The sequence below is a fragment of the Coffea arabica genome, chromosome 1e, assembly GCF_036785885.1.
Source record: "Coffea arabica cultivar ET-39 chromosome 1e, Coffea Arabica ET-39 HiFi, whole genome shotgun sequence".
Taxonomy (NCBI): domain Eukaryota; kingdom Viridiplantae; phylum Streptophyta; class Magnoliopsida; order Gentianales; family Rubiaceae; genus Coffea; species Coffea arabica.
This window is the reverse complement of record NC_092311.1, coordinates 57,068,906-57,206,624: the sequence shown is the minus strand read 5'-3', so window position 1 is coordinate 57,206,624 and position 137,719 is coordinate 57,068,906. Positions and strand designations below refer to the sequence as shown.

At 40.6% G+C, this 137,719-nt stretch overlaps 16 protein-coding genes, 1 long non-coding RNA gene and 1 other non-coding gene across 43 annotated transcripts in view; 8 read left to right on the top strand and 10 right to left on the bottom strand.

Annotated features, from left to right (window-relative positions):
• The window catches only part of LOC113734136 (gibberellin receptor GID1B-like), a 2,547-nt gene extending 667 nt beyond the window's left edge, over positions 1–1,880 (bottom strand). Inside the window, exons 1-2 of the mRNA XM_027260492.2 lie at positions 1,407–1,880; positions 1–860 (exon numbers count right to left, since the gene is read on the bottom strand). The exon at positions 1–860 is cut by the window's left edge and continues 667 nt beyond it. Of these exons, the coding sequence (XP_027116293.2) occupies positions 1–860; positions 1,407–1,445 (899 nt within the window). The 5' untranslated portion in view covers positions 1,446–1,880. The remainder of the gene's footprint in view (positions 861–1,406) is intronic.
• Positions 1,881–19,175: 17,295 nt separating this feature from the next.
• Positions 19,176–20,728, top strand: LOC113743475 (protein VAPYRIN-LIKE-like). The gene has a single exon (XM_027271498.2). The coding sequence runs from the start codon at positions 19,289–19,291 to the stop codon at positions 20,675–20,677; it is 1,389 nt and encodes a 462-aa protein (XP_027127299.2). The 5' UTR covers positions 19,176–19,288; the 3' UTR covers positions 20,678–20,728.
• A 703-nt stretch (positions 20,729–21,431) lies between these two features.
• LOC113734145 (histone H2AX) lies at positions 21,432–22,292 on the top strand. Its single transcript, XM_027260505.2, has 2 exons — positions 21,432–21,752; positions 21,850–22,292. Exons 1-2 carry the CDS (start codon positions 21,543–21,545, stop codon positions 22,069–22,071), a joined length of 432 nt encoding a protein of 143 aa, XP_027116306.1. The 5' UTR covers positions 21,432–21,542; the 3' UTR covers positions 22,072–22,292.
• Positions 22,293–23,741: 1,449 nt separating this feature from the next.
• On the top strand, positions 23,742–24,611 carry LOC113734152 (histone H2AX). Its single transcript, XM_027260519.2, has 2 exons — positions 23,742–24,047; positions 24,234–24,611. The coding sequence occupies exons 1-2, from the start codon at positions 23,847–23,849 to the stop codon at positions 24,453–24,455; spliced, it is 423 nt and encodes a 140-aa protein (XP_027116320.1). The 5' UTR covers positions 23,742–23,846; the 3' UTR covers positions 24,456–24,611.
• Positions 24,612–25,943: 1,332 nt separating this feature from the next.
• TRNAA-UGC (transfer RNA alanine (anticodon UGC)) lies at positions 25,944–26,016 on the top strand. Its single transcript has one exon. It is a non-coding gene; the product is annotated as a tRNA-Ala (tRNA).
• A 45-nt stretch (positions 26,017–26,061) lies between these two features.
• On the top strand, positions 26,062–31,583 carry LOC113734160 (uncharacterized). 3 transcript variants are annotated; one of them, XM_072067736.1, is made up of 13 exons: positions 26,062–26,246; positions 26,357–26,456; positions 26,580–26,688; positions 27,489–27,577; positions 27,831–27,887; positions 28,048–28,228; positions 28,321–28,422; positions 28,726–28,790; positions 29,673–29,776; positions 29,867–29,931; positions 30,251–30,305; positions 31,026–31,153; positions 31,255–31,583. In XM_072067736.1, exons 1-13 carry the CDS (start codon positions 26,189–26,191, stop codon positions 31,273–31,275), a joined length of 1,134 nt encoding a protein of 377 aa, XP_071923837.1. In that variant the 5' UTR covers positions 26,062–26,188; the 3' UTR covers positions 31,276–31,583. The 3 variants fall into 3 exon arrangements, with proteins under 3 accessions (XP_071923837.1, XP_027116332.1, XP_071923833.1); XM_027260531.2 differs by having other exon boundaries at positions 26,063–26,246; positions 28,120–28,228; positions 31,026–31,583; XM_072067732.1 differs by having other exon boundaries at positions 26,063–26,246; positions 31,026–31,583.
• A 2,040-nt stretch (positions 31,584–33,623) lies between these two features.
• LOC113734186 (serine/threonine-protein phosphatase BSL1-like) lies at positions 33,624–42,100 on the top strand. Of its 5 annotated transcripts, none has more exons than XR_003459233.2 (21): positions 33,624–34,141; positions 34,244–34,304; positions 34,426–34,504; positions 34,603–34,682; positions 34,788–34,882; positions 35,536–35,635; positions 36,565–36,634; positions 36,975–37,076; positions 37,589–37,670; positions 37,772–37,942; positions 38,578–38,755; positions 38,847–39,045; positions 39,123–39,290; positions 39,392–39,630; positions 39,739–39,823; positions 39,909–40,007; positions 40,162–40,361; positions 40,427–40,502; positions 41,057–41,176; positions 41,263–41,402; positions 41,539–42,100. XR_003459233.2 is itself a non-coding variant. In XM_027260577.2 (21 exons), the coding sequence occupies exons 1-21, from the start codon at positions 33,940–33,942 to the stop codon at positions 41,620–41,622; spliced, it is 2,646 nt and encodes an 881-aa protein (XP_027116378.2). In that variant the 5' UTR covers positions 33,624–33,939; the 3' UTR covers positions 41,623–42,100. The 5 variants fall into 5 exon arrangements, 4 of the variants coding, with proteins under 4 accessions (XP_027116378.2, XP_071923824.1, XP_027116386.2 ...); XM_027260577.2 differs by having other exon boundaries at positions 41,041–41,176; XM_027260585.2 differs by having other exon boundaries at positions 33,927–34,141; positions 34,613–34,682; positions 41,041–41,176.
• A 582-nt stretch (positions 42,101–42,682) lies between these two features.
• LOC113734203 (uncharacterized) lies at positions 42,683–44,248 on the bottom strand. 2 transcript variants are annotated; one of them, XM_072067717.1, is made up of 2 exons: positions 44,109–44,248; positions 42,683–43,212 (listed from the first exon to the last, which is right to left on the bottom strand). In XM_072067717.1, exon 2 carries the CDS (start codon positions 43,202–43,204, stop codon positions 42,776–42,778), a length of 429 nt encoding a protein of 142 aa, XP_071923818.1. In that variant the 5' UTR covers positions 43,205–43,212; positions 44,109–44,248; the 3' UTR covers positions 42,683–42,775. The 2 variants fall into 2 exon arrangements, with proteins under 2 accessions (XP_071923818.1, XP_027116401.1); XM_027260600.2 differs by lacking the exon at positions 44,109–44,248 and adding an exon at positions 43,806–43,841.
• Positions 43,986–56,325, bottom strand: LOC113743481 (nodulin homeobox-like). 6 transcript variants are annotated; one of them, XM_072067691.1, is made up of 17 exons: positions 56,142–56,325; positions 55,400–55,490; positions 53,689–53,814; positions 53,397–53,579; positions 52,406–52,489; positions 52,198–52,326; positions 51,815–52,027; positions 51,150–51,332; positions 50,931–51,026; positions 49,503–49,664; positions 48,952–49,243; positions 48,731–48,853; positions 48,582–48,651; positions 48,049–48,112; positions 46,576–47,079; positions 46,449–46,483; positions 43,986–45,530 (listed from the first exon to the last, which is right to left on the bottom strand). In XM_072067691.1, exons 2-17 carry the CDS (start codon positions 55,475–55,477, stop codon positions 44,996–44,998), a joined length of 2,877 nt encoding a protein of 958 aa, XP_071923792.1. In that variant the 5' UTR covers positions 55,478–55,490; positions 56,142–56,325; the 3' UTR covers positions 43,986–44,995. The 6 variants fall into 6 exon arrangements, with proteins under 6 accessions (XP_071923792.1, XP_071923799.1, XP_071923795.1 ...); XM_072067698.1 differs by having other exon boundaries at positions 51,150–51,281; positions 56,142–56,324; XM_072067694.1 differs by having other exon boundaries at positions 53,397–53,555; positions 56,142–56,324.
• Positions 56,326–64,346: 8,021 nt separating this feature from the next.
• On the bottom strand, positions 64,347–65,264 carry LOC140020937 (uncharacterized). Its single transcript, XM_072071601.1, has one exon. The coding sequence runs from the start codon at positions 65,262–65,264 to the stop codon at positions 64,347–64,349; it is 918 nt and encodes a 305-aa protein (XP_071927702.1).
• A 16,665-nt stretch (positions 65,265–81,929) lies between these two features.
• LOC113734211 (protein SLOW WALKER 1-like) lies at positions 81,930–83,795 on the top strand. Its single transcript, XM_027260612.2, has one exon. The coding sequence runs from the start codon at positions 82,034–82,036 to the stop codon at positions 83,657–83,659; it is 1,626 nt and encodes a 541-aa protein (XP_027116413.1). The 5' UTR covers positions 81,930–82,033; the 3' UTR covers positions 83,660–83,795.
• Positions 83,796–84,579: 784 nt separating this feature from the next.
• On the bottom strand, positions 84,580–90,467 carry LOC113734218 (uncharacterized). Of its 9 annotated transcripts, none has more exons than XM_072067676.1 (5): positions 90,126–90,467; positions 89,561–89,693; positions 86,328–86,400; positions 85,657–85,974; positions 84,580–85,542 (listed from the first exon to the last, which is right to left on the bottom strand). In XM_072067676.1, exons 1-5 carry the CDS (start codon positions 90,163–90,165, stop codon positions 85,021–85,023), a joined length of 1,086 nt encoding a protein of 361 aa, XP_071923777.1. In that variant the 5' UTR covers positions 90,166–90,467; the 3' UTR covers positions 84,580–85,020. The 9 variants fall into 9 exon arrangements, with proteins under 9 accessions (XP_071923777.1, XP_071923780.1, XP_071923756.1 ...); XM_072067655.1 differs by lacking the exons at positions 84,580–85,542; positions 85,657–85,974; positions 86,328–86,400 and adding exons at positions 86,469–87,144; positions 87,230–87,455; positions 87,536–88,039; XM_072067670.1 differs by lacking the exons at positions 84,580–85,542; positions 85,657–85,974; positions 86,328–86,400 and adding exons at positions 86,469–87,144; positions 87,230–87,455; positions 87,536–88,680 and having other exon boundaries at positions 90,042–90,171.
• A 141-nt stretch (positions 90,468–90,608) lies between these two features.
• Positions 90,609–102,231, bottom strand: LOC113734225 (sister-chromatid cohesion protein 3-like). Of its 2 annotated transcripts, none has more exons than XM_072067638.1 (22): positions 101,702–102,231; positions 101,371–101,596; positions 100,481–100,593; positions 100,284–100,376; positions 99,956–100,116; positions 99,635–99,871; positions 98,705–98,849; positions 98,423–98,601; positions 98,129–98,268; positions 97,912–98,054; positions 96,815–96,988; positions 95,817–95,978; positions 95,530–95,730; positions 95,314–95,451; positions 94,986–95,186; positions 94,714–94,858; positions 94,112–94,218; positions 93,799–93,936; positions 92,266–92,531; positions 92,049–92,173; positions 91,394–91,702; positions 90,609–91,015 (listed from the first exon to the last, which is right to left on the bottom strand). In XM_072067638.1, the coding sequence occupies exons 1-22, from the start codon at positions 101,744–101,746 to the stop codon at positions 91,002–91,004; spliced, it is 3,462 nt and encodes a 1,153-aa protein (XP_071923739.1). In that variant the 5' UTR covers positions 101,747–102,231; the 3' UTR covers positions 90,609–91,001. The 2 variants fall into 2 exon arrangements, with proteins under 2 accessions (XP_071923739.1, XP_027116436.2); XM_027260635.2 differs by having other exon boundaries at positions 97,912–98,039.
• Positions 102,232–102,667: 436 nt separating this feature from the next.
• Positions 102,668–106,603, bottom strand: LOC113734233 (NPL4-like protein 2). The gene is made up of 2 exons (XM_027260647.2): positions 105,299–106,603; positions 102,668–103,237 (listed from the first exon to the last, which is right to left on the bottom strand). The coding sequence occupies exons 1-2, from the start codon at positions 106,280–106,282 to the stop codon at positions 102,983–102,985; spliced, it is 1,239 nt and encodes a 412-aa protein (XP_027116448.2). The 5' UTR covers positions 106,283–106,603; the 3' UTR covers positions 102,668–102,982.
• Positions 106,604–110,008: 3,405 nt separating this feature from the next.
• LOC140015344 (rho GTPase-activating protein 2-like) lies at positions 110,009–112,919 on the top strand. The gene is made up of 4 exons (XM_072067635.1): positions 110,009–110,561; positions 111,408–111,528; positions 111,642–111,992; positions 112,099–112,919. The coding sequence occupies exons 1-4, from the start codon at positions 110,182–110,184 to the stop codon at positions 112,714–112,716; spliced, it is 1,470 nt and encodes a 489-aa protein (XP_071923736.1). The 5' UTR covers positions 110,009–110,181; the 3' UTR covers positions 112,717–112,919.
• A 4,320-nt stretch (positions 112,920–117,239) lies between these two features.
• On the bottom strand, positions 117,240–119,026 carry LOC140015343 (uncharacterized). The gene is made up of 2 exons (XR_011821965.1): positions 118,403–119,026; positions 117,240–118,294 (listed from the first exon to the last, which is right to left on the bottom strand). It is a non-coding gene; the product is annotated as an uncharacterized lncRNA (long non-coding RNA).
• Positions 119,027–120,489: 1,463 nt separating this feature from the next.
• On the bottom strand, positions 120,490–126,432 carry LOC113717215 (RNA-binding protein BRN1-like). The gene is made up of 9 exons (XM_027241926.2): positions 125,960–126,432; positions 125,677–125,759; positions 123,321–123,372; positions 123,009–123,134; positions 122,824–122,903; positions 121,791–121,973; positions 121,280–121,613; positions 120,964–121,107; positions 120,490–120,892 (listed from the first exon to the last, which is right to left on the bottom strand). The coding sequence occupies exons 1-9, from the start codon at positions 126,126–126,128 to the stop codon at positions 120,765–120,767; spliced, it is 1,299 nt and encodes a 432-aa protein (XP_027097727.2). The 5' UTR covers positions 126,129–126,432; the 3' UTR covers positions 120,490–120,764.
• A 5,898-nt stretch (positions 126,433–132,330) lies between these two features.
• LOC113717234 (uncharacterized) lies at positions 132,331–136,052 on the bottom strand. 5 transcript variants are annotated; one of them, XM_072067629.1, is made up of 10 exons: positions 135,778–135,801; positions 135,448–135,564; positions 134,881–135,134; positions 134,694–134,755; positions 134,361–134,597; positions 134,131–134,298; positions 133,956–134,005; positions 133,232–133,364; positions 132,965–133,002; positions 132,331–132,805 (listed from the first exon to the last, which is right to left on the bottom strand). In XM_072067629.1, the coding sequence occupies exons 3-10, from the start codon at positions 134,912–134,914 to the stop codon at positions 132,709–132,711; spliced, it is 819 nt and encodes a 272-aa protein (XP_071923730.1). In that variant the 5' UTR covers positions 134,915–135,134; positions 135,448–135,564; positions 135,778–135,801; the 3' UTR covers positions 132,331–132,708. The 5 variants fall into 5 exon arrangements, 2 of the variants coding, with proteins under 2 accessions (XP_071923730.1, XP_027097755.2); XR_011821963.1 differs by lacking the exon at positions 134,881–135,134 and adding an exon at positions 133,093–133,125 and having other exon boundaries at positions 132,698–132,805; positions 135,778–136,052; XR_011821962.1 differs by lacking the exon at positions 134,881–135,134 and having other exon boundaries at positions 132,965–133,125; positions 135,778–136,052.
• Between the last annotated feature and the right edge of the window lie 1,667 nt (positions 136,053–137,719).

The following is a 137,719-nucleotide window of genomic DNA, read 5'->3' as shown; positions in this document are numbered from 1 at the left end:
CCTTCGACATAAGCCAATTGCCAATCCTGGACAAGATCCAAACCAGGCACAAGAACAAGGCTTTTTGGGAAATTCAATCCTTCAAGGCTTCTACCCCTGGGGCCAAATATATTGCAAGCAGGGTGGTCTCTATCTTCTCCTTCTGGTAGAAATGCTCTCCAATACCAATCCCTGTCTTGGATTTTTACAAAGTACTTCCCATCTAACCTCTTCTCTGACTCTGTTCTCTCTTGCCCGCCAAATAATGGCTGAAGAAGAATGTTGCCTAACACTTCGACCCCAGATTCGGCAGCCCTAACTGCAACATGGTGCACAATATTACCACCAGAACTATCACCAGCCAAGTATGTATGAACCTTCAGATCCTTCCCACTTCGCAGCCATGGTCTCGAATGTGCCCACTTTAGAGCAGCCCATCCATCATCATACGCACAAGGATATCTATATTCTGGCGATCGACGATAATTTACAGATACAACAACAGCTTTGCAAACGCTGACTAAGCGACGACAAAGGGTGTCATAGATAGCACTATTAGCTGAAGAATGAGTAAAACTTCCACCGTGGAAGAAAACAATAACTGGAACAGCTTCAGTAGTGCTCAAGGGCTTTTCAAGTTCTATCTTTCCCCACTGATCCTCGTTTTCTGAGGCAGGCCGGTAGACTCGATTAAGAAGGCTTGTAGCACGGTCAACAACATCAAATGAATATACACCATCAACTGGAATGGTGTTAGCAGGAACCTTTCGGTCAAGAAACTCAGCCAATTCACGATTAAAGGTGCCATCAGGACGGCGAAGCATGTTGTAAGCGAGCTTGAAATTGGATATAAGTATCCATGTATTAAGTGGAACAACCCTCTGGGGAAAACCAAAAAAATATGGATACCAATGTTAGACTTTCAGGACCCGATAACAAGCACTACAGATTGACAACTAAAATCGACTATATTTTCCCCAAGTATATCTTAAATCAAAGGCAACCAGAAATAAAGGGAAAAGTGAAGAAAAAAATTGCTGCACATCCTAAAAAAAAGAAAGCAAATGAAAAGTATAGAAAGAACCCCCAAAAGCCCCAAACGAACAAGTAAAAACAACTTTCCGAGGGCTGCTAATTCAGCTGAAAAAGGGAAAGAAAACAGTGCAATACATCAAACCACAAATTGAGACGTAAAAGCAAAAGGGATAACAAAAAATTAATCTTTTTTCTGTAAACAAGTGATCTTTCTTGAACAAGAAGCCCAAAAGCCTCTGCAGAAATTGTCAAAGCAGCAAAAATGTAACAAAACCCAGAAACCAGATTAAGACATAATCTTGTAATTAAGTAGTGATTAGTATCATGATTAGCTACGATTGAAAAAATGAAAAAAGGGAAAGATGGGGGAAGGGTGGGGGATTGGATAATACCTTGGATTCACTAGCGTTGATTTCATTACTACCAGCCATGGACTTTTTCGTTCAAAGATTCAATCTTTGCGAAACCTTAAAAGGGCTGAAAGCTAGCTGATCTTCAAAAATATCAGTCTTTGACAGCTCATAACGTATCACAGAGACCAAAGATCGATTTTTATCAAGTTAAGAATGAGTGAATAATGAATCACTCTCACTCAGGTCTCTTTCTATTCTCTCCGTTTTTCCTCGCCCTTATTTTTTTTTTTTTTGAAGTATGTATGGATACAAATAGTACTAGAGTAGAGAGGGTGCGTGTGTGGAGGGTGAGGGCCGCAGGGTTTGATTCCTCGTTACGAGCTTCTGAACAAGAAGAGACACTTCTGAAATAACAACAGAGGCTTCAGACACGCAGAAGAAGATCAAGGAAAGGAAATTGTGTAGAGGCACCACACAGACATATAGTAGTATATCTCTATTTCTAATTCGACTCAGATGAAAAGGGAACAGAGATAAATGGGAGGAAAAACTATTAAAGGAGGAGGAGAGAGAGAGAGCGAGAGAGAGAGAGAGAGGAGAAGAAGACAGGAAAGAGTGAAAATGCGGGACTTGGGAGCCGCGGGGGGGGGGGTGTAGGGCTTGGGATGAGAGAAGGGTAAGAGAGCAGGGGAAGAGAGAGAGACAGAGAGGGGGGCGTGAAGTCAAACGCAAAGGGACGACGGTGGTGGGCGGAGACGAACGAGACGACAAAGGGGGCGGCCGAAATAAACTGTTTAGTAGGCCCCCACCATTTCTTATGAGTAAGGAGTATTATTATACAACTCCGGTATTTGTCATTTAATTTATTCGCGGGTGCATTGCATTCTCTTTTTTCACCTTGTAATTAGTAGTACTCCCTCCGTCCCACTTTGATAGTCCTGTATTCCTTTTTCATTGTTCGAAATTATAGTCCACTTTCCAATTAAAGAATGTAATTATATTTTAATTTTTCTAAAATACCCTTATTCAATGTAAGTAGTTGTTACTATAAATTCACCCCATTTAATGAGAGTTGATTCTTTTTTTACCATCAATTCAAGTTTCCATAAAGTTGTACCATATTTAATGTGAGGGTATTTTAGAAAAATAGCAATCTAAATTTACTTTTTCAATAAAATTAACTATTTTTTTTAAATTGTGTGAAAAAAGAAACAGGACTATCAAAGTGGGACGGAGGAAATACTATTTAAATTGCCACAGTTAAAGCGAAGTAGGGGCTTTTTAATTTCCATATTTAAAAGGTTTTTTCTAGGTCATCAAATGAGCAAAGTAAAGAAAGAAAATAAATTAATTATTAATGCTTTAAAAATATCGCCCACCCCTAAATTACAATACTTTTGCACAAAAAAACATTTGTCTTTTTTTTTTATTAAAAATATAACACTGAAGATACACAAACCTCTTATTTACAAACCAAAATACTTCGTACAATAAAGGTTTTTGTTCCTCATACTCGGTTTGTGATTAAAGCTAATGCCAGACCTGCTTTTGCTAAGTCCATTAAAAAAAAATGTCAAATGTGACCCATCGCATGCAGAAGTAACGCTCTGTCACGAGGCATTCATAATTCATAAGAAAAAATAACCACCCTATTTTGTTGTGTTGCCCCTTGTTTTGTACCATCACGCTATTCTCTACGCAGGTAATACGTTTTGGAAACATTTGCCAGAAAATAATAGATATGAATATCAGTAGCCATAGCCAGCATGGCAAGTAATGTCTGCCTAGTATGTATGTCACAAAATTTCGCATACATCTATACAAAGTCTTGGCGATGGATTTGATGTCTAAAATTTCTGTCATCATTTTTATTTTATTTTATTTTATCGTTACATGAGGGAACACATACAATTCTACCCTATTTTTCGAACTTTATGTTGTGACACACACTGGACTATCTCCCACGTTTACAACTGGACCAAAATTTTCTAAAATCGCCAATAGTTTCCTCTCTTTTCAAAAAAAAAATAAATAAATAAAATAAAAGATACACTCCTATCCTATTATTTTTAGCGTGCACGCGCACGATATGTGCCTTTACCACTAACTAACATACTCTATATAGTGACACACACTATCTTCCTATACATTTTCTTAAATGAATTTTTTCGTTCATCGCATTTAAAATATTAATTTTATGATCTTTACAAACTCAAATTAATAAAATTTGATTCTTGTCTAAATTTTCAATCACTTTTTATTCTAAATTCGCCATATGACCGACATGCAGTTATGTTTTATATAAACAAAAAAAGCCAGATCCCACTTTTCAATAGTAAAAATGAATATATATATTAGGTTAGATCCTACTTTTTGAGAGGTAAAAGTGAATATAAATCAGGTCATTTGTTTAACTATAAATGAGGTTTGATCTTTTTGCTCCCAAAAAAATAATTATGCGTGTCTCAAGTGATGGATTCAAGGTTAAAAAAAAAAAAAAGTTGAAAGCTTAGGTTGAATTAAATTTTATGGACTTGACTTTGAAAAAAAAATCAAATTGAACATTCGCTTATGCAATAATGTTATATGAATGTATAATATCCTATAGGAAAAACATTCAAATTGAACACAATCAAACAATCAACCTCGGCTCCTAATTTTGTTGTCGGTACATTAGGAGTCTTTAACTAGAGTTCACAAAAATCTGGATGGATATTGGGTCAAAAAACTTGAGAAGGAAACTGTAGAAATCAAAATAGAACAATCAAATTTTAAGAAAGCCTTTGTTGAAGGGCGGGCAAAGGGAACAATAGGGATGAAATGACGATAGGTCAGTGTCCCGCTCTTTCCTCTTCCTCATTGAGATCCAACACATGCAACTGAGCGTCATTGGTTACAGCTCCATCTTCTCTGGTACCACCGGTTCTCGTTGAGCTCTCTCATGCATCATCGGTTGCGGCTCCAGCTGCTGTGGTACCATGCACTCACGAACGGTTCTTATGGAGCTCTTCCCTAATTAATTCCATCCGTAGCCGTCTCCCCTTTTGACCGGTGCCTTTAAACTGCAACTAGGTAAATAGTTCGTGGAGTTTTTTTTACATTTAGCCCTATTTTACTAGGGCGAGGGCCCACAAATTCAAGCAGATTATAAATCTAAGTCGAGTCAGGCACTCAAAGAGCTCTACGGACTCCCCGTCTATCAGTATACATATGATACAGGGTACATATGGGGTATATTTTTCGAGTTTAACTAATGATAAACTCATAAGAATTAGGGTATATAACATTGGAGTTAAAACGTTATAGCATAAATGTACTTAAACAAGATTTTAAAAAAGTATGTTCATGTATAACTCAAGCGTACGTAATTGAGCTTGATTGAGTAATACGGGGGTTAAGAATCTTTGATTCCTTATTGCGGTTTATTTGTCAAAATATATTTGCTTACATCATCGTTACAATTTCCAACACACCTTTTTATCTTCTTCATTATCTTTTTATCTCACATACATCATATCACAAAAAGTGCTATAATAAAAATATCTCTAATAATTCACAATCCAAACAAATATATATTCCCGTCGCCCTTGCCCCAATAATCCCCCCACCCCCCCTGTAGAGGGGAGTTCTAGTAGCCTTGCTTGTTGTACATATCAAAGCTTAAAATTTAACCTTATCATATGGAATTTCTAAAACTAGTGGTGAGTACTAAATCTGCCACGCGTTAGATTTGATTCGATTTTTACTAGCTTTTTATCTCCCGTGCATAAACTACTAATGATTAACACATGTTGGAGTATTAGAAAGCTTCTAGAATATCTCAAATGATGAATAGATACATAAAAATTAGTAATGGAGAGGACACATATCGGAGTTCAAGTTGCCACAAATCAATCCCTATCAGGCTGAAAGATGATTTTGGAATTATACAAATAGCGCAACACTGGGAACTTGCACATCGTATCAGACGTGTTCCAAGATTGACCAAAAATTTCGATTTGAAAAATAGAGAATAAAGTAATTAAAATTGATTTTTTTTCCCTTTCCGTTATAATAAAATCCATTGGAGGAAAATAAAAATAGCACCTCAGTCTTTGCTTGCTGGCTAGGGTGGGGAGCCTTGGATCTTTGATCATCTTTTAACCAAAGAAAAGAAGAGGAGAAAAAGATAAAAAAGGCACCAAAATGGAAAGCTAACGTATTAAGCTGGTTCCTCCGACAGCTGGACATACAAATGGAAGGAAAAAGGAAAAGAAAAGGAGAGCTTGGAGTTAGCCAAACTGTCTCTGACTTTAGGCGTACTTGTGCTTAATCTCTGAAAAGAGAGAAGGAAAAAACGAAGAAGAAGAAAAAGAGAGATAGTAAACGAAGACGCGGAAGAGTAGTGCAGAGAGGACGGAAACAATTGGCTTTTCCAGCGTGCGGCCGACGCCAAGGCACGTGGCGACAAAGAGGTTTCGTCTCTAGTCCTCTGCCAAAAGCCTGTTTATAGAATGACCCAAATGCCCTCGCAATTCCACATCCCCCCCCCCCCAGAACCCACGGAGGAGGACGACACGTATTTTGTCATTTAGCGAGAAGCGCGTGACGGCATGTCTTCGTCTTCGGTCAGGACAGGACAACTCCCAGGCTTTTCTTTATTCCCTCATTTTCTTTTCCTACTAGTATTTTCTTACTCTTCCCCACAAAAAAAAGAAGAGAAAATTTCTTTCCTCTTTGTGGATTTTGTCGTTCATTAGCGTAGAGTCTTTTTTGGATATGCCACCGGTGATCGACACGTGTCAGTAGTGAGAAAGGTCCCACCGTCGAAGGTCCACCCTTTGCTTGAGGAGATACGAGGATAGCGGGGGCCCTTTGTTTGGTGGGGAAAGGGGAGGGGCTTGGTACCTGGTATTTCAGAAAGTCGACACGCGTCCATCCATCCTGCCAAAGGGGAGCAGCTGCCCAGTACCAATAGTGATTCTACTATATATATATATATATATATATATATACTCCCTCCGTCCCACTTTGATAGTCCTGTATTCCTTTTTCATCTGTCCCAAATTGTAATCTACTTTTCAATTGAAGAATGTAGTTATATTTTAATTTTTCTAAAATATCCTTATTCAATGTAAGTAGTTGTTACTATAATCCTACCCTATTTAATGAGAATTAATTTTCTTTTTTTACCATCAATTCAAGTTCCCATAAAGTTGTACTATATTTAATGTGAGGGTATTTTAGGAAAATAGCAATCTAAATTTACTTTTCCAACAAAGTTAACTACTTTTTCTTAAACTGTGTGAAAAAAGAAACAGAACTATCAAAATGGGACGGAGGGAGTACTAGATTTTTTTCATTTTGGATGGGGAAAAGGGAGAGATGGGCTATACCAGGTAGAGAAGGAGAGAGTGGTAAAACGAGGTGGAAGCGGGGTCCTCACGAACAACGAAACCAAATGCCTGGTTGAAATATGAAAAGACGAGGACGAGGGGCATAACCGAAAGTTGCACTGGTAGAAGAATAGATGAACCAACCGAGGATGGCCGCCGGGAGAGAAAAAGGAAGAAGAAAGTTGACAAAACAAAAGACAAGGCAGAGCATACTATATTATTATACCAGCAGTTAAATTAACTACTAATTGAAGTACCACCGGACTAGCCTCCGGTAGTAGTGCCACGGAGCGGAAGCGAGGAAACAAAGTGCACCAAGCCAAAGTGGATATTTGTACTTGGATCCAACCCGGACCCTTAAATTAAAATCTAACGCGCCATCTTCTTATACTAGTAAAACACTTCTTAGAGTATTTACTTTTTTTTTTTTTTTTTTAAAAACAAACTATGATGGTAGTACTTTATACTATTCTATTCCAAATAAAAATTACTACTAGTACTTTTTAGTGTAGAAAAGAATGCAGCGCTGCTACCTTGTGGGCTACTCTTTGGTGGTAAAAGGAAAGGGGGACAACAAGTGCAAAAAAAAAAAAGAAAGCTAAATCGATTAGTTGGTATGAATGAATGTGTATCAGGACAGGACAAAAGAAAATTGGAGAATCAACAATTACATTATTGCTACTGTTTGAGTTATTGATTGTACTTGGAGGCATTTATTCATCGGAGGCTGGGGTGGCGTCGTGGGGGTGGGGGATGGGAGACTGGGAAACAAAGAAGCAGCACGCCAGAACCAAAAAGGTTGCAAAATATGGTTGTCGTTTGTGAAGGTGGCTAAGCATGTGCCACACACACACAAAGCATACCAAACTTTGTTGCCCTCAAAATTCCACCAAGTCAGTGTACATATATGTATGTATATACCAAAGTCAATCCTTGTACCAGTATCATACATTCGTTCATACTTCTTGTAGTCGTCTTTCTTTTTTTTTTTTTTTGCCCCACGCCAACCCAACCCCGGTCCCTTCCCTTCCGCAGTTTTGAGTTTTGATTTTTCCTCCTTCTTTGTCCTTTTCCGCTTTCTTGCGTATCGAGCCATAAAATTCCAAGGCCTCGGCATTCATTTTCCAATTTTTCTTTTTTCTTGGCAGAAGAAAGCTCAAAAAGATGGTGGCCGGGTGGGGATGGGGAAAGAAAAAGAGAGGGGTGCGGCGGCCCACATCCAGTTTGGCTTTTTGTGCGTTAGGTCAACAACTAGGAACAGCATTTGGCTTCTTGTGCCGATTGGGTCAATATCCCACCAAAGGTCCTCCATTAAATAATAATAATATTATTGGTAGCAGTAGCAGTAGTATAACTTAATAAAATATTATTAAGTGCTACATCCGCCTCTGCTGTCGCGCTCCAATCGAATTATTTTCCACACTCTTTTTTTCTCCACTGTGCTTGTCATCTTGTCCTTTTGCATCTTGTTTCTCTCTTTGTCATCTTCTCACGCACATTTTCATCCTTTGCAATTTTCAAAGCAATTGCCGCTGGCTCTTAAAAGTCTAATAGGAAAGCAAGAGACGCCTGGCTATATATGTCACTTTGATCTGGAAAGAAACGGAAAAAAAATCCCACGCAACTCTCTATGTCGGAGTCTGATTTAGTAATTTTACACAACACAGAGGATTGATTATATTAAAGTCAGATGAAAAAAGACAAAAGCGACTAGTGTTGGGCTGATTTAAGAACTCGTAGTCCTACTCCTATCTTACGTTGTATTGTAATCGGTCCGGTGAACAAGGAAAGACGAGGCTGTTAGCGCGAGCGAGCCGACCGACCGTGCGGGATGATTAATTAGCACAAAGTAGGGTCGGAAACGAGTCGAGTCGAGTTTTGAACTAATCGAGCCGAGTCTCGACTAAATTTTACCAAACTCGAGTTCGAACTCGAACTCGATGAGCCGGCAATTTTCAAGCTCGAGCTCGACTCGAATCAAGTCGAGCCGAGCTCGAGCTCAAAAAAATAAAAAATAATTATTTTATTTTAAAAAAAATAAATAAAATAATATTTTTTTCTTAATAAATAATAAAATATTAATAATATATACGTAATTTTACTATGAAAATAAAAAATATATATACGTAATTTTATTATTAAATAAAAATAAAAAAAATATATATATACTCAAACTCGCGAGTTAACGAGCTTAATATTTTGAACTCGAGTTCGAGTTCGAGTTTGACTCGAGCCGGCTCGAGCTTGATTCGCGAGCGGCTCGATTCGTTTGCAGCTCTAGCACAAATTGATACAGCACGCCTGCCTGAAGGAGTCGACCAGAAGAATTACTACATGCATGTTCTCTCTCGAGTAATAACGGGTTCTTTTTGTATTCAGAAATTCCTTCAAAAAAAAAAAAGCAATATTCGGAAAGTGGGGAAAATATTTTAAGTGTAGAGTCAGTCAGACTGTTAATAAAATATTTTCCCAATTTCTGAAAAATCTTTATTTATTATATATATATATATATTTATTTTTTTGGGGTTCCCTTGTTCTGATTCAACAACAGTGCATTATAGCAGTCAAATGCACCGTTTTCTTGGGCTGCTTCCTGCTCAGCATCAATTCTTGTAATCTTCATACGACCAACGACATTTTGACATTTTGTCCCGTCCCGTAAAGACAATTAATTCATTGGACTTTTGTCTTTCTCTCATGCGTGCCCCACCAAGCACCGGAATCGAGTCTTCTTATATAGTACTACTATATAATGCAAGCCAGGCCATCCCAAAATTAAGGATATATACATATATATATATTATAATCCATCTTCTCAGATACAAGAGTCTTAATTGATGGCTGAAAAAATCATCAATTAAGCTAAAACTTTTCAGCTTTTTGTGCAAATTAAGACAGAATCTAGGCGATGCAATGCATGTAAATGTAAACACGACCTCCTTTTCTCGTGTACTGTGGCAGGCAGTTGATGAACGTGGGTTACGCTTTTCTTTAATTACAAATTCCGTTAAAAATAATAATAGTAGTGATGTGCTTCGCGGTTTTGTTTAACAACAATCAAAGACGCGTGCGTGACTCTCTCGTCTTCAATATTCTCTTTAATTAATTGATGCTCTTTTTTCCATCACCGGCCATCGCAAGCTGAAAGATTCTTTTGGCTTCTCAGCTCTATACGTACATGCACGTAATTAGAAACGTCATGCGATAGTTTGTTACCGATTGATTCGCTCTGAATTTTGTTTCTTTTTTTTTTTTTTTCCTTTTCTTTCCGTTTCGGGATGATGATCCATTCTTTGGTTGAATGCAATGCATGTAATGCTGTGGCACATGCACGCTTCAGAATGATGATGATGATTCTTATTATTACTGAACTCTTTAATTAAGAGCTAATCCCTTGCAACCCAGCTAAGCCCGGACTTAATTAATTTACAGTTGGGAAGTGGAGTATCTGGATGCTGTTCTCCGGTCAACCTTTTCGTTGGTGGGGCAAATTAACTCCACCAGTTAGTCAACTTTTCTTGGTTTAATTTTTTTAACAAAAAAACAAATATGGAAATTTAAATAGAAAGTCTCTAGCCCAATTAAAGAAAAGGAAAAAAAGAAGTAAATAGTCAAACTGTTCCGGGCGTATAAATACAATGAATACGGGAGGTGTACGTAATTGCCGATTGGCATGTGATTATGAGAGGAGGGCGTGTGCTGTTTAGTCGCTCAAAGATTAGGTTGGGGAGGTACTACTATTTTGCACGAGTCCTAATGCAAGAAACCCTCAAAAGAGCCGGGGGAGGGGGAGGGGGGGGGGGGGAACCGCAAGAAAATCAGCAGCACTCAAATCCCAATCTCTTTTTCTCAAAAACAATAATTAGGCTCCACAGGTTGGAATTGGACCAGTGGATGATCATCAATTGAGACTGGGATCCCACGCTTTTGACTTAAAACCCCCATTGGGATTCCCAAAGATTTGCGATCTAATGGGGGGCTGATTGGTGAAGCACTGCTGTCACCTAGTCACGTCATCATATTAATTTTGTTTTCTCACCCAATCCCAATGCCGGTGTTACCAAAGTTGAAAAAAGCTCGTTTAAGCTTGGCTGTCAATTTTCTCTCGTCGGTCAATTTTTTGCAAAACCGCAAAAATGGAAGCCCACGGCCATCTGTACATATATATCTATATCTATATAAATTTAAGAAAGAATTTTTAGCAACAAATCTTCACAAGCTTTTCCACTCTCAACTCTATTTTTCTAGCATTCTACATTTAATTTATTTCATAAAAAATATCATGGGCACATTACATACCTACGTTTCCCTCAAATAAGAAGTTAACTCCAACTAACACTCTCACATTTCCCTCAAACAATAAGTTAACTCCAACTAACACTCCTTACACACCTTACTCCAATTAACACTCCTCACACACCTTTCCACTACAATTAAAACTCTTCCAATTAATAATTTCATTTACATTAAAACTCTTCCAATTCAATCATAAGATTGCGCAAGTTCTCTTTCCGCTCCATGTTGTTATCCTTATTAGCCCTCAAATTAAATTTCACTCCACACATACCTTCTCACTACAATTAAAACCCTTCCAATCAAGAATTTGCGAATTTGCCAATGCCATATATTGCCATTTATACTCTTCTAATGCCATAACCAATTCCCACTACCGATTCCATTTTTCTAGCATTTCATATTTAATTTAATTTATAAAATATATTTCTCTCAACTTCCACATCTACTCTTTAATTGTTGGTTACTTTTTAAAATCATTTCATTTCAAATTGTTGGTTAATGTGCATGTTATCCTATTTGAATTTCAACCCATCACGTTTTCGATTGTCTTGCGTTATTTATGATTCTACAACAATTAAAACTTCTATAAGAATATAAGAAGAGATAACAAATATAATATCCTTTCATGCTTTCTTATTAATTTAAATAAGTAAAATTATTTATATTCCATTTTTGTTATTCATACTTCAATAATCATTTTGATCATATAATTTTCATTAATTAAACTATATGATAAAACAAATGATGGAATTGCAAATAATACAAAAATTGAGTGCAAATAACATTTTCTTAAATAAGAAGTGGCCCCCATACCTTTCTAATTTAAAAAAAGTAGTTGCTCCGCTTATATAAGAATTTGGATTGAAGTTTATTAGTGGGAGGGTAAATAAAAAGAAAATATTGTCAGATTTAGTAAAAGTAAAAGAGTAACTGATAATATTTTATCTTTAAGCTTGGTAATCCTAAGTAAAAGGGAAAACTAAATAGAAAACAAAAGAAAATAATGTCGTGGATTTCAAAAAATCAAGAATGGTACCATTCATGAAATCCAAATTATGAAATCACTAAATAAAAAAAAATTACTACTAGCCTTTTAAAATGGAATTTTTTTTTTGAAATATTCATTTTTTATAAAAAAAATAATGATAATAACAACACCAATTCTACCAAAAAATTTTTAAAAAGTAATATTATAGTTTAAGAAAAAGATATAGAACATCCAACCATAAAATACTACTTAATTTGTATACATTTGGCCCAAATTTGACACTAGAATTGAATAAGAGTGCAAAATCCAAACACTAAAGATAAGTTTTGGTATCATTAATTATTTTCTGTATTCTTATTGCTGTCTTCATATATAATATGTATTTGCTATGTTAAATATATATATATATATATATATTGATTGTAGTACTTGAGGATATTATAGAAATTATCAATTTTTCATTTCCACTTTTAGATACTAATAATTGCAATCATTGTAATTAATTTTTAATTTTATATTTTCATTGTGATAGATAAAGTTAAATATATTGGGTCGCAGGGATATGAATTTAGAGATTAGGTATAGGGGGGAGGGAAGAAATTGGTGAGGTGTTGAAAAGTAGCAGGAAAGGTTGAAGAAGAAATATGAGTGACAAGGATGGCCGGAAAAGGTAGAAAAGAAGAAAGGAGATTACAGGGATATGACAGAAATGACAAAAAAATAATAATAATAGAGAGAGTGGTACCATGATAGAATATATGAAAGTCGTAGGAGGCATCTGATGACTAGTTGGCATATAAGAGAAAAGAGAAATGATGGTGATTTTTAATAATTTTGAGAACTCTAAAAACACATATTATGGAGAATTTTTTTAAAAATATACGTTAAAATTTATGAAAAATGCTAATCTAAATGCAATCAACAATTTTAGGGGCACAAGACAGGAGAAAGATTTTTTTTTTCTAAAAATGGAAGAAAATAAATTGGTTATAATTTATTTTTTTATATTATAAGTTTTGATATATGGGTATAATATAATATGTTTTGTCGGATATTGATAAATTGACTTTTTTTTAGAAAACTCTTTTCACCTTACTACCTAATCTAACCCTCTCCTTAAATGCGTTAATAATTCTTTTATCATGTAAATCATTATCGATTAATTTATTTTCTTTTAAATATTATGCATACACTTCTTTAAAATTTTTAGTCTATATATATATTTATTATTTTATACTACAATATATAAATATATAAAATATTATTTTGATTTGAAATATAACCCGTGCTATGCACGGGTCAAAATACTAGTGGTGGTAAAAGCGGTAATGGACACAGTCAGCAGCACCGCATACCCGCGCACGGCCCCTTTTCTCTCTCTCTCTAACTTGTATCGTACCGGCAATCAGTCTCAGAATAAAATGAAGTGCTGGTGCTAATCACATTTGCATTTCATTTTTCACGCTAGCTTGGAACTGGTGATGCTGACGCATTAACAAAAGCCTTGACTGAGACAATAAAAGAAAAAAGATTGCTGCTACTGTAACTTCCGTGAAATTCATTGATCGCTCAGAGGAGGCCAACGCAACAAGGCAACTCGTTTCCCTGAGAAGAAACCAGCGGAGGAAGCCGAAGAGTATTAATTACTACCTGCCCATAAATCAGGATGCATTGCATCTTTGCAGTTACTTCGGAGATTTAAATGGTACTTGGTTCTACCAGGCGGAGAGACATAAGTAGTAAGTAATACTATTTAGTTAGTCTCGTAAAGATTGATCCGGACACCCACTTCATCAGAAAAAAAAAAGATAATACTACTTGTTTAATGTCTGCTCTTGAATTCAATGAAATTTCTTTGTAAAGTGACTCGGTGAATTTTGGTTGCACAAGTCGAGTCACGAATGCACAAACTCGCTTGTCAAACGAGGAGTAGACGGGGTCTTGTTCCATGATCTCACTTTGATGTTTAATTTAGATACAGTTCGGGAATTGAATACGTAGGTTAAATTTAGCTTTCCATTTTGGAGTATTAGATGAGTATTTATAATAGTTGTGCCTATTGATGGAATGATGAGATCTACCTTCTACCTGATATTACGAGAGATGTTTGAGATGAGATGTCTGTCGTTAACAGGGAGTGAATAGGTTAACAGAGTTCCGGCAAGTCCACGTAAAACAAATTAATTGTTGTATGCGGAAATTATGCGAGAGAATATATTTTAGTCGGCGCCCTGCCGTGTAGAAAATAAATACACTCCCGTATGCGTTACACTTTTGCATTCTCCAGCCAGGTGAAATGCACCTTGAATGAACTTTCTTCGTTTCGAGTTTGAGTGCTCCGGGCCGTCGAGTTAATTTATGGATTCACCATTCATGCGATGCGACCCTACTCTTCGATTTTCTTATTTTACTCGTAGGTCAGTCCGTCGAGAAAATCGTGGCTGTTAACGTGTATCCGTAATGGAAGATAAATTTGACACGCAAGACGAAACTGACAAGGAAATACTACGTCACTGGAGATATCCGACGACTCCATCTGGTCAGGTATTGTTCATAAATTCAGTCAAATATTTTTCCTTCAATTCATTATTATTATTTTTTTTTTCAGATTTAGAGGCTGATTTTTCAGGTTGGGCAGAGCTTTGTTCCAAAGATACCCAACAACAGTAGCACGTGAGGGTCAAACTTAGGACATTTTACTGTAATTACAGACGATCATTTCCAACCGAACTACCAACGAGAGGCTTTTCCTTCAATTCATTGAACTTGATTTTTGGAGGCATCTTCTTATACGGCTACTAGCAGTTTAACATATTATTCTTTCTAAACTAGCTACTGCTACTATTTTTAAATCCCCCCACAATTACAACAATCCCAACCAAAAAAAAAAAAAGAAGTCAAGCTGATCAATAGTTTTAACAATTTTTTTTTCCCATGTAAAGGTCCATATTATATATATATATATATAATCCACAAACACGTCTCTGATATTTCATTCCAAATTACGTGAGAAAAAAGAAGATTTTTTTTTTTATATGTATACGATGACGTTTATGGGACGGGGCAGCCGAAGATGGGCTCGTCATTTTTCTTTTTCTTCAGCAAATTGAAATTAATATTCCAGGTGTACGTGGTGCATAATTAGAGGTTTCTCCGGTTTTCATTCTAGTTAGTAAGCTAGCTTTAGGGTCACTAATCACCATGTTTGTTTGTTGCTTCAGGAATTCAAATCTCGTCCGACAAGTATTCTATTTTTCATTTCTAGTGTATTATGAATTAGTTGCATCCGAGTGAATAGAGAACGAATATAGATTTAACACGTATTACATTAAAATCTAATTAATTAATAGGGTTTGCCTTCTAATTTCTCTAGCATCAAATTTTTGAATTAATCTTTCTTATATTGACAGTGTATTATCAGCATTAAATGAATGATAATCAAGTAGAGTTTGAATTTAAAATTCAACTTTTACACGTGTATCATGAATGAAACGGTAACAGCATATGCACTAATATTTACTCAAAATTCTTTGGGTTTGTTATGATTTGTAACACCGTGGCATGGTCCCCGTCCCCGACTGGCTTGCAAAGAAGCCTTGTAGTATGAAATTGGTTTTTCCTTTTCCAGAAAAGAAAAAAAAAAAAAAAAGGCTCATGGCTAGCCATCTGAGCACGCTGAAGGTCGAATTGATATCTGGTATAAGCCCAACGCCAACTCAAGCATCGGCCGAAGACAGGATGGGCACCCGCATAACCATCCATCCGCCCAGTCCAAAAAAAGCAGACCGATTTCACAAGCAATGCTTTCCACATGAGAAGCCCCACAAGGCAATCAAGATGATAGAGGAGCACAGTCCAATTATGAGTGCTGAACCTGACCCAACCATCAAAATGTCAGTTGTTTTTCTCTTGGAATGATCCATCAATATAATCTATGGGGCAGACTTTTATGGATTCCTTGACTCTCTCAGGATTAGATCTATTAATTGGGCGGGATACACCTGACCTCAGCACGAAAATATTGAGACCAAACCGTGTGAATTACTTGGACCCAGCAGAATTTGGACCTAAACAAAAGCTCAAATTAGCTAGTAAACAGTTCATTAGACCCATCTTGATTAAAGTCCTGCACATGAAATTCAGTGCGCATGCATCTATATATATATATACATGTGGGTGTTTGTTGAATATCATTCAGGTCAGATTGCTACCTTGAGAGCCTTAAGCCGAACCCATAATATATAGACCCAAAGCCCAATAATCCAAAAATTCTAAGCGTGCTATGAAGTATGAACCCTTCCCAAAATGAGAAGGGGCGGTTTTTATTTTTGGTTCGCACTTCTCAATATGAAGGGGGATGGTTATTTCTGGGAAAAGCTAAATTAATTTAGCACTTGATCAGATCAATATAGATAGCGCTTGCAAATAATTGAATTAGTCAATTCTGATCCCTCTCCTTATCAAAAACAAATAATTCCATCCCTTTCGGAGCAAGGTAGGATGACACTAGCATACAAAACTTGACAACTCACATTTATTTGTCATCATGGCAGCCCCAAAAGAGACCTTTTTGCAGTTCATCAATGAGTAACAAGAGTGTTAATTAGTTAACCATCGCTTGCTTGTTTTTTTTTTTTTTTTTTTTGACGGAAGCTAGAAATATAAATCTAATCCCAAAAGAAACCTCAAAAGCCGGCAACTTTTGAGGTCCTCCCAGGGACTTATAAACCCAACCCCAAACCCCCGGCAGACAAGTTTTTTGTCAAGTTTATTTACTATAAGTTTTTTAAAAATTATAATTACAGTAATCTCAAAATTATACACTTCAAAATATTTTAAAAAACACACACACACACACACATCAAAAATTTTTTTAAAAAATTTCTACAGTCAATAAGTTAACAAACACACCAAAAAATTCATTTGCGAAACGGGCCTAAGTTCCACAAACAGGATTATGGAAGTATGATCGTATAAAAAAGGCCCCTGATCATTTGTTCTGTCAAAAGATGTGTATCTAAACTGAGAACGTCAATAGTACTCTGAATCTCTAATTGATTTAGCTGCCTCCCACCAAATTGGCCTCGTGACAGGAAGTCTATTACTGTAGTTGCACGTCGAATTCCAACCATCTCCATGATTTTCTTAGTACTCTTTTAACGGGGAATCCTTCTCAATTAGATGGGTGGGTCTGGTCAACCGTGGTGGAGTTGTTGATCTCTACACTCCATCATCAATTATAGCCCATCAGACCCAAGAATTATCAAAACGGAGAATTTTATCTATTTAACGTCAAACAGTTACAATTGTAGTTCTTCTGATGGATGCATACAATCAGCATGAACTCAAAAGAAACAAAAAAAAAAAAAAAAATTCATCCACTCATATGAAGTTGGTCTTTTATGATTTTAATATCTAGTGAATTTGATTTAGTTTGAAAAATTATTGCACAATATATATATATATATATATATATATATATATAAGGAAGAGCGTGGAACTTTTACAAAGTTAAATAAATAGTAAACTTAAATGACATAAAAAGGAAACGATTGAGGAATAAAGAGTTTTTTTGACAAAAAAAAAGGGATTTATTAGGTATTTGGGCGGGATCAAAATGGGTTAAACCCATTTTAGTCCAACTCACATTTGTCCCCTGTCTAATAAAGGACAATCTAGATATAGTCCATATTCCTCCCATTTGCCATCTCTAGAACAATGAATAACTGCAATTGTAGTCTTAGACAAAGTGTCTGTAGCTCTAAGTTATACATACGCGTATATGTTACAAGTAGAGGTGTCAAAATGAGTGATTTTGGTGGATTGAAATGGGTAATAGGTATACGTGAATCAACTCATTTATATTCATTTAATTAGATGAGTATAAATATATTAGTAAAAAAATGAGTTGAACAACCCAATTACCTAATTGCAACTTGTTTTTTTTAACTTTTTGTAAATTAATTTAAATTCATTTTTGCAAACTAAAGTATCAATTTATACCACCATTTGCACCCGTCATTAGTTTTTAATATTTACTTGTACTACTTAATAAGCCTAATAACCATTTTCTCCCATCCCGTGCTCTATGTTGCAAATTACATGCTATTTAATAATTTAACAATAAGAATATAAAAATTTGAACCAAGTACTATGAATTGAACATAAAAACTTAATCCAAAAACTTTGAACCCTAGCATTTTTTTTTATGTGTGAATTTAAAATTTTATTTTGGGAAGGTAATAAAAGAGGTTAAAGTTTGTCATAAATCGGCAATGCTTAAAAACAAGCAAGTTAACAAACTAGGAGAAAATAAAATGATAAAATAAAACCAATAAATAATAACAATAAACGAAACAAAAGTAGTTAACAGCATGTCCAAATGAAGAATCTGAAAAAAAAAATTAAGTAGGATATCTATCTGCGTAAAAAAATGCATCAAATATTTGTTAAGGCTCAAAAATTAAAACATTCCACTATATGCAAGGTTTCGGCAATATTAATGCATGAAAAAATAAAAGATTCCCTGAATTCAAATTGTTCTATCTTCACTCAATTATGGAGGCACTTTGATTTCATAACGAAGCAATGCTATGAACAATGATCTGGGGCTTGGGAATGGGAATACTTTTGATACTTAAGCGAGGAGATTAAACTTTAAAGCGCACACGCATGCGTAAGAACAATGGAAGTCAAGGTCGACAATTAAACTGTCGTCTGTGTGGACTGGCGGAGAAGAAGGAGTAGAAGAAGAAAAAGGCGGTGGGGGAACAAATGAGGCTTTGAAAACTAATCCTAAATGAGTTAACTGAATTTAGTAAATCATCAATTATATTCATTTATTCAATGAATATTACTGGATAATTTATTTATATTTATGTGTAGTTAAACGGATTTGTTTGACATTTATAGTATTATGAAAAAAAAAAGTAGCGTATGTTAATTATAATCAGAAAGCCACGGTTGAGCTATAAACTAGTTTGAAAAAACGGAGGATTAAAAAGAAGAAAAAAAGAAAGAGATGGACAAAATAACATAACGGAATCATCCAAGGCATTAAATTAAAGAAAGCAAATTGATCCTCCCGTCACTGTCACTCCTTACTCATCCCTCCTTTATTTAACCAATAAAAAAAAAAGAAAAGAATAGGTAAATAAGATGGCTCTCGTGATCATGTTGCACTCGTTTTCTTCACCTCCTTTCTTGACCAAAATCATTCCAAACCCAACCAAGCCCCAGATCTTGTCCAGGCAAACAAGGCCATGGACCGACTGGTGAAGCCAGACCTGCAAGAACTCTGCCTGCCCTTCGCCAGAGGCCGAAGATGCTGTGCAACCTTCAAGTTAACCAACCTGATGCATACCATGTCCGTCGCCGTTTCTCTCACCACCACCAACCCATCGCTCTTCAACTTCTCGCAACCTTTCTCCGTCATCCCACCTCTTTCTACTTCCGCTTTCACTCTTTCCTTATCTCATACTCCGACTGCTATATATTCTGACCAGCCTCCCCTCTCTTCACCTCTAGACAGCGTCCTCGTCCGGTCATCCATGCTTCCCACGGGAAAGGCCCATCACGATGACCTCCGCCAGTTGTTCTCCAAACCGGGCCCCCACATCTTCAGGGATGCTACGCTCCCCGTCTCCTTCGTGGGACCTCATGTGGTGGAGTCTCTGATTCTCGCGCCCTCGCCCAAGTCCCTGGAAGTCGCTTTTCTTCTATCCAAAGCCATCCTTTGGTGCGACACAAGGCAGCTCAATTCGCTGCTTCGGTGCTCTGCCAGGCGCGGAAACGCGGACGTGGCGTCCGCCCTGATTGAAGCCGGTGCAGATGTTAACGACAGGGACGAAGAGGGGCAATCCGCCATGTCCCTGGCCGTCAAGTCTGGAAATACTGGTGTCGTCCAGGTCTTGATTGAGTCAGGTTATTCAATGGAGCATTCGGTTGATCTGTTTTTACACGATGCGGCGGCTATGAACCGCTTGGACATATTGGAAATCTTGTGTCTGGGTTATTCAGATATTGATATGAATTCGACTGACTCCCGGGGGCAAACTGCTCTTCATTTAGCTGCCCATCGCGGACACCTTGACGTTGTTCGATTTCTTGTATCAGAAGGGAGCGATCCTGATGTCGTCGATGGCAAAGGATGGGCTCCGCTTCATTATGCTACACGGGAAGCCCACGTCGAAGCCGTCGAATTCTTGTTGGAGCATTCAGTTTCCGCTAAATATGCTGTAACAAAAGAAGGAAAGACGGCGTTCGATCTGGCCAAGGATGAGGATCAGACTCATATGTACAGTATGTTACGTTTAGGCGATGATTTGCATAGAGCGGCGACGACGGAAGACGACGTGGAAGCGATCAAGAATTGTTTGGGCAAAGGGGCGAATGTGAATTCCAGGGATCAAAATGGTTGGACTCCCCTGCACAGAGCTGCATTCAAGGGTCGGATAGAGAGTGTGAAGGTCCTGATCAACCATGGAGCTGAGGTGGATCAGGTGAATGATACCGGATACACCCCACTTCACCTGGCGGTCGAGGCCGGTCATATGCAGGTTGCATTGTGCCTCCTGGCCCATGGGGCTAGAGCTAATTTGAAAAGTCTCAAAGCAGAGCTTGTTCCCTCAACAACCATCCTTCTCTTGTAATTGTAAATCCCTATTACCAAGAGAAGGAAATAGCTCGAGGTTTTTTTTTAATTTATTTTTTTATTTGTTTGTGAAAGGTTCATAACTTCTTTTTTTTTGGCAAAAAAAAAAAAAAAAATTCTTGGAGGGAAATTGGGCACACCCTATATCCCACATGCATATGACAATGAAACGACATACAAAAAATTAAAGTGAAATTGGGCTGGAGCTTGTCCAGAATCCAATTAGCAAAACAACCTTTTCCCATCCAGATCCACGCTGTGATATATGGGCCTAAGTGCAAGCCCACGTAACTTTCAATCTTTGAATATCGGCGGTAATTGCAAAAATCTTAAATCAAAACGAAATTGTAGGAGGGAAAATATAAAATTAGTTACTCCATGTGAATTGGTCATTTTTTCAAAAATAAAGTTTGAAAATATAATATTATAAGAATGTATAAATAAAAATAATTCAAAAAATATTACATTCATATGATATATTAAATGTTTCAAAAAATATTTATAATGAAAGTTAAAAACTGTTATAGTAAAATTTTTTGAAAACATGTCATGGGAAATCGTTCCGTCGAAGCCAGCTTGGCAATCCTTGTGAAATTATGTTAGCCAGTAAGATGAATACACGTGAACGACCTTAAAGAAGAGATAGGATCCATCCAGGTTGGCAATCCGCGTGAAATGCAAATGAACCAATCGCAGTAGACAATGCCTCCCCCACTCTCTCCTATATAAACGCCCCAACGTTCCCTCCCTCAAACCTCAATCCCACATCCGCGGATTCCCCAATTTCAAAAAATCTCAACCTCCACCTCTGGAGAAAAGTCAGTACTAATTATTAATTTTTTTTTCCTTGTCATTCAGCAACCATGAGCTCAATAACAACAGCAACCAAATCCACCGGTGGCGGCCGAGGCAAGGCCAAAGGCTCCAAATCGGTGTCCAGATCTGAGAAGGCCGGTCTCCAGTTCCCCGTCGGTCGGATTGCTCGATTCCTCAAGAAAGGCCGTTATGCCCAGCGCGTTGGCTCTGGTTCACCGGTCTACCTCTCCGCCGTTCTGGAATACCTTGCAGCTGAGGTTCGGAACTTATATAGCTCTCTCGTTTCCTGTAAGTAAGTAGTGATGTTTCCAGATTTTTTTTTTTTTAATTTGTAAAGTTGGGAATTGTTTTCAGGTGCTGGAGCTTGCTGGAAATGCTGCTAGAGATAACAAGAGGAACAGGATCATACCCAGGCACATTCAGTTGGCGGTGAGGAATGATGAAGAGTTGAGCAAGTTGCTTGGAGCTGTGACCATTGCCAATGGAGGGGTTATGCCAAACATTCATCAGAATCTGCTGCCCAAGAAGGCTGCCGGTGGGAAGGCAGAGATCGGCTCCGTGTCCCAGGAATTTTAGGGCTCTCTACGGCGAAGATATATAGATAGGGTAGGAGATCATAGATATTAGGAAGTAGGATTCTGGGGATGCTATGACCAGTGGATAACTTATTAAAGGTGGGAGTGAAGTATCTTGTTAAATATGAAGTGATGTAAGATATGGCTCGTAGTAATTGGTTTGGTTTGATGTTCATATACTTTGGCTAATGCAATGACATATGGTGGAGTATTTGATTTCCAGTTCTCATTGGCACGCAATTGTTCACGTGTAATCTCTTTGAATTTGTACGAATAGTGGAGTATCTTTCTGATCCATCTATCAAGTTGATGGCCCAGTTCTAGTCTTCTGGCTTGTGGTGATTATAGGTCACAGTATACATTTTCTTAAAACGTGGAGTACTTTGGATCAGATTTTAATTGGTTGGTATTTAGGCATTGGATCTCATCTCAATTGGTTGGTATTTAGGCATGAACTCTCATCTCGCAAGTCAATTCAATGTGGGGAGTGAGTAGCGTTTCATTTATGAGGAGGCGGCGATCCTCCTCCAGCCATTAATAACTAGTCCGATTTTAGTTTCAAATTTCTGTAAGGCAGCAAATAAATGAATAATTACTCATCATCCAGCTTAAATAGTACTACATGTTTTGAACCAATATATATATATATATATTTTTTTTTGGGGGTATCCCAAAGTGTTACAACTGGTTCGGTATCAAAGGTTGTTCTTCTCGTGTGGTTAAAACAACTTCAGTTATGTGATGTTAAGCACAGTATACTCTCTCTTTTTTTTTAATCAATCTTTTCTCGCAAAAATTGATTCAAGCTCTTTGGACTTTGAAAGGAAAAAAAAAAAAAACTTTCCCTGCAAGCTTTTATTGGGTCATACCAGCAATCGTGTCCCCTTTTTTTCTTTAAAAAATTTTGCATGCTAACACACAATTAACCCGCAATTGTGAGATAAAACTTGCACATTACGTTCACGTTTGTTTGGACAGCTGATTATTTTTTTAAATATATTTGCTTACATTATCATTATAATTTCTAATATACCTTTTTATCTTTTCAATTGTATTTTTATCTTATATATATTATATCAAAAAAAGTGATACAGTAAAAATATCTCAAATAACTTACAATCCAAATAAATTGATTTGAACTCAAAATTGTAAATTATTACGAGATAAAAAGTTACACTAAATTCACATTTGGAAATATGAATTAAAAATCTCTAACATTAGCTGAACTGTTAACTTTATTTACTTCATCGCCTAGATTTTAAGTTATGGGTGGTGGCTGTTTATGTGTTACTTGACCACCTAGACTTTTCATTGATGCTAACAGCAAGTAATTTGTAAGTTAAAAGTCAATTACGTCAAAAAAGTACACTATTAAAGGGCTTTTAATAGTTTTGTCCCCTAACATGTACAAAGTATATTAATTTAACTCCGTAATGTTGCTTTTTGGTCAATATTATTTAATCTAGGTGAGAGATAAAAATAAAAAGAAAAAATGTAGCTTCTTTTTAACGCGGGAAAGGTTGAAAATACAATTCAAACCCAAAATGGTGAATTTGTTCCCACTAATTTTGTTTCCACGTTGGCAATCCGCGTCCTTCCCACTCAACCAATCAAATTACACCCTTCTCACAGTCTCCTAAGCACTCCACTCCTATATAAGTACTCCAGTAGATTTTATTCTCCCAGGCGCAATTCCCATTCCGACTGTTTCATCCCTCTGACTCACCGCTTCTCCCATTCCGAATCCGCTTGAAAGACAAAGGAGAATAAACAGCAATGAGTTCCACCGGAGGCTCCACCAAGGGCGGCAGAGGCAAGCCCAAATCATCTAAATCCGTCTCCCGATCTCAGAAAGCTGGTCTACAGTTCCCCGTCGGTCGAATCGCCCGTTTCCTCAAAGCCGGTAAATATGCTGAACGCGTTGGCGCTGGTGCCCCCGTCTACCTCTCCGCGGTTCTTGAATACCTTGCCGCTGAGGTACATTTTACCGATTTCATTCTCCCTTTGTTTTCGTTCCCCTGTTGTGGGAACCATATAAAACATCTAGATTTGGTTTGAATTCTCTTGTTCTTTTTTTTTGGGGGGGGGGGATTTTCTCGATCGGGAAAATTAGGGTTCTGCAATTTAATCTTAATTGTTTATCCTGATTCTGTTTCTGTGTAGGTTCTCGAACTTGCCGGGAATGCCGCGAGAGATAACAAGAAGAATAGGATCGTCCCAAGGCACATACAACTCGCTGTGCGGAATGACGAGGAGTTAAGCAAGCTTTTGGGTGCTGTTACCATTGCAAACGGTGGCGTCCTGCCTAACATTCATCAAAATCTTTTACCCAAAAAGGTTGGCAAAGGAAAAGGCGACATTGGATCTGCGTCTCAAGAATTTTAGAAATTTCTATTCACCTATTATACATTGAGGCTCCTCGCTGAACTGTTCTTCAGTTTGTAGCCTCTGGCATTTATGGTGTCCGGTCACTTTGTAAAACCCTAATTTTGGGAATTTTGACTCAATACATAAGTAGTGAAGATGGTATTTTACAAGTTCTATTACTTTATTGGAAATCTGCTGCTCTCTTTAGAATTCACTGTCTGGTCGATTATCTGAGTGGCATGAAACTGATAAGAGGGTTGGAGGTTTCCTAATGAGATGCTCCGATGCAGAAATGTTTGCAGTGGCAATGTTCGATGGTTGTTTAATGATGATTATTGTTGTCATTGATTGATTACCCAGTTTGTTGGTGGTGACTTGGCAAATTGTTTTACCGTCTTGACGTCTTGTGTCTCTGGGGTGATTATGATTTTCTTGGTATGTATATTAAGTTCATTCTTGCCCGTGAGACTCATTTGTTGTTCGTGTTGTGGATTTCTATTTGCTCTACGCAGATTTTGGCGTCTGACTTTCTTTATTGGTTTAGTTGTGGTTAGTGGTTTAATCCCTGGATGAGACCTTGTCATCCAATTTGGCTTGGTCATTATGTGGGGTTTCGTGTTGTTGAACTTTCGGTACTTTTTAACTTTGGGGTCTTGCATATATAACCTTGTCCATTTGGGTACAGGGTTTAGTTTTGATGTCTAAGTTTGACTCTGGAATTGAAATTTCAATTTCTTTGTCTGTGGTTTACTTTAGAAGCTTTAATTTTTAGATATTATTGTGTGATTGTTACATTGGCTCTGACGTGCAGAAGCTGTCTAACTTTCATCCGAGTTAATCTTAGGTCAGCAGCCGTCATTTATGCTGTTGCATTTTGGGGCTGATAGATAGAGTGCCATTGCTTGAATGGAGGTAGTGGCGCCGTTATTCTTTTCTGCTGATTGTTGATGGCTTGTTATCACTATGGCGCTCACTGTTTCATTGTTGTGAACTAGTCTCTTGGCCTCTTTTTCTGGGGCAGACTTCAAGACACGTAACGGAATTTGTCAATCCTAGTGTTGGCATATCTTTTACTGCTATCAGATGCTCGTTCAATCTTTTATCATTTCACTTGGTGTGGGATCGACGTTGATTGCCCATCATTTCAATTTCAGCGGAATGCCTTTTCTTTCATTGAAGATTTTTTTTTTTTTTTGGGTGGGGGTGTCAGCTTACATTGCCCTTGCTTGTCTTTCAATCTTTAGCTGCGATCTGTCCAAGCACTTTTTTTCGATAACGATAATATTTGTATAATTTAATCTATTTTATTTTCCAAGGAACGAGAGCCTAAAAAATGTGTCCAAGCACTTAAGCACTGCAATTCTTGTGGTTTTTGGTCGAGGATGAGCTATTATTGGGTGCTTGATTGTAGTTTAGCAATGACAGTGGGGCGGGCCTTTTATGCGAATGCTCGATGGACTCTGGAGTTTGCCTCCTCAATGTAAAATTAACGAAGAGAAACGCGCTGGGGATGTAGCTCAAATGGTAGAGCGCTCGCTTTGCATGCGAGAGGTACAGGGTTCGATCCCCTGCATCTCCACAATTTATTTTATATGGGCGTGACATTCCCGTCCCCAACTTTAATTATGGTCTGTCTCTCTTTATCATTGAGAGTTACGAATTCGGGCGAAATCGTAAGGCATTTTCCATCTTTTCCCCCAAGTCAGCCCCACCCACTCTCATCCAAGCTACGGTAGATTTTGGTCTTACAAATGGCTGTTCCGATGTTCAATCTCGCTCCTGATATGACGGTTTCTAGACTTTGTTTAGGTTTGCCTGCCAACTTGCATTTACTTCTTCTTCAGTTGAGTTTCCATGTCTTCTTTGTCAATGCCAAATTGCATAATGCTGTTTCTCTATCTGGTGCTTTCTTTTCGCAGGGACGATGACGTTTGGTGAGCAAAACACGTTGCTTCAGTCCTTTCAATTGCTGGACAAAGCTTTCGATGCTGGAATAAACTTCTTCGATTCCGCCGAAATGTACATAATTTAAAAAAAAAAAATCATAGCTAGTGAATGAATCTACATTCAAACAAGTACCATCCTCGTCTTTCCCACCAAAGTTCGTTTACTTACGTTGCTCCTTGAACCTCATAAAACTAGGTACCCAGTGCCACAGCGACCCCATACTCAAGGGAGGAGTGAGGAGTATTTTGGCCGTTGGATTAGAGATAGAAAAATTCCTCGTGACCGTGTTGTTTTTGCTACCAAGGTCATCCTTCCTTCTCTTCTTTCTATTTTTGCTGTTGCTGTTCTGGGCCTTTTCCTTTTTTTTTTTTTTACACTGACGCGCTCTCATTATCTAATAAGAATAATAGGGCGGATTGATTCTACAGTTTTGTTTATCTGACGAACATTTCCGTCTTTCGCTTACCTTGTTGATGCTTGTGAGGGATTCCTTCTAGTTTCTAGATGTAAAATTAATGCATGTGGCTTCAAGTGAATGGCTGACTCTACTGTCCTCCAAAAGCTGTGCTGATTGGAAAACTTGTTATAATTCCTCAAGAAAGTACACTGCTAAGCACCACGTTTGATTTTGAGTTGGTTATTTTAACCTTGCTTTCACGGTATAAGCCACTAATGACTTGGTTGAGTTTGTTGCCATATTCTTTTCCCCATACTAGTTGCAATCCAAACGATACAAGATCTTGGCTCTGTTAATTTTTTCACATACTTAATTCCGGGTATATGTGCTTCTACTCGTATATATGGTGACTTTCTTAATTATGCTAATAGAAATTTAAATGTCCTGTATGTGTTTTGCTTGTGTGTATCTTGGCCCTATTTCTTCGCATATGTGTATTTCCTGGTATATGTGTTTCTACACATGCATGCAGTGACTCACAGTGCTGCTTTTGCTCCCCTATGCATTGGGATTATTTGATAAATTATATTCAATTGGACGCAATTACGAAAGCCATACACAAATACATCTTTTAAAACTGTATACCAACTAGCACATTTTTTACATTGGTTGATTTTCTTGAGTGATTGTAAATTGCTTGGATACAGGTCAGTGGGCCATCTGGACAGATGACTTGGATTCGAAATGGACCGGAAAGTTTGGATGCCAGGAATATAACAGAAGCCCTAGAGAATAGGTTGAGTTATTTGTTTGCAGCCCTCTGCTCTCATGGGGTAAACCTATATCTTGAGTGCCTAAGTGGTGCTAATGTTGTCGTCTGCTGGGTCTAGTTCTACACTTGCATCATTACACTGGCATTCAGAGATTGTATGTCTATAGTGTCAGTGTGTGTTTGAGGAAGCAGTTCTTAACTGCAGGGCTTGTATGTTTTTGTTTTCAAGATGATTTTGTTGAAATACTCTCTGACAGGACTGCAAAAATTCTTGCAGTTTGTTGCGTGTTCAAACTGATTACATAGACTTGTATCAAATCCACTGGCCTGATCGGTTTGTACATTCACCTGACCTTTTCTGTATAGATACTATGTGGCAAATGGGTAACCATTAGAACAAATTATGTTTCCAGAATAATAAGCTGACGTACTAAAAATGTGTAACTGTCCTTTGCAAATCTAACTGAAGTAATCCCACGTATTGTCCCCTGCAGAAAATTATGTTACAAAACAAAAAAAAAAAAAAGTTTGTTTTCGTGGATGATGTCCACTGGGATTTCTTGCAGTTATGTTCCAATGTTTGGAGAAACTGACTATGATCCTGGCCGTTATATTTCACATATAAGTTTTGATGAACAACTTGATGCTTTAGGCAGAGCTGTTGATGCTGGTAAGGTTAGTAAAGATGACCTAAAAGTTCAGCTTGTATTCAACTTATTGCTTTAGGGTGATATATTCCTGTTACAGAATGTTGACTGTTATTGTAGATCAGATACATCGGACTAAGCAATGAGACTCCGTATGGAGTCATGAAGTTTCTGGAAATTGCCCAAAAGGAACCTCACTATCCAAGGATAGTATCTTTGCAGGTGTTGTATGGGTAGCTTCTTTTTGACAATTGAGTAATATGAGTTTGTTTTGTTGTCTATGCTTGCATGTGTTTGCTTGTCTCTGTATTTTAGTGCACCCTATGCTTGTGGTATGATTCACCTCCCTACTTTCAGAACTTGTGCAACTTGCTTCGGCGGGGCTTTGTTTTCAAGATGGCTTCTTTAGATAATTGAGTCATTTGAGTTTGTTTTGCTGTCTATTCTTGCATGTGCGTTCATCTCTGTACTTTAGTTGACCCTATGTATGTGAAGCTAATATATGATTCACTTCCCTATTTTCAGAATGCGTACAACTTGCTTTGCCGGAACTTTGATTTTGGGATGGCTGAATGCTGTCACCATGAGAGGTACCCCTTAGTGCTGAATGTGTGTATGATCTGCACAACTGAGTTAAGCCTCACTTATACTGGGAATACTGCTTCCATCCACTAGGAAGCTCCAAAAATTATTGAGAAAGTGATTGCTCGCTAATATCCTTTGAAGTATGTATTTCAATATTCAGTTAATTGGGTTATATACTGTACTGTCAACATGTTTAACTGCCTTCTGCTACGAGTTCATTACATTTGTGTTGTGATAAATATGTATGTCACTCTTCATTCTTGGTTTAGCCACACATCAATGGTTGTTTCTTTTTTGTCTAAATTCCGAACCTGAAGCCTCTTGTCTTTCAAGCCGCATTTATTTGCTTCAGTTTACCTCTTTCAGTTAGTGTATCTTCTGGCAAGTTATCATTCGTCATACTTATACCTTTTGACCATCTTGTTTCCATGAACTGCACTTATTCATGCTGTACTTGACTTTTCCATGGTCTTAATTTTTGTCTGTTTTATTCAGAATTACTGGCTTTGTGCATCTTCTTGAGGTTTTGGGTACATGGCAGTTATAGAGTTTTTATGAATTTTTAAGTGGAATGAGAACATAACCTGTAAAAGAGTTTATACTTCAAATATATGAAAGGAGTTAAGTTTCTTGGCTTAAATGTGATGGTTTTTGTGAAAACATCTTCTTTGAAGTTTTCATCAGATATGCACTGCACCAACCAGAAATAGAACAGAGGGAACTACTCTTATCTAGTTTTCTGTTGGCCTTCTTATTCTATATTCCGGTGGAAGAACTTTCCTTCATGCTTATACATGCATATGATCGTCTAATAAATTATTCTGATGCTGGCATTTTCCTTCACTGACCACCCCCCCCCCCCCCCCCCCCAACAATTTTATATTTAGGGTTTGTCTGTTAGCATACAGTCCTTTAGCCATGGGCATTCTCTCCGGCAAGTATTTCTCACTTGACAAGGGTCCGCCAGATGCTCGTTTTAATCTTTTCAGAGGTCACACTGGTTTCTTCTATCAAATCTTGGTCAAGTTGGTTTTATTTATTTATTTATTTTATTGAAACAGTTGACTCTTCCTTTTGTCAGGAAGATATGCTGAAGGAGAGTCGAGATACAACCTGTCAAAGACCAGTATAAAGGCAGCCACTGAAGTAAGCCAATTATTTTCATAGGAGGACAAGCAAGCTGGTTTTGTTAGATCTTTGGTTGATTGTAAAGGAAATAGGAAATAACTCATGCCTAGATATTTTCCTGGCATTGCTAAATTCATTTTCTTTCTGCAGCTTGATTCATTGCTTGATATTAATTGGCAGTTTTATCATGCTTGCAACTGTTTTTATTGAACATTCTGGAGGATTCTGTGGCCAAACAAGTTATAATGTTATCAACTGCTCTTTTAAACATATAGGGTGATTGTGCATAGAAGCACATTTTCTTGTCTACTTATCAAGATTTTACATTATTGTGCAGTCATATCTTGAAATTGCAGAAGAATACAACATCCACCCGGTGTCTCTTGCAATTGGTATGGCATGTCTCTTTAAGTGCATTCCACATGCTCTCTCTCTCTCTCTCTCTCTCTCTCTCTCTTTTAATTTCTATTCACCCTTTCTAACCAGATCAACTGACTGATATATGGAACTTGACTGAAATTGTTTTCTTTGAACTCTCAAAAAGAATCCTTAACATTGAAAACCACCAATAGTTGATTTTGCTTTTTATATTATTTTCTTTTGTTTTTGTGGTCCAGAACCTTTAGTCCTTCGAAAGGTGCAAATAAAGATGCTTTTCCCTTGAGAATATATAAAAAAGAAAAAGTCAACAACCAGTTATATTCAACCATCAGGCCTTTTGCAGTGATACTGTATATTGTGTTTGCAAGCTTATTTTGGAGGTATTTCATATAAAGAAGATATACATTTTAAAAGTGCTAGTTGCTGGATGAGTTGTTGTTATGCTAATAGTTGGTGTCTTGGAGTCTCTGAACATAATGACACTGAAGAAAATTCCGAGTTATAAACTTCCCCTATGAGTTGTTTATTCGTGTAATGAGTAGGAGATTTTCTGATTATCTGCACTTGGCTTCATTCAAAGTGAGGTAGCTGCTGCTGATGGTTTGGCTCAATTGTTGGTGGTTCTAAAAAAAATTATCATGCTCATACTATAGTATTCTACATAAGATAATGCTTCTTTATTCGTCAAAAGATATCCTCAGCTTCGTAATCGTGAAGTTTTCTCTGTGCAGCCTTTGTTCTTCGACACCCTCTTGTTGCAAGTGCCATTTTTGGAGCTACAACAGTGTGGCAAATCCAAGAGGTTCTCAATGCCTGCAGTGTCAATCTGAGCGATGACATTATTGCAGATGTTAACAAGGTGCATTCAAGGTTCCCAAATCCCTGCCCCTGATAAGTGCCTTTTGTTTTGCAGTATAATCATTGGAAGGTTAAAGATATTGGTGTCTGTTTGTACATTAGGGAGGAAATGGTCTGGCTTAGAGATTGCTTAGCATGGTAATTTGAATCTTGAAAATCTGGTTGGGATTTTCTGTCACCGTTCAATGCATTTTTCAAGTTTTGGAATTTCATGGAAATTGGCGAGGAGCTAATTACATGGACTTAGCGTTGGGGGAAACTTTTGGCTCCTTACAAGTCCTGTGGTGTGCTGCGGAAGAGTCAAAATATGATTCAAGGGTCTTTCAGGGACCAAAGAGATGCCTAGAACTCAAAGTAGTGGAATATGTTGGTTTCTAGATGATGTTGCGGGTGTACAAGTCCACCGTACACATATATTGCCTGGTTCTGTTCTTGTTCCGTTTATTTCTATTTTTCTCAAATTCTCATTAACAAAGAGGGAAGAAGCGTTTGATTAAGCAGATGGCTTGAAACCATTGTTAGGTCTTCATTCATTGGCCACAGGACCGGACCCCCTCCGATCCAGAGCCTCTTCGGATTTTCTATGCAAAAACAGTCAGATGTGATGAAATAATGATGCCAAGTTGCGGAGGTAAACAACGGTATGTGTGCATAAATAACCGACCAAATCAACAGGTCCCTTGGAAAATAAATATGATGCTAGTTGTTAGAATCTCAAGCCGAAAACCTGCCCCATTCTAGAAACTCAATCAATTCAATTAGAGTAAATGTCCAAAATAATCACTCAATTATTTGAAATGGTCCGGTCTCCCTAGTTATCAAACCTTTTTTTCGGGGTCCAAAAAGGTTGGTTAATTTAACCAGTAAACCAACAGAAAAGAAGAACATTCCATCTATTATTTTAGGTTGTGTTTGGATTGCATTTTCCGTCATTTTTCATGGAAAAATTACTGTAGCGATTTGATATATGTGAGGGAAAAAGGTGATAGGGAAATGTGATCACGGAAAACGATAATATTTTCCGACGAAAACCTTCAATCTAAGCAAGGCCTTAAGTTTTTGGGAAAAAAGATGTCTTAAAGTGTTGGTCATTTTCAATTGATGCAATAAAGAATGATCCCGAAATGTCTTTTTTAAGGAGTTGAGTGACCTTTTTAACAAAAAAATATATATATATATACAGTGAATCATACAATTTTAGATGGTTTAGTAATTATACTCACAATTTACTCATTTATTTAAATAAATATAAGGGGATCTCATTCCACCCGGTCCTCAATTTGATTGTTTTGTTTGGCAGATGGGCTCCTCTTTGTCTTTCATTTTATGTCATCATCCATTTTATTATGGAAGGTGGCTTTTGCCTTTCGGTCAACATTTTTTAAAAAGTTTCGTAGGACTTTCTCAGTTTGAGAGTTCTCCCAAGAAGTAATAAATAATATATATATATATATATAAATATATTTTGCTTCGACATAAATACCCCATGGCCAATACACTCAAAAAAAATGGGATAATTGCAGAAACCTCCCCTAAGATTTTTAATGGTGGCACTCACCTCTCTTGAAGTTTCGAAAATAGTACTAACCTCCCCTAAACTTAACATTTTAATAGAAAATTCAGTCCATGTCAATAAAAGTCTTTTGAGAAGTGTTGTTCCATTTGTACCCTTTTGCTTTTTGTGAGGTTGTATTAGTGCAAGAATGAAAAATATTAAAAGCTAGAAACAATTAGTGAAACTCATGAGGATATAAATATAAAGAAAATAAATGGAACAACAACAACGGGAAGAAGTAATGAATATATGTTCAAAAATTTGAGATTTAAAACATATAAAGTATATAACCAACTTAAAAACTTTTCATTCACTAGTATACATGAAAACTTTTCAAAAACCAATAATAGTGTATTTTTTTATTTGTTTGCTAGTTAAAAGTGAAATAGTGGTGCAAAAAGAATGGTTTCATCAATCCACGAAGGAAAATCATGGAATTTACAAAGTGGCAAAGTTAAAACAACTAAATGCCACAGTCAAGACACTACTTATCATCAATCTAGTAATTACTTTGATGACTATTGCTATTGTACCTTTAATTAGTTGTTATGAATTTGTTTGATTGTTAATCTTGTTTAATTAGTTGTTATGAACTTATTTATTGTTCTAATTTTTTTGTTTCATATTTGTTTACAACAACCTTAAACTCTTAGGTTATAAAAGTAAATTCATCCCATGTTATGTTAGTTATTGGCTCCAAATTCATGTTGGGAGACATCAGTGCTATTTTCAAAACCTTAGGTAGGGTGAGTGCAATTGTTAGAAATCTCAAGGAGGTTTCTACAATTATCCCAAAAAAAAAAAAATAAAAAATGAACGAAGTGCCAGCTGCCTCGTTGTTTTTCGAGGAGAAATTTAATTACTATTTCTGCTTAGCAGTGCGCAGTAAAACCCACCCTGTCCCTCTTTCCCTCTCAAGTCTGAAAAAAGCCAAAGCTCTCAGTACAATCACTTTTACCGGGGGGACGACGAATCAAATGAACCACAATCCCTCGGTCGATCCCAGATTCCGGCGTCACTCTTTCTGCTTCGCCGGTGGGCCTGGATCCGTCTTCAAAGAGTTTTAACTGTACGTTGTTATATTTAGTTTTGTTTATTTATTTGTTCCTGCCCACCAAGTCCTTTTCTGTGATCTGCTTCTTCAGTTGACACTCAAAATTCCTTGATTGAGGAGTGGGCAGGGTAGGTTAGGTTGGTTAGATTCCTTTTTTTTTTTTTTCCCTTTTTCATTGATGGGCTCGAAGCCGTGGCTGTATCCGGCTCCGACCTATCGCTCTTTAGAGACCTTTTGGGCCACCGACGACGATGCGCCCGGCCCACGCTGCGGCCACACTCTCACTGCCGTTGCTGCTACCAAAACTCACGGTCCTCGCCTTATCCTCTTCGGTGGCGCCACTGCTATCGAGGGCGGTAATGGTGGCGCTCCCGGCATCCGTAAGTCTTTCCACTACATATATTTTTCTTTTTCCCGGCATTCGTAAGACCAAAGCTCTTATCTTGTTTGGTTGAATTTTTGTGTCTAATCTGATATCTCAGGGTTAGCTGGGGTGACGAATTCTATCCATTCCTATGATGTTCTTACTAGAAAATGGATCAGGTATGTCTTCTTCCCACTTGAATTCAACTGAAGCTTGTATTTTTCTGTTTCTTTTCTTTTATGGTTGATCACCCTTGGAAATGACTTTGCGTTTATCTTATCCATATTCACTTCTGCTCAGACTCCGGCCAGCCGGGGAGCCACCTTCTCCCAGGGCCGCGCACGCTGCTGCCGCAGTCGGTACTATGGTTGTGTTTCAGGTGATTAGAGACAGAATGCATAATTTTGACTGAATTTCTGGTTCTTTTTTTATTTTTCCTCTCAAAATTAGGTATAAATTTGATGCTGGGTTTCTTAGGGTGGAATAGGTCCTGCTGGGCATTCAACGGATGATCTCTATGTGCTTGACCTGACAAATGATAAATTCAAGTGGCACCGGTCTGCTTCTGGAAACTGCTTGGGCATTTTTTACTTGTTCCTTTATGTTCTTTTGTTCTTTTCTGAATGCTGAATTTGACCTGGCAAACTTGTTTTCAAGTGTAGAGTTGTAGTTCAAGGACAAGGTCCTGGTCCAAGGTATGGACATGTGATGGACTTGGTTGCTCAAAGATACCTTGTCACTGTTACTGGCAATGATGGTGAGAATGGTTTCCAGTTTCAGACTTTTGTTAGGTTAATCTTCCTCGCTTGCTAAGTGGAAGATATCTTCAACTGAATTGTCAATAAAGAACCACAACATAGTTCTAGGGGAATAAGAGATTGCAAGTTGGAATGTGGTGCACAAATACATTCTATTCAGTGATAAGTGATTGGAAATTGTTTTTTGGTCACATAATGCTTAAATGGAATCTTTTTTTTTTTTTCCAATTCCTCCCACCTTTTCCACCCTCAATTGGCAGGCATAGGATTTGAACCCTGAACTTGGTAGTGGGGAGGACTTTAAGATCCCTCCCCTGGCTAGTGGGCATAAATGAATCTTTTGAAATTAAGCAGCATATGAATCCAAATTGGCACACATAAGCTGGACCCATAATTTGGTATTGCCAAACAATACAAGTTACCTTGAGTCATTCCTTTTTATCATGTTTTCCCAATTCTTTACAGAAGTGTCATTTCTAAGATGTGCTTGAACTCTTGCTAGACATTTCTCTACACTTTACGCATTTATAGAAAATGGGAACGTGTCACCTGAATTGTCTACTTTCCAGGTTATACTTGACAAGTCAGCTTTATCAGTGTTTTCTGTAAGTTTTCCATTGCATCATCTTATCAGAAGTTTAATTCTCTGCAGGAAAAAGAGTGTTGTCAGATGCTTGGGCATTGGATACTGCTCAAAAGCCATATGTATGGCAGAGACTTAATCCAGAAGGGGACAGACCATCTGCTAGAATGTAAGGTTACAACTTTCAATCTCAATTATATCGGTGCCATTTCTGATCCATAAGAGGGGCTTCCTTGTTGGTCCAACTATGCACTGTCTAAAGTTAATTTTAGGTGGAAACCTTCTATTTTATGGAGGTGTCCATAAATGTTGTTTCACAGTATTGTAAATAATTAATCGTCCTTGTGTCTTTCTGCATCAGTTCTCTTTCTTTCTTTTATAGACGGTGGGACTCGTTCTTATTAGCTAAAAAAAGTCAATCTTGGCTTCTTCAAAAGTTAAGCATTTTGTTGACTTCCTAGCCCCCCTTCACTTATAGTACTTTATAGTTTGAATCAATCTGGTTTTTAAATGGAAATCTTGAGGTTTTAAATGCTTTTAAAACTTAAAAACAAGATTTAGCTTTTAGAAGATTACAGGTGACTTTTTTCAAGTTAAAAAGGTAAAAGCAAATGAGAATAGACTGATAATCTCCTTGTTGAGTCTTATTGTATGATAACAATATGTACCATATTTATGTTGTAAGTATTCGAGTTAGTCTTTTAACTGGAAATCATGATATATGCTAGTGGTTGTCCAGTGTTATATTTAAGTTATTGTTACACATGCAGTTTACATTTGTTTCTCTTATATCTTTATCAATGATCAGTGCCAATAGGTTTTCCTTTCCTTTGTGTGCCATTACATCCTCTTTTTCTCATTAATTCTTTTTATGCAAGCTTGTTATCCTGAATACTTTTACATCAATATATGATATAGAAGAATTTGGACAGCTGCTTATGTTTGACAGCGTCGTTCATCCTGTTGTTATTTTGGAACTTTCTTATGCTTAATTTTTTTTTCCTCGAGTATGAGTACATGTCCATTAGATATTATACATAGATACATTGGTTTTGTACATATATATCTATGTATATGAAGTTTGTGGTTGGATAATAGGTATGCGACAGCTAGTGCCCGCTCAGATGGCATGTTTTTGCTTTGTGGTGGAAGAGACTCTTCTGGCACGGTAAGGTCATAATATAGGGAAACATATTGTTTAATAGAGTTTCATGCTTTATGTTAATCGGATGTTATTTTAAGGTGGAGATAGAAAGAGGGTGTTCTCTAATCAAGTAAGAGTGAGGTGCAGAATAATCTTGCTGGCCTGTTTTTTGCATTTAATATTTTGTCACCTTTGTATTACTTTTTTCTGTTTGACATTAGCAGGCACCAAGCGTCCTTTCAATCTGACTTGTTTTTCCATGACTAGTGTAGTGGGGTTTAGCACCTGTCTTTAGCTTGTATAGATGCTCTAGTTTAGTGGACAACTGTTGTTTGACTCCATTTTGAATGCGTTTCTTCTGCAGCCGCTGGGAGATGCTTACGGATTGCTTATGCATAGAAATGGCTTATGGGAATGGACTCTTGCACCTGGAGTGTCACCTTCTTCAAGGTATCAACATGCTGCGGTAAGTGACAGGGAGATAAACACATCAGGAGACATTTTGGTCAAATGATTGTATCAATCTCTGCGCCTGTATGTGTCAATCTCTATTCTGTTTCTCTCTCTCTCAAAGGTAAAGGGGAAGCGGGAGGACAAGAAATTACTTAAAGAGAAGAGAGAGATGTTTTGTTAGAAATTGATGTATTATAAATTTCCTTTGTCAATCAAAACTTTTGCCTCCCACAAGAACCTCAAAACTTTTTATGCGATTCCAAAGTTCATGTGCATGTGAAATTTGCCCCTTTCAAAGTTAATTTTCTGGGCCTGCCTATGGCTATGGGAAACAAGGAGGTGAACTGATGGGGATTGCTTAGATGTTTAGGGATGTTACGAAGCGATTTCACCTTTTGTTTGAAAATGGTACTCCATGTTGAGATTCCTAATCATTTTAGGTCTTGCTTGATTTTCATCGGCAGTCTAGTGCTGCTTCACTTCCTTTCTACTCTTTTGAATATACTTAAAAACATTTCTTGTCAGGTTTTTGTTGGTGCTAGATTGCATGTTACGGGAGGGGTTCTTAGAGGTGGACGAGCAGTTGAAGGTGAAGCTGCCGTTGCAGGTTTGTAAGAAGCCTTACTTTCTATTTTGTTCTTTTGCATAGTAAATATGATAAGCTCTTTTCAGGTAAACTAATTTTCTCAGCATTGGTTATATTTATAGTGTTGGACACTGCTGCTGGAGTTTGGCTGGATAGGAACGGGCTAGTGACTTCTTCACGGGGTAGCAAGGGACACACGGAGAATGATACTTCACTGGAGCTGATGCGTCGCTGTCGCCATGCAGCTGCATCTGTTGGTGTTCGAGTATATACTCATGGTGGTCTAAAAGGAGGTAAAGATAATGAGCAGTTCCATGAATTTCTCTTCGTTTTGAAGGGTCACTCCCATGCATTTATGTGGAGATATGTTTCCCTTTCTTATTTTCCAGTTGAGGATGAGAGTAGAATCTGCAACTACCTTTAATATCAAAAAAATTTGTTAGAAATTCTAGACATATTTTTATTACTGGATGTATGTAATGAAATATGACCTCCACTAGCTGATGAGAGCTCTCTGGAATGAGAATAAGGCTGAAAAATGATGAATGTCGGTTGTATTCTTTAGTAACACCTTGCACTTATTGGATTTTATTTTTGCTTTTAATCTATCATAAGTTGTTATCATTTATCGCGATCTGTTCTCCTTAATCTGCAGTTGACTGGAAAAGAAACGATCATTTGTTGTGTCTTGTATCCTGGTCTAAAGTATCAGCCCTTATTTCTTTCAATGGCTGTCTTTCTTTGGGTGGTTGGCCTTTTCATTGGCTTTATGTGCCTCCTATCTAATCCCTGAAAACTTCTTTGAGCTACTGGGCTGTTGACATTAGTTAAGTTGATGTTACTTTATTTGCTATTCTTGTTCATCTTTTTTCCTTGTCTTATTAAGATTGTTTGATGAGGTTTGTCCTGTTTACTTTTCTTGGTGCAGATGTCCTGTTAGATGATTTTCTGGTTGCAGAAAATTCTCCATTACAGTCTGACATGAATTCCCCTGTTAATACTCCTGAGAAGACAAGCCCAAGGTCAATCCAGTCTACTTCACCTTCACATACTCCTGCAGCAGCTATGGATGGAGAGCCTGAGGCCCTTTCATCTGGCAGTTTGAGGTTTCCTTCTGTGGCTTATCACTCATTTCATTTACTGTGAAAGTAAACTAAGAAAACTCCAATAATTTTTAAGGCTCTTCATTTTGTATAGCATGGACAGAAATTCAATGGAAAAATTGGCAGAAGCTTCTGCTGCTGAAGCAGAGGTTGCAAATGCTGTCTGGCAAGCTGTGCAGGCAGCATCATCCACCCCTGAAGAAACATCTATCTCAGGTGACAACCCACAAGATGCAGATAATACTTCAGAGGGTAGTGACAGCGAAGCTGATGTTCGCCTCCACCCTAGAGCTGTAAGTTTCCTGTAGTTGACTATGTCCTTTTCCATTCTCTTTGCGGCTGCAACATCAAGCTGTTTTTTCTTTCTCAGGTTGTAGTGGCAAAAGAGACTGTTGGAAGCCTGGGGGGGATGGTAAGACAGTTGTCATTGGATCAATTTGAAAATGAGAGTAGGCGCATGGTGACAACACATAATGATTTGTCACATCCAACGAAAAAGTTCACCAGGCAGAAGTCTCCTCAGGGCTTGCATAAGAAGGTGAGAGCTGCAAAATTTTCATACACAAGTTTGTTGACAAAGAAGTGGACTTATTGGGCTTACTGCTATTTTTTTGCTTGTTGTCCTCTGTTTGGCTGCAGATCATATCAACACTGCTTCGGGCTCGGAACTGGAAAGCTCCTGTGAACAGAAAGTTCTTTCTGGATTCGTATGAAGTTGGTGAGCTTTGTTATGCTGCTGAGCAGATCTTCATGCATGAGCCAACAGTTCTCCAACTGAAAGCCCCAGTAAAAGTGTTCGGTGATCTTCACGGACAGTTTGGTGATCTAATGCGGCTTTTTGATGAATATGGATTTCCTTCCACTGCAGGAGACATAACGTAAGCTAAAAATAATACTTTTTAGCAAAAGTAATCTTTTTTGTGAAGCCTAACGGATATATAAATTCACTTCAATCTTTAATGAAGCTTTGACTGCTTCTCTTTCAGTTATATTGATTATCTTTTCCTGGGAGATTATGTTGATCGAGGGCAGCACAGCCTGGAGACCATCACGTTGCTCTTGGCACTGAAGGCAAGTTTTAATATCAAGTAATCCCTTTTAATTGTAGCTGCTGTTGCCTCCTAAGATGAGCTGCTTATCTGCTACTGGCCTACAGATTGAATATCCTGAGAATGTTCACTTGATTCGTGGGAATCATGAGGCTGCTGACATTAATGCGCTTTTTGGTTTTCGCATTGAATGCATTGAGAGGATGGTAATTAAGTGTGATAAAGAGTTTTCTTTTCTTGTTGGAGTTTTTTCCATGTTTTTGTGAAACAAAAAATGATTGTTTCAGAAACTCAGCTTCCAAATGCAGCCTCTTTTTAATTTTTGATTTTTTTGGGACATTCATTGGTGGTTTTCTACAGGGAGAGAATGATGGGATATGGGCCTGGACCCGTTTCAATCAACTTTTTAACTATCTTCCACTGGCTGCATTGATTGAGAAGAAAATTATCTGCATGCATGGTGGTATAGGGAGGTCAATAAATTCAGTAGAACAGATCGAGAAAATAGAAAGGCCCATAACAATGGATGCTGGATCTATAATCCTAATGGATTTGCTATGGTATGTTATTGTCTATTGTTAGAATTTAGTTTGCATTTGAATGCTTCCTTACAGTGTCTGTACAGGTCTGATCCAACGGAGAATGATAGCGTTGAAGGATTGAGACCAAATGCAAGAGGGCCTGGTCTTGTGACCTTTGGGGTATGCATATTCTAGATCTTTATGTATGAATAATTTCCTTTTAAATTTGTTCACAGATAGCCATACATTGCCTGACTTTCTAGCTTCCTTCTTTTGTTGCTACTCCTAGTACGGTAATCAGTGCTTAGTTTAGCTCATTTCGGGTGATCTTGAAAATTTTCAAGAATTTGGGTTTTGATGTCTGTTACACCCTGAACTGCTATCTCAAACCTGTTGTTATGGTTGTAATTGGAAGTTTCAGGATGTGGTGGTGTTCCCAGCATTTATTTGAAGTGATTGTCATTCAGGATACGAACAAAATTTGGCATATAACTTTTGCCAAAATACGCACTGAAGCAAACATTTTTTTTCCCCAAATAAAAGCACTGTGGTCCTAGGCTCTTAGGAGTATTTCATTTAGTTAACATCGTAGCTTTGGGTAACATACTGGATGTCCATATGTGGAGTTGGTTCTATCTACTAACTTTGTTCAAAATCTTTCCCTTCATCATGATCTTTAACATATTTGTGTGACCAACGCACTTATGATGACTTGCAGCCTGATCGTGTTACAGACTTCTGTAAGAAGAACAAACTACAGCTCATCATAAGAGCTCATGAATGCGTGATGGACGGATTTGAACGTTTTGCTCAGGGTCAATTGATCACCCTTTTCTCGGCCACTAACTACTGTGGTATAAGTTTAGAGTCCATTGTTCTTTCTCTTTGCATTTCTTTTCTGTTGCTAGACCTTGCTGTCTAATTCATAAAATGCACTTAGGAACGGCCAACAATGCTGGGGCAATTTTGGTGGTTGGCAGGGGGTTGGTTATTGTTCCTAAGTTGATTCATCCCTTGCCACCCCCACTTCAATCTCCTGAGACATCTCCAGAACGCATGACAGAGGAAAATTGGATGCAGGTAATATTTAAACTATGCTTTTCACATTTCGTTTATATAGCTTTAAGTCAAAACCTGAAATATTGGATATTTGGAATTTATAGATAAAATGCACTCTCTCTCTCACTTTTTTTTTTCTTTTGCCGGCTTTCTATAGGAGCTTAACATTCAAAGGCCGCCAACGCCTACCAGAGGTCGTCCGCAGCCTGATCTTGACAGAAATTCGCTTGCCTACATCTGATTCCTTTTTGATGAGATTTATACTGCATGATTTTGAGGCCAGAATCACAAGTCCTTTGGATTTCACAATCATCATTTTTCAGAATGCAGAGCAGCCATAGATTGACATGTTCCGTTGGCAGCATGTTGTATTTAACAAATGCAAGTGTGAAGTATATAGGCTGAGATTGTTGTGAGAACAGGCGATTACCGCTCGTTCTCCGTAGGAAGGTTTTGTAACATACAGCTGCGCTGGAGTGAAGGGAAATCAGGGAAGTGGGTATATCCTGATATATGAAAACAACTAAAACAAGGGGAGAGAGTCTCCCAGGGAGTTGTGTGTACTGTAATATAGGAAGAAAGTGATTTTGTAGCTATCATATAGTTTTTAGCGTTTAGCGATGAGCTTGAAATACATGTTACACGTGTAATAATAATAATAAGTCATAATTATTTTTGTAAAAATATATTTAATGAAAAATAATGTTTTGGCGTGGTGATCTGCTCTGCTTTAGAGAGACTAGAATCTCCATTCGGGATGTGCAATATTTGCATCAGCTGAGGCTCAGCCAGGGGTTGTGGTCAAGGTACAAAAAAAAAATATAGAAGAGAAAGGGGTGAATATTTTGAGCATGCTGTTCTTCGCTTAATTCCACAATCGCATTATCGTTCTCTCGTTGTTTGGTTAAACGCTGGCTTGGAGGTGAACGGCAACCTAGAGTTGCGACGTTGCACAATGAGCCTAAAATAATTAACTCACTCAATCCAATCCCATGGTCTGTTGGAATTGTAAGAAGAATTGGCATCCAAGTTAGGGCTGCAAACGAGTCAAATCTTGACTTAATTTTATTGAGTTCGAATTCGATGAGCTGATAATTTCAAACTCGAGCTCGAGATCGAAAAAAAATAAAAAATAAGAATTTTATTTTTTGAAAAATAAATCAAATAAAAAAAAATAATACCTAATCCAAGTAACCATTGCTCAACAATAATCAAAACCAAAGCATAGAAAATATCAATAGATTTTCGCAACTACAAACACTCGAGTTTTCAAGCATGCAAATGGACTACTGAACAGGGTATGCGGAAGCATCATATAGCTAATTCAAGATTCAATCCAGGGCTTAAAATTGAAAAGTCGTCAAAGTAAGTACTAGTAAAAGAAAACTCCTCAGTTAGATTGGAGGAAAAATACGGGAGTGGGGGGAAACGACGGCATCCTGGACGTAAGCATTAGCAGCAGCAGTAGAAGAATTATGAGGCGGCGGCAGCCAGCGTATCTCGCTCATATTGGGCGTTTCAACAAAAGCCATGCTAAACTCTCCTACCTTTTGAACCTGTCCTCGCTTGCCAGCCCTCAGCACAAGGTTGTTGTTCCGGTTGTACGAGAATATCCCATTACGCAAACTGAGAATGTCACCGCCCTCAAATGCATCGCACTCCTCCCCCCACAGCTCAAAGTGCACTGCCGCAGTCTCGTCGGCTACCAGGGCCAAGCATGTCTTCTTTTGCCCTTCCACCGTCGCCTTCCCTTTCTCCAACAAGATGAACCTGGCGTTTATATTGTTCTCCGCCGCTGGTACTATGTCTTTCAGAGATTGCATTCTCGATTCTGGAGATGAAAGAAGTTACTCGCTTGACAATTTATAAATATGCCACCAATTCTTGTGTTGTGACCCAAAAGCTTTTCTTTTCTTTTCTTTTAAAAAAAAATAATAATAATTTGTAGTACTGCATATTAGGAGGACTGCTACTCTTGAAAGGGTTTCGGTTTCTTTCAGTCAAACTAACAAACACCTCGCATGCCTCAGAAGGATGAGCAAAAGGCGTCGACCTGATTTCTTGCTTCTTATGGTTTATGGGTGCCAGCAGCTAGTTGTGCACTAAACTAGAGCATCTATACAAGCTAGAGACAAGTGCTAAGCCCCACTACACTAGTCATGGAACAACAAGTCAGATTGAAAGGACGCTCGGTGCCTGCTGCTAATGCCAAACAGAAAAAAGTAATACAAAGGTGACAAAATATTAAATGCAAAAAACAGGCCAGCAACATTATCCCCTGCACCTCACTCTTACATGGTTAGAGAACACCCTCTTTTTATTTCCACCTTAAAATCACATCAGATTAACATAAAGCATGAAACTCTATTAAACTCTAATAATTAACATAAACCCTCTTTTTGTTTCCCTATATTTTGACCTTACCGTGCCAGAAGAGTCACAAAGCAAAAACATGCCATCGGTAATAAAACTTCTCTTTAACTACTTGATTAATTAACTACTCCCGTACCATCACATTTGTAATTGTTCAAAATTAACTATTGTTCCACTTTTTTTTTATTAAAACAAAATTAATTTAACGAACATGTGACTGTATGTAACTAATTTCGCGAGAAAATCCATCCATCGTCTCACTGTAGATAAGATAATCAATACCAAGTGCTGAACTAAATTTGTTCCTATCAAAACTTCAAGGACTAAAATAGTACCGAATGTTAGAAACCAAACCCGAAATTACAATTCAGACGAACGAATAGCACTTCAAAGTAGTGGTGATGGTTCCTGCGATTCTTCATCTCTCCCTTTCAAGTACAGCTAATAAGGACTAACGCCAAATTTGCAAATATACTCACTTTCACCCAATCCTCCTGCAAAATTTGCCATTTTTCATAGGACGAAAATTTGAAATGCGAAATACCAAAAAACATTTTGAGCATCCGGTTTCCCAATGATCGCCAGAGAGTCATCTGCTCTTCTTCTTCCGACTTAGCTTCACCCCCCAAATGTCCTGAACGGAGAACTCCGCAACTCTGGCTGGCTTTAAGCATTTTGACTTGCGAGTTTCACCTGGTTTATCAGATCCAGCTTATGGCTCTGCGATAACCGTCAGTCCCATTGGGTAGCATCCTGTTAATGATTCCCTTGCCAGGTCACATCCTGGCCAACGTTGGGAAAGAGAGCATGGGATTAATATCCACAGCCCTCAGAGATACCCAGACGAATTGAGCAACTGTTCCAGCGGCATAGGCCCAGCCCGGCCCGGTCCAATACAGCAGGAGGCCAAGACATCACCACGCATCAAACTCAATACAAACTTATGGAGTCGCACCCTCCACTTTGCCTCTGTAACTGGAGCAAGCAAGCAAGGAAGTAGATGAAATAGCGAATCTGTATCTGCATCTGCTTCGCACCTTGAGTTCATAAAACCATGATAGCCAAGGGCTTAGATGAAATATCAAATCTGCATCTGCATCCACATCCCACCTTAAGCGCATGAAAACGTGACAGCCGAGGGCTTGCAAACAACACGGGATAATTTGAAGAATGTGCAGCTTGCAGGATTGAATTGACTAATGATCGTTGTCAGACCCCTCCACAATAAGCTGCAGCCAGGTTCACCGTGATGCTAGCCCAGAAACTTTGGCAGAATTCCACAAGACTCGCATTGAGCCAAGCTTTTTTTCAGCTTGATCATATGAAATACCCGTAAATTCAGATGGGTATGGAAGCTTGGCCCATCTCTCAATGCTAAGATCCATAATGTCCACAACGAAAGTCCCCGAATCCTTCAAGTTATATCCGTACCAATTCCCATTTACCTGATGCACTTTTCCGTTTCCTATCACTTTCGCATTTTGATCTAAGAGCAAAACATACTGCCCTGGCTCAAGGTTGACAGGCTCTGACTGTGCAATTTCAATTGGAGCTGCAAGTGAGATCCTTGAACTCTCATTACTGCAAGCTTTCACTATCGCATCTCCAATTCCACTCGTTTGATTCCCCTTTGCAGTTGAAACTACCTTAACATCTCCAGCAGGACAGCTAGGAGAGTCATGTGGAGGAAGGTTTACAGGAGCACTTTGCTTATCAGCATTGTCCCCATCAGACAGCACACGAACACGAGCCATCCTTGCTTTGCGATTATTCAGCCTGTCAAATGACATTTTACATGAAAAAAATTGTGGGTTAACACGTATTTAGTCTTCATAAAAATGGTACTTGACTACTAATATTTGATAACCAAATCCAAAACGTCTTAAATTAAAAGGTTCCAGTTAACTAACCCCACCTTTACAGCACTGAGCCCAGCTTAACTACAAATAGCAACGCATTCACTTTAAAGAGTATGCATTGCAATACAAAACATCGGAGACTCACTAACCTCATTTATGTACCACTTAAACTTACCAGAGTGTTCACAACTATTCTGTGCATCAAACAAACTAATCCTAATCTTCTATAGCTTTTCTCCTTTTTCCTTCCTCCACTGCCTAGGTTCTCGGTCTTGAGAACTTTGAAGCAGTGAATAATTAGGACATGCATGCAGAACACATATAGCAAAAGAAATGGTTTAGATTGGCATATTGAAAAACAATCTTGATGAATGTTCAAATGCCTGACTGAAGAAGTTCCAGATAAGACAAGCATCTCTGAAAAGGAATAAAACAATATGGTTCCTTTGAAGTCTGAGAGATGAAATGATAAACTTCCAGTAACCACAATCATAAAAGGCATAGAAGGAATTGCACATCATCTTTCAAGTTTGCAGTAACAGATCCCTCGTAATCGCAAATAATTGTGTCATATGCATCTTCAGAATAGCACCTGCCACCCACTACCCATAACTGCCTTCTGCCATATGAACAACTGTTTACCTCATCCTTTTGAATGCCACAAAAACTTCTTCTTTTTATCGTTCAACAGTATCATTTTCACCACTAAATTCTATGCCTTTTATCCACATCTGTAACATGGCCATGTTCATCCATAGACCAAATTTCAAGACACAGAAGTGACAGAACTCTAATCATAATGATCAGATCTCAAAAAAGAACATAAAGCAATTACCAATTTTTTAGCTGGGAAGGAGTCACCTCAGAACCCTGCTCAAAAGAAGGAGAGAGAGAAAACTGTTAAAACTATTTGAATTAAAAAGAGAGACAATATATCGAAAATAGCAGAGATTATTTTTTACCAGATCACTTAATTTATCAGCCCATAATTGCAGTGATGCAGCATTACGATGCATGTCAGGTTCGTCCACGAGTGCCTTTTCGATCAGAGCCACCTGCTTATCGTTCATTATGGTTCGCTTCCGCTTTCTTTGGTGCTTCTCTTCATTCTGTACAGTCTCCATCTTTTCCTCTCGTTGGATGTTCACAGACACATCTTTGGTGGATTCATTGTCAACAATTTGATTAGTAGGAGCTTTTCCTCCCATAGAACTTAAGTCTGGCTCAATCATTACAAAATTTTGAGTATCACTCTTTATTTGTCCTGCATCTCCATTACATTTAACTTTATCAATCCTCTTCCCCACATCTACTGATTTTTTATCCACGCCATTCTCCCTGAAATTGAATGAATCCGCTTCATTGAAAGCAGCAGTCTTCAACAAATTTCCCTTGAAATCGTCACTTCTGTTATTGGAATTAGAAGCTTCCACTAAAGGTAACAACTGTCCTTTGCTTTGATCATCCTGAAAGATTATCAAATTTTGTTCTGTTACATGAATTGTCTGCATTGAAAAGGACAGATACAACAAGACAAGGTAACCAATAAAACAAGGGTTAAAAACAAAAAAGCCCCTTATGGTATACCTAATATAAAGAAAAGCCCCCCGTAGTTTCAAAATATACAAAACGACACTTCATGTTTTGAACTAAATTGTAAACTAACAAAATTCGTCAAACTTAACGAAAATGACGGTTTTGGCCATTAAACTTATCGGATTCCGTTAAATTTACCGTTAAGTTTACCGGATTCCGTTAAGTTTTCCATAAAATTTACCGAATTTCGTTAAGTTTAACGAATTTTGTTAGTTTACAATTTAGTTCAAAACATGAGGTGTCGTTTTGTATATTTTAAAACCACGTGGGACTTTTCTGTATATTAGGTATACCACAGAGGGCTTTTTGGCTTTTAACCCATAAAACAAACATGAAGCATTGAAAAGGAGAGATACGAGAAAGAAAGAAACCAATGACACACCACGGTTATTTACTAGTCATCTCATCATATCCAACAAATCTGGTAACTACAGGAGAAAGTAATAAAATTCAGCTAAATGGGTCTCAAATGCTATTTCAAACAACAAGAGATTCTTAAATTTCTAAAGTCTCATGTGTATCACCTAACCAACCAATATCAACTAGCAACTATTAAAAGTGATCCACTAGTTGGGATTCGCATGACATTTATCCTAAATTCACAAGATGATGTTCACTAATATTGAGTTTTGAGAGTTTGTTTGGCAAAAATAAGCCCTTAGATATGCTTTACCTAAATTCCCTTAACACTGTTGTTTGATCACATTGACTTAAACACATGGCTATTTCAGCAGGACAATTAACAAGTAGTGAAAGCTATTTCCACGCTCAAAAAATGCAGTGGCAAATTTTTTGATAAAAAGAGAAGCATATCTATAGCTGATGGAGAAAAATTTAACCTGAACTCGATTCTCTTCAAATAGAGCTGGCTTAATGTGAGATTCCAACTGACTAATGAACACCCTGCAAACAAAGCTGAATCTTACGCAACTCACAGAAAATATACCTAGCCAACCAAAAAATGTACGAGAATTTAGAACATATTAATGCAGTAGTTCAAATGAAGTAAATTGATAGCAGAGCAGATTGTAGACGAAGAGAGTAAAAGGCATATGTTAGTCTCCAAACCAGGGCTTTTCATGATAGTGATGCTAGTTTATAGATGAAAGTAGAACGGAATACATATATGTAGTCTCCCACCTAAAAACCAAAGAGAGAGGTGTGCTAACAAATGGCTTAATTTAAAAAAGAAACTTCCCGAGGCAGGAAAAGAAATTCTGACACACACACAAAAAGCATCCTTTTGCTTTTTCTTTTGTACCATCAAGCAAGCACAACAAAAATTCCATTCGTGCAGACTCAAGCAATAAGCATCAAATTGCAAAATCGTAAATGAATGCAAAATCGTAAATGAGCATGCATTTCAAACCACCTCAGAAGCTGCACATCCTCTTCATTCAGAAAGCCTGGAATTAGAGATTCCGCGTGACTCAGTAGTGAACCTAAAGATGCAAGCCATAAGTACAGTAAAGAATCATAAAAAATTTTATTTATAACAACTCAAAGAAGATGACTACTTACTCAGGTTGCGATTAACAATGATTGCTTTTTCAGCATCAGAAAGAGCTGAAATCCTATGAGAAATTTTAGGGACCTCACTTTGCAAGCACTGAAGAAACTTGTTAAGAAAGAGATCTTTCTCCTCTGTCATAGTACAAAAATTTTACTAAAAAATAGGAGGGACAACCATGATAAACATAAAAACTAAAGAACAAGAACAGACTAAGGCACCTTGTGTTTACCTTTGCATATGTCAGGGACAAAACAATGGAGGTTTGCTATAACTTTAACCAATAAGGATGTCCTCTGATGTGCATACGATGCTCGAGGGACATTGCAGGGAATGAAAGTGGATTCCAAACAGCATGGATACAGGAGGTCTGATGATGAAAAAAATTCCAAAGCCCATCCAGCAGCTGCACAAGGATCATACTCCAGAGTGGCATCTTCCTCCCAAACTGGAAGTTCAGATGAACACCAACTGGATAAGAACTCTCCATGTGGAAGTGAAAAGATAGTTGTCAAAACCTCTGTCTGACAAAAGGATAGAACAATTGTCACAAACAATATTCCAAATTCTAATCTGAAGCACGTAATACTACATGCGTTAACACTGAGAAGAATTTCCCTAGCAACCAAAAAAAATCTGCTCACTGTTCTGCCATTCACAAGATTAGACAAGCACAGAATACAACATCACCACCAAAAGCTTGAAGCATAATTCTTAAGTAGAATAAAAGGACCTTGTAAAATTACAAATAGTAAAAAGTGATTTTTGGACATATAAACTCACAAAATATGTTGTGATGTAAGATCGAAAATTTGAATCATCAGAGAATATATCTGCAAGGCGCATTCCATTCAGTTGCAGTAGACCTTTTGGATATATCTTGGCTGAGCAAGCAATTGGTTGTTTAGAATCTCCACCAAACATTTTCTTCAGCAAGTCAAGAACCTACACCAGATCATTCTTTAAAACTTAAAATATCAATCACTTAAATATTCAAAGCAAGTTTAGGTAGTGGCAATAGCATCTTCACAACCAGACCAATCAGACAAAAGACCAAAAAACAGGCTTGAGTTTTATAAAGGAGGGACATGGGGTGAATTCTTGGCAGATGAACTTATCTGCATAACCATTTGCACAGATTTGCTTATCTTTGGTTTGACCAGTTCAGAAGCTCTTTTTGATAAAGGAAGACACAGCCATGTACAGGGTGAGCGCTAAGTTCATTTAGACTTGGCATATATAGACACCAAAAAACAAAAAAGCATGACTTGACAGTGCAAAACTTCTTTTTTGATAGACAGTCAAACAACTGAGACAAAGTTGATTGACATGTGCATCCTTTTTGAAATTACCAAACTAGTATGGGTTAATTAAAATTACGTCAACCAGTCCATTTGATGGCCCTAGCCCCTGTCCTACACCTTCAGTCCAACTCACTTCCGATCTCAGTCCATTAATAAGCAGCTTTTGCAGAAAAATGTTCTTCATGAACACTATCCCATAAATTGCCAATGCCAACTATAAGAAATGCATAGCATTTAATATCATAATTTAACAGGTGCACATAATTATCCCTTACACAGATGATCAGGGTCAGATCCATGCCTATGTGGGACCTACCAGTAATACAATAAACTTTTGGAAGTTTGACACCAAATCAACTCAAGTTCTGTAGCAATTAGAAATTTACAAAGGGAACAATCCGCATAGTTTTTAGATGCTATTAGCTATGCTCAAGCAACAATAGAGCATCAGATTGAGATCCGATGTTCCCAATAGAAGAACTTATTTTGCTTGCCCTCCCAATTAGAATATTTCTTTGATGCCTATTTTTACTACCCACTTCTTGATACAACAAAAAGAATAGTATACAGCGTAGATAACGGGAGACCAGTAAAACTGTGGTTACCCAACTAATGAAATGCCAAAGGAAGATTTCTTAATATTGAGTAAATACACAACATTCTTAAATGATCAATAAATGCCAAAAGGAAAAGTGTTATAGAATACCAAGCCAAACGAGAAAGAAAAAATATAAAAGATCCTACAAGAAAAGATAACAAACTTGCCATCAACTGCTTATGAACCGGCAATACTTATGATGCTTATTGTCTTAGAGAAAACATACTCTCTTCAGATATAGTTTGAATAAGTTATCTTATGTAATAAGGAGGCACATTACACGCAAAGATTAAATCTTGTGAAACCAACCTCAAGAGCAATAGACTTGGCTAAATTCAGAGTTCCGGGGTTGCTGGCAACTTCATCCAGATAAGATACACTTTCAGCTTCACAAAGATGCAATAGCTACAGAAAGAGGATTTTTTGCCAATTTACAAAATAAATTTCAAGAATTAATTTAACAATATAAGCTGCAAATAGTCTCCTGGTATACAATCACAAAAGAACATATCCATCACTTCGCCTTACAATAGACAAGACTTTAGACTTCATTCTTGAAACAGCAGCCACAACTGCAGAGGATTCTACAAAAAACGGAGATACATTTACATCAAGAACAGTTTGCGCCAGCAAAAGAACGCCACCTTTACCGCATAACTCCTGACACACGAACACACGACCAAAAAGGTTTAAACTCAATAGTAAGAATAACTGCAAAAGAAATAACGCAGGCTGAGGTGAAATGAGATAGAAAATACTTGATCCTCCAATAAACCATGTAACTTATAAAGTAAAACCAATTAAGGTAGACAAACAGTAGCATTGAATTGACCAGACGTGGAGAATTAGCAAAATTAATAATCTCCAATTTTCAGATAAGCTGCAAAGTTTTCAAAAAAAAAATCTTTCTCAAGTAAAGGAACAAGGTAAATTTTATTTCAATGAAATATAGATCAATAGCTTTCTCCAGCTTATGCACCACAGCTGTGTGCCCAGAAATTTTGAACTGCCATAGTGTTTAGCACAAGATGCCACCTGTTTCAATCCTTTGATGATACATTACACATTATCTTGACCTCTTAACTAATGAATGTGAAGAAAAAAGGAGGGGAGGTGGCTGCCCGGGGGGGGGGAGCGCAATTCTGTGCATCTCATTGTAGGTGGATAAGGGAGCAGATGTCTTTACTAAATACCTTGTTCCTAACAAGGCGCTCCCGAAATAACTTCTGTTGACAGCATGACATAAGAAACTGTATAGAAGCCTCACACTGCTGGCACAGATGATTCAATGTTTCTTCAGCATTTGGACTAGTATGGAAATTAGCATTTTCAGCTGACAACCTGGTATGCAGAAACTGAATATCAAGTTGCACAGCAGCAAAAGCTACATCCATAAATATATCAACCTGCCAGAACGGGCTTCATGATCAGCCAAGTCTCACTGACTACTAATTGCATATAATGATCTCTGGTATATGAAGAAGTCAAGTTCATGTGGATAGCACCTTGTTCTGAAATTAGTTCAAAAGGTTACACAAAATATTCTTGTGCCTTAAAGTTATAAAACCTATATTACCTTGGTATGCTGTAGCAAAAGTTGAGTAAGTTCTTGCCATTGCGAAGAGACACACGCTGTTAATAAATAGAGACTGGAGGAAACCAGTGTTGAATGCAAGTGAACCAGCTGATCAGAAATGTTGTGTTCCTAGAAAGACAATGTAACTTAGTAAAAATAAATATGAAAAAAAAAGGGTAAGTTACTGAAGGAAAAGATTGCAAGCAACCTGTCTGCAAGTAGCAAGAATAGCAAGCACAAAAAAGATAAGGTCAAGTATCTGCTCAGATACTTTTGTATCATCCACGAATATCTGCAAAAAAAGAAAGGTCAAGCATCTGCCCGGATGAAGAAAGAAATCAACAAAGAGAAATAACTATTCACTCCAAAAACTTGTTGACTTGATGTTACTTTTGAAGAAAAAAGCCTATGCAAGAGGTGTGATTGTTCCAAATAATTAAAAGGAAAAAAGGAAAGGCGAGTACAAAGAACCATTCACAATCAGAATTTTGCATTTCTGGAAAGTGTGGTCCAGAAATATGAAACCAGCAAATGACTGTAGGGAAAAAAGTATTCCAAATTCCACTAACCATGACTTGCTTAGGAGAGAGTAAATGGGCTTCAAATGACATTTTGACCCCAGTTAAACAGAGCTAAGACCAACCTTTGGTTTGACTCCTCAAGCCACTCCACCGAACCAAAAGGCGTGAAAAAACAACACTTGAAAAAGGAGGAGCAAAACAAATTCAGCAAAATGGCGCAATCAGGAAAAAATCATAGACAAATAAGCTCCCTAACGTATTAAAAAGGGAGGTCTTCTCTGACTGATTTGGGTTCTGCCATAAATATAATGAATTCTTGAAAAAAAAATAAAAAGTACAAATCCAATATAACCTAGAACGATGACAAATCCGATCTGAAGTAAAGTATGAGGAATAAAGCTGTGGAAAGGGGGAGGGCAGGGACAATAGAGCAGAGTGGTAAGAGAAGAACTTCCCTCATTAAAACCATAATTTTACAATAAATAAAGGAAGATTGTTCTCTGAACTCATAAATTGCATGCTTTTCCTTCATCTCTTTCTTTTCTGCCTTAATGATTGAGCTTAGAGATAACCCCAAAAATGAGGAGAAAAGTCCAGAGAGGCAATAATCTGACACTACAAAAATCTCGTAATTACTGCTTAAATGTTCAATGTTAAAAGATACAACAGCCACTCAACCTGTTCAATCTTAGGGGGCCGAGGTGCCAAATCACACAATGAGTGCAGCAGTCTAAACCCAGATAACAAATATTCAAATAGTGCTTCATCCGGTCTCCAATTTACAAGTGCTGCAATAAGGTGTAAAGGAAGATGCCTTGCAAGCCTATCTACATCAATCTGCAACAATAGGATTTTGCCATTCTAAGGAGACAAATTGGGGAAAAATTAATACTATTAATAGTCAAACAATGGCAAACATATTCATAAACAGAAATTTTGATCCCCTTTAATTAAAACTCCCAATAGCCACCTGGACTTGACATCCATTTTCAGCTGTGCAATGAATAACGCTGTTTTCTGCCTCCCTTATTAGCCTGCCAAGCTCCTGTGAAGTTAGCTTATGCAACCCTTTAACCGCAGAAATGAAGTCAAGAACCTGTCAAGCAGAAGGAGAACATGTAACAAGAAATCTTTTGGAGAACAAGGTCCGGGATAAGAGGAATTATCTGCAGAAGAATCAGGACCAAAGGTAATGAAATACTACTCTAGGCAAAAACTGCCCGAGTCATGCTGTGTTTCATCACAGTTGGAGACAGTAAAGCAGCAAGGAAGTGACACTGCATATAAACATCCATCAAAAATAACAATGTTGCAGGATGATAGAGCAATATGCTGTCTTAAAAAAACCTAAAAGGTCTATAATTTGATGTCAATGGAGCCAAGACAATAGCAAAATTTACTTTCAATACCTTTATAACTATTTTTGCTGAATGACATAATAGTGATTATAACAGTTTTGAGGAAGAATTCCAGCAAAAGAGCAGTTTCCTGTTTTGACTTTCAAATTATTACCCCATCTTTTCCAAATAAACTACTTCTCATTATCTGTTAAACTTTTACCTCTAGGAGTAATAAAAAGTATGCTCCATAATGAGAATATGACAGATGGGGCCAAACTCCATAAAGGGCATGTTGTGTAGCTGTTTATTAACAGTAGGTGGTAAGTGGGACTTAAACCTCTTAGATATTGTTTTGACCATTTGGACAAAGGCAAATAGAAAAGTATCAAGACCAGTATTACTTCAACTTTACCTCACTTTCAACCTAAAATAGTTTCCAATAATAAATATATATTTTGACAGAGCTGCACAAGGTATTACTATATAAATGGGCTTTAACCACAACCTTGCTGCATCAGTACTACAAGGTCTATTAGACATTCAAAAGAAAGCAAGAATGAACTTAGGATCTTACAGCACCTAACTAACATGGATAGCAAGCACTTAACACACCATTTTCAACAACAGAACCCATGTTTTAAAAATTAGTGATGTCATAAATGAGGAAATAATTCACAAAAAAGAATTACATCAATCAAATATTGACAGCAAAACCTAAAATTAAAGGTCAGAGGAAAACTGATCCTTAATGCAATCTGCAAGCACACCTACACTGAAAATATGATTCATAAAGTTCACACATCCCTCTCTTTAAGTACTGCCTAACAGTATCACAAACAGCACACACTGAAACTGCAGTTTCCCGTTACACTCCTATCAAAGCAACTTAGAGACACTTAAGTTTCCTAGTTGCACTAGGTTTTCTGGAGAAGCTGGGCCAGCATAAACATTATTATTTGAAGGATATCGCATATTAACTGTTGAAAAACAAGTGCACGCTGATTGACTGACATGCAAATACCCAAACTAAATCCAGACAAAAAAAAAAAAAAAGCTCTCCTCGAATCTCACTTAAGATGAGAACAGCGGCAATTGAAAATACAGTTTTAGGGCAAGCTGAAAGGGTATTACAGTTACAAATGTCCATTTAATTAGGGATACCAGTCCCATTGGCTGTTAATATTACTATGCACTCACATTCAAAACCTAACTTCATACCCTGTATAACATTAGTCACTTCTCAGGTTAGAGAAACTATACCTCAAACAATACCAATATATACGACCACACAGCAGCACAAAATTTGCATTACTATTGTACAATAATTGTATGGTCACGTACTGAGTCATTTCTCCTCAAAGAGCTGCTCAGAGTCAAAGGTTCTGTGCTGCAAAACACTTGCTCCTTTGAATTTCTCATTCTCTGAATCCCGCTAAAATGCCCAACCAAGAATAGACAAAGAATTTAAGGATCAGAGTAAACTGGAAAACGTAGTATCTGCGCACACATGCACATGTCTCTATGCGTTCATAAATTTTCAGTTCCATGCATTGCAGATTTAATTCCAGAGCAAAAGCCTAAAAAATAAAAAATAAAAAACCAGCGCAAAAAATAAACGTGAATTCTAAGCCAAAATAATTCAGAAAAGCTCCTTTTGGAAAGGAATCAATAAACCAAGGTTTTATATTGGCAAACAGATTGATGGCAGCCGCGCTTTTAGGGAGAAAAATTAAGAAACGCATTAGTTTGGCAAGAAGAAGTAATCATAACCCGGGAAGTGGGAGGGGGACTTCACTTTCGGAAATCACAACGAAAACCAAGAGGGGAAAAAGAAAAAAGAAAAACAGAACAAAAAACACAGTAAACCTTATGCTAGAAGAAAAGACAATAAGAACATAGTAAAATAAAAGCCCAAACTCGTATGTGTGTGTGAGTGTGTGTATTCTTAATTAAGGGAGTTTTCACACCCAATAATTGTCCATGTCTAATCTTCAAATGAGATTTGCCCTTTCTCTGATTTCTTGTACAAACAAACTTAGAAGGGGAAAGGAAAAAGAAAAAGGGAGTAAGAAGCCGCGAGTACCTCAGGACCAAGATAAACAGCGCTGGAGAAGTGAAAGAGAGAGCGAAGGGGATGAAAATTTTAGAGGGAATGCAGAAAGAGCGAGAGAGGGAGGAAGCAAAGGAGGCATCCAAGTCCCAACAACTTTTACCCACAGCCACCACTATTCTATTCTATTCTATTCTATTATACTCCCACTGCCAACTGCTGCGTACAAGCACTCTTTATCCGCTTTATCGCTTTGTTTAAAATTATATGTTCTCTCTTTTTATTTTGTAATTTATCCACATATTATTATTTATTTATTTATAAGGTGTAACGCACAGTGCTACTGTGCGCCCCAAACAGCTCCTGCCATTCCTCGAGAAGGTCAAGTCGGAGACTCACAGGCCGTCAAAAGTGCAAGGCTGAATATATATGCTTTTTTTTTTTTTACCCTCCCCTGGGCCTGCCCTCCTCACACCACACCTTTTTCACCCTGACTGTCAAAATTAGGGATACGAATACAAAGTTGTATACTTGATTACCTGTATGTATATATAAGCTAATTACCTGTATATATATATATACATGTATGTATATATAAGGTACAATCTACATATTTTGATATGTGATAGGTTCTAATATATGTATTTCTTTATTCAAAATACAATAAAAAAATGTATTTACTTACATAAATCAAACTAAAACTAAAAAAAGGGGTAGCAACGACGCCGGTTTTGACTCCTGAAAGGGTCAAGTAGAATAATCTTAATTACTCCAAAAAAAATTTTTTAAAAAAATATAGTACTCACCCGGTAGGTAGGCTCTTAAACTATTTTTTATTGTAATGTTTTGACCCTTCATTTTTCATAACAAATAAGCCCTTGGACTCTAAAAATGAATTGAAAAAAAAAGGGTCTAAATTTTAGGTACTTCCATCCATTGTAGCTGTTAAGGTAGAAGGGATGAGTTTTAAATTTATCATATTTTTAATAATAAGGATTTCGAAAAGGGTCAATTTTTAAACTTCAAATTAGAAGCTAAATACCCCAAAAAAAATGATAACAACATGGGGGTTTGAAGTGTGAAGAAGCGCTGAGCTTCCCCGGATCGAGCTGAACTGATGAGTTCGGGGTGCTGATGGAAGAGCTGGCTCCAAGCCTACAAAACAGATAAGAATGAGCTAACAACGGGGGGCCCGAAGTTGGTCCCCGAGGGCGCTCCGACGACCAAGTTAGTTTTCCGGTGATAGGAGTTCACGGGAAGTATAAACAGCCGGGAGCAATTTGCCAATAGTGAGCGTACCTTGTACAGTAGAGGTGTGCCATTATTTATACCTGTGCGGAAGTCCGACCTCCGTACGTTTCGGGACCTGCCCAAAATAGCCCCTATCCCGCACTTAGGGGGATTGTCTCCGATCTCCTCGGGATGGATCCTCGCCCCCTCCAGGAGCCCTAGCAGCGTAGCCCTGGACGGCTGCCAAGGGCCTGGGACCAAGGCCTAGTTCGGCCGCACCTGGGCTGCCACGTGTCCAGACCCAGGACGGGGCCTCTGCACTAGCCCCCTAGATTAGGTAAGGCTGTCAGGCAGATCTAATTTACCTTCTCCACGTGGGAGGCCAAGGCCGCGCACTACCCTGCCAAGGTCACCTCTGGTACAGTACTGTCACAGGGACGCTGCGCCCGCGTCCTTTCGGTTGTCACGCCTCTTCGATTTCCGTACCAGCATTAAATGCGTTCACATGGGGATCGGTTCAAATTCACGCAACCGTTTTCTCCCCATTTCCCTTCCTTATAAATAGGGGTCATCAGATTTCAACCGACTCCATTTTCCATTTTTTCTTCCTCCCCTCGTGCATTTTGGCGTTCCCCTTGTCCTTGTGTATTTGCATTTCCATTCTCCAGCAACTTCCGGTGTCCCGTGCCTAGATTCCGGCGAGTCTTCCATCCTCCTTCTGCCTTGACCGTCATCAGTAAGTCCCTGTTGCGATTCCTTTTCCTTTTCCTTCAGTGTTCCCTCCTCCTTCTGCTACCCCCTGACTTTTATGTCGGGTCACTCCGACGTTACTTCCACCGCATCCCCGTCTCCGGCCCGTCGCAGAGCCACCAGGATCTTCATTTCTTCCTCATCTTCGTCCTCGCCCTCGCCGTCGCCTTCCCCTCCTCCTCCTTCCCCTTCCTCTGCCTCTAATCCTGACCTGCTTGACCCCATAGTCATTATGAGTTCACCCTCCAACCATTCTCCCTCTGCTCATTCCCCTTCAGCCCGGGAGCTAGAGGAGGCAGTCGAGCTCGTTGCCTACCTCAAGCTGCAGTCCGGCTCCACTTCTTCCCCCAAGTCTCCCCATGACTCCCCTGGCGGAGCCCAGGAAGGAGCTGGGGAGGACAGGGACTCCTCCGAGGGGAGCCCTGACAATCCGCAGGGGGACGCTCCTGAATTCAGCTTCGGCTACCCTGACCACGAGGAGGTCACCATTTCCCTCGAGGCGGTGGCCGGACTGGTCAGGGCCTACTCCATTCTTTCGACCTTTGAGCCAAGGGCTGCCGGGCCCGACGACCGAGCCTGCCGACCTCCCCATGGCTTCGTAGCCATCTACAAGGAGCAACTGATCGGGGGGCTCCGCCTTCCGGTTCCTCCAGCCCTGGCCGAGGTTCTGAGCTACTTTGGGCTCAGGATCACCCAGGCTCATCTCAATTCGATCAGGATCGTCATAGAATTCCTGATCTACTGCCAGCTCTGCTCCATTCCCTACTCCCTCTCCCTCTTCCGAGCTGCTTTCGTCCTCAAGACAGCCCTTCCCGGTTGGTATTACTTTTGCTGCCGGACCGGGAACCAAGGTCGGGGGGACAAGGGCTGCCAAGACTTGTTCTCTAAGTTCCCCTCTTCCGTCAAGAATTGGAAAGGGGACTTCTTCTTTATCAAATCCATCGGCCTTGACGCCACCGTGTGGAGGGTCGGGGAGGTCAAGACTGACCCCTACCCGAAGGACCTGGACTCTGAAACTCTCTTCCAGCTGTTGAACTCTAAGGTGAAGCTCACTGCCACCAAGTTCTCCAGCGAGCAGATCTCTGCGGCCGGACTGATGGGGACATTGTCCGGGTCCGCTGGCGAGGTGGAGGCCTCCCCTGTCGACCTCGACGCCTGTAACGCTGGCCCTAACCCTGTAGCCCGTTGCATTTGCATATATGTATACCTTCTTTCCGCCCTGCTTTGACTGATCCCGTAATTTTTCTTGCAGTGAGAAAGCTGTCCAAGCTGCTAGGCGCGTCCACTGAAGTGGCCACCGCCACTCCCCAGGCGGAAGCTGCCCAAGAGGTCCTTGGGGCGACCAAGCCCCCCAGAAGGAAACGCAGGGAACCCCCTCCCCCACCAAGAAGGCTGCCAACAACAAGAAAAAGGCGGCCGTGCAGAAGAGGGGTCGAGGGGACGAACCCTCCCAGCCCGCGAAGAAACTCGCGCTGGTCCCCGTACAGCCTCCTCCTCTCACGCTGGTCTCCGGGGGGCCAGTCCACCTGGGCGTGGGCTCTGCCGAGGAGCATGCCCAGGAGTCAACTCCCCCGAGCTTGTGGCACTTCCGCCACGTAACTCCCCTGAAACCGGGCCAAGCCCCCACGATGCACGACCCCCGCCACTTCTGCCCGTCTTGGGCGCTCTCCATCAACGACCGAGCCCAGTTTCCCGAGGTGGCTCGCGAGCTGATGGTGGGCTCGGTCCTTCCTCGCGACAGGAGGTGGATGGAGCTGGCCGACCCTTCCGAGCTCTTGGACGCGTATTACACCGCCCAAACTCAAGTAAGTCTAGCCCGTGGGTTAGTTTTGCCTCCGTGTCTCCGTTAAGTAGTGTGACGTGCTGACATGTTCTCTTTCCCCTCCAGGCCAACGCCGCTGGTGCCGCCCTGGCGACTCGCTTCTCCGAGCTGTCTCCCGACCTGGAGAAATTGCGGAAGAAGAGTCTGGAGGCAGAGAAGAAGCTTTCCCAGTCCCTTAAGGGGGCTAGCTCCCTCAAGGCTAAACTGGGCAAGGCCGAGAAGGAGTTGGAAGCCGCTTAGGTCCAACTCGCCTCCACCAGGTCGGAGCTCGACCAAGAGAGGGCCGGCGTAGCCAAGCTGAAGGAGGAGCATGCCATCGAGCTCTCTGGCACCGTCAGCCGGGAGCGGAAGAAGGCTGTTCGGGAGTTCCTTACTTCCGAGCAGTTTGAGGAGGACATCGCTCACCTCAACCTGCCCATCCTCCAGATCGGCTGCACACGGGCCCTGGACCAGGTGAAGAAACTCGACCCTCCCGGCCTCGACTTGGCGAGTTTCAAAAACTACAATCTCGCAGCCGAGGAGAGGCTGGACTGGCTCTTTGACGGGTACCGCAAGGGGCATGCCCTGAAGGAATTGGTTGGCCGAACCGACGTTGGGGCTGAGCTGGCGGAGGTCCCCTTGGAGGAGAGCGAGTCCCCAGGCAGAGCTGCCGGGAAGGAGCCGGTGGTCTAAGGCGGCGGCTACCCCAGAAACCCTTTCCGTCTTCTTACAAGGATGTGACCATGCTCCAGTTGAAAATGCTCTTGGAGGTCCATCTGAGACGGAAAAGGTTCCCCCGCCTGGAAAGCCTGCACCATACGCCTCTCAGCATGTTTAAGGTGTATCTTCAGCTCCTACTCCAGACGAACTACCAGCAAGAAGAAGGGGGTCCGAGTTGTATTCTCCTCATGGCTCAGCATATTTTGTAGCAGATAGGCAACTCGGAAGCTTTGTAATAGATAGGCGGCTCAGAGATTTTGTAAGTTTTGTAATAGATAGGTTTTGAATGCATATATAAAACTCGAGGAGACTTATTTCGCATTTCTTGCCTGCTCCCAACTCTGTCGTGCCGACCTCTCGGGGTCGAGCATCACCTGTCATCCAAGCTCTCGATCGCGCCGACCTCCTGGGCCGAGCACTAACTTGGAAGCCTTGGAGGCTTTGCCCCATGCCGACCTCTCGGGGTCGAGCATCAGCTTCCATCCAAGTTCTCGATCGTGCCGACCTCCTGGGTCGAGTACTAACTTGGAAGCCTTGGAGGTTTTAACCCATGCCGACCTCTAGTTTCTCAGTTTTTTTCAGCCGTGCCGACTTCCTGGGCCGAACACTTCACCTTGATGTGCCGACCTCCTGGGCCGAACACGTTTTCAGAACCCCTCCAAGTTTTTCAGTTTTTTCCAGCCGTGCCGACCTCTTGGGCGGAACACTTCACCCTGATTTCCCTCACTCTAGCCCCCCACTAGGACACTTAGCGAGGGAACGTTAAGTGTGTTAGTGCAAGGTGCAAACTTGAAAAACTTTGAAGTTAAACAGGAACAAGGGAAATTTAAATTTTAAAATCGAACTTTTATTGAATGATAAAAATAAAAATTCGGATTCCAGAGAACAGATACTTGAACACCCTGGTCTACCCTACGCTACAAACAGCCGTAGATTGGAGAAGTGTCAAGTACGGGGTACTTCAGATCCATTCATGTCAGCGAGCTTGCAGTAGCCAGCTCGGCTCGCCTCAAGGACCTGGTATGGGCCCTCCCAATTTGGGTCGATCTTGTTGGATCCGTGAGCTCGGCAAATCGAGTTCTTCCTTAGGACGAGGTCACCCGGCTGGTACCGTATAGTCCTCACTTTGGCGTTATGATAGCGGGCGAGCTGGCTTTTGTACCTAACCATTCGAACTGCCGCTTCTTCACGCTTAATCTCGAGCATGTCTAAGTTGCACCGCAGCTCCTCATCGTTGGATGTCGCCACGAAATTCTGTGTTCTGGGCGAGGGGAGACCGATCTCTGCGGGGACCACTGCTTCTGCCTCGTAAGTGAGGGAGAACGGTGTCTCGTGGGTGGCCGTCCTGGGCGTGGTGCGGTAAGCCCAGAGGACACTAGGGAGTTCTTCCAGCCAATTGGATTGGGCCAGCTCCAGCCTGGTTTTCAGTCCTTGGAGGATGGTTCGGTTGGCATTCTCTACCTGGCCGTTGGCCTGGGGATGGCCGACTGACGTAAAGTGCTGGTCGATCCCGAGTTCAGCGCACCAGCTCTTGAATGGGTTCTCTGCGAATTGGCGCCCGTTGTCAGATATCAGGACGTGCGGAATCCCAAAGCGACAAACTATGTTCTTCCAGAAGAACTTCTGAATTGCCCTCCCGGAGATAGAGACCAGGGGCTCCGCTTCCACCCACTTTGTGAAGTAGTCTATGGCCACCACGAGGTGCTCATACCTCCCCGGGGCTCGGGGGAAGGGACCCAAGAGGTCTATCCCCCATTGAACGAAGGGTCAAGGACTATGGATGGGGATCATCTCCCGAGCTGGCTGATGGCGCAGCAAGGCGTGCACCTGGCAAACTCGGCATTTCTGTACCAGATCTGCGGCATCTCGGAAGACGGAGGGCCAGTAATAGCCCAAGAGGAGGCACTTTTTGGCCAACACCCGGGATCCCATGGATTTCGCGCAGAATGTAATCACCTTCCTCGGGAGTCACGCACTTTAGCCAGGGGGACAAGTACGACCTCCTGTAGAGGGTTCCTCCGGCGTAGGCGTATTTGGCAGCTCGGAACTGGATTCGACGAGCCTCGATATTGTTCTCAGGGAGGGCACCCGAGCTGAGGAAATCAATGAGGGGAGCCATCCAGGTGGCCGAGCTGTCTATCGCCAGGACCTGGACCTGGTCGATGCTTTTCTGCTTCACCACCTCTACCAAGACCTCCTTACTCAGGTGGGCAAACGAGGAGGATGCCAGTTTTGACAGGGTGTCCGCGCGCTTGTTCTGGGACCTTGGCACTCGCTCGATTTCAAAAGTCCCGAACAGGGCTACTGCCTCCCGTACCTTAGCCAGGTACTTCTTCATTACATCGTCCTTGGCCTCATACTCTCCACGAATCTGGGGGACGACGAGTTGAGAGTCGCTCCGAACCCGGATCGCGATGATGCCCATCTGGTGGGCTATCCGCAACCCTGTCAACAGGGCCTCATATTCCGCCTCGTTGTTGGATGCCGGGAAGTCGAACCTAAGGGCGTAGGTCAGCTCTTCCCCGGTGGGCGAGATGAGGAGCAAGCCAGCTCCGCTCCCCTCCTTGCTCGAGGCGCCGTCCACGAACAGCACCCACGGCTCCTCTTTCGGGGTGTCCGTGGGTGTGGGGACTAGGTCGGTCAGGGTCAAGCTAGCCCCCTCGGCAAGGAAGTCTGCCAAGGCTTGAGCCTTGATCGCGGTACAAGGCTGATAACTAAGGTCATGCTCGGCCAGCTCGACGGCCCATTTGGTCATCCTGTCCGAGACCTCGGGTTTGGTGAGTATCTGACGCAAGGGCTGGTCGGTCAGAACTACAATGCTGTGAGTCTGGAAGTAAGGGTGGAGCTTGCGAGCAGCATGCACCAAGGCAAGAACCAGCTTCTCGGCTGGCGTGTATCGCGTCTCTGGCCCTTGTAAAGCTCGGCTGACGTAGTACACCGGTCTTTGATCCCCCCCGTCTTCCCGCACCAAGACCGCACTGACGGCCTCGTTGCAGGCGGACAGGTATAGGAATAGGGTCTCCCCCAACTCTGGGGCGGTCAGAGTGGGCAACTCAGTCAAATAGGCCTTCAGGTCGGCGAAAGCTTTCTGGCATTCCTCAATCCAGTGAAAATCCTTCGGCGCTTTCAAGACCCGGAAGAAGGGTAGCCCCCGAACCGCGAAACGCGAGAGGAACCTGCTCAATGCGGCCATCCTCCCGGTGAGCCGCTGAACCTCCTTCACATTCCTCGGAGGGGCCATGTCCATTATAGCTTGGAGCTTGTCCGGGTTGGCCTGGATCCCTTCTCGGGACACCAAAAACCCCAGGAACCTCCCTGACCTGACCCAGAAGGTGCACTTCTTCGGGTTCAACCGCATCCTGCTCTCTCGAAGGATATCCAGGATCTCCCTCAAGTTGGGGACGAACTGCTGATCAGTTCGATTTTTAACGATCATGTCATCCACGTACACCTCCATACTCCGGCCGATCTGATTTTGGAATAGCCTGTTTACCAGGCGCTGGTAGGTAGCTCCAGCGTTTTTCAGCCCGAATGGCATGGTCCGGTAGCAGTAAGTTCCTTCCTCCGTGATGAAGGAGGTCTTTTCCCTATCCTCCTCCGCCATCTCGATCTGGTGGTACCCCTTAAAAGCATCCAGAAAACATAAGACGTCAAAACCCACGGTAGAGTCCACTAACCTGTCGATCCTTGGCAGGGGGATGCAGTCCTTCGGGTAGGCCTTGTTGAGGTTCGTGAAGTCAACGCACATCCTCCAGGACGGGATTGGCCAGCCAGGTCGAGTAGTAGACCTCCATAATGATCCTGGATTCCAGCAATTTGCCGACCTCCGCCCTGATCACCTCATTCCTTTCGGGGGCGAAGCTCCTCTTCTTCTGCTTCACCGGCTTGAAGTGAGGGTCCACATTGAGATGGTGGACTGCCAGGTCTGTCGGAATCCCGGGCATGTCATCCACCGACCAAGCGAAGACTTGGGAGTATTCCCTTAGCAGAGCCTTCAAGCCCTCCTTCTCCTTGGCGGGCAACAAGGCTCCAATGCGGAGAACCTGGTCGGGCCGATCCTCTCTTAGGGGGAACTCCTCAACCTCATCCTGGGTGTCCAGCTGTTGGGCCTCATCCCCCGGGATGTAGGGCTCCAAACAGGTTGTCTGGGCGATCACCTTTTTCTGCCCGCGGAGCGTGGCCAGGTAGCAAGCTCTGGCTACTTCTGGATATCCGTGCACCTCGGCTATCCCTCCAGGGGTGAGGAACTTGACGCTGAGGTGGAAAGTAGAGGGAATAGCTCGGAGGGCGTTCAAAGCAGGTCTCCCCAAGAACACATTGTATAGGGACGACTGCTTGACCACCACGAAATTAACAGGAACGGTCCGGCATTTGGGAGCCTGTCCTACCGTGACCATCAGGGTGATCATCCCCTCCAAACTGATGGGTGGTCCAGTGAAGCCCACCAGAGGTGTCCGAACCAGGGTTAGCTGGTCATCCTTCAGTCCGAGCTCCTTGAACACCCGATAGAACATAATGTCAACCGCGCTACCTTGGTCGACATACACCTTCTTCACCCGGTAGTTGTTGGTGACAATGTCTATCACAATGGCCTCGTGGTTCCCGGAAGCCAGGGGGGCCGCATCCCTTGGTCCGAAGGTAATCTCCTCGTCCATGCGCAAGCGTTTCAAGGAGTCGTCCCCTTCGGGGGGCGGTCACTTGCTCTTCCCAGATGTATGGCTGTCCCCCCCCGTGGGGCCTCCGGCAATGGTGTTGATCACCCCCGCCAAGTTCCGGATGTCCTGGTCGGGAGAGTGGCCCTGAGGAGCGTCACGCCGCTCAGGGCGGTCGCGGCACTGTCCCTCACGCCGGTCTCCATAATAATGGCGCCCGGACTCCTGGCCCGACCTGCCATGGCGTACGAACCGTCCCAGAAAATCACGCTGGATCAGATCCTCGATCTCCTTCCGTAGGGCCCAGCATCCCTCCGTATCATGTCCCACGTCACGGTGAAAGGCACAGTACCGGTCATGATTCCTCTTGTTCCGAGGTGTCCCCATCTTATGCGGCTGATCTCTCAGCCCTTCCGCCTCCATAACAGCCAAGATCTGAGCTCTAGACCGTGTCAGAGGGGTGTAGCTCTTCTCTGGGAGTGGCGGCGGAGCAGGCGCCTTCTCCTTCGAGAGCCGATCAAACACATTCTTCTTGGCCGGGATGTCCTTGTCCTCTTGGGGGTTCGCCCGACCCTTCCGATCTCCGAACTCCCCGATTTGACTTCTTCTTCAGGCGGCCTGCCTCCTCCGTGTTGGCGGCCGCGTGTGTCCGGATTAGGAGCTCCTCCAGGTTTACGGGAGGCTTCTTGGCCAGCTCGTAGAAGAGCTCCTCTACCCTGATCCAGTTCGTGAAGGCGGCCATTACCACTTTTTCATCTTTGTCCCTAACCTGCAAGCTCTCCGCGTTGAAGCGGGTCATGAAGTTCCTCAGCGACTCATCGGGCTTCTGCCTGATAGACATCAGGTGGGTGGCGTTCTTCGCGTAGGTCTTCGAGGAGACGAACTGGGCAACGAACTGTCTGGCCAACTCGGGGAAACTCCGAATAGACCCTGGTGCCAAGCCCTGGAACCAGAGCCGAGCTTTCCCCTTCAGGAATATAGGGAAGGTCTTGTAACGGATCTCATCCGCTGCGGTTTGCAGACGCATGTGCGTCAGGAAGATCGAGAGGTGGTCTTCCGGGTCAGTGGAAGCATCATACATCTCGATGCTCGGGATCTTGAACCTCCGGGGCAGGGGGTAATCCTCTATCTCCCGGGGGAAGGGCGAGGTGGAGTAGTTGTCCGCGTACAGCTGCGGCCGCAAGATCTGCTCGAACTCGTCTTGGACAGGCTTCAAGTGAAAGGGGTTGCGCGGTCGGCTCTTGGCAGACCGGGCTGGGGAGGGGGCAAGACCATTCCTCGCAGGCCCCCTCGGCGAGGGGCCCCTCGGCCTGCTCCCAGTGGACCTGTAGCGGGAGTACTTTTCATTGTCTCCGACTTCCGAGACTCGCGGGTGAGACGGCGTTCGTGGCCGTTTCCTCCTGGGGGGTTGGTCGTGCGACTCATCCTCCGAGGGTTCGGGGAGCGGCTCCTTCTCCTTCCCCTTCGCCTTGGAGGTCTGCGCGCCTCCAGCCTCCTCCCCCTCCTTCGCCTGCCGGATGATGTCTTCCAGTTTGGGGAGGTTCTCCGTCATGAACTGGGGGATCTGCTGCCTCCTTTCTCCTGAAAGGACTGAGCCCCCGGCGCCTCGGGATGCCTCAGCCTCTCTTCGCTGGGACCCCTCACCGCCTCCAGGGCCGGTGCTCTCTACCGCTCGCTTGGATCGCGTCCTTACCATCAGCACAACTGCACTTACCTCTTCCGTTTCCCACAGACGGCGCCAACTGAAGAAGCGCTGAGCTTCCCCGGACCGAGCTGAACTGATGAGCTTGGGGTGCTGATGGAAGAGCTAGCTCCAAGCCTGCAAAACAGATAAGAATGAGCTAACAACGGGGGGCCCGAGGTTGGTCCCCGAGGGCGCTCTGACGACCAAGTTAGTTTTCCGGTGAGAGGAGTTCACGGGAAGTATAAACAGCCGGGAGCAATTTGCCAATAGTGAGCGTACCTTGTAAGTAGAGGTGTGCCATTATTTATACCTGTGCGGAAGTCCGACCTCCGTACGTTTCGGGACCTGCCCAAAATAGCCCCTATCCCGCACTTAGGGGGATTGTCTCCGATCTCTTCGGGATGGATCCTTGGCCCCTCCAGGAGCCCTAGCAGCGCAGCCCTGGACGGCTGCCAGGGGCCTGGGGCCAAGGCCCAGTTCGCCCGCACCTGGGCTGCCACGTGTCCATGCCCAAGACGGGGGCTCTGCAAAGTGCAATCTTTCAAACCTATCTGTTGTTCTTCTTTAGGTTTTAGTCGCCTTCCTCCATCGCCCACCTGCCAAGTTCAGCCAAGCTGCTTTATTACACTCATGTCTAGTGCTATTATGTGAGTGGAACTATTCGATTGCTTGACTTGTTTAGATTTGCTAGTGTCCGATGACGACTCATTCAATAATATATTTTTACACCACATGAGCTTGAACAAATATTTCGACTTGATAAGTAATCGAATGAACACGAGATTCGTTCGCAAATATAAACTCATTTGTTATTTTACAAATTGTAGAAATTCTCGAGCCTGTTCGAGATTGGCTTGTTTATATTAAACGAGTCAAACTCGAATTCGAAATTTAATCAACAAGCCAAACATGAACAAAGCTCAAAATTTATCAAATGAACACATGATTTGTTCGACTAGTTTAACGAACAGAGTTCAAACATGAGATATTTAGTTTGATTCTGCTCGTTTATAACTCTACTATTGTAGCTAAGTTTACTTTTAAGCTTTTTTTTTCGAAATATCATTTAAATAGTATTAAATAAGTACGGATATTACAGCAATTTTGCTTGCCTAGCCAACTTATAGGCTACAATAGCCTGGTCCCTATAGATTTTTTTGTTTTTTTGAAACAAACCTTGTACAAAAAAACTAAAAAAGGATGCTAGTCCACGTATGACAGCCAAGATAGGTTGAGAGAGCATAAAAGCCCTAGGGTTATTATTACTTCATTTTCTTAAACTACATTGCTACTATTAATTTGACTCCTAACGTTATCTTTCGATCACGTCACGTCCACACAAGTAATTCAATTCAGCATGTTAACAAATTTTGAATAAAAATATCCATTTATTTTATAACATTATTACATTGTTATTATCACTTCATCCATTTATATTGTTTTTCACACTTATTAATACTACAAAAAGAAAAAGAGATATGAGAGAAAGAGATAAAAAAATTAGATTTTGAAAAGAAAGAATTTAATATTATCGTATTACTTTAACGTCATCAGAACTAGAATTGGAATTGCATGGTAAACAAAAAAGTAAATTAATTTTAAAATAATAAAAATTGAATTCTTTCTTATTTGTATTTAAAAAAAAGAATTGAACACTCTCTCTCTCTCTATCTTTCTCCCTCCCCTTATTTTTCTATTTTTCTAATATTTATAAAATTACCAAGAAGAATGAGATTAATGTTTTGAATTTTTTTTCGATACTAAAAAAGAGAAGAGTTATTCTGATTTTTTTAATTGTTTTTATTATACAAAGAGTATGGTATTTTCTTTTAAAGTTTTTTAACTTGTTAAATAGAATAAATTGATAAAAAATAATAATTCTATGGGGTAATTTGATAATAAGATTATAGTTTATGAGAATAAATTGATAATGATTTTAAGGGTTAAAAATGTATTTTCACTTAAATTAATAAATTTCGTTAAGTTTGACCATTAATTTTAGGAATAAAGTGACTAAAAAGTAACATTACGGGAAAAATTGATAATGACAGGAGGTAAAGTGATATCACACAAGTGTTGCAAAAGTAGCAAGCATTCGGTCTTAAAAATAACTGAGGTATAGCCCAACCATTGGATCCACTAAAGTGAATCGAAGCAAGCAAGTTTCAAAAAAATAAAATAAAATAAAATCTAAGCAAGCCAGAGCTTCCGCCTAAATTTCTAAAAATGCACTACTAATCTTTGCTGAATTCTCGTGTGTTAAAACACGTTTAGAGTCAGGTGCTACCGCTACCCATCCGGTCCCCGTGGCATTGGTTGACGGATCATAGCCGGTTCCGTTATCAAATGTGATAATTAAGTGTGACTGCGAGGAGTATGTGTAGTTCCAATTTGTGTCAAACGAAAATTCCATGTTGCCAACCTGCTTTACCCAAAAAAAAAAAAAAAAGAAAAAAAAAAGAGGTAATGCGATTAGTTTTTTTTGCTAAACGAGGAGATACGAAACGGAATCAGTCACTGGCCATTTTGTCCAGTGGTCATCACCCTCTTTAGTGATGCTGGAGGTCAGAGGTTTTACCTCTGCCTCCCTCAAATTTATTACAATATGTGACTGGTCTTAGTTGACCATCTCCCATTACCCCTTTTCCCTAAATTAGGTTAGATTAGATTATAAGACATCTACTATTGCCGAAAAAAAAAAAAAAGAAACGGACTCTATCTCTTCCCTACATCGATCGAGGACAGGTTGCTAATAGGCATAGCAACCTCGTTCAAATAATGCTGCTTCGTTCGTGGGGCATGCATCGTCAAGGACTCGCCGTACGAGGAACTGCACTGGAATTAGCTTCCAAATGTCTTGACGATTAATTAACTGGCATTGAGAGAACTGCGGAAGCTGCGGCTTCTTAACTAGCCATTCCATGTGATACCCAAACATGATAAGAGTAGCAGCCAGCCTCTCATATCATACCGAAAATTCTTTCCATCTGCTATAGGAATACGAATGAAGCAAATTCGTCGTAACTGCAGGTTCAGGAAACAAGACTCTATGAAATGCAATTCGCCACTTTCTCTATTTCCGTCAATTAGATTCGTCACTTTTGGCTGGAGATAAATAATTAGATAAAAAGTTGTTTCCTGGCAGAGGATTTTGAATTCTTGAGATTCAAAAAGTTGTCTTGAATGTGAATAGAAGAGCCATTCACCACTGTCTATTTTAGCTTAGCCCTCTGAAGAAGCACGGAACTTCCCCTAGGAGAGCTGACCTGATCAGCTCGGGGTGTGGATGGGAGAGCTGACTTCAAGCCTGCAAGACAGAAAGGATGAGCTAACTGAGGGGGCCCGAGGGTGGTCCCCGAGGGCACTCCGACGGTCAAGTTAGTTTTCCGGTGAGTGAGTTTCCCGGGAAGTAGTAACTGTCCGGAGTAAATTGCCAATAGTGAGCGTACCTGGTACAGTGGATGTGCGTTATCATTTATACCTGCAAGGGAGTCCGACCTCCGCACGATGCGGAACTTGCCCAGTATAGATAGTATACCGCACTCAGGGGGATTACCCCCGACCTCTTCGGGATGGACCCTCGCCTCCCCTGGGAGCCCTAGCCGGTACGGCCCGGGGCCGCTCCCAGGGTTCTGAGGGCCAAGGCCCAGCTTGGCCAGACCTGGGCTGCCACGTGTCTGGGCCCAGAATGGGGCCTCTGCACTAGCCCCCCAGATTAGGTAGGACTGTCAGACAGACCTAATCTACCTCCGCCACGTGGGAGGCCAGAGCCGCGCACTACTCTGCCGAGGCCACTTCTGGTACAGGGCTGTCACAGGGACGCTGCGCCCGTGTCCTTTCAGCTGTCCCGCCTCTTCGGTTTTCGTGCCAGCATTAAATGCGTTCACATGGGGGTCGGTTCAAATTCACGCAACCGTTTTCCCTCCACTCTTTCCCCCATAAATAGGGGATGCCAAATTCTCCTCTGTCCCATTTGCCATTTCCGCTTCTTCTTGTGCATTTCAGGTTATCACCCTCCCTGTGCACCCACATTTCCGTTTTCCAGCAACTTCCGGCGTCCTGTGCCCAGATTCCGGCGAGCCTTCAGTCCTTCTCCTGCCGTTATCAGTAAGTCCTTTTCGCGATTCATTCTCCCTCTTTGCAGTGTCTCTTTTGCCTTCTGCCGCCTCTCAATTTTTATGTCGGATCACTCCGGCGCCTCTTCCTCTGTTGCTGTAATTTCCGTCCGCCGCAGAGCCCCCCGAATCATCGTCCTCTCCTCGCCTTCACCCTCATCTTCATCACCATCTTCTCCTCCTCCCCCTTCCTCTTCTTCTTTCTCTAGTCCCAGCTTCCACACTTCAGACCTGCTCAAGCCCACTGACACCATGAGCTCTCCTTCATCCCAGTCTCCTTCGTCCCATCCTTTTTCTGCCCGTGCTCTGGAGGAGGCGGCCGAGCTCGACGCCTACCTCGAGCGGGAGGCCACGACCACCCCCTCCCCCCAGTCCCCCCACGACTCCCCCGGCGGAGCCCAGGGCGGAGCTGGAGGGGACAGGGATTCCTCTGGGGAGACCCCTGCCTCGGGGCAGGGAGAGGACCCCGAATTCTCCTATGGTTATCCCGACCTACAGGAGGCCACCCTATCCCCCCAGGATTTGGCCGAGCTGGCTAGGTCGTACTTCATCCATCCAGCCTACGAGTCGAGGTTGGCCGGGCCCGACGACCGGGCCTGCCGACCTCCCCCTGGCTTCGTAACCATCTACAGGGAGCAGCTCATCGCAGGGCTCCGTCTCCCCATCCATCCAGCTCTAACCGGGATTCTGAACCACTGGGGGCTCAGAATCACACAGCTTCATCCCACCTCCATCAGGATCATCACCGGATTCCTGATCTACTGCCTTCTCTGCGACATCCCTTACTCTCTTTCCCTCTTCCGAGCTGCCTTCATTCTTAAGGCCGCCCTCCCGGGGTGGTACTACTTCTCCCGCCGCGGCCCCCAGACCAAGGGGGGAAAAGGGGCCCAAGAGTTGTTCTACGGGCTCCCCTCCTCCGTGAAAGACTGGAAGGAGGACTTTTTCTTTGTCAGGTCCACACATTTTCCACCCAATGTGTGGAAGGTTGGGGGAGTCAAAGCCGACCCCTACCCGGAGGACCTGGACTACGAGACCCTCGGCCAGCTGTTAGGTTCCAAGGTGAAGCTCGATGTCACCAAGATCTCCACCGAGCAGATCTCCGCAGCCGGACTGATGGGGACGATGTCCGGATCCTCTGGGGAGGTGGCTACCCCCCAGCCCAAACTCGACACCTGTAACGCTGGCTCTGCCCCTGTCGCATTCCATAGTGTATAGTTTTCCTTTTGTTTACCCTTAACTGTCTTGCATTTGGCTGATCTGGTGGTGTTTATTGCAGTGAGGAAACTCTCCCAGCTACTGGGGGCACCCCTCGAGGAGGCCACTCCCGACCCCCAGCCTGAGGCTGCTCGGGGGGCCCCAGGTGGGGCTTCCACCCCGGGGGGCGGCCCAGCCCCCCAGAAGGAGACGTCACAACCCTCCCCCTCCAAGCAGGCCGCCCACAAGAAGAAAGTGGCCGGGCAGAAGAGGGGCAGGGCTGAGGAGGCCTCCCAGGTCGGGCAAAAGAGGCCCGCGCCGGCTGTTCCCTCGCCGCTCCCCCTTGTGCCATCTGGGGGTCCCGTCCACGTGGGCGTTGGCTCCGCTGAGGAGCATGCTCTGGAGTCCCCTCCTCCGAGCTTGTGGCACTTCCGCCACATCCTCCCCCAGAAGCCGAGCCAAGCCCCCACTATGCACGATCCCCGCCACTTCTGCCCCTCCTGGAAGCTCTCCATCAACGACCGGGTCCAATTCCCTGAGGCAGCTCGGGAGCTGATGGTGGGCTCGGTCCTTCCGCGGGACAAGAGGTGGATGGAGCTCGCCGACCCAGCCGAGCTCCAGGACATGTACTTCACCTCCCAGGCCCAAGTAAGTTTTCTGCCCCAGGGATACTTGGCCTCCGTGTCTGGGCTGAGTAGTGTGACGCGCTGAACTGCTCTCTTTCTCCTTCAGGCCAACGCCGCTGGTGCCGCCCTGGTGACCCGCTTCTCCGAACTGTCGCCCGACCTGGAGAAGATGCGGAAAAAGAACCTGGAGGCGGAGAAGAAGCTGTCCCAGGCCCTCAAGGAGGCAAGCTCCCTCAAGGCCAAACTGGACAAGGCCGAGAAGGAGCTGGACGCTGCTCAGGTCCAGCTTGCCTCTACCAGGTCGGAGCTCGATCAGGAGAAGGCCGGAGTGGCCAAGCTGAAGGAAGAGCACGCAATCGAGCTCTCTGGCACCGTCAGTCGGGAGCGGAAGAAGGTTGTTCGGGAGTTCCTGACTTCCGAGCAGTTTGAGGAGGACATAGCCCACCTCAACCTGCCCATCCTCCAAGTCGGCTGCACTCGGACCCTGGACCAGGTGAAGAGCCTCAACCCTCCTGGCCTCGACTTGGCGAAATTCAAAGACTACGATCCTGCGGCCGAGGCTAGGCTGGACTGGCTCTTTGACGGGTACCGCAAGGGGCACTCTCTGAAGGAACTGTCAGGCCGGACTGACACCGGGGCCGAACTGGAGGAGGTCCCCTTGGAGGAGGGCGGGTCTCCAGGCCGAGCTGCCGGGAAGGAGCCGGTGGTCTAGGGCAGCGACCACTCCAGAAGCCCTATCCGTCTTCTTGTAAGGATGTGACCATGCTCCAGTTGAAAATGCTCTTGGAGGTTCATCCGAGACGGAAGAGCTCCCCCGCTCCCCGGCTCCTGAATGGCTTCCACCATACGCCTCTCAACATGCTTAAGATGTGCTTTCAGCTCTAGCTCCGGTCGGGCCACCAGCAGGTAGAACAGATATCGAAGGGGGCTGCCAACTTGGGAATTTTGCGGTAGATAGGTGGAGTACCTTGTAATAGATAGGCGGCTCAGAGACTCTGTAGGCCTTGTAATAGATAGGCTTCGAATGCATGTATAAAACTTGAGGATTATTCTGCATTTCTTGCCTGCTCCCATTCTGTCGATCCGACCTCCTGGGTCGAACGGTTCATAAACATTAAGTGCGCTCGTGCCGACCTCCTGACTTTAAACATTAAGTGCGTTCGTGCCGACCTCCTGGGTCGAACACTTCACACTTTGATCATTAAGTGCGTTCGTGCCGACCTCCTGAGTCGAACACTTCACACTTTAAACATCAAGTGCGTTCGTGCCGACCTACTGGGTCGAACACTTCACACTTTAAACATTAAGTGCGTTCGTGCCGACCTCTTGGGTCGAACACTCCACACTTTAAACATTAAGTGCGTTCGTGCCGACCTCCTGGGTCGAACACTTCACACTTGGGTCGGCACGAACGCACTTTAAACATTAAGTGCGTTCGTGCCGACCTCCTGGGTCGAACACTTCACACTTTAAACATTAAGTGCGTTCGTGCCGACCTCCTGGGTCGAACACTTCACACTTGACCGCTCCGTACCCCTAGCCCCCCACTAGGACATTGAGCGAGAGATCGCTTAGTGTGCTAGTGTGAGGTGCAGACTCGTAAAAAATGTGACCATGAAACAAGTACAAGTGCGTTCGTGCCGACCTCCTGGGTCGAACACTTCACACTTTAAACATTAAGTGCGTTCGTGCCGACCTCTTGGGTCGAACACTTCACACTTGACCGCTCCGTACCCCTAGCCCCCCACTAGGACATTGAGCGAGAGATCGCTTAGTGTGCTAGTGTGAGGTGCAGACTCGTAAAAAATGTGACCATGAAACAAGTACAAGTAGAAGTGAAATTGTAAATTCAGGCCTTTATTGATTGAGAAAACAAGAAATCTGATTCCAGAGTACAGACTCGAATTTCTAGGCCATCCTATGCTATAAACAATCGCAGATTGGAGAAGTGCCAAGTACGGGGTACCTCGGATCCATCCATGCTGGCGAGCCTGCAGTGACCGACCCGAGCTACCTCAATGACCTTGTAGGGGCCCTCCCAATTTGGGTCGAGCTTGTTGGAACTGTGAGCTCGGCTGATCGAGTTCTTCCTTAGGACGAGGTCCCCAGGCTGGTACTGGACCGTCCTCACTTTGGCGTTGTGATAGCGGGCGAGCTGACTTTTGTACTTAGCCATCCGAACAGCCGCTTCCTCACGCCTGGCTTCGAGCATGTCCAAGCTGCACCGAAACTCTTCCTCGTTAGAGGTTGCCACGAAGTCCTGTGTTCTGGGTGAGGGAAGTCCGACTTCCGCTGGCACCACCGCCTCTACTCCGTAAGTTAGGGAGAACGGGGTCTCTTGGGTAGCCGTCCGGGGCGTAGTTCGGTAAGCCCAGAGGACGCTGGGGAGCTCATCCAGCCAGCTCGATTGGGCGGACTCCAGTCTAGTTTTCAACCCTTGCAGGATAGTTCGGTTAGCGTTCTCCACCTGACCATTGGCCTGGGGATGACCAACCGACGTGAAGTGTTGGTTGATTCCGAGCTCGGCGCACCAGCCCCGGAAAGGGTTCTCGGCAAACTGTCGGCCGTTGTCGGATATCAGGACACGCGGTATCCCAAACCGGCAAACTATGCTCTTCCAGAAGAACTTCTGAACTGCTCTCCCGGAGATTGAGATCAGGGGCTCTGCTTCCACCCACTTTGTGAAGTAGTCTATCGCCACCACGAGGTGTTCATATCTTCCCGGGGCTCGGGGGAAGGGACCCAGGAGGTCTACCCCCCATTGAGCGAAGGGCCAAGGACTGTGGATGGGAACCATCTCCCGAGTTGGCTGATGGCGAAGCGAAGCGTGCACTTGGCAAGCTCGGCATTTCTGGACCAGATCAGCTGCATCTCGGAAGACGGAGGGCCAATAGTAGCCCAAAAGGAGGCACTTTTTGGCCAACACCCGGGACCCCACGTGTGCCGCACATATGCCTTCATGGACCTCGCGCAGGACGTAATCACCTTCCTCGGGAGTTACGCACTTTAACCAGGGGGACAAATACGACCTCCTGTATAGGGTACCCCCGGTGTAGGCGTACTTGGCAGCTCGGAGCTGGATCCGGCGAGCCTCGGCTTTGTTTTCGGGGAGAGCACCCGAGCTGAGGAAGTCTATGAGGGGCGTCATCCAGGTGGCCGAGCTGTCTATGGCTAGGACCTGAACTTGATCGATACTTTTTTGTTTTACCACCTCTACCAAGACCTCCTTGCTCAGGTGGGCAAACGAGGAGGACGCCAATTTCGAGAGGGCGTCTGCCCGCTTGTTCTGGGACCTTGGCACCCGCTCGATCTCGAAAGTTTCGAACAGGGCTACCGCCTCCCGTACCTTAACCAGGTATTTCTTCATAACCTCGTCCTTGGCCTCGTACTCCCCTCGGACCTGGAGGACGACGAGCTGAGAGTCGCTCCGAACTCTGATCGCGGTGATGCCCATCTGGTGGGCTATCCGCAGCCCCGTCAGGAGGGCCTCGTACTCTGCCTCGTTGTTGGATGCCGGGAAATCGAACCTAAGCGCGTAGGTCAGTTCTTCCCCGGTGGGCGAGGTGAACAGCAGGCCAGCTCCGCTCCCTTCCTTGCTCGAGGCTCCATCCACGAACAGCACCCAAGACTCTTCCGCCGGGGTGTTCGTGGGTGTCGGGGCCAACTCGGTCAGGTTCAAGTTAGCCCCCTCTGCGAGGAAGTCGGCTAAGGCCTGGGCCTTGATCGCGGTGCGGGGCCGATAACTAAGGTCGTGCTCGGCCAGTTCGACGGCCCATTTGGTCATCCTGCCAGAGACCTCGGGCTTGGTGAGTATCTGCCGTAGGGGCTGGTCGGTCAGGACTACAATGCTGTGAGCCTGGAAGTAAGGCCGGAGCTTGCGAGCAGCATGCACCAGGGCAAGAACCAACTTCTCGGCCGGGGTGTAGCGCGTCTCCGGGCCTTGTAAGGCTCGGCTGACGTAATACACCGGCCTTTGAGCCCCCCTGTCCTCCCGTACCAAGACCGCACTGACGGCCTCGTTGCAAGCGGACAGGTATAGGAATAGGGTCTCCCCCAGCTCCGGGGCGGTCAGAGTTGGCAGCTCGGCCAGATAGGCTTTCAGGTCGGTGAAGGCCCTCTGGCACTCCTCTGTCCAATGGAAATCCTTGGGCGCTTTCAGGACTCGGAAGAACGGCAGCCCCCGAACCGCGGAACGCGAGAGGAACCTATTCAGGGCAGCTATCCTCCCTGTTAGCCGCTGGACTTCCTTCACGTTCCTCGGAGGGGCCATGTCCATGATGGCCTGTAGCTTATCCGGGTTGGCCCGGATTCCCTCCCGAGATACCAGGAAACCGAGAAACCTTCCCGACCTGACCCCAAAGGTGCAATTTTTTGGATTGAGGCGCATCCTGCTTTCTAGCAGGATGTTCAAAATCTCCCTCAGGTCGGGTACGAGCCGCTGGTCAGTCCGGCTTTTGACGATCATGTCGTCCACGTAGACCTCCATGGTCTTGCCGATCTGGTTTTGGAATAGCTTGTTGACCAGACGCTGGTAAATAGCTCCCGCGTTCTTTAACCCGAACAGCATGGTCCTATAGCAGTAGGTTCCCTCCTCGGTGATGAAGGAGGTCTTGTCCCGGTCCTCCTCAGCCATCTCTATCTGGTGGTATCCCTTAAAAGCATCCAGGAAGCATAAAACGTCAAAACCCACAGTAGAGTCTACTAACCTGTCGATTCTAGGCAGGGGAAAACAGTCCTTCGGGCAGGCTTTGTTTAGGTCCGTGAAGTCTACGCACATCCTCCAGGTCTGATCCTCCTTCTTGACTAGGACGGGATTGGCCAACCAGGTCGGGTAGTAGACCTCCATGATGATCTCGGACTCCAACAACTTGCCGACCTCCGTCTTGATCACCTCATTCCTCTCGGGTGCGAAGCTCCTCTTCTTCTGCTTCACCGGTTTGAAGTGAGGGTCGACGTCAAGGTGGTGGACTGCCAGGTCCGTTGGAATCCCCGGCATGTCCTCCACCGACCAAGCGAAGACCTGGGAGTACTCCCTCAGCAAGGCCTTCAAGCCTTCCTTTTCCTCGGCTGGCAGCAATGCCCCGATGCGGATGACCTGGTCGGGCCGTTCCTTTCTCAAGGGGAATTCCTCGATCTCGTCCTGGGTGCCCAGTTGTTGGGCCTCATCCCCCGGGATGTAGGGCTCCAAACAGGTCGTCTGGGCGACCACCTTTTCCTGCCCCCGGAGCGTGGCCAAGTAGCAAGCCCTGGCAACCTCTGGATCGCCGTGTACCTCGGCTGTCCCTCCCGGGGTGGGGAACTTAACGCTGAGGTGGTAGGTGGAGGAAATGGCTCGGAGGGCGTTCAAGGCAGGCCTCCCCAGGAACACATTGTACGGGGACGGCTGCCTGACCACCACGAAGTTGACGGGAACAGTTCGGCATTTGGGAGCCTGTCCTACTGTGACCATCAGGGTGATCATCCCTTCCGAGCTGATGGGTGGTCCGGTAAATCCCACCAGAGGTGTCCGGACCGGGGTGAGTTGGTCATCCCTTAATCCGAGCTCCTTGAACACCCTGTAGAACATGATGTCGACCGCACTACCCTGGTCGACATATACCTTCTTCACCCGATAGTTGTTGGTGACAATGTCTATCACGATGGCCTCATGGTTCCCAGAAGCCAGGGGGACCGCATCCCTTGGCCCGAAGGTGATTTTCTCGTCCATGCGCAAGCGCTTCAAGGAATCGTCCCCTTCGGTGGGTGGTCGTTTGTTCTTCCGAGCTGCATGGCTGTCCCCCCCTGTGGGACCCCCGGCAATGGTGTTTATCACCCCCGCCAGGTTCTGGGTGTCCTGGTCGGGAGAGTGGCCCCGAGGAGCGTCGCGCCGCTCTGGGCGGTCCCGACGCCGTCCCTCGTGCCTGTCTCCGTAGTGGCTGCGCCCGGGCTCCTGACCTGGTCGGCGCACGAACCGCCCTAAAAGGCCGCGCTGGATCAGGTCTTCTATCTCCTTACGCAGGGCCCAGCATCCCTCCGTGTCGTGTCCCACGTCGCGGTGAAAGGCGCAGTACCTGTCCTGGTTCCTTTTGTTTCGGGGCGTCCCCATTTTTTGCGGCCGATCTCCTAGTCCTTCCGCCTCCATAACGGCCAAGATCTGAGCTCTGGGCCGTGTTAGAGGGGTGTAGGTCTTCTCTGGGAGTGGCGGCAGAGCAGGGGCCTTCTCCTTCGAGAGCCGGTCGAAGACGTTTTTCTTGGACGGGGCGTCCTTGTTCTCCGGGGGGTTTGTCCGACCTCTCCGATCCCCGAGCTCCCGATCTGACTCCTTCTTCAGACGACCTGCCTCCTCCGCATTAGCAGCCTCGTGCGCCCTGCGAAGGAGCTCTTCCAGGTGCACGGGGGGCTTCTTGGCCAGGTCGTAGAAAAACTCTTCTACCCTGAACCCGTTCGTGAAGGCAGCCATCACCACTTTTTCATCCCTGTCCCTGACCTGCAAACTCTCCGCATTGAAGCGGGTCATGAAATTCTTCAGTGACTCGTCGGGCCTTTGCCTGATGGACATCAGGTGGGTTGCGTTCCTCGCGTAGACCTTCGAGGAGACGAACTGGGCCGCAAACTGCCGAGCCAGCTCGGGAAAGCTCCGTATAAACCCCGGTTTCAACCCCTGGAACCAGAGCCGCGCCTTTCCCTTTAGGAACATGGGGAAGGTCTTGCAGCGGACCTCATCCGCGGCGGTTTGCAGGCACATATGCGTCAAGAAGACCGAGAGGTGGTCCTCTGGGTCCGTAGAGGCATCGTACATCTCGATGCTCGGAATCTTAAACCTCCGGGGTAGGGGGTAGTCCTCTATCTCCCGGGTAAAAGGCGAGATTGCATAGTTGTCCTCGTATGGCCGGGGCCTCAAGATCTGCTCGAGCTCATCCCGAGCAGGGTCCAGATAAAGGGGGTCACAGGGCCGGCTCTTGACAGACCGAGCCGGGGAACGCTCGAACCCATTCCGTGTGGGCTTCCTCGGAGAGGGGTCTCTGGGATGGCTCCTCGCGGACCTGTCGCGGGAATACCTCTCGCTGTCCCCGACCACCGAGGCTCGGGGGCGGGGAGGAGTCCGGGGGCGCTTCCTCCTAGGGGGTTGGTCCCGCGACTCGTCCTCCGAAGGATCAGGGGGTAACTCCTTCTCCTTCCCCTTGGCCTTGGAGGTCTGCGCACCCCCAGCCCCCTCTCCCTCTTTCGCCTGACGGATTATATCCTCCAGCATGGGGAGGTTCTCCGTCACAAACTGGAAGATCTGCTGCCTCCGCTCCCCTGAAAGGGCTGAGCCCCCGGCGCCCCGGGACGCCCCAATCTCTTCCTGCGGGAACCCCTCACCGCCCCCAGGGCCGGTGCTCTCTGCCGTGCGCTTGGATCGCGTCCTGGCCATCAACACAAACTTACTCACCTTACGATTCCCACAGATGGCGCCAACTGAAGAAGCACGGAACTTCCCCTAGGAGAGCTGACCTGATCAGCTCGGGGTGTGGATGGGAGAGCTGACTTCAAGCCTGCAAGACAGAAAGGATGAGCTAACTGAGGGGGCCCGAGGGTGGTCCCCGAGGGCACTCCGACGGTCAAGTTAGTTTTCCGGTGAGTGAGTTTCCCGGGAAGTAGTAACTGTCCGGAGTAAATTGCCAATAGTAAGCGTACCTGGTACAGTGGATGTGCGTTATCATTTATACCTGCAAGGGAGTCCGACCTCCGCACGATGCGGGACTTGCCCAGTATAGATAGTATACCGCACTCAGGGGGATTACCCCCGACCTCTTCGGGATGGACCCTCGCCTCCCCTGGAAGCCCTAGCCGGTACGGCCCGGGGCCGCTCCCAGGGGTCTGACCGGGCCAAGGCCCAGCTTGGCCAGACCTGGGCTGCCACGTGTCTGGGCCCAGAATGGGGCCTCTGCACCCTCATTTATTTCAGAAGGTCTCTTCCCAAATGATAATACGCTTCCCCAGCCCCAAGAGGCACTTGACTTTGTAGAGGCAGGCATTGAGAAAATCGCTTTCATGACAGAGTACTTTGCATTGAAAAGTTTGCTAAGTAATACTACTTAGTAATAAGGAGTAAGGTTGAGAAATGATTCTACAAGCTGCTTGGGCGAGAAAAGCACGATTCATTTCTTCTCTTTGACTGTAATCCTGCTCCTCAAAATTTCGATTTACATTTAACATGTTTCCCAGGATTTGATTCCCCAAACCTGTCAATCCACCGGCGTCCACATAAAAACTAGCATTGAGTTTGTCTATTGATTTGACGACATAGAGCTGTGTTTGATTGGACTAGAGATGACACGATTGACTTGGCCCAAGTTACTTCTCCAGCAACAGAGGGTGACGAGTTCTTTCAACGTGCTACACGTCGGTCTGATTATGCGACGCTTCAACCCAGAGAAGAGACCGAGTTTTTGTCATTTTTATTGTGATAAATCTTATTACTCTCAGACCTTGATAATGCCCGGTAAACAAGACAGATGCGACTGTGAGAGTAGAGCAAATATTGTTGAGAACATATATATATATATATACAGTTATACACACACACACACACAGGACTAACACATACTATATATTAGTGTTTTAGGCATAGTTGTTAATATTTAAAAAAATTTAAAGATATTTGTTAAAATTATTTTTTACGAGATAAATGGACTATTATTTGGCTGTGAATAGTTATAAAAAGAAAAGCAGAAGTAGATATGATGATGAGTAGGATAGACATGATAGTAGGTTGTGATAAATTACAAAATATCAAATTTTTATTTATGTCAAAAGACTCCCTACCTTTTTATATATGGTATAAATATAGATAAAAATAAATTTGAAAACATGCAAAATTAATACCAAATCGGTATTAACTATCTACGCAGACTTTATTGTTATAAAGATAATGCCTTATTTTTATTCTATATTCATTTCATTTATTTTCTCCTCATTTCAAATTCCTTATCATTTTCTTAAGAATCAAATTTATAGCAATAAATAATTAAATATAATTGGACGAAATCCTGTTAGTATTTGGCATAACAATAATAAATAATTGAAAAGGACCACAAAAACCCTGGCCGCTAAACCCTAGCTCACCCGCTCGACTGAGGCTGGAGTCGGCCTCCTATTAGTGTTTGCAGTGACAAATCCTGAACAGCACCCATGGCAATAATGGCCGAAGAAGATGAAAGGAGAAGCACTACGGCCAAAACCTTCCCAGTCAGGCCAAAGCTGAAACCCACCTCTAATAATTCCACCCCGACTGCAGAATCCAAATACTGGCGCTCTTTCAAAACTCCAAAAGACCTCCAACTTCCAGCCCTAGTAGCCTCCATAACCTCCATTTCTTTTGCTCCCACACCCCCTCATGACTTCGCCCTCACCCACTCCGCCACCGTCACTATCTTCTCCTCCCAAACTCTCGAGCCCAAGGCCACAATATCCTCCGCCTTCTCCGACACCGCCACCTCCGCCTCCTTCCGCTCCGACTCTCGGCTCCTCGCCGCTGGTGACCTCTCTGGATCTGTACACGTCTTCGATGTTAAGTCCCGTAATCCACTCCGTCGCCTCCGTGGCCACTCCCGGCCTGTCCGCCTGGTCCGCTACCCCCGGGTCGACAAGCTCCACCTCTTCTCCGGTGGCGATGATGCCGTTGTAAAGTACTGGGACGTCACCACTGAAACCCAACTTTTCAATCTATTAGGCCACAAAGACTACGTCCGGTGTGGCGACGCCTCTCCGGTGAGCGACGATATGTTTATATCGGGATCTTATGACCACACAGTTCGGGTCTGGGATGTACGGGCCTCAACTTCGGGTTCTGTCATGGAAATTAGTCACGGTAAACCCGTGGAAGATGTAATTTACCTTCCATCTGGCGGGATAGTTGCCACTGCTGGCGGGAATACCGTGAAAATATGGGATTTAATCGGAGGTGGGCGATTACTCCATACAATGGAGAGTCACAACAAGACTGTTACATCGCTTTGTGTGGGGAAGATTGGGAGGGAGGGTGGGGAGGAGGCACAACAATATAGAATTTTGACCGTTTCATTGGATGGGTATATGAAGGTGTTTGATTATGCAAAGTACAAGATCACTCATTCGATGAGGTTTCCGAACCCTTTATTGTCTGTTGGGTTCTCACCGGATTGTTCGACGAGGGTGATTGGGACTTCCAATGGGACATTGTATGTTGGAAGGAGGAAAGTGAAGGAGGAGAGTGCAGGGGAGCAGGCATTAGTGGATTTTGCAGGATTGGCCGTCGCGGATGATGTGCCCAAGAGACGGGCACTAAGGCCGTCATATTTCAGGTACTTCCACAGGGGCCAGAGTGAGAAGCCTAGTGAGACTGATTACTTGATTATGAGACCAAAGAAGGTGAAGTTGGCGGAGCATGATAAGCTGTTGAAGAAGTTCAGGCATAAGGAAGCGCTGGTGGCTGCTCTGAATCGGAAGAACCCAGAGAATGTGGTGGCCGTCATGGAGGAATTAGTGGCGAGGAAAAAGTTGCTGAGATGTGTTTCAAATTTGGACTTTGAGGAGCTTGAGCTGTTGTTGCTGTTTCTGCAGAGGTACTCTACCATGCCGAGGTATGCATCATTTTTGATGGGGCTGGCAAGTAAAGTTGTTGACATGAGAACCGAAGACATTAGATCATCTAATGAATTAAGAGGGCACATTAGAAATCTCAAGCGAGATCTTGAGGAAGAGATGAGAGTACAGCAGTCTTTGCAAGAAATAGAGGGTATAATCTCTCCTTTACTAAGAATTGCTGCCAGACGATGATTATTCGAATTTGCTGCCTCACAATGATTGTAGTCTTCTTCTGTATGAACATCTTATTTATTCAAATATTATGCCCTCCTCTGTTTCATTTTCTTGGATCAACTCCATAGAGAGAAGACAGAGACTATTTAGCTGATACTTTAATGCACACTCCCCAGGTCCTGGATTTTCTTCTAGACAATTGTTAAATGATGCCCTCTCCTTTCAGGGTCTGTTTGATTCAATGAATGTAAAATATTTTTAATGGAAAATGTCTTTCATGAAAAATTTTATCAAGGAAAATTACATTCTCCATGTTTTTTCCGGTGTTTGGAAAGAGATGGAGATTATAAATTTTTAGTGGGCTATTGCACAAGTGATGGGTTTTGTTCTGAATCTTAAAGCTGATGGGGAGCATGAATGAATAGTCTTACGACATACGAGGCAGACATAAAAAATAACTTTAGTTCATTTACAAGTGAAGTCATTTTACATCATCTAGGGTCCGTTTGGTTGGACTGAAAATATTTTTCCTAGGGAAAATATTTTCCATCGAAGTCATTTTCCTGGAAAATCACTTCCTTCACCATAATTTTCCAGTGTTTGGTTATTAAGTGAAAATATTTTCCAAATTCCTTTTTTCATAATTTTTCGGTGTTTGGTTTGTCACTGAAAATATTTTCTGATATATTTGTTGATATGTTGCAAATATATTTTTTACTCTCAAAACATTTATTTCATTACAAGTTAATTTTATTTTCTATCCATTATAATCAAATTATCATTTCTATAAAATATCTATTCATATTATACCATGAATTCTTAAATGGAATTATTAATGGAATCTTGGATTTATTCATAATTTGTTAATTCTTGCTGCCGACCAATGGAGCTTTCGATTAGCAAAGTCCAAGGCCAATTACCAATAAACCACCTTAATATGTACAGCAGCTCAGTACAGAGACAGAGACTGCTGGTGCTAGGCCAAAAATTTAGCATCATGCAGCCTTGTGCAAATGTCAATCTACAAAGAGGAGTTCTAGCAGAATAGCACTTTCGCCCTCATCCATATTGCCAAAGAGATATGAAAACCTGTGCCAGAGCCTGTTAAGATGCAACCCCCTCCCAAAACAGCAATGCATGCGACTATTGCAGATTTTAGATTGGACCTCATAATGCCACACCATATCTGTTAAAGGCCATAAGCAAAAATTGTCCTCCTTCCTAAAGAAAACAAAATTAAGTTACATGCACTTCAGATTGCATACTAAACCCATGTACCATGGAATAAGCATGCTTGCTACAGAATATACAAAACTTCGCTAAAGACAACCAAAACTCCTCTCATGCCATCGAAGTAGAATTTGCAACTTCAAAGTACTTTATTCGACGCCCCAATCTTTCTTGAACCTCTCGAGAGAAATTAAACGAAGTCTTTGACTCTTCGCCATATATGCTTTTCCTAGCTTCTCATTTTGCACCAAATGCTCGAATACCAAGTCCAGAAATTCTTCGCTATAGCCTTCTATATTCATAATCTCTTCATGTAGTTGGTTGACATCAAGCTTGTTTGCACTAATTTTGTTCAAAGCAGCTGCCACTTCTCCAAGTTGTTGAGACATCTTTGCAATGTCTTCATTGCTGCGATTTCTTTTACAATGTTGTTTGGTTCCCGATGATGTTGCTCTCACTTCTGAGGATCTTGCACTAGTCACATCCTTTTGTTCTACACTTGTCTCTTCACTTGTCTCCACACTTGTCTTAGGAACAAATGGAGTTTCCAAATTCACATCGACAAATGATTTTGCAAAAGACCCGGTGGCCAGATCTTTCCCAACCACAACAGCCATTTCATCATACAACTCGATTTTATTCTGGATATACTTGTCATGACCTGGATTTTTCTGCGTAATCATAAACCAGAAATTTCAATCAACAATATAACAAATCCAGGTTTAGTGCAAAAATTCAAAAGAACAAGAAGTCCTCATTTGACATTCCTAACTCCATTAAATTACCTGGATATAGGCATGATACACACTAGGACTGGCCGTTATCATCTTCAAAGTATCATCCCAGCCAAATCCACTTTTTTCACGAATTTTTACTATGGTGGACCAAGATGATCGCACTGTTCTTAGATGATTTTCCACATGGTCTACCGAGCACGTAACCCCAAACTTATCTTTCATGGCATCTACCACACGTGTAAATGAACTTGATTTAAAGCTATTGTTAGGCCTATTCCCAAGTTTCACCTCATCGGCAAGAATCTCAAGCATCAAACGCTCCATAGGTCTTGACCACCTAAACTGTTTCTCTCCCTTCTTGCCCATCTTCAAAAAATTAATCAATTTCAATAGTCATCACCAATAAAACAAACTTATAACAATTATAGCCAATTATTTGCAGAAACATTAACAATTGCAACAAGAATGAAAATCATGACCCTGGAGAGCATAAGTTAATTCTCAATGGACAATCAAGAGATGCAAGGTTAATCATATAGGCAGAAGTTTTTGTGGATCAAGAGATTTTTCTACTTCATGTTCAAGAGTAGTTAAACAATTGTACCACCATTTGACAGTGACAACATTGCTGGCCAAAATGCATGTTCTAATCTTTGCAGACCTAAATGACCCTTACTACTCAAAAACTTAGAAAAACATATATGCCAAAAATCACCAACCTCAAACTGAATTGAAACTGTTATGTCTGCTGCGGTTTGATGATCCTGTGTTTCTAAGAGCTTCTTGTCAACACTGTAAGAGTTTCTAAGAGCTTCAAGTCATTCATCCAAAGCGAAAAATGAAAATAATCACAATCAGGGTTGTAAAAATTCTGCAATCTTTCAATGATCAGACAGATTTATTCATATATATGCAGGCAGAACGCCGAGACCTCTACATAGATAAATCACTCATATAGAGCCAAAGACAACCTTACATGGCATCCAACGAACCAGCATTATCATAAAACTAAACTAAACTAAAAAAGAAACTACAACCACCATCTAGATTATCTACTTTGTCTTCTTTGCATGTAATCTACATACATAGCATGTGCAATTGCGTCTCTTTTCCTTGCCCATTCTCTATTTTCTGCTCATCTCTCACTTTGTGTTTGATAAGGCTGTGTGTAAGATGCTTGTTCAGTCAGAACATTTGGAGTTTCAGATTGTTCCTCTTGAATGACCTCTTCCATGAACATGTCATTTGGAGCTATACCCATAATGTGATTATGTATGATACAACATGCCAGAATCACATCTACTTGGGTTTTAAAATCCCAAAAAGGATCATTATCCACCACCTTAAATCGTTTCTTTAAAACACCAAAGCCTCGTTCGATGGTTGTTCGCAATGAGGAGTGACGAAGATTGAAAAGCTCTTTTTCATTTTGAGGGGGATTGTCATCATACTCCTTTAGGTGATATCGAACTCCAGAATAAGGAGGAATGAAACCGTTGCGAATGCCATATCCAGTATCTACAAGATAGTACTTGTCTAAAATTGAAAAAAAAAAGTTACTTTTGCCTAATCTAACAATGTTTTGCATAATTATACGACTCACATAAATTAAGACAAGTACCTTGCAGTACTTGTAGACCCCTTGGTCTTGTAAGAGCATCTTCAAGAACACGAGAATCGTGTGCCGATCCTTCCCAACCAGCAAGCACGTATGAAAACTTGAGGTCGAAAGAAATAGCAGCTAACACATTTTGAGTTGGGTAACCCTTTCGACCTCGAAATTTTCCTTGAATTTCAAGGGGTACACTTGCAACAACATGTGTCCCATCTATAGCCCCTACACAATCCTATTTTGTGATATCAATTAGATATAAAATAATTTCTACTATTTGAGTTAATTAATTTTTATACAAAGAACTAGACTTACAGCAAACCAGGGGTAGTATCTTCGACTATTACGGATCTCTCGTGGAGTCGCACCATTTGGCAATTGTATTAAATCTGGATATAGTTTCAATATGGCATCAAGTACAATGGAAAAATAGCGGTGTATGGTTTCAGTTGACCTATACAAGTACCCCCCAACCACTCGAAACCTCAAATTATAGCCAACTATTTGCAGAAACATTAACAATTGCTCTCTTACTGACATATGAATGGTAGGTTGTAATAATCCTCTAATGGTGAGAGTATTTAGTAATTGGAAAAATGTAGTTTGGTCCATTCTAATTTGGTCTATACAATACGAACTACTTCCATATAATATGCTATCCATGTAATCCTCTCTAGCTCGCTCCCTATTAACATGAGGTGGTTTAGGTATAACAACTGGAGTTTTATAGACTTCAAAAGCTGCATATCCTGTTGCTAGGACTGAAGTGGCAGCACCAATTACAATAGCATCCTCATCATCATCACTACCGGGATCCATCTATGAAAATTCACGTAGCAGTAGACTTTTAGTAATGTACCAGAAAAAGCTAGAGTAATGCAGGGGTCTCAATTGCAGAGTGATGCAGGGGTCTCAAATGCTCCTCAAAAGAAACTGATTGATCGTTCATGGGATATCTTGGGATTGACCTTTTAATTTAGAAACATATTATATCCTAGAACATTTTGGGCATCCATCAAATGCAGAGACAATCCAGTCTTAATTACTAAACACTGAAATGCCAAGTGAGGTACTAGTGCTATCACTAACAGACGGTAAAATGCAGAGAAAGATAATGCAACGAAACTTCAGAGGTGCATGGCAATTAGCAACCATCTTCCTGGGCTCATTCCTTGCTATATCAACGACGTTATTATATCTTTCCGATATACATGAAAAAAAAGTAGCACATAAACAGAAGTGCCCTGCAAGTGTTTAAAGAAGTTTCAGATAAAAATGCCTCTGTCTTACCTGTTCAGCAATATTGAGATGCGGCCCACTTTCTATAGCCCAATAGAACTTAAGCTATATTCTGCAATTATCCTAGAGATTGGTAGGTTACACTCCTGAAGGTCGAGGAATGGTTATGAGCTATCTGAAACTCAGCACTGGTAAATGGCAATCCTCCCATAACCTGCATTCTTTTTTGTTCCGGTAGTCCTCTCAACAAACAAAAAAATGCTACTCTTCATTATAAGTAATATCTATATGCAGTGTGCATACATGTGTGTGCGTGCCTGTCATTTTCATCCAAAATACGGTACTTTATTCCTGAAGAATGCATTCATGCTAAGTATGCTTTATGCCAAAGTCCAGTTCTATTATTTGTATTGTTTTACCTACGAAGGATATATCTTGGAAAGCAATTACTGCATGATAAAATTACAATACCAAGGGTTCTGTGTGAAACACAAATAGTAAGACGCATCCAAATATATAGGTTCAACAAAATACTAACAGAGGAAAGATAAAGCTCGGGAAGATGCCCTGCTTGTGTTTCATTTCGTTTGAGGAAAGATTTCAGTATATTTAAGACAGAAGTATTTCCACGGTTATATTCCCTTTTCAATCAAGCAGCTACGGCAAGAATCAGCCCGTGGCTTCACAAACTCAATGAATTCACTAAAACTTTTACAAATGGTCTAAAACCCCCAAAACTCAGCAGCCAAATTAATTCATTAGCATCAATCAAATCAGATTTAACCCTAATCAGGTAAGAACAAACTAAAACAAAAGCTATTGTAGGAACGGGAATCTAAAAATTCATTCAAATGGAACTTCAAGAATCTACACCAGTAATCACCAACAAAAAGCTGACTGAAGAGAGAGAGAGAGAGAGAGAGAGATGGTTACCGGCCGCAATGGCAAAGTCTAGTTCCGATGACTAGAGAAATGGACCACACAAACTCGCACTCACACAAACGCATCCACACATGACCGTTGATATTGGCAGCTTTTAAAAATGAGAGAGAGAGAGAGAGAGAGAGAGAGAGAGAGAGAGAGAGGGAGATGATCTGTTACCTCCGAAATTGGGTCTTTGTCGGAGTTGGAGATGCCGCCTGCGAAGAAGGAGGGATTTGTTTGCTGATGAGATGTCGCCGGAGGCTTTTGGTTGGACTGAAAGCTTTTATTTGCCGGAGATGAGGAGATGTCGCTGCGAAAAAGAAGACTGCTTTTCAGGAAGGAAAATAACTTCACAAAGACAGATGAGGAAGTTGTTTTCATCCGCTGGGTGTAATTGATTTTCTATCGGAAATTATTTTCCCAAAATAATTGACAACCAAACAAAAGAAAATATGGAAAATGTTTTCCGGAAAACCTTTTCCTTCCAAACAAACAGACCCCTAATGTAATATATTTTCGGTAGAAAAAAATTTTTCCAAAGCAATAAACCAACCAAACAATAGAAAATCAGGAAAACATTTTCTGGAAAATATTTTCCTTCCAAACAAACAGACCCTCAGTGAACAGCAGGCTTAAGATAGGCCTGACGAGCCTGCACCTTCTTTTTCATGCAACGTGGAATCTTGTTCTCATTTTGAAGTAGAACTTCGGAATTTTGTTCTCGTTATGAAGCAGAGCTTACGGTCTTGTGAATATGCGGAAACACATCTGCAATGACCCATAGGTTCTTTGCAATTGCCGCGGACTTGGTCTCAGATTCCGATTCAGCCAGCATCCATTGTCACTATCAAATTAATTTTCCCGCTCCGCTGGGAGAATATTCTGTTTCACCTTCCTTTAGCTATATGTTACCAAGGAAGAATGAAATTGTATAGCATGCGAACCTCAATGATCCACATCGATGAGTGGCAACTTGATTGGCATGGCGCATAAAGATTAGTATTTAAAAACCTGGTACCATTGATGGAAAAGAATGAGCGCAGGCTGTGAATTGACCACTACTACTCAGGGGGCGCTTGGTTCTTGCTTTCGAATTGGAAAGGAGAATGGAATAATTCCTAGAGTATCCGCTAATGAGGATTTTGGTCCATTCCTTCCAATTTGGTCCGAATCATGAATTGTCAAATTTTAAGGCATAATTCCAATATTTCAATTCCCATTGCACTGGACCAAACGTGTAATATTGGAATTATTATAATTTCAAGTAACAAAGCCCCTAAACCAAGCAGCCCCTCAGTTCTTTAAGAAAAACGGCTCTTAAAATTTATCCCACCAACAACAAAAACTGGGACAGTAGTAACTACCATAGCGGAGGAACTCGGTAAATTTGCTCAATACCACCATACAGATGATAGACAAATACACGTCACATCATCTCTAGGAGAAGAAAGACTTCAACATTCTAGCCAATTTGCTCAAGATACGATACTAAATCTATGATATAATACAACTCACCATGTACACAGGTAGGGCACTTCAAAGTGCAAAAGCATAAGGTTGGGAACACGGTTGGCCTAATAAATTAACCAAGCAAAAATCTGAAAGCTGGAAAACCATGCTAGCTGGAAGCCCCTGCATTGCAGAAAATAGCTGTAACATATAAACATATATGTACACACACACACACACACACACACAAAACCTCGTCCTTATCATTCAACTGATTTTGATGGAACAAATATTTCAATGTTTTGTAACTGCTGTCAAACATGGTTTATCAACCATTAAAGCTGTTTGACCAAATCCTGGGCTAGAAATTTTGAAACAAGTAAAATCTAGCTTATAAAGGAGTACTTTTCAAGTGTCCTCGCACAAATTTTTTCTACTTTAACACAGTCTGACGGGCAAGCAATTCATTAAGTCTCTGGGTAACTATAAACACAGACCCACACAGGAATACTGAAATTTATACCTGAGTAAAATTTTATAGTACAAGTCACGAACTTATACCTGATGTTCTGGAAGCAGCCAAGTCCCCTGCAGCTCTACTAGTGTCCCCCGTTTTAGCTTGACTTCTCTTTTCCTCCCTGGAAACCCTCAGTGCCCTTAACTTGGATGATGATTTAAAGGACCGTATCAAAGGAGCGTCCTCTTCTTCCTCTTCTTGCTTCTCTTCTTCACCTTCAGCAAACTGATCAGATTCACTGATTGAATCTTCTTCTTCACTTGAACTATTCTCATCAAAGAGTTTCTTTCCTTGTAAATTCTGCTTTTTTCTTGGGCGACCACGGCGTCTCACAGTTGTCCCTTCTTTCTCATCTGCAAATCAATTGTGTTCTCATAATATTAAGCAATACATCCCAACCAGCTCACTTTATTTAACCATGTATGAAGAAATTTTTGGACCATATTTCACCCCTCAATACCAAAGAAACTCTAAAAAGAGCCACTTTCAGAACCCAGTTAACGATCAGAAGCAGGTACCCAGTGACTTGAAGAATCAAAATCAAAACTCATTGCAAGTGCAACCGTTGATGACAAATTCAGAGGTTATACTAATACAAGAGAGAGACAATCCAAAATTAAAGAATAAAGATATAACTTCAAAAAGCTAACTCTAACAATAACACAGCACTGAAAACCCAAAGTGCAATCATAGGAATACCTTGTAAGCCCTCATCTTTGTCATACTTCTCACGAAGAGTGTCAACAAATGCAAAATATGGGCGCCAGCCGCTGGGATCTTCGTCGGTGTTGACGTTTTCAGTTCTTTTTTCAACATCTTTCAGCCTGCTCATGGAAAAGCAAGCATTAATGTGATCTCTAATGGACTCTCCTTCAAAACATTGGGCCAACATACTGCCAAGAAGTAAAATTCTTACACATCCAGAATATCGGTTGGGGGAAGTTTGGACACAAAATGCAGAACAGCGCCATCCAAGAAAGACAGTTGCTTTGGTGCATCCCTAAATGCATACTCAATTCCAGCTGAGACAATATAAAGAATGTCCGATCTATACTTGTTTCGAGAAACGCCGACGAAAAGTCCAGAAAGCCGAGCAGCCAGATGTTTACAGTCCTGAAATGACTTGCTCGCTAGGGAATCATCACGGCCAGTAGAAAGTACTACCAGATGCCGTTGATAGGCCTATTCTCACCAAAAGCACGAGATATAAGTATAATTGAAGTAGAAATAAAGCACAAATATCAATCCAATGACAAAATCCAAGAGTATGATCTAATGTTAACACACCTGAACTGTTCCCCATCAGTGAATCACTTGGAAAAAATTCATGTATTTTTTCATTCTTCTTTCAGTTAGTAACATAAAACAAGCTATTAATTTTTTTCTTAAAACCTTCAAATTATTATCTCTTACCCTGTTGTCCACATTCTCTATGTAACTTTACATTCTTCCTGATAAGCAAAGCATAGATATTCTTTGCATGTTTGCATATCAAACTATTTGATTCTCTCAACTAAACAGATAATATTTATCATCCAAAAGCATCTAAAACAGTGACAATTTTGAAATATCCATATTTATAGTCTAAAAATTAATGCTACTATTTATGTAATTTCATCCACAAGCATGCAGTCAGTTGACAAACTGTATCTGATGACATTAAATTGCTTATTCAAAAGTGGTTTACTTTTGAATTTCTGGTCAGCAGACAGATAATGTAAATAGTCCTTCAAACCATACAAAATTCCTTGCTACCATAATTTAGAACATCCTAGACTCTCCCCTCTCTAATCATCCAGTCTTAGACTTGAAGATAGTTGATATTAAATATGGCCTAGATTACAATACATTCGATTGTTCATTATCAACTTTACATTTCTATATCCACATACAAATATTTCTTAAAACAGAAAGTAACTACGGGCTAGTCAGTATCACTTATAACTCCAAATCCAAGTCCACCACAAGCATTCTACATGAAGATGATCAAATTTTGCTGGATATAACACAAGCATCCCGCAGGCTCACATACATGTAGAAAAGAAACTAAAACCCGAATCCACGTGTACAAGAATACTTTCTTCTCCAGCAAGTTTTATTTGAGAGATAACTCCTGTTCTCAATTTGTAAGACAGCATAATTAAAAGTCCTGATACAAGGTAACTTCATACAGTAGCCTAGCAATTCTATTCCTGTTGTGTCCTTTCCACCCTAACCACAGTACACTAATACAGAACAAAGTTTTGAAGATATAGCAAACAAATGAAGATAAAAGGTATCCTGATAAGAACATATTTTCTTTGACTTCATTCCTTAACTTACAAATCTGAGTCAAGACTCACGTTGCAGGGAACTCTCAGCTAACAAAAGTAAGATAAACAATTCTGCTTCCTAGACACAATTATTAAATTATTAACCTGGTTGTCAATGATGAACAACAAAGTCTTACCCTTTTTAAAGCATCTAGGAGAATAATTGACATATCACCATCTTTTTTCCGTAAAACAGCAATTAGATGCTTTACAATCTCAGCCACACTCGTTCCATGCATCACAAAATGAGAGATAATCTCTGAACCAAGATAATCCTGCACTCATCAATTTTAGAAAACAAATTATCACACCATTTTGCCACTAAAAAATCAAAAATTAATCATAGACAATTAAGCAAACACCCGGGCAGAAATCATTATTTCCATTCCCCAAGCAGAATTGCCAGACATCCTCAACAAGTATTAACATATGGCAGCATCTGTAACTGACCTTAGGAACTGCTTCAGTAGCAACAACTTTCGCAGCAGCAATCATAACGGCATCACGATTGGTCTCCTCAACATATTCCTTGTTAACATCTTCATCTTCTGTTTCGTCTGTTGCATGTTTGCAGGAGAATGATGTTTTAAAAAACTGTGCTGAAAGCAACAGTTAATGTTGGTAATTTTATGGGCAAAATAAGGATCACGTTATTTTTTGAGTCTTCACTACTTTGGCCCCCGCAAAATACAAAGTTGGGAAGGACATGTTAAAACTACCTCAGAAAAACTTTCAAAGAAAGATTTCATAAAAATACATTAAGATGGGAAGACAAGATGAGTTTATCACGCTATCATTGATATTTCATCATTGTGTAAATTCATGCCTGGCGATAACCTTAAGAGTGTAGTTTGGATAAGGAAATTAGAAATTTATGATCAGCATCACAAGAAGAAACTGTACGGCAAATACAAACTCCTACTGCACTGGGACACTGATTGATTATAGAGTAAAAGGTACTAAGACAAATGCAGAGATCACAATCCAACCCAAAGCACAACAAAAATGAATTGAACATTCAACAACTTTTGTTTACATAAAGCCCAAACCACCTGAAACATGCAGTTGTTGCTCACACGTTCTCCAAAACTTTTGAAGAATGGGCTCAGATGGACAAAAGCCTAGACTTTCCAATTTTGTTGAAGCATAATTATCCATTCTGAACAAGCACCAGATTTCCGCAAGTATTGTACATACCTTCATGAAGCATAAGACCAGTTAGCCCAGAGAGATTTCAAAATATGTGAACAGCTTATTTCAGCAAAAAGCTGTGCGACAAAATAAGGTGGCTGAGCATGTATACAAGTTCAAAAAGGACGTATACCCTGCATGCCAACTGACTTCCGGATTTACTCTCTTCTTCATTTTCAGGATGGAGTAGAAAGTGCTCAAGTTGTTCACACAAGGTAGTGCGTTTCAGCAGAAGGGAGGCCACTGTTGCCTCAGAGACTTTTTCACTAGTTATAATTGAATGCAGCGACCAGGCAACATGCATATACATGTTAAGAAGAACGAAAGAGATGACCTGAATTATCACGGGCAGATAATATCATGATAGATAGATAGACAGACACAGGGAGAGAGAGAGAGAGAGAGAGAGGGAGAGGGAGAGGGAGAGGGAGGGGAATAAATCAGGTTTTCACATAACTAACCTCCTCATCTATGTTTCTGAAACGTTGAAGGATCAGACAAAAATCATCATACAAGCTATCAAAACCAATTTGTCTCAACAACTGGAATTCATATAACCTTTTCAAATTTACGAGGAGAGAGTATTCATCATCACCATCCTGAAGAACTAATGTATCAGCTTTTAACAATTGCTTCAAAACGTCAGGAAACAAGATAACTCATTGTCTATATTTTACCGCAATTTCTCTCATTGCTGATCTAAATTTGATGATAAGCTCATCCTCAAGCTCTTTTAATTGATTTTGTGCAAAATCTTGTAACTCTCCTCGGCTCTCTGTTGCACAGTAGTTGAAAGCTTTGACGCAAGATCTTAGAGCATCTTTTTCACCGTGCTTGAAGAATGCTTCTTTTACAAGCTTAAGTATATTTTTGAAACTCTAAAAGTACAGTTAAAAGACAAAACATCAATGCTATCAAAAGCTGCACTAACTATTCCATTCAGGAGACGTGTAGTGACACCAACCTGCTCTTGTCTCTTTAGTGAATAAAGTTCAAGATTCATATGAACAATGATTTCCACCAGAAATGGTACTTTTTCCTTGTCAACCATGAATTTGCGAAGAAGCTGAGGATAGTTCTTCATCATAGCAATAGTAATATCACGTCTGTTGTTGTCAAACATTTCCTGTGGTAGCAAGAGGAAAACTAAACTTTAGCTATTCAACTTTTAGCTTTTCATTCATTCCTGAGGAGCTTTCTTTTATTTTATTCTATTTTTTTATGGATTTAATAGGGAATTTGGTAGATAATTTATTTACTAACATAGGCCTCACAGTAAACTTGACATATAAACTGCTTGATTCAGTTCAAAGTATCTCTGAAGAAACTGCAACTATTCAAGAGAGCCAAAGCTCAAAGAACTACAGTACTTAATTTTCTTCTATTCCAGTGCCACCACTCAAAAGGATTAAATTTTCTGGTTGTCTATGTTTTGCATTGAAACAGGAGTTAGCAAACTCATGCGAAAGGGATCAAGCAAAAGTTCACTAAATTGAACCTTCTTAAAAACATTCTCCAACAAGTAAGCTTTTCAAACAACATGGGCATTCTTAGATGCATTAGTCTAATTGACAATAGATGGAAGGTCCAGAGCAAAAACAAAGGACCTAAATGTCTTATTCTGGTTTATACCAAGAAAGACATACATTAAAGAACCATGAAGCATAAGATGCATATCTACGACTGAGGAGCTTCATAGATCATTCTTAATGTAATACTCAAATGCAAAATAGATAAATCATGAACCAGCATATGCAGATGTGTCAAGGAATCACATGATCCTCTTGAAAAATCTAAGGATAGGAAATCAAGGGTCAACTGATATATAAACAACAATAAGAACAAGTTAATTCCTTTTGTTTTAAGCAGAACTAACCTCTAATCTACGAGAAAAAAAAGGCATTGCATCACAAAAGGATGACTGATGAAGTATATATAGATAAATTTCATGGAAAAACTCACTCGTTGAGCTTTAGTATAATACTGCTTTCTATTATCAGTGGCTGGCACAATCCTTTCTCCCACTGCCTTTTTAATAGATGAGCAAATAAGTCGAATCAAGCTTGTGGCATCCACATCACTTAGCTCAGAAGATGGATTTTCATCCAAAAGCATAGAAATGATACACTTCCAGTCCTACAACAAGATTCATGTTAGAATATCATCAACATTCATACAATACCTTCCACCAAAAACCTCTCCACGCATACTAAGGAAAGGAAAGGAAAGGATACCAGTGGAAACAAAAGGAAAGGAGGAGGAGGAAAGTGGTTTCCGTCCATCTTGTTTGGATTAAGTATGGAAGGAAAAGAAGGAAACATTAAATGTGTTGTTTGGATTGAGGAAGGTAAAGAAAGGAAAGGAAAAGTTCAAGTGTTAGTTAATTTATAAGGAATAAAAGAATATTTCAAAAAAGTTTAAATCATTGCATTTATTTTAATTCCTTTTCCTTCAGCAACCAATTCATATAAATAACTAGACCCTTTCCCGCCGCAAAAATCAACCCCCCAAAAAAAAAGATACAACTAAATCCCTCCAATTCCTTCCCCTTCCTTGCCCTCCCAATTGGTCAATTGGTGCCTAAAGGAATTGGAGCAATAATCTAGTAGAGGACCAAACCAATCCTAAGGCAAGTTGCAGAAGGCAGAGGAACATCAGGATTTAGTTGCACTTTCATCATCCATATTTCTGTGGCTTCTTTCCCTTTTAAGATGTCCAATTTTACTATACCTTGGTGGGTTATGGGCTAGCACTTTCATGAAGAGTGGCCACTACCTACTTACACCAAATGAAGGGATTTTCCACGTGAAAATCTAATACAATCCTTATACAGGCTCATCAATTTCCTAAAAAGACCTCTATATATTTTTTCCTTTGCTCACTGCCCATTCTCTCCCTTAGTCTCCTTCATTTCTTTCATGAAATGAGAGAGTATTTCCCAATCTGACCTTAGAACAAGTAAAATATTTTGAAACAAATATTGTTTAACAATCCATTTACTTAGATGTAAGATGTGGCTAATGGCACCAATTCAATTCAAATTAAGCTGTGCAACATACTTTCATGGCATCCATGTACTCCCAGACGTCATCAATTACATATGTACTAAGAATTTGATCAGTTGAAAACTCTCGCAATATCTGTAACATTCTACTAAGATGAACCTCCGAGGAATCATCTTCATCACCTGCAAAAGAAAATTCTGATTGATGCAATCATGCAAGCACTTATATAGATGCAGGTAAAGCAAATGTAATGAAACATAGTTAAGGAAACCTGTAGATTGGGAGCTATTAAATTTCTGAGCAATCAAATGATCATACACTAGTGCCCCAATGGCACGCCTGATCTCTGGAGGCTCATCAATTAATAAGTCATATAAAGAACCTAATTCTTCATCAGGAACAAGTTGATGTCTGCAGGACATAAGAAAGACAACTTATTAAGCAACAGCCCCCACAAGTACATGCGACCTTGCAAAAATAGCTATTATGCTTTCTTCTACTTTATCCCAAGCCCCCACCCACCACCTGGAAAAGAACAATCAGTGATTCCTAATTAGAGCAATACCTTAGTAGTTGTTTCACAAGTCCAATAGCACATACTGCCACAGAAATATCAATGTCATCAGCAAGCTCAAGCATCCGTTTATAAAACCTCTCGGTGAAGAGGCCAAGGGATGGGACATTATCATCCACTTCATAAAGATTTTGTAGCGCAAGGACAGAAGCTTTTCGTACACCAGAACTCTTCAAATATAACCAAAATATCAAGCAAAAATGAGTTTTCTGTACCTCAGGCGATTTGCAAACAAAACACACGATACAAAGCTTGATTAGCAGAGCAGCTTACTTTGTCATTCAGTGTCCATCCCAGATATTTCAAGTACAAATCCTGGAGGAACAGTGATGGATATAACAAAATCCAAACACCAAGAGACTGAATGCATGACATTCGGATTTCAGGATCTATATCTCGGTACCGGTGTACAAATAACCTATGGAAAGTAATATGTATAATGCATTTAAGAGAGCAAGAACAAGAAGTGTTAAGAACCTCTGCATAACCTACATCAGATGACAAAGAAAAACCATGCACTCTACATGGGAATATGTATAGGTGCATTCACAGATATATAATTTTTGTATAGTAGTTTAAGTTATAAGAAAAAACCAAAAAAGAAAAGAGTGAGTTGAATTGAGGCAAGGAAAAAGCATGGCTTGTCTGCAACATTGATAAGCCAGTGATTGAGGGGAAAAAGATCAAACCCAGAGGAACCTGGCACTAAAATTCCTTATCTGAAGTGAACCTTCACACACAGTGCAGTTGAAACTAATAACACTTGTAACAGTCAAGCCAACAACACTAGAAACATTTCATTAGCGAATTCAAACATCCCATTACCTAGAGAGGCACACAACCAAGACCACACTTACAGCAGTTATAGAAAATTAACTTCAATACATATCTTGCTAATTTAAAACTACTTCATTCCATGTGAAACGTCTTCTTTTATTTTTTTCATTTATGCCAAAGTTAAGTTAAAACTATTTCACACAAAACTTTTTAACCGCATGCTCGGGGGCTACATCTGTACCATCTCTAAACAATATGAAATTTTCAACTCTTTCTTAATTTCCATGGTCTGTAAAAGTTGAACATTCATTTTGAGAGAAAAGTTAGTCAAGTTGCATAATAATAATAATAATAATAAAAATAATAATAATAATAATAATAATAATAAAAATAAAAACAATGTACCCTACAAAAACTGGATCCTACCCAGTGAATAGTTTGCGCATCATCTCCTCTATCATGGTTACCCTCTCATGTGTCATGGATAGCCTCTTATTGAGCGACTCCACACGGGGCCCATCAGTTCTTTTTTTCTTTTCAGCATTTAATTGCCTCTGAGTAGTTTCTCGCTGTACACCAAGCATCTTGGCAACATTTATGAGGGATGTAACAAGCTGAAGCCCCATCAGTGAAGCAACCTGACGGTAAACTCTTGGAGGAGTACTAAAATCCAAGGGCATAAATAACTAAATTAATTAGATAACTGAACCAGTTAAAGGGCATTTGATAACAATGGAAATCACATACCATGATAATGCAATTATGTAGTCCATACACTTGTCAAATAAGCCCTGATCAAATAGTGGTCCATTTTGACACTCAACAACTACACTGTCCCAGAAAGCCACAAGATTATCCTTGAAAATCTTGAATTCCTTCTTTGAACTTTGATAATCTTCAACTGCACCCTAAGATTTCATGATAATCATGGAAAACTAGGTGCAGAGGTTAATGTATTGGATGATACACAACTTTCAGTCTAGAACATAAGAAGTATGCTAATGTGAAAATTTTGTTCAGAAAATACAGTGTGTATATGGAGCATAGAAATTGTAAATCTAATTAAGAAGGATACTTTGCTAGCCAGATTAACAAGAGCAACTACTACATCGTCAACATCAGTCTTATCCAGGAATTCTTCTTTAATGTGATACTTTGCTCCACATGCCTACATTGTTGAAAGTTTCAAGCATGGTTAACGCATCATATCAGACCATCAAAAGAAAAAAATGGAAGAACTTTAGAAGTTCAAAATTTTCAAGAACAAAACACCTCAAAGAGCATTGTTAGAAGTTCAACTGTTGCAGGCTTTGGATCTTTCTCATATCTTTCAACCCAATGTTTAACCAATTGAGGAATTTGTTTCCCATTCCCTTTAATAATCTCTGCAATTCAATTGAAGTTCATCCTCTTAGAATCAAAAAATAAAATGTTTACCAAAAAAAAAAAAGAAAGAAAAATCCTCCTAAATGAGCGCACACAAGAAGCACGTAAATAATTATGTGATATTAGCAACCAAAATAACTTAGGTACACTAAAAGACAATGTAAACAAAGCAGCAACACATAAACATCAAGAATTTGGAAAATGCTTTACTATTCAATAACTGGACAGATAAGCTGGACTTTGTAGATTTCTTAATTTTGCAAGTCAAACAATCAAGTTACAGGTAAAAGATCATAAACTGACATCGAGTAAGGAACTAAGCAAGCTATAAAAGTCATTTCTCCAAAAAGCCGTTAATAGCAGAAACTACAGCTACAAAGTTCAGAGCCAATTGGGAAATCGCAACATGATGAACTTGGTATTTGCTCTGCAAGCTAATTTACTAACTCAAGTAAACTGCAAGTGAAGAAGAAAAAAGGTCCCCTGATTGGAAAACAATTTATCACGTAGAAGAGGACAAGTTGTTGAATGAGACGGTATAACCAATCAGACAACAGTTAAGCAACCGTAAAGTTAAATCTAATTGTAAGAGTACCAGTCATCGACAGAAAGAACTGACAATTCTTAATTGAAAAATGGACCAAAAAGGTCTTGCAAATCCACAACTCCGTAGTGTAAAAAGAAGAATCCTCTAAGGTCGAGGAACTTGTGAAACTCTTCAAGGAAAAAAACCACAACAAATAATCCACGGCAGTGGTAACAAAAGTGAAATATACCAATCAAGCGCTGGCTTGGCTTCCGTCCGGAGGCGGAAACACCAACAGCAGTAGCCCTATTTCTCTTAGCTTTGGAGCGAGATTCTTCAAAATCGTCAGAAGACTCCTCTCTTTCCTTCTCCTCGTTCTCGCTAATTTCTCCACGAGTGCTATTGGCGGCCTTGCTGTGGGGGGCCTGTGGTTGTGCTCGGTCGTCGTTGGCTCTAGTCTGAGCCCTAGTTCTTTTCTACTTGGGAAAAAATTAACAGGAATTAGGCAACTAACCGGAAAAGATGAAGATATACGGACCTACACCAACCAAAAGTTAACTTGGAAAACAAATAAAACTAACCGAACGGCGAGTGACGATCTCCGATGCGACTTGCTCGTCTTCCATCAAAAGTACACACGGCTACAGCCTCCTCTCTGTTTGCCGTACGGCGAGAGAGAAATACTAGCAGTGAAAGTGAATGAGTATGGTGGGGAGCGGAGAAATGGAGCTTTGCCTAGGGTTAAAAATTAGTATGAGAGAGCTATCTAGAGTTTGTGATTTGTGTGAATGAGCGAAGTTAAATCCCAAACCTCCCGCCAACAAATTCAGGAGAAGGTTTAGAAATATGCTGCTGCTCCTACACAACTTATGCTTACTAGCAGTTCGTCTATAATATCAGTTAAAGAGGGAGGAGCGGAAAACCCCCCATAATACGGTGACGCTGTCTTGCTTCAGAAGCCTCTCTGTCCAAGACGGACAGTGGTGCTTGCCGCTGTAGAGCTGGGGTCCGGTCCGGTCCGGTATAAAATTCCTTTCCTTTCTACTCTTTTTCGTCCCTCCATGGGAAATTTGCAAATTTGTTGAGCTTTTTCTTTCTGGATTTCTTGAGTATTTTTTTTTTTAAAAAAAACTATCAGTTGGTTTGTTTGAATAAAGTATTATTTTAAATAATTACTATAATATTTTTTATAATATGATATATATAAAATACTTAAAAATATAAAAATATGAATTAAAAAATATATTTACATTGCAAGAAAATATTGTTTAAAAATATTTGATATCCAAACAAAGCCACGTGTGTATTATTCACTCAAGACATCGGCCTCCTGCGACTTCCACGTAGACAACTGTCTAAGCTAATTAATAATTAAACCCAACACTAACTTGACCTTAATATATAGTGTAATACCAAATAATGTAGAATTCTAATTAGCTTGGTTTAAAACTCCTTAAAGGCATCAAGAAACCATAAGTGGAAAAAAAAAAAAAAAAAAAAAAAACCACCATCTATGACGAGATTTTAACGAGTTATTATACCTAAGCTGAAGGTTTCAAACGACTCTTTTTCTCATTATCTTAATTCACATAATTTACCCCTGGATGCATGTACTTGTGACTTATATAAATACAAAGTACATTGGGCAGACCTGCAACTATTACCCAAACAAATTCTGCGCTACAATTGTCGGATCCACGCTGCACAAGTCAATTGCCATGGTACCCATGTTTACGTGAAAGCATCGGGGCATCAGGGGTTTACTTGGACTTCCATTAAACCAGACAAACATATTGCTTCCTCCCTGATCACCCGAAGATCTCCTGTCATGTCGGCCTTGGCAATGAACAAGGTGGACATGATCAGGATGCGCTAGCCATTGATTCAATTAGAAGCTGGTAACCTTCAGGAACAGCTGACCGTGTCTGGACACATTCAGCCAATGCAGGGACATCAGCATTGATGTCCAAAAACCTAGCCAGCAAGAGTAGCAGATGGAAGTCAGATATTCGCTTCACAAATGGGAGGTTCTTTGCTCGGTCCAGATGGTTTCTCAAAGCTTTCATGGTGACAGGATCATTTCTGTTCTCAATTGGAAATGTTGATGAAAGAGGACCCTGCATCATATATAATAATTGGTGCGTGTTAAAAGCATCTTAGAATAGGCATGCAAATCTACGAATTTAAGTTACAACCACAAATTCAAAAATAAAAATTAAGGTGAAAATATCCTTAGAAATACAAAACCAGCTCAAAGAATAAAATCAATGTACTTCACCTCAAGGATAGCAAGTATAGAATTACTCAAACAAAAGACCAAAGGTCCAAAAGGAGGTACAGTAACCAAGTCAAAATCTAAAACATACAACCATTTCTGATGTAAAGTTCTCTAATTTAAGCATTCATAGCAGCAGCATGCCTATTGCAACTAGGGCTAAGAGCTAAGGTATACAAGGTAAGCAACGCAACACACAACATAAGCAATTAGTAATGACTGATCCAATCATCTGTACATGTGGATAAAGCCGGTTCGAAAATGAGAATGCTTAAATTATACAGCAATTACTTATAAAATTGTCTGACATTTATGTTGGATGTCAAAACTTATCAGTCCTCGCCCCAAGCTCAATCCTGAACCCTAAAAAACTCCTAGTTTTCATCACCTTGCCATCCTCCCTTTTCCTGATTAGTCTAGTTAGACAGTATGCAATACACTAATAGCAAATAACTCAACATACAATAAAGAGATGGCATCATATAACACATCAACTGAAATAGCCATTGGGATTGTATACCTGTGGCTTGTAATCACCTAAGAAGCTAATCATCTTGAAAAAAGAAAAATATGGGAGAACGTTAAACTAAACCCCATACTTATGCATCGTACAACAGAGCTACCACAAAATTGAAGCCTTTTCCAGCACTTTGACACACATTTACTTTCATAAAACTACTTGCCAGGATTGAACATTACATCACCTTGCCATTCTCCCTTATATGCAGTTCATTTACAAATTAAATGATATGTCTTGTGAACATCACATCAAGCGCAAAATAACCTGTCATAACGCATACAAGGATACTTGTATTTAACTAGTTATTTAATAAGAAATCCTTCTTCAAATACAACTTAATATAGTTCAAAGAAAAACTGGAAAGGGATACAAAGCACAAAATGATTGTCCGCTCTAGATAAATCACAAGTGCATATAGACTGGAGAGAACGAGAAAAGATCAGAATAGCAAAGTAGAAAAGAAAGTTCAACGCTTCCAGATCCAATAAAGATATATTATGCCATGTCCTAGTTCTTAGTTCATGTATGTAAATTATTTGAATGGCCTTGTAAAACTGAATGCCATGGATAAACTTAGGACATAGTATACTTTTTCCTTTCTACCTGGTTCCAAATCTACATTGCTTTGGAAGCCAGCTAATCTCAACCAGTGGAACCGCATCTCGGCCTATCAAACTCAAGCATGCTAAGTACTACGCACCAGCCTCTTGTATACTTCCTAAATAGCTTCTTTTTGCACTGAAGCACAACATAAAACCATTGTTTGCTGACAAACCTAGTGAAATAAAGCTCATAGCAGCTTAATATTATCAGGCAAGCTCTTGCAAGATTAGATTTTTCCTGTCAGCTAAAACCATATTCACTTGGTACATTCATTTGACAAGAAGGTTAGTCTAACATTCATTCATGATCAGAATAGCTTTCAAATGAAAAAGAAAGTAGGAAAGCAGTATGAAGCTGAGATGGCCGCTACAAAAGCCATACCAATGATCAAAGATTATAAGTGCTAGTAATTCTCTCATCCATGGATAAAGACTCCAGTAGGCTAGCCAAAAGAGGAAACCAAAAAGATGACACGGTTCAAATTCAAATCCTAGACATCCACATTTAAGATGACTTCCAAGTTACAATAATGAAGGAAAAGTCTGCTTGTATTCTACTAAGTCGAAAAGGAACCAAAACGTCCACAATTTTGGAGCAATCAAATTTCTCCCATTTTGAAGGTCAAGCAACCGAGATACAAAAAAAGGAACTAATGGCTTCTTCTCTCTAACAATCAGAACACCATGTATCGCAAAGACACTTAAAAAAATTCTACCGCCACCACCCCCATACCCCAAACAAAGACGAATCTTTCAGACATAAACAATTGCTATGATGTACCTGGTGATCAAAAATCTTGACAACGACCAAGAAGAAGTCATTGTCAACCTCTTTAGTATCTTTCACTCCGACTACAACATCCTTTTTCATTCTAGATAGCTTCGGATCAAGCCCTTCCGGAATTACTGTCTCAAACCATCCTTCCTTGAACAACCTAATGCACATATCGCTCATCTGAAACGCCTCAAAATGCACATTAGCAAGCCCATCTTCATTCACCTCCAGCTTCACCACCGCCGTGACCCACTCCTTCAAATCGCCCTCAGCGTGCAGCTCAGCAGCCTGCAAAATCTCGGCATTGGACATGGTGAAATCCTTCTTGTCCTGACTAATGGTCTGCGTAAATATAAATCCCACTTTCCTCATCCCCAACCCAGCAGCTATCGCTTCCACCAGTTTTTCCTCATCTGGATCGCGCAAGAGAATCAAATTCTCATCCGTCCCCTGCTGCGGCGGCTCGTATATAAAATCCACCTCCACTTTTCCCTCCGGAGACACCGTTCCGTACATAAAACCCCCGCGCTTCACCGCAAAAGCCAGGGTATCGTTTACATAATGCTGGAAAGCGTTAGCGGCGTCGCGATCGAAAGACACTAATTCACAGTGAGAAACCTCTTGGCGGGTAACCCGCATTTGCTTAGCGATAAGGTCATCCATGGTCATCTTCTTGCCGAAGGAGCCGGCGGGGTTGACGAGGGGACCACCGGCGACGGTGCGTTCGCCGTCGTAGGCGAGAAAAATGATGGAGCCGTGGGTGAGGCTGAGGGAGGAGAGTGGGGTTTGGGGATTGGACATGTCGGTGAACCTGGAGAGATCATCTAGGGTTTTGGCCAACAAGAGGTTTTGATTGGTGGAGAGGGTTTGGGATTGGGTGGGAACCCGGAGTTGGGATTCGATTTGGGATTTGAGTTCGCCGATTGTGGATTGTGGGTTTTCGATTTTGAGTCTTTCCAGCCCATCTCTGCTTCGAATTCGTAGCATCATCTTCGCCGTCGCAAACCTTTTTTCTCCGGCTAGGAAAGTTGTCTTTAATTTGGGTAATATATACCGATATACGCACGAACTAGTGGTAGGTAGTGGTACCGGTAGCAGAGCAGAAAATACACTACTATATAACGATGATATGATGAATCGTGTGCCTCAAGTTGATTATCACCTCTAAGCTAGGCGGGGAAGTTTGGTATGTTAATTACCAGAGGAGATCCCAATGGAGATCAGCTCCCAAGAGGATTAAGGAATCTCTTCTCTGGCCGAGTGCAACTTGGAACAAGAAAAGCATGGCTTGTAGAGCCGCACACGTTAACTACTTAACTCGAGTTTGTTCTAAATTCCAACTACAGGATACATCTTTCCTTTTGCTTTTTTTTTTTTTTTTGGGTCTAGCAAATTTTTTTTTTTTTTTGTGTGACTAAGGCTGTTATTTTTATGAGATTCTTTCCTATCCAATCTTCTTCTTTTCTTCAAGATAACTAATTAGTGTGTTTGAATAGTATATTATTTGAAATAATTTTAAATATATATATATTATAACATTTTTTGATATAATATATAAAATAAAAAAGTGATTAAAAATTATACCGATGACACAAGCAAATAAATTTTCATAAATAATTCAATATCCAAACAAACATAATAATGCTTTAAATTGGGTGTAAATAAAGAAAAATCTAATTATACTGTACATTAAACTTATGGTATAACTTCAATGACTTTTCAAAAATCTTTTGGAAAAGTGAAAACATGCCAATGATGCATTGATGTCCATTTCCTTACAAATTCCTACCCTGATATGTCACGCGATTGAATGAAAAATGTAAAATACACCTCTAAAACTTGAATATTATTAAGGTTTTTTCAATTAAGACAAAGGATGAGCACGTATAATATAAAGTGTGGGCTCAATAAAAATTTAATTATATCAATCCACCCTCCATCTGGCAAGGTGTTTTTGTCAATATTCAACACTTGGCCCACTCCTTATATTTAGTGTCCTAATGAAAACCCAAAAAAAAAAAAAAGATGTTAAAGGTTTGAAATTCGAATTCAAATCACAGCACTGAGTTTGTTTGGATAAGAATTTATTTGGATAATTTATTTGATTCAGTTACTGTAGCATTTTTTGTGATGTGATGTATGTGAGATAAAAAAATGATTGGGAATTGTGTGTATGATGCAAGCAAAACAAAATCTGAAATTTTGTTTCCAAAACCACAAGTTGTCCAAACAAACTCAGTGCTGCCGAATTTTAGGCTTTTCAGCCCTCACTCCTGGGGGAAGCCCAACCAAACCGAAGTTATGGGCCTCATACTACAAGGCTTCCTTTCAGATCCACACCGTAATTCTTTTGGTCTGACTTGAGTGTCGGACTCTGCAGCCCAACGTCTTATTCCTTCGCTTTGTTAATTTTGAATGGCAATACGATATGTGTGATTCACGACTCATTGCGAGAATCTTTTACCATCGACTTTTGGATCGGAGATTGATCCATTTTTTACCTCCACCTTGTAAGATTTAAGATTTATCCTTACCGTTTCACTTAACACACACACACAAGAAAATGATAAGTTAGGTAATTTGGAAGAAAAAATGTAAGTAAGAAGTTCGATATTCGAAACTTCATACATACACTTAAAAAAAAAAAAGTTAAAAAACACGTACACACGCATTTTATGATATACCTTAAATGCATTAGGGCTATAATATCCTACCATATGGTAAGAACCCCCCATCTTATTGTGGATCGTGTCTTATATATATTAGTGGGAAAAACATACTCTATGGGTATTCAAAGTAAGAAAAAATAAAACATTTAAATGTTTACTGCCCAAGCAAAGATAAATGGTTGATTGTCGTATTTGAGTTTAATAATCCATACTAAGTGAAGACTCGAGAGCCGTTGAAGCCAATAAAGCTCAAGGGACAATTTCAGAGTCCTCCCTGAGGTTTCTAATTATTTCACTTAACTCTCTTAAAGTTTTAAAATTTATATTTGCCTCCCTCAAAATTTATATTTGCCTCCCTTAAATTGCCAGTATTTGTTGTTTGATAATTAACTATAACAATAAACCCATCACTTTAATGGATTACTTTTCATGGCACTTTATTGGAGAAATAAATTATTTTTAAAATCGAGAAAAAAGTATCATCTTAATTTTTTTTTTTAAGTTTGTGTACTAGCTGAGTGGTGGAACTACCATGTTTTGGTAGTGATTTTGGGCCTTTTTTTTAGGTTAATTTTAATTTATTATTGATTTCGATAACAAAAAACACAAATAAGAGCTATGAAAAAATCAGATGATGTTAAAAGTTACAAAAAAAATGTTACTAGTTTGATGTTTGATCAAGATAGAAATTAGGGACAACATTAATTAATCTTTGGTTTTTTTTTTGACTAAATATAAGAGAAATGAATAAAAAGCAAAAGAAAAATAAATTATAAAATCCATTATTTGTATAAGCATAACAAACAGGAGAGTTTCATTATAATGGTAAGGCTAGTACTATCGTTTTAAATGGATAAAGAAGATAGGTGTAATTTTTAAAATTTTAAAAGAATTAAATAAAATCATTAAAAACCTTCAAGGATGGTTTCCGAAATAATCCCAAAGCTCAAAAGTTGATTGAAAAAATAGGTCATATGTTCATATTTTTTTTAATATAAGTGAGAGTTTTCAAATCAAAATCTCTCACTCACGCTCATTGCTCGTATTACCCAATATATTGCTTCCCCAAGCTGCGCTACGTTCAGTGTTCTATTCTCCGGTTTTTTTTTTTTTTTTAGTTGAACTTGTGGGGTTTTGGTTTATGATTTTGGCTCATTTATGGAGATTGGAAAAGAAAACGCTACCATAATTCCTGAAATTTGTCTTTTGTCCGCGGGAAGGCGACATAAAATGAGAATCACCCGCCAAAAGGCCACAAATGTTCCACGCACACACGAGCACAGCTGCGGGAAAGAAATATCGACGGTGATGGCCATTGGGCAGAACCACCACCACTCACCACCCATCACCGTCCCAATCTTATGGCCGCCTCAATTATCCATCCACGTCCCAGGCACCACCATATCCTTTACTGTCTCCAAAAACAAAACAAAAATAAAAAAAATAATAAGAGGGCAGACGCGGCGGTTGAGTTAACAACCTCCACCTACGCATTCGCAGTTCGACACGCACCGGTGTAAAAGTCTAAGACCTTGTTCGGAAATTTTTTTTTCCTACAAAAAGTTTTTTTAGATTTTTTTTGAAAATATTTCCTCAGTACTATATATTTTCTCACTAACTTTTTTTTAAAAAAAAAAATTAACGTTTCTCACATCTCACAGGAAAAGGAATAAAAATAAAAAGCTAGATTATTACTATTTGTCTACAACAAATTCCAAAAAGTAAGCGAGACGATGATGATACTCTTAGGCTGGGTCATGGGTCCCTACGAGTGGCACATCCGTGATAATGGATAAAACAGAAGGCTTAATATGGGAAGCCAAGGGGACAAAAGTAAAATTTGAAACCGAGTGGCCGTTTGAACTTTGAACTTTGGAGTCCCAACTCCCAACTCCATCCATCCATACATATAAGTCTAGACTCTAGAAAGAAAGAAAGAAAGAACTAGTCCATAGTCCATACACAGAAAGAAAGAAGACGGAGAGAGAGAACGTCCAAACTTCCTTCAAACTTGAAAATAACTCTTCATTCATTCATTAACCACCCCAACTTCCCTTCCAAATTACTCCTCAGTCACAACTACTCACTCGAAATTTTTTTTTTTTTTTTTTTTTTCACTCCTTACTTCTTAGAGATTTGCTCCTCTATAGAGCAGTTGGACCAGTCAGTGTTGAGGAGCGGAGAGATCACGCACTCCTGAGGCTGCTGGATATCAGTCAAATGAACACGACAGGCATGGTTATGATATCTAATGGAGGTGGCTGCGGTGGCCATGGAAAGGGCTCTTCCTCTACTGCTACTTCTTCCAGAGGAGGAGGAGGAGGAGTTGTTGTCGGCACAGAACAAAGCCGCCGCCAGCAGCAGCAGCAGCAGCTGTCGTTGCTGGAGTTTCTTGTAGCTGCCTTGAGGAAGTCCATGGTGTCTTGCCGAGTGGATCGGCAAGAGGAGGCCCCAATCTCCGCCGCCCTCCATCCCATTGAAATCGGGTGGCCCACCAACGTCCAGCACGTTGCCCACGTCACTTTCGACCGCTTTCATGGCTTTCTGGGTCTACCTCTCGAGTTCCAAGTTGAAATCCCCTCTAGAGTCCCCAGTGCCAGGTATCTGAATTCTGTCCTAAAACCAAGCAAACCCAACGACATTTCATCCTCTCCTTCCTTTTTTTTTTTTTTTTTTTTCCGTTCTCCTTTTGGGTTCCTAAATTTCTCTGGGCAGTTACCAAAATCTTGTCTTTCATTACGTTTTCTAATTCTTGTCTGTCTTTCTAATTCTCTCTGTATTCTTCTTCTGGTTGTTGGTTTAGATCTGAACCAGCTCACAGTCATTAATTCCTTCCCTGATTTCTGTCTGCACTCTTTATTATTAATTATTCACTGGCGAAATTTTCATAGATTGACGTACGAGGAACTGAATACTGCGAATATGATTATTTATTGAATCAGCTACAGAGCTGGGTAAACGAGCACTGACCGGTCCCCCAAACCTTCTCAAGGAAATGATGAATACACGGGCTAAAGTAGAATGTGATACTACTATCACTTACGATGCCATCTCTCTGTTATTTTCCCTCGTTATTAGCAATTTTTTTCCCAAAAAAAAAAAGGAAGGAAGAAGATAAAGATAGTGGAGCTTAACTAGTAGTAAGTACTAATTCTGGTAGGATATGTTATTCGCGTTGACATATTTCTGAGAATTGTAATATACAAGTCAAAAGGAGCTCTTAACAATAATTGATCTCTAACTACACATCAAGGCCATTGGAATTTCTCGCACTTCCCGAAATGGTACTGCACTGTAGGGTATTCATCAGTCACGAAATGGTAATGCGCCTTAGGGATTGCAATTTACTGTTTGCTTTGGCGGATGGGAAGATTAACGCTGCAAGTGATTCTGGATGTTATTTCACTTGATTAACACCTGACACATTGGTCGTTTTGTTCATGCAGTGTGACTGTATTTGGAGTCTCTGCGGACTCAATGCAGTGCTCTTATGATACAAGAGGCAATAGTGTCCCAACAATTCTCTTACTGATGCAAGGGCGACTATATGCCCAAGGTGGTCTCAAGGTATAACGAATCATTCCTATTTAACAATTTGCAGCCTGAAAAGGTTTTCGTGATACTAGTATGGCTACTGCTCGGAGAGTTGTTTTACCATATGCACTTCAATGGTTTTACAGGCAGAAGGAATTTTTCGCATAAATCCAGAGAATAGCCAAGAGGAACACGTTAGGGACCAGCTCAACAGAGGCAATGTGCCAGACGATATCGATGTTCACTGTTTGGCTGGTCTTATTAAGGCCTGGTTTCGAGAGCTTCCATCTGGCGTGCTTGATGGGCTCTCCCCTGAGCAGGTCTTACAATGCAACACCGAAGAGGATTCTGTTGAGCTTGTAAAACAGTTGAACCCAACTGAGACCGCGTTGCTAAACTGGGCAATTGATCTCATGGCCGATGTTGTCGAGCATGAGGAGTCCAACAAAATGAATGCCAGGAATGTTGCAATGGTTTTTGCTCCAAACATGACTCAGGTATGTATGTCACCGGTTAAAAAAAAAAAAAATTCTCATTATTCTAAAACCATTAGTTTTAGTTCACCGCTGATTGACAGTTTCTCTATTCTGTTGTTTGTTTCAGATGTCTGATCCGCTGACAGCTCTTATGCATGCTGTTCAAGTTATGAACTTGTTGAAAACCCTCATCATGAAAACCTTGAGGGAGCGGGAAGAAACAGTGACTGAGGGGTGCTCGCCTATGTCATCTCATTCATCAGATAGGCCCAGCGGAGAAGAATTTGAGAGTCAACAAGAGGACATGGAAACGAGCTGCGAATCGACAGGGCCAGCAAGTGATGATGATGAACCTGCCAATTACAGCCACAGCAGCGATGAAAAGGATGAAATTGAATCGGTAAGTGACATCGAAGAATGTTTCTTGAGGCAATTGGATGAGAATGAGAGTGCAAAAAATGGCTTTAGGAAACAGTTGGAGGGGATTCTATGCAGAGACCACGGCAGTCCCATTAGCTGCTGCACTTTCGGTGGAGATTCTTACCCTTTTTCTTCTGAGAGCAAAACAGGGAGTTCTTGCTTGATCACTGATGGAGAAGATTCAATAGCTCTGGGGCTTAAGGCGCCTGACATGAATGGAATGGATGCAGATGGCGGAAATACCGCCAATGATGTTGAGAGGGTAGAGCTTACGGCGGCACCCACTCCTCCAGTGCTGTTGGGGGTTCTAACTGAATCTATCTGATTGTGTCTCAGTGTCTTGACATATTGGAGATAACACATCTTTGTCCAGAACTTTACGTGTGTTGCCTCTGCAGTGTTTGCATTTGTAAATTGCATTTGGTTAGGCTCTTGTCATACGGTTTGCTAGCAGGTTGCTGTTCAGCTTGGGGCTGAACTTGTTTGCTTGCCTTGTATTAGTAATAGCAAGGAATTCTAACATTGACAGTTTGTGGTGTGGCATGACAAGAACAGCATAGAAAGAAAAGAAAAGAGAGAGAGAGAGAAAAAAAGGCATCTTGTAGTTTTGCAGGCCGCAAGTCCTTTGTTCGGTCATGCTACGTAGTTTAACCCTTAGGGGTTAACTGTAAGACTGACGTTTGTTTACAGTGCTTTGCTTAAATGTCACTCAATTCTATTATGAATTCTTTCCACTGCCTGCGGACAATCATGTAGCAGCATGATTATCGGGTGTCGGAGTACCGAACACTTTTAAGAGCATTCTACGCTGATGTTTCGTGCTGGGATTTCAAGTCAACGGTGGTCTTTTTTGTCCATCAGAAAGAGTAGTGAATGTTGAATTCGCGTTCTCAGAAGGACTAATTCTAATGCTTCAACCACGACCGGAAGCACTGAAGAGCGACGGGCTAGTTCCTGTGGGTGGATGACCGCCCAAGCAATAGAGGGAATTTTGTATGGGAAGAAAAGGTCTCCAAACGAAAGTAGCAAGTAAGCAGTACATATTTGGACATAAGAATCGGACATGATCGCGATCAGCGTCCACTTTGCAACTTTTTCAAGATTAGACAGCCTTGAGATGAGGCCAATGTTCTCTTTATCTGTGAAAGAGGACATTACTATTCAAGCAAGATACTACAGAACAGCAGACAAAAAAGAAGGAATAGAAAAACAGACAAAAAAGAAGGAATAGGAAATCGAGCAAGGTAGATATACATGTAGTAGTAGTATATTGTACTGAAATCGAGCAAGGTAGATAAATAGAAGTATTTGGTAGAGTCCCTAGTTAGTGTTCAATGCTTAAAATCTTGAATCTCAATCGGTCTGCTTAAATAAACTCCGTGTGAATTGTGACGGCTGGCTGACAAGTTTGTTGATGCCAAAGACAGGGAGGAGATGGAAAGAGCATAGAACCCAACAACGACCGGGCACCAAATCCCGGCAAATGCAGCAGTTGTGTGACCATCGTATTTTGACAGCCCAATAAAGGAGAATTGAATGCCGAAAATAAGTGCGCGTGTGGAGACCAGACAATTCTCATATTCAAATTAGAAAAGTAAATCAAAGAATCAGTCTAATGCTAAAAAAAAAAAAAAAAAAAGGAGGTCTGATTAATCAGAGAGCGAAGAAAAAATGGAGATGCAAGAAGCATAAATCGCCCTTGATGAGTGATGATAGCAGTACGTAATATATAATTATTTAGATGCAAGTCTATGTACAGTTGTGGTCCTGTCCTTTTGACCAGTTGCCCTACCAAAAAAAAAACACTCTGGGAAATTTAACAACATTAATGGAAGTAAACAAAAGGCGATTCATAAAAGATAATTAATCTTCTACCAAACTAAACCAGGAGGGAGATTGTCTACGTGCTGGTGTAAGATTAATCTTCAACACTTTTTTGTCTCGCCCAAAGAAAAGAAAGAAAGAAAAAAGGAAAAAAAAAAAACTCTCAGAATTGAGGCCCCAGTGCCGTTCAAGATGCCAAACAGGCTTCCCAGAAGTGGCGATCCTTGTCCCTTTCATCCAACTTCTTCAACTCGGCACCGCAGACCTTGAGTTTCTTCTTGTTCCTCTGCCCTGCCACCGATTCCGCTTCTAATTCTGCTGCCTCCGACTCGTCACGATTCCGTTTGAAGACCACCTCCATGTAACAATTAGCCCCGCTACTTTCAACGTCCTCATCCTCGCACTCGTCGCGCAAATGTGACGCATATTCTCCCGCTTCTTCTCGCTCTACCTCATCGGCGTTAGCAACATAAACCCCCCCGGTACCCGTAGGGTGATCAAAATCGTTATAACACGCATTCTCGCAGCTGCAAGAAAATGCATCATCCTCAGCTAAACCGGCCGTCGCTTCATGACTTGATCCGGCGTCATCTGCACCGTTAAAGCCGGAATCAGCCTCTGAATCGCCGGTGCTCTCGAAAAGCATGCAGGAGAAAATATCCACATACTTATTAGTCCTCCAATCCATACGTGTCTCTTCCGACTCTGGAACTAAATCCATCCTCTTTTTTTTTTTTCCCTTTTTAAACAAAAAAGAATGTTAAAGAGAGGGAGGGGGTTGGAACTTGGAGAAAGAAAAACGGCGAGATGAACATGAATGTGGGTTATATAAAGGTTTAGGAGGAAGGACGAGAGAGCGTTCTGGGATGAGCTGTCTTGTTTGACACTCGGAAAAAGAGAGGCTATTTAGCTGTAGCTAGTGGTGCGCTGCTCAGCCCATATTTGGCTCTGGAGAGTTAATTTGTACGTCCTTTGCATTTTTGCGCATGGACAATTTGGAGAATTTCTGCATTTGCTTTTTGTAGCTTTGCAGTGATGACGATGATCCCTTGTAAAATATAATGATTGGTCGGTTTTGGCTTTTGGAGATGCGGAAAATTAACACTAACACGGCACCCTCGCTCCACATCTAGAAGAATTCCATCATGTCATACAAACCAATTGCTCCACGATGACGTTGAACCGAACCGAACCTAGTGTTTCTAGAAGCAATAATGCAGGGAAGGAAACCCGAATCGGCGACCCTACGTGTTATTACCATCCAAGTTTGGACATGTGCTAAAACCCAACTCTGCCCGCAATAAGAGAACAGAAAAGGTCATCGCAATTCTTATTTTCTTTCTTTACAGTCGATCCCGAAATTAATTGCATTAATCACTAATCTGGACTAGTAAATTTCTAAAGTGGGCAAAAAAGGATGCTGAGAGCCGGAGACTAATTCCAATGTCCCAACTAATGATGGATTATTTGGTTTGTTTGGATAGATTATTACTCCCTCCGTCCCATTTTGATAGTCCTGTTTCTTTTTTCACACAGTTTAAGAAAAAGTAGTAGTTAACTTTGTTGGAAAAGTAAATTTAGATTGCTATTTTTCTAAAATACCCTCACATTAAATATGATACAATTTTATGGGAACTTGAATTGATGGTAAAAGAAAAATCAACTCTCATTAAATGGGGTAGGTTTATAGTAACAACTACTTACATTGAATAAGGGTATTTTAGAAAAAATTAAAATACAACTACATTCTTCAATTGGAAAGTGGATTACAATTTGGGACAGATGAAAAAGAAATACAGGACTGTCAATGTGGGACGGAGGAAGTATTTGAAATACAAATAATTACTGTAACACTTTTTATAATGTGATGTATGTGAGATAAAAATATTTAAAAATAAAAAAAAATAAGTTAAAAAAATGTATTTGTAGTACAAGCGAAATATTATTTGAAACAATGAGATATTCAAATTAGAGCTGATTAGTTGACAGAGAATTGCTAGGAATCTTTTGTACTTTTTCATTTGTACGCTTGTCGTAACTCTTACGTATGCTGTTTGTGCCTTAGATTCTTAGTTCAGTTCCCAGTTTGGTTCCGTTTACTCAAAAGAACAACACGTTTGAGCTTGACGATGGCTTGAACAAGTCTTGCGCATCATGACCGGCAACGGACTGAAGGATCAAACACTTCAAACTATTATAAAAAAAAAACACTTCAAACTAGCACAAGATTTTATTTTTGTTTAAAAAAAAAAGGAAAACCAAAAAACATTGCATGCTACAGCTTGTATGTGGTATCCAAATTGCCCAAAAAAGTTAAATGATCAACAAAAAGAAATTCTGGGCATGACCCTTTGTAATGTTTAGTTTTTTTTTTTAAAAAAAATGTTTGAAACATTGGGTGAATTCATTTCTAAATGTTCAAAAATCTTGAATGTAAGAGACTTGCCCTGTTTGATAACCCAATTTAACACTTAAACATAATGGATTTAGACATTAATATATTAAGACAAAACTAATTAATTAACAAAAAAATAAAATATTTAAATTAATTAAGTGATACTGAATTTTTTAAATAAAACTTGCTCTAAAACATAAATAATAAACTATTTACTTAATGTAGTTACATTAAAATATATCAGATTTAGCACGTAACAATTCAGTAAATTAATGAATTCAGATTTTAAATTGTAATATTCAAAATTTAATTTTGTCAAATGCACCCTTTCTCTATGTCTAAACTTATCTAATAGTAGACTCTTGGGCGACAAAAGTCACCGTTCACGGAGAAGACTATGGTTTGCTTACTATCTGAGTTTACTTTTAAGTTCAGAGGTGGACCACAATTACAAACACAGCTTGACCGCAAGGTGCATTCACGGCCAATAAAGATTTGTTGGTTGATTGTTGAACGATTCCATTTTAATTGGTATTCGTTGATTATTTAAGGTTAGAATTAGCTCAATAATAATGCCTTAAAACAAAAAAAAAAAAAAAAAAAAAAGAAAACAACTGAAGTAGGAAGACTTAGAAGAAAGCCCGAAAAGCAAAAATATCATATACTACCATATACCATTTGATACTAAAGAAATACATATAACTATTAATCAGCGACATGCAATGTAAAGTTGCAACCCAAACGACCTCACTGGATTTCCGGGTACTCCGACTCACAGGACATCCCCACCTCGTTCATTGCCCCCTGTTGTCACTTGTCACGGATCACACCGCAAGACCTTCTCTTCTTTTCTTGGGCTGTCAATTCTGAGGCGTGGATAAGGTGCCAAAAAGAAGAAGAACGCTCAAAATTGTTTTCAAACAAAAAATCACCAACAAAGCACATGGTCTTTGACCCACAGGCCACGCCGTAATTCGAAACCGTCCGCGCTTAGACTGCTGTCACTGGTTGGAAACCTCGTTACCGATGCTTTTGACATTTTGACGATGTATCAACTGTTACTTTTATTAGACGTACAAATACTGCAAAGGTCGTGAAACAGACCTAAAGAAGTAACATCATACTGTATGTTATATATCCCAAATCTCTGAATTAAGTCACACCATTCCAGCCAAGGCGGCTAGCGAGTATCTTCCACGTTGCTTTGTCAATTTGATTGGGCCAGCGACGAAAAGCAATTATAACGTGCAGCACCACGCAACTTAGCCACCGCAGCAAAGAGCCTCCCGTACAAGGCACTTTTCCCCACGATTATCCGATCTCTCAATTGTAAAATCAACTTTCCTTCTAGAAAGCATAAGCATACCCAAAGTTCCAAACCAATCTGTCCTGCAAATTCATGAACTCAGAATCTGCAATTACAGCATAGCCAATGACTTGGCTTCAAATGTCCAGACGTACCCAATTACCATTGACTTGATTCAAGGAGGTAGCTAGTGGTACTCTCCGTCTCTCTCCTAGTAGCAGATTCAAGACAAATACAGATCTTGCTCGAGTCCAATCCGTGTCAACGTTTGCCAAACGTTTTACACCATCTAACCATCCGAACCGTGGATTTTTTTAAAAAAAGGTCCAAAAAAACAGACCTTTTCATGCGTCCAACCCGGAATCCACTCCACTGTAGCTACCACAAAAAAAAAAAAAAACAGCAAGTGGTGAGTAACAGCTGCACTGCCCAGGTTTCAAACAGATTAAAATACAAATGGTACACTCTCAGCAAGTACTACTGTACCTTAGATTAGCTCTATACGAAGTGTGGTCCCAAAAATCTTTGGCAACATCAGATTTTCATTCTCATCCAAGTACTAGTCTATGAAGGCAACATAACAAGATTTTCATTCCCAACAATCAGAATAATGATTACTTAATTTTCAAGATATCAGGATTTTATGAACCTGCAAAACCATATTAAGAAGCAATTTCAGAAGCTTCACTCAAAATTCAAGAAATTTTGCCACCAAAAAGCACATACGGCTTGTGAACTAGTGCACTGACAATCGATAGCAGCACTGAATTTATTGAGATACCAAAACCGAAATATGCAACTCCATTTTTCTTACAACATCCAAACTTCCACCTGAAAAGAAAAAGATACAATGCGATAAAAGAGAAAAGAAGAAGAAGAAACACAAAAGAAGGATGCAAAACACGTCAGTACTTCTTGTTCAAACATTCTTGGTGCTACAAAAGGCAGCAGCACAAAAAGCATTTGTGGCACACCGTGTATTCTATTCGACCATTTCAACAGATGCTGGCAAATGTTAACATCATCACTCGACAATTCATGTTTTCCTTCATGATAATTTAGTCATTTCTACCCTGCAAATGCAAAACATATATTTGAACCCCCACCTCCCCCCCCCCCCCCCCAAAAAAAAAAAAACTCCGGACAGAAGGGAATAAAGAAATAAAAACTTTACATTTCTATGTCTTCTATAAACCTTCTTTTTTTAAGGTCAATATAAATTAGTTGATGCCCCAGAAAAATAACAGTCAAGGACAGTAGAAAACTCTAAAAACACAAAAGAACACAGTAACCTAATTCCACCAATAGACCTGCAACGCTCTCTACATAGATACATAGCAAACAACTAGTAGTCCTTGGTAGTAACCACACACTCTCTTAGCTATCTATCTACATTTGGTCTTCTTCAATTTCTCGTTTATACGAATAAGATGCATTTTATAAAAAAGGACAGTGTATAAGGGATAATAGATATAGAAGAAATAAATTTTTACTTAAAAACCAATACTCACACCCCAGCAGCTTGAAACTTTTACATCTGTCAATATAGGTCATAAGAAAAATAAGCATAATTATACAGCAACAGCCACTGGCTTATATAAGCATGCCTAGCCTAATAAATGATAAACATATGCTCGGGTAGTCAACGATAACTGCTTGTCAAAGTATTGAGCTGGAAAGAAAAAATCAAAGAAACAAAGGGGATCAATATATCAGCATTTCAAGCACTCAAATAGTAAATAAAAACTGGAGAAATAATGAAAAAAGTTTTGCTTGAAAGTTGGGAAACATGAATTATGCAAGGATGAGGAATTATAAGACAACTGGGAAATGCTATTCCTATAACCAAAGGCTTTCCAAGAAGATATCAGATAGCTAAGATATATAAACTGTAAGATCTCAAGAAGAGACGTCAAAAAAGTATGTGAAAGATTGAGTCACGAAAACAACAGGGAACAGGCTGCAATGTGAGAACCTAAATTGAGGAATGGCACATATGATAATCACGCCAAGTGTTGTTGAGAATGCAACTCCATGACCCTAAATTGAAGAGGCGTGAGTAAGATCAAGCCACAGAAATGATTATCAGAATGTGCAATAAAGATGGAAACTCTGGAATAAAACTTATTAATAGTAGAGGCGCTCAATGGAAATGCATTTGCAACCGAAAAGAAACATACATTCTAAGCATAAAAGACGTACCTGAAAATCCACTTCATAGTAAACACATCTTCAACAAAACAATTTGATGAACAAGCATTTTGAAATCTTTGATTTCGCCAATTTGACCTATTGTTTGCTTCTGGTGGCCACCAAAAATCTACAATATCAGTCCATATACATAATTGAAAATGAAAAGTACTAAAGTTTTCTAACACAAGCAATGCAGGAGCTCAGAATTTGCAAAACAGTGTATTCCAAATTTTATGGAATATAGTTAGCTTTCCTTTTGAAAATGCAATTTAAACACAGTAAATGATAGGCATCCATAAATTTGTAAACCAAAGCAAAGCAACAAAATTTTCATAGATAACCAAAAAAAAAAAAAAGTTTCAAGAAAGCTATACCAAAGATAAAGTGAATCGGAGAAGAATCAATAAATTAATCATCAATGTCCAAATGATATTCCATGTAAAATAAATTACAAATTGCAATGGCACAGAATTAATTGACAATTTTACAAGTTTTTGGGACTTCCACCCACAAAAGGCAACTACAATCGGGATGGGGTAGCACATAAATCCAGAGATTGTCTCAGATCCACCCTCAACAGCTGATTTTGAACCAGACTTGCAACGCAGCCATTTGTGGTAGAAAATTCTGCATCCTTCCAAAGCTTACCTGAACATCAGTAAGGCTTACTTTGTTTATTATCTCGTTTGAGTTGAACCTTCAACTTTTTACCTCCTAATTGGTAACCGTTCATCATGTTAATAGCAGATTGTGCAGCTCCTGGTGAGTCATAACTGACAAATCCTGTCAACACAAGAAATTAGAAGCACAACAAAGACAGCTCAATTCAGTTGTACAACAAGTTGAGTTTATACCAAAGCATTTGCTGACACCAGTAGCCTTGTCAACAAAAACTTTTGCACTCAAGACTGTACCAAATGCTTGAAAGGCTTTTGCAAGCTCTTGATCACCAAATTCTTGAGGAATGTGGTAAATAAACAAATTAGCACCAGGTGGACCTGCAATCAACCAGTCTATTCATATATGTGTGGGTGTATATATATGTGTGTGTGTGTGTGTGTATCCATCACAGAATGAAAATCATAGAATACCCAAAAGGCTTTTCAACAAATTTATTCCATCAGAAAAAACATGGGAGACAATAGAATACTAAAAAGTAGTCCCAACAACCTTCAACTTGACTCCCAGAACTGGTACTGACACTTGAAGATGCTGCAGAAGGGCTATTTGAATTGGCAGGTGGTGCAGAACCAGAAGAACCACTCAAAGGCCTGCCACTCATAATTCCTCCAGGATATGCCATAGGATACTGAACCCCATAAGTGGATCCTACATAATTTGCAGGTGACATGGTATAATTTCTTGGGCCCAATCCAGGAGAAACATCAGGGACTACTCCACGCAAGGCACTTCCTTGGTTCACAGAAGGGATCATATTTGGGAAAGCATGCTGGTTTTGTACCGGTGGCAGGCGATACTGCATGAGTCCATAAGTCCCGGAAGCCTGCAAAGACAACCACTGTCAAGTTAACTGGAGCAGCAATATCTAGCAATCTCTGAAAAGGAAGAATCAATTTGAACACAAACATTAAAACATAAACAGCTATTTAAGAGCTTTCAACAGTCAGCTGAACAATCAAGAATTTCAGTTAATAACCCTTGTAAATAGAAGTAAACCGACCTGATATCCATAGCCATTGTATGGTGGCATATAACCCATTGGTAAAGCACCAAACAGAGATGGATGCTGTCTTGATTCAGCATTTGGCACACTAGAAGCCTGTGACAAAGCTTTCTGTGCCCTCCGAGCTTGTCTTTCTTTTTCTGTATCAGCCCACTTGACTACCAAAGGTACAGACGAACCCTAATACAGAATACAAGTTACAATCAAAATTGTTCAACGGTATCCTTTGAAGAATAAATAACAAGACTTGACAGTTTGTTAATGATTGGAAATGTAAAAAAATGTTCAAAATCAAAGCTTTGGAGAGCAGAACTAATCTCTATGCAACTGCAACGGGCAAAAGCAACAAGGACAGAATTCAATAATTCCATTACTTGGTATTGTGTAAAACAAGGTGATAAAGAATTCAGCCAATCGGCTTCGCTGAGCCTTGAATAAATCAAAAAGCTTCACACTGCCATCTCAAACTTCATCCAAGGTAGGGAGCAAAGGTGGAGAGGGATTTAGTGCGACATGGAAATATCCATATAATCAATCTGCTATTGGCTGATACCTAGTAGCACAGCTAAGAACATTTTCAAGAAACAAGTGACGAAGAGCTCTTGGACATCGAATGTCACAAATTTCAAAAAGCTAAAGATATTGAGGTTTATAGCCATTAGATCCTGCAGAATTGCTATCAATTCTCGTACATATACGCTTCTTGTTTCAATGCCGCGACAAGCAAGAAGCAGAACTTGGAAACAAACACGGAACAAATGTCTTAACCATCGCTCCTGACACTAAAGACTAATCATATGCAAATAGAGCAAGAAATTCATCAATAAGCTCACAACAAAAAGCATCAAAAGGTTTCCTAACTTCCCAAATGCCATTTCATAATCAATTGTTCCTCTATTCATATCATAACTAATAAATTTGCAAGTCTAATCCCAATGGCTACAACGGCTGCTCACAAAAGAATACACATGGCAGTGTCAAACTGCAACTACATTTAGAAGATTAGAAAAGATTGGTAAATTACACAAACCTCCATCTTATGCTTCCCATTGAGGGCCTCAATGGCTGAAAGCGCTTGTTCTTTTGTTTCATATTTTAGAAAAGCACATCCTACATAATCAATACAACACACAGAAAAAAGCATAAATCTCCTGGCTTGAGAACACCAGTCGAAAACTCCAACTCAGAAAAAATTTAGGTACAATATTGCTATACCTTTACTTGTTTGCTGAGAACCCCTAAGAATTTGCAAGTCTTTGATACTTCCATATTGTGAAAATAAATCAGAGACTTCAGCATCAGTAACATTCTTTGGGAGCATGCCAACAAATAGTTTATGCTCTGTATGTTTGACAAATGTAACATATGCCCAAAAACAGTTACCAATTCAATGAAATGTAAAGGAACACAAAATTGAAACCAGAACAAGTAAATTAATAATAGAAACAATGTGTATAATAATATAAGGACCTAAAACAAAATTATAAGGACAAATATAAAATATCATGGTGGAAAAATGTAATTCACCTAGCCTTTCCAACTCGCCATCAGCATACTTCACTTGCAATGGACTAGATGCCTGAATGAAAAGAGAGCAGGATGCTTTTCTCAGAAACAAAATAACAGTATAACATTCGCAAAGATGAGTGCAATTCCCAAATGAAAATAATCTGTTATACATAAGCACACATGCAGATAGGTAGCATCCAGTAGAAAACTGCTCATAAGGTCCAAGCATTACCAAAGAAGAATAAAAAAGGAATATTCAAAGCATGATTCCTGACTACCAGCCTTACCAATCAGGGGCTTAATGAAGCCACTTTGATTTTGTGTCAGGAGGAAAACTATCTATAAACTTGATACATCCTTAACCAGAGAGAACCATCCCAGCTAGATATTCTCTAAAATGTCGTTTGTCTATCAACTGGAGAGGGGACCTATTTCTGTACATGGATAATAACGGGAGCAAGAAGCTCCTTAGGCAAAATCAAAAACCAAATTCCTGTAATCTTTTCACAAAATTCTCAACCTTTGATGGCATGTCCTTTTTTCTAAAACACAAGCCCCTGTTGGAAACTTAAAATCCACTGAGGAAAGGTTAAAATTCTGAGAACATCAGTTTTTCGTGCTTGTCTTCATTATAAGAAAGAGATGAACTATGATATGGCATAAAAAACAGATACTCAGCACAAGATGTTCATTATTTCTTTAAAGGTCCTAATTTTCCACAAGAGGTTCAAAAATTTTTCACTTTAACTTTCATGTCTATATAAGAGAGACTATATAAAGTTATTCTCTTCTCATTTCACTAACCTTCCCCTTTTCCTCTACAAACACCAAAGATCCATATTGTGCCCAAAAGAAATGCGAACAGAAAATATGGCATACTATGATTGCTAAAACCCATTCAAAAAGTATAAATTTTTTAGCAGTAAGATTTTCAATGTCTAGCACTTCAATTTTTGCCAGACAGGATCAACAAGATGTCTCAGGTAGACCTTGGTCCCATGCTCCCTAAATCTTCTGCCTGCTTTTGTTACTTGCCCAATATATATCCTATACTTTCATTTATGCATATGTCTACAAAAATTCATTAATCAATCACTGAATCCGCAAATCGCATCTGAAGCGGACCCAAAGCTCCTATGAGACTGTCAGAGTACCTTTTTTGGGCAAAAATTTGGCAGGAAAGGAAGATATTTACTCTTCTTTTTTTTTATTTACAGAATTCTGGCATTTCCTATTATACGTGCTGCAAAATAGCGAAAATTTTCATGAATCGACAAACAAGTAGTTGAACAACATGTGACATGGCTATACCAGCTTTTTTTTCCCTAACTCAAATTGTTGAAATTAACTCATTCCTTTTCTTCCATTCTTGTAGTAAAGTTTAAACTGATCATCCACACTCTCCAATAGCCATGGGAAACATCACTTCAGTAACGAAATCACCACTAGACTTCTATCGATAAGTGCAATAGTATTAAGAGAGAAAAAGTACCAAGGCAGTGACTTTCACTTTCTGGAAATCAACTATAATCTATTCACCAAAACATTACTTACAGATCTTGTTATTACCTTCTTTTAACAAAATCATTTATAGCATGAGTAAGTCCAATGTAAAATTCTACATATATCTCTGTGACTCTCAAGAACATGTTAATGGGTGCTTGGAGATCAGTTGATTTTTGTTTTCTAAGCTACAAAGTGATTCTGATATTTGACTACGAGTTAGTGTTTGTGCGCACACGCGCGTGTGTTTGTTATCCCTCTCATTCTTAAGAAAAACTCATAAACATGATACTCGATTACTTATATTACACATAATGAACATAACAAAGACGGCTTGTCTATGTAAATCTGTATAGAAATTTACTCACATTTACATATACATAGTAGGTTATACTGTTATCAATTAGCTTAACTGTGCAGGATAAAACCAAAGCTTGCTATGTATATATGCCTTTACCGTTGCTTCCACTGTGGCTGGCATAAAAACCAAAGATAGTTATGTTGCTTTTTTATATGGTAAGAACAGAATCGCATGTTCAGAAAACTGCAAACGGCCCTCCATTATACTACAGATCACTAGCATCATGAACTGCATTAGTATTTTTTTAAGTAAAAAAAAAAGAAATCAATAAAAAGTGTGATATTGTGATCTTTGGAAGTTTAAAGAGAATTAAAGTAAACGATCATACTAGTAATTACAATGTAAGATATCAGTCCGTCCAAAATCAATAAATACTATTTAAAGCAACAAAAGAAAACAATGGATAACTGTCAACAACGAACAATTAATTCTACTAATTCAGCCATTCGCACACAGAACGACAGAGCGTACAAGCAATGTCTGATAAAAGAAAATATAAAAGATATGTACCCCAGGTAAAGTCTTCTGGTTATGGCAAGCAGTTACTGCCTTGTCTGCTTCTTCCCTCGATGGACATATTACAAAACAACACCCTGAGTATACCATATCATAACAGAACGCGTAGAATTAGGGTTAGAACACCCAAAACCAGACCTTACAAATCTTTCAATCAACACTCAAATACAGCAAGAATCTACATTGTCGATCCAAAGAAAAAGAAAAGATTGTCAAATAAAAAAAGGGGTAGAAGAAATTTGAAGAGGGGAGGAAGGGAGGGTGCGGGTGGGAGAACCTCGAGAAGCTCGCGTGGTTTTGTCTTTGATGATGTTGACTTCGTCGACAATAGCAAACTCTTCGAACATTGCCATAAGCTGCGCTTCCGTCATGTGCTTCGGCACTTGACCTACAAATAGCTTCACGCTGTCCTCGCTATGCTTTCGCGGTTTTTGCCCGTCCGCCATTAATGCCAGAGACAAGAATCACACACTTTCTCCCTTCAAAATATGTACGTGTAATTACAGCCTTTTGTTTTGTCTCTCTCTCTCTCCCTCCTACTTCAAGTCCTGTTTGACAATTGCCTGCTGATCTCTCCTTTTCTGTTTCTCTCTCCGCCTCTACTGCTCTTCTTCTTTTTTGGGTTTGTCTGTCTAGTTTCTCACTCTTTTCTCCTCCTGCGTTGAGTCGTCTCTCGCGGAAGACCTGTATTGGGAAAATTGGGCAATTTCTGGATGGCAAAGTTGGATCTTCACTGATTTTATTATAATTGAAACCGGTATTTGTAGCCCCCGTCTTGCTTTTATTTACGGAGCTGCCACTACAGTTGTTTTGGGCCTTTTTTGGCCTCCTCAACCGTAAAGCCAAAACGGCCAAGTCGGCGATGACTGTTGCAATAGATTCGATAGACAGAGGTTCATTACCGCAGCCGAGCGTACGAACACTCGAAGATCTTATTCAGCAAGGAAATCTTTTTCTTTAACGAATTTAACCAAAAAAAAAAATCCAGTATTACGAAGAACTGGAGTGGTAAAAAAACACTTGCAACTGTACAGTTTAGACACTCAACCTACCATTTTTCACATTTTATGTTCCTCTAATCCTCTGATTTTTGCGTTTTTGTCCTTTTTCCTTGAAATAGGAAAGAGGGTTGTTTTTCCCAAATACTGAATGAAAAATAGGAGGGACATATATTAACTTTGGCTAATTTTATCTTGGGGGTTATTATTTACCGACATAAGAGGACCAAGAGTAGATTTCTGAGTATTGTAACCGTACTAGACATGTCAATAGATAGAATCTGAATTGGATCCCTTATCCAAAATTAAATTTATTAAATTATTAAATTTAGTTGGATTCACATCCACATCTAGCCTCTCGTATGAGTTTGAAAAAATAAATTCAGACTTGAATTGTCATGGATTGGGTATCTAATGGACATCAGATGGTACTTTGTTGAACCTGCAAAAAGGAATTAAAATAAAAATATTTTTAAAATATATAAAGCTCAAATATAGTCCATTTTTTGTTTTTAAAATAATAAAATTAACATTCAAAAAATTGAATGCAATATTATTTTTTCATTTTTTTTAGTGTAAGTTGAAAGATTCAAATTCGAGACCCCTCATTTGCACTTTCTCCCTCAAACCACCCAATTTATCCCTCCTCCCAATTGAATCCAACATTATGAATTAAAAAAAACTATTATCGACTATGTCTATTTATTTTCAAAGTTTTATCCGCATCCACGTACAATACTTCATTTGCTTGACTTTACTTTTTATTCTTTTCATAAAAAATGGTTACATCAATTATAATTATACACACACGCGCGGGCGCATATATACATGGATTTTGGCAGGGTTTAGTTTGGATCTTGATTTGGATACGGATTATAAAAAATCAAACCCTACCTAAATCTATGACTTTCTTACATGATTTGAGTATGGATAGAGTTTGAATTTGAGAAATTAAATCGAAACCCTACATAAGTATATTGGATATAAAAAAAAAAAAATCCGACCCATTGACATGTTTAAATAGTACTAATATCTTGAGCAATATTAAGAACATTTTCAAAAACTAATCTCAGTGAGGTATACAAATAATTGTAGCAATGGTAAGATTTCTGAGAACATCATTAAGGAAAGTAATAATAAATTTAGGATTTTCTAATGAGTCTTTCTTAACAACACTCAAATTAATTTAACTTATTATATAAATGCAAACGTTAACAATTAGGATTTTTTCTAACTGCCATTAGACATCCATTGGCACATTTTAATTACACCTATTACATTAATACATACAATCACTGCTAATATGCTCTCTATATTTGGACATTTTTTCAAATTAATTAAATTTTTTAAAAACTAACAAATGGTATTGAATCGAGTTGAAAGTGAAAATCACCAAAAATTTGTGTGGAATGCTCTCAAAGCCAATTCACTTAGATTTTTTTTTTTTTTTTTTTGTAATTAGGAGATGTTGAATTCAAAATCTTATACTCACAATCCCTCCTACCTTACCATCAACCTATACTTCCTCCTGCTAATTTACTTAGAGTGAGATAGAAGAGACTGGAATTTCATTACGAGGGATGAAATTTGAAGATCTACGAAGAAAGACCAAAAGCAAAGGCAGTTCTTTGGGCCATACTGTTGTTGGGGTGGGAAACCATGAGTAGCGAATAGGATTAGATACTATGATAGTCCAGATCTTTCTTAATGAGTACTTATTGAGCACTCCATGCATACTGTAACAGTTATTATCTTTCGTTGTGCTTGTAAAACTTTTTGTATTTAATTTTTTTAAAAAAAGAACACCTAAATTTATTCCGAGTTTAAAAATAACATAAAATCCGAAAGTGAGACAAGCATGTGGTGGTTAATAATTTAGTATATCTAATTAACGTTTATATGCATGTATTTACATTTGTTACCCTGCATATTTTTTTTTCATTTAACTTAAATAATTTTTTGATAACATGTTAGAACCTTTGAAAAAGGACTGATTGAGCACCTATCAGGCAAATCTTCGTATACATGCTAAATTTTCTCGTAATAGTGTTAAAGAAATGAGGCAAAGCAATAAAAAATTGTTAATGAAATCATTCGTGTTGGTCTAATGATCAGGAGGAGAGGACTCTTAAACGAGAATCTAATTTGTCATAGCAGTTTGGGAGAAAAGACTTTTCAAAGTACTAGCATCACATAACCTAACAGGTAACAACCTAATTACGCTAGTTCCAAACACGCATAGGAAACTGCTAGTACTTAGTAGTAATCTGGCTTTTTCAGTAATCCCTCTGATGCGACTGCCAAAAACAAGATTTGAGCTGAGCTGCGACTGGCCGAGCGAGCTGAGAGGAAGCGAGCTGAGCTGCTACGAACAGAGCTGGCTGGGTGCAGCCGAGCTGAAAGGAAGCGATCTGGCGAGCTGGCCTGGTGAGCTGCCAAAGACGCAACCCGAGTTAAGCTGCTACGAAGCGAGCTGGCTGGGTGCAGCCGAGCTGAGAGGGAAAACCCGAACATACTATCCTGCGGAGAAAGAACGACTGCGGGACTAGGGTCCCTGGAATAGTTCCGACGGTCAAGTCAGTAGAGCTCAAGAGTAAAGCAACAGTAGGAAGTACTAAAGATGGCGTACCTTGTGTCGTCTTGTGGTGCTGTATATATAGGCTTAATGGGTGGTAGTTTCCATATAGGAGTCAAAGTCCCCTTAGGGTTCGGAGTCCTTCTAGGGTTTCATACAACTACCCCTGAAGATCCGGAGGCGGCGGCCCATCAGGCCCACTTCATGGAGAGGCGGCGGCTACAGCCGAACTGACCTCCCTCTACTCCGAGCTGCTCTGTCCGAGCTGTCATATCACAATATCCGAGCTAATCCGTAGATTGGTTGGCCGAGCTGACAGGTCATCATGTCCGAACTGACACGTGGCTACTGGGAAATTTCCCCCACTACACCCTCCATTGGTCAATAAAATGGAGATTACCCACAAAAAAAAAAAAACCATAGTCTTATATTTTTTACCCAAAAAAGAAAAAGAAAAAAGACGCAGTCTTATCGCTATAGAGGCCGAAAGCTGACAAGCCTGCTCAGAAATGAAGCAGATATAATTGATAGGCACATAAAAGAGATGATAATTGATAAGTAATTGGGAAAGAGCTGTTGTGCGGTGGGAATCATGGATGCTGAAAAGAGGACTTGCCTATGTTGACATATGGTGGTGGCCATATTTACACGTAATTCTACAATTTCAGCATTTAGCGAAGTCAATAATAATAGGCAGTTATTTATTTATTTAAAAAAAATATCATACTCAGAAATTGTGGCATAAATAAAAACGCTTCTCTTTAGCATCTCAATAATAGGACGACCAACTATCACACACTCAAAATCTGTTTGCAGTTTTTCGACAAAGAAAACACATATGATGATTGAATGTTGATACAGTGGTTGGTTGAAACTTTATTCATAAATTGAGTAAAGAATATGTCCCGGCGGGTTGCTCGGGTGGTTGTGTAGCCCTCGTTAGGGTGAGACGGCCTAGGTTCGATTCCGAGCTCAGCAATCTGGCGTAGGATCGGTGGAGTCCGCTCTCCTCCTCGGGGTTGGGGGATTAGTCGGGTGTAGGTTTGGACACCCCAACTGAAAAAAAAAATTTTGTGAGTAAAGAATATGGGTGGGGTCTGCTTATTATTGTTATTAGTTATAATATTATACTTATCCTGAATGTCTCGTGTCTTATGGTTGATACAGCGGAGCTGTCCCCCTCCCCAAAAGTCCAATATTTAGGTGCAGAGGAGGCAGCTGCAGCCAGCCAGCCAGCCAGCCAGCAAGCAAGCGCGGTTTGATTTGCAAATTGTTTGCTAATTTTTCTACGACTTGCAGACAAGGGGAAAAGGTTGGCTTTGTCGAATGAATGGTGTCGCTCGTGGGATTTGGATTTGAGAAAAGCTGAGGACAGCGATGTGAGTCGGGGGAAAGTGGCAGAACGGTAGATACTGGAGAAGACCGAGGCTCAAAGATAAGGACGCCAGACTGTCCCGCCAAGCCACGGTTCCATTCCAATGAATCTAATCAGTAGTCAGTCGGGGCAGCGGCATTTCGGCGCATTGCCGTATTCACACATTACTAAATTCCGCAAATTGCACACATCAGTCAACGGCCATCGCCCGGGCAACTGGCAACGGCATCTGCGGGACGGTAAATTTTGATTCAACATTTTGTCCTCTTCTTGCCTCGTGTATTTACTCCGTTAATATCTTTTAGTTAGTTACCACCCGCAGGTCAAACAACCTAACACGCTCCCCTCCTCATTGACAGTAACGCCCGGTTTTAATAGTAGTATACGAATGCTAGCACATAATTAATACTAGCACGTGCTTCGTCTGGATTGCATTATTTTAAAATGACACTATAATAGTAGTACATTTTTGAGAGCTGATATAATACGAGGTAAAAATTTAGTTGAAACCCATGTCAAGCAAATATATCTAGAAAAGATTGAAAAAAAAAGTTTTCTAATAAAGGTATCAATCCAAACAAGATGTGAAGTTTACAAATCCACTAAAGGGCCTACATATCAACTTAAATTAATATTGTGATTTCAAGTAAAAATATCAAATAATATTCAAAATAGTGATATGATTAAATGACAACTAAATTATTTACATCCGAGCTCAAGCCTAGTTTGTTTTTTTTTTTGGGTATACATATGTTTCGTTTTGTACATAAATGTTTACTCTCTCTAAGACCACATGATTTTTAGAGACATAGTTAATTTAATTGAATTTCATTCTCGATGTAAGAGCCGTGTTGGTGGTAAGCGGAGTCAAGAACGTGTCTTAACTCATGGTAGTGATCGAAGTCGAACCCATCCAAACTTTTATTTTACCAAAAAAAAAAAAAGAACCATATAAACGCGTTTGGCTTTGAGAGTCAGGCAAATGCTGATTTGGTTTATCTTTGTTTCAATCTCTTTTTTTTTTTTTAAAGAAAAAAAGTTTTAATTTCTCATTTCTGATCTTTCAAATTTGTGCTTGGAGCATGCAGTTTGAAATTGTGATACTCAGAGCACCAAGCGTAACTTCATTATTGCACAAAACTATTAAAAAAAAAATAACTGAATAAGTTATGGCAATAAAACCAACAAAGAAATATATTTCATATACAAATACTTCTGACTCGGTATTTTGCGAGGGTAGATTGAGAGGACAGAAAGACATTTAGATTGCTTGGGGACTGAAATTGAACCGTCGGAAGGATTTTGAAGGCAACAAATCTGCCTACATTGCGTGGTTTATTATTAGAAAACAAGATTATATTTGTGCCCCTAGACGTAGTTGGAAAATGTGGCAAGATGAATCTTCTAAAAGATACTTTTCAAAGAAAGCATGAACAGCTGCTGTTTATATGACCAATTTGTAGACACTTTCTTAGTCCAATGAAGCATGCATAGAGTAGTTTTTCGAGCTTAAAATGAGAGGAAAGAGGTGGCTGGCTGGCCTACGCACAGCATGTTTAGTGGGAACATGTACCACAAAGGCACAACGGGAGCTGGAAACAGGTTTTAGCCACTCGCCAAGTCAAGTCAGGACTTGGTTCACCAAAATCTTGCTCTTGGGATGTATGTGCGTACAAATACATGAACTCCAGCTTTAGATATTATCAAACTCCACGAGATCATCAATATATTACCATCCATTCAATAGTTAATCGTTACAATGACGAAAAAAATGTGCCAGTACAAGGGCGAATGCTGCTGCTTTACAAAGAAAATAAGCAGGCCTTACAGATCAAAACAATCATAAAAATTGATAAGCAGGCTATCAGATATTGAAGCAAAAATGGGCTATAAGTATGTGAAAATGACAATTGGAAGCAACTCTAGCATGAGGAAGACACTGAATTAGTGAGGCAGTTTGTAATCTCCTGGTTCAGGACCGAAGAGTTCTATTTGTGTATCTTAAAAATGTATATAAGCATAGCGTCCAAGTAATGTAAACTCTAGCTCCTTTGCTAGATAGAAGAATATCTTGTAACCTAGATTGCCTTCAATCCTGCAAGCTCACGTAGCTTTTCACAGATTATGAAGGTGATTGTAGTCTGGGGTCCCAATCTTGCAAAAAGGGTGAGGCCTCTGGTAATATTTCAGATGTTAACAGGAGAACAAATGTTGAAATAAATAAACATACCAGGAAGTGAACTTCAGAGTTAGGAACCATTATAGCTTCAAGTCTAGCAAATAGTAAAATAACTCTTAACACAAACAAATAGTTCAGGAACATATAAAACTCACCCTTTGTAGAGCCCCCGAGGACCTTCTGTACGCAGAACCTGGAATTACATAATGCTGGAACATCAGATAAGACATTATGATGAATCAACATTGTACTTTTGGAATATAACTTTTAGTCTGATATTAACCTGTCATCTCTTCATTCACTGAAAAACAAGTGGCTTGAAAAGTAGACACCAGGAAATGAGCAGTAGAAATTCAACCTTTAATTTCCATCCCATGCAAGTAATGTGAAGCTTAAAATGAAAAGACAGAAAATGTTTTTACCTGATACGCACAATGAAATCCATTTTTATACATTCCAACTTGCTTAGATTCTCGTTGCAACATAAGACGGGTTTTAACCATGTCCATGGGAGCAGTCATAAGGGTGCTGACTGCACCTGCTATCGTACTTGAGCTTCACAAGATGCAAACACAGTTAATTATCCCTGATGGAACACATTGATAATGCACTGTTCTTAATCATAACAAGGAAATAACATGAATTATATGTGGGAACCAGCAACAATCAATTACTGAAGTTGTGGCATATAAAATTCATCCATTCCTTTAAAGTCAATTCCAGTTTCATGAAACATCCAAGACAAAATATCAAATGCACTTGATCTTACTATTTCGCCTTCCAAGTTATCTAGATTTTTGACCTCAAATCATGTTAGCTAACTCTGGGCAATCTGATTGAATATCCTATTTATATTATATACCCAACAAAAAATAGAGAATATATATTTCCCAGCCATGGGAGATAAAACGAATCACATTTGTGCCGGAGCACTTTCAAAATGATTTTGCAATTTTAGAAAATAATTTGTAATTCAAATTTGACTATTTAGATCATGGACTTGAATACCCAGAAAATTCAACTTTGATACCAGTAAGAAGTAGCCTCATATTCCATACAGACATAAATTAAGAAGTAGCCTCATATTGAATACACACATAAAATGATTTGTGCACTATACAGGAGGAATAAGGAAATGTAGCCTACATTAAATGCAGATAAAATCCTTCTTCAAGAGGAGTCCACCTCATTAGTGCCTGCATAACTTCACAACTTTAGTTTTTGAATTCTGTTACAGAGTACAAGTAAAAGTCCAGGACATCATAAGCTACAGAAATTATTCATGTCAATCTAAGTAAAGATAGCATGAGTAGCATTAAACCTGCTTGGATTCATCATAAGTTGCCAGTTGAGAGGCAGTCAATGCAGCAGCTCTAGTCGTGGCAGGACCAACCCCCTTCCAAAGAGCAGCCATGCCCTCTTCATGAGCAATCTTCTGGAGTTCGTGTAGTGGTCCTTTGCTTGATGTTGCATTCATCTGTAATCGTACCTGAAAGAGCATGAAAAATGAGATACGTTCGAGAAATTTAAAAACAGTTTACATGATCATACCTTCAAGACTTCCACTGGATTGGTCAGTGCTGTAGCAATGGCACCAGAAAATGCTCCAGAAGCAATCTTCACCAAGATATTGGTGGACTCAAAAGCCAATTCACAGACATATTTTGATGGTTCATATAAGCCTAAACGGAGACCACCATAAAGAACTGACCTTGTTAATGCAGGTGTTAATCCCAGATACAAGGACTTCATCCCCTCACTTTTGACTAATTGAACAAAAAGTCCTCCCTGCATGCATCAGAATAACAAAAATAAGCTATTGCAATGTATCCATAAATATGAGTAATATTAATCGAGAACAGGACACAACTTAAAAATTTATACCATTCCAATTAAGGGACCTCTCTGGCCAACAAGCTGCATTTGCAGCCTCACCTTAAGAACATCTGCAAGCCAAACCAAGTTGAATCACATTTTCATACCACATGACAGAACCCAATCTGACTTGATGTAATTTCTGCCTGTGGTCGTTCTTGCACAAAATAGCATAATGTTGGCCCTATGGTTATACCATTTCTTTCGTTTTGGATACTTCCAAACATCATGATCACCGAGAGACACTTGCCACACGTGACCCCATTTACAAAATTATTGAAGCCATTAACTTCACATTATTCAAGCACAAAATTATTGAACCCATGAACTTCACATTATTCAAGCAGTAATGTTGATTCCACACCGAGCCAAGCTGTAATGTTGATTCCACACCGAGCCAACAAGTGGCATCCAGAATGTAAAAATTTTGGACTTTGATTTGTTAAACAACTACGAAGCAAAAGAGGAAAAAATCAAGGAGCGAATACTAAATAAATTCATATATTGTTCAGTGAAATGTTACCATGCCTCATCATAATAGAGTAAAGACAGTAGATCGGGACAGAATGCTAGCAAGAACAATATAGCAACGACGTCAAAAGGAAATGCTATAGGGAAACGAAGAATTGGAGCTCAATCCATACTGTCGAGCCTTCATTAGATTGGAATAACAACTATGACGCAATTGCAACGAGTGAACAAACAAGCAATAGCTTCATCAAATAAATTAGCAACGAGGAGTTGAAGAAGAAGAAGAAGAAACCTAAAGGGTGGGTGATGCCAGTGGCAGCAGCAACAGAAATTCCACTCGTACCGAAGTGAGAAACAATAGTAGATATCGGGATCCCCCAAACATGCCCCTCCTTCACCTTCTTCAACCCTGAAGCACTCAAATCCCACATCGGCTAACATGATAAGAATAGCGAAAGAAAAAAGAAAGAAAAGAGGCTCCGTCCCAATTAAATCTGAACAGTTACACAGATACGCAAGCAATCGATTCCTTTTTTTTTTCGAAATCCACAGTAAATCACCGATATATTTCTTTTAGCTTTTACTAAAAGTAGCACGATGTTTATGTAAATAACCGTATGACCTGAGATGGGATTTTCCCCGGAAGCAGAGCTGGCAGCCATTCTCGATTTCCTTGGGGTCCTGGTGGTTATTCACAACCTGCCGGCTTTGAGGCCACACGGGAAGCCAGTTTGTTGTGACTCTTGATTTGGACAGTTAAAAGAGAGCGGCGAGCAGAAGGAAAGCATATAGGTTAGGAACGTATGAAGGGACATAGGTTAGGCTGTGCTTGTGCCGCACCCACACATAGCATAGGACTCCTTAAATTTGGTCCCGCCACTTTTTGGAGAGGGGATGCTATTTTGATACGAGTTGTAACATTCGTCCCGAAAAGAAGGAAAAACGGTTGTAATCTTTTCGATGCGGTGCACAAAATGATTCTTCAATAATCTCCAGAAAAGAAAAGAAAAAGAAAGGTGCCTTCATTGAAAAAGATATGTTTCAAGTCATTCGATTTATTGTTTGACAAAAAAAAAAAGTCATTCAATGTATTGAATTATTACTACTTTGATATCTCTCTACATTTCCATGCTTCTCTTTAATTAATAACCAATTGATGGTAATTATACGTAGAACACTGCTATTTGAGTGCAGATACATTTTTATTTTGGAAATGTATATATATATATGTATGTATATGTATATGTGTATATATATATGTATATATATATGTATGTATATGTATATATTTTTTTAAAGATGAAATCATCAATTAAAATTAAAAATAAATCTTATATACATTGATAGTGTTACTATCATTATTGAATCCATGATATATGTGCAAAAAATGACATTATATACACTATCAATGTTGAGAAGATTAATTCTTAAAAAGTAAATCTATGTAAGATTAACGATCGACTGTCAGTGGTACTTCTTCAGTTTATACCTTGCACACCCGTAATTTATTTATGTCAACTCGTGTGTGTACATTTATTTCTAATTAGTTATCTAGTTCGTAAATTGCATGCCTGTGATTTAGTTATATCAATTCATGTGTATACATTTAATTTTATTTTTTTTATTAAACATGATAATGTTTTAATTAATTCCTTTGTTACTTTACGCCTTACTCTACATTAAAGGGAAAGTTGAATCTAATGTGGTAATTGGGAGATTCAAACAGGACAAAACTATTCTCAAACTAGACGAGCACACAGTCAAGCGCACATTATACGTTATTTACACAAATTTTTTTTTTTCGACACAGGGGTGTCCGGATCAATTCTTACGGGTCCCGATTAATCTCCTGCAGCCCGGGCCCGATGCCCCAACTCGACCCGAACACGTTAAGTGCGCGGAGAAATCCAGCGGAGCGGAGTTATTTATACAATCGAGCGCACATTATACGCCTACTTTACACTAACAAGAATGATGAATCCAAAGGGATCATTGAGGGGAATGGGAGGAGGGTCCGAAAAGGATTGAACTGCCCTTGAATCAGATGAGGCGCATTGTACATCTGTTAGCAAAATTCTAGAAATTCCTGAATTAAAATGCAGGTTTGGAGTATTGAACCTTGGACTCGTGCTCAAGAAGGGGCTTCCATCTCAGATGGTCACTGGATCAGTAGTGGTTAACTCGTGTGTACACATGTCCTATATATCCATTTATTTACTTGTTAAACAAAAACAAATCTTACAAAAAAAAAAAAATCATTGAGTGCAGTTTAAGTTTGAACAAATGTTACATTCTCATAAGTTGTCGACCAACTCGTGTCTATTATTTGTACTATATATAAAAAGGGAGATGAAGAGATATGAAGTAAACATGCCATTTTATAAACTTTTATTTTTATCTTTATGAAAACACTTTTACTTTAATTACTTATACACATATTGTCAAAAAAAAAAAAAAAGTTGTCCATAAGCATTTTTTACTTTTACCTATTTAAAAATATGTTTTTCAACATAATCACTCCTAAGCATTATAATTTATAAGAGCAAATTATTCGGATGGCCACT

Coding starts and splice junctions, on each gene's coding strand:
- LOC113743475 (XM_027271498.2), top strand. CDS start 19,289: ATGGACCGACTGGTGAAGCCAGACCTGCAAGAACTCTGCCTGCCCTTC.
- LOC113734145 (XM_027260505.2), top strand. CDS start 21,543: ATGAGCTCAATAACAACAGCAACCAAATCCACCGGTGGCGGCCGAGGC. Junction 21,753..21,849: donor TGGAATACCTTGCAGCTGAG/GTTCGGAACTTA, acceptor AATTGTTTTCAG/GTGCTGGAGCTTGCTGGAAA.
- LOC113734152 (XM_027260519.2), top strand. CDS start 23,847: ATGAGTTCCACCGGAGGCTCCACCAAGGGCGGCAGAGGCAAGCCCAAA. Junction 24,048..24,233: donor TTGAATACCTTGCCGCTGAG/GTACATTTTACC, acceptor GTTTCTGTGTAG/GTTCTCGAACTTGCCGGGAA.
- LOC113734160 (XM_072067732.1), top strand. CDS start 26,189: ATGGCTGTTCCGATGTTCAATCTCGCTCCTGATATGACGGTTTCTAGA. Junction 26,689..27,488: donor GTGTTGTTTTTGCTACCAAG/GTCATCCTTCCT, acceptor GCTTGGATACAG/GTCAGTGGGCCATCTGGACA. Junction 29,777..29,866: donor TCGTTTTAATCTTTTCAGAG/GTCACACTGGTT, acceptor TCCTTTTGTCAG/GAAGATATGCTGAAGGAGAG.
- LOC113734186 (XM_027260577.2), top strand. CDS start 33,940: ATGGGCTCGAAGCCGTGGCTGTATCCGGCTCCGACCTATCGCTCTTTA. Junction 37,943..38,577: donor TCATGGTGGTCTAAAAGGAG/GTAAAGATAATG, acceptor TTCTTGGTGCAG/ATGTCCTGTTAGATGATTTT. Junction 41,177..41,262: donor CTCGGCCACTAACTACTGTG/GTATAAGTTTAG, acceptor AAATGCACTTAG/GAACGGCCAACAATGCTGGG.
- LOC113734203 (XM_072067717.1), bottom strand. CDS start 43,204: ATGCAATCTCTGAAAGACATAGTACCAGCGGCGGAGAACAATATAAAC.
- LOC113743481 (XM_072067691.1), bottom strand. CDS start 55,477: ATGAGAAATTCAAAGGAGCAAGTGTTTTGCAGCACAGAACCTTTGACT. Junction 52,327..52,405: donor TTCTTGCTACTTGCAGACAG/GTTGCTTGCAAT, acceptor TTGTCTTTCTAG/GAACACAACATTTCTGATCA. Junction 52,028..52,197: donor TTTTGCTACAGCATACCAAG/GTAATATAGGTT, acceptor CCGTTCTGGCAG/GTTGATATATTTATGGATGT.
- LOC140020937 (XM_072071601.1), bottom strand. CDS start 65,264: ATGGACGAGGAGATTACCTTCGGACCAAGGGATGCGGCCCCCCTGGCT.
- LOC113734211 (XM_027260612.2), top strand. CDS start 82,034: ATGGCAATAATGGCCGAAGAAGATGAAAGGAGAAGCACTACGGCCAAA.
- LOC113734218 (XM_072067645.1), bottom strand. CDS start 89,764: ATGAAAACAACTTCCTCATCTGTCTTTGTGAAGTTATTTTCCTTCCTG. Junction 88,040..89,560: donor ACAAAGACCCAATTTCGGAG/GTAACAGATCAT, acceptor GAATTTTCATAG/ATGGATCCCGGTAGTGATGA. Junction 87,456..87,535: donor GATACTACCCCTGGTTTGCT/GTAAGTCTAGTT, acceptor ATCACAAAATAG/GATTGTGTAGGGGCTATAGA.
- LOC113734225 (XM_072067638.1), bottom strand. CDS start 101,746: ATGGAAGACGAGCAAGTCGCATCGGAGATCGTCACTCGCCGTTCG. Junction 94,219..94,713: donor GCAACAACTGCATGTTTCAG/GTGGTTTGGGCT, acceptor AACATGCAACAG/ACGAAACAGAAGATGAAGAT. Junction 91,703..92,048: donor CAAAGATGAGGGCTTACAAG/GTATTCCTATGA, acceptor ATTGATTTGCAG/ATGAGAAAGAAGGGACAACT.
- LOC113734233 (XM_027260647.2), bottom strand. CDS start 106,282: ATGATGCTACGAATTCGAAGCAGAGATGGGCTGGAAAGACTCAAAATC. Junction 103,238..105,298: donor TCAAGATTTTTGATCACCAG/GTACATCATAGC, acceptor TATATGATGCAG/GGTCCTCTTTCATCAACATT.
- LOC140015344 (XM_072067635.1), top strand. CDS start 110,182: ATGAACACGACAGGCATGGTTATGATATCTAATGGAGGTGGCTGCGGT. Junction 110,562..111,407: donor TCTAGAGTCCCCAGTGCCAG/GTATCTGAATTC, acceptor TTGTTCATGCAG/TGTGACTGTATTTGGAGTCT. Junction 111,529..111,641: donor ATGCCCAAGGTGGTCTCAAG/GTATAACGAATC, acceptor ATGGTTTTACAG/GCAGAAGGAATTTTTCGCAT.
- LOC113717215 (XM_027241926.2), bottom strand. CDS start 126,128: ATGGCGGACGGGCAAAAACCGCGAAAGCATAGCGAGGACAGCGTGAAG. Junction 122,904..123,008: donor TTCTCAGCAAACAAGTAAAG/GTATAGCAATAT, acceptor TTGATTATGTAG/GATGTGCTTTTCTAAAATAT. Junction 120,893..120,963: donor TGGTGTCAGCAAATGCTTTG/GTATAAACTCAA, acceptor TTGTGTTGACAG/GATTTGTCAGTTATGACTCA.
- LOC113717234 (XM_027241954.2), bottom strand. CDS start 135,817: ATGGCTGCCAGCTCTGCTTCCGGGGAAAATCCCATCTCAG. Junction 134,756..135,447: donor TGGCATCACCCACCCTTTAG/GTTTCTTCTTCT, acceptor TTTGGCTTGCAG/ATGTTCTTAAGGTGAGGCTG. Junction 134,299..134,360: donor ATCCAGTGGAAGTCTTGAAG/GTATGATCATGT, acceptor ATGCTCTTTCAG/GTACGATTACAGATGAATGC.